Below are 144,179 nucleotides of genomic sequence, written 5' to 3' on the forward strand. Positions count from 1 at the left end.
GGGGAAAGAGATCTGCTGTGTCCCCCCGGATTTTCCAGGAACAGCTTCCCAAGCTCCACTTAACCCTGGAGCAGAGTGTGAGGGGACACTGACTGAACAAGGAGCTGGTCAGAGAGCAGTGTCACCTCCTTTAACACGACCTGCAGCATCACACCAGGGGGAGGATGGTGCTGCCAGTGGCTGTTCGGGTCACAGTTTCATTCAGCTTCTATGTTCTGGAACTTTTCAAACAGGACTGGGTGACCTATCCATCATCTCCCAGTATGTTGCCATCAATGTAACCATTCAATAGCAGAGAATATATATGGTGGATGAGGTAAATACATTGTTTCACCCTCATCAGGGAGCTGCTGGGTTTATCCAGTATAGTGGGATTCCCGATGGTGTACATGGCATCTGCGGAGTAGCCGTGTCAATGGGGAGACGTAGAGGAACTGCAGGAGCACTCACTGTATTAATCTTGCAGCGTGCCCATCACAGTACAGCATGTTGGTGAATACCCCTGTCCAGACAGCAACCACAGCCTCTTCATTCACAAACAGGCAGCCATTCCCATCGTCTTCAGATATCCATGTAGAAAGGAATGAATGTATCTTGGATAAAGGCCATCCCCTTGATACACGTTTGATAACAGCATCCCCCATCACCAACCAAACACTTCAAAACATTTCATGTGTACGGAGAGCAATGGGGTCACTTGGAGCATCAAGGAGCAGACGATCAGAGATGGAGCAAAACCTCCCATGTCTGAACGGGTCTGAGTGAACCCCCCAGTACACAGTATCATTAATCCCTGTAATCCCTCTCCATTTCAGTAACATACTGCCTTCCATTATCCCAGTAAATGAAATGGCAGGTTATATCATGTTATATTGCAGCTGCCAAATTATTCTCCATTGCCTTTACCTCTCTGTATCTATCTGTAGACCCTCCACCCTCTCATGATAATTTAATCTTTGCTTATCACAGCGACATGACCAAACTCAGTATCTCTATATCTGTTCCCTCCTCCTGATCATTGATATAGATTGTAAATAGTTGACGAGGTAAAAACAATGACTGCAGATGCTGGAAACCAGATTCTGGATTCGTGGTCCTTGGAAGAGCACAGCAGTTCAGGCAGCATCCAAGTAGCTTCGAAATCGATGTTTCGTGCAAAAGCCCTTCATCAGCCCTTCCTGATGAAGGGCTTCTGCCCGAAACGTCGATTTCGAAGCTCCTTGGATGCTGCCTGAACTGCTGTGCTCTTCCAGCAGCACTAATCCACAATGTAAATAGTTGAGGACCCAGCACTGTTCATTGTGTGACTCCACTGGTGACGTTCTGTCAAACTGATTTAGACTGATTTATCCGGGGTGCCTGCTTCCTGTTTGATACATAATCCTCCCCCATTAATGTGTAACACAGTCGTAAAGCTGAATATGAACAAGGAGCATCAGTCAGGAATCCAACCCTTCAAACCTGCAATGAAGGTGCTAGCTTACAATCATGGCTGATGTCATGGCGGCCTCTGTTCCACTTTCCTGCCATCTCTCAATCCTCATTGTAGGTTGTGCCACATGAAAAAATATCCACTCCACACCTACACTTTCAATTACGTTTAACATTTTACAGACCTCAATGAGATCTCCTTTTATTCTTATAAACTCGACAGTACAGGCCTAAACTGCTCAATTTCTCTTCATAAGACACACACTTCAAATATGGAATCAATCTAATGAAGCTCTTCTGAATTGCCTCCAATGGAAATACCTCATTCTGCAGGACACACAAACTGTACTCCAGTTGCAGCCTCACTAACGCCTTACATAGCTACATCAACACTCCCTACCTTTCTACTCTATCCTTTTACAAATAAACGCTGAAGTTATGCTTGCATTCCTCATTACTTAAAGTACCTGCAAACAAGTTTTCTGTGATATGCAAGCAGACACCCAGATCCCTCTGCACTTAAGCACTTTGAAGTTTCTCTCCATTTAGATAATAATCTGCCTTTTTAATTAGGCTGGCTAACTTGAATATCCCATATTTATCCACTTTAGTTTTCATTGCCAAATGTTGGCCCATTCTCCCAACCTATCCATATAGTTTTTAAATCTCTTGCATCATCATTCCGACGTAATTTCCCACCAATGTTAGTGTCATCTGAAAATGTAGCTATAGTATTTTCTATCCCGTCAACCGAGTAATAATGTCGATCACAAATGGTTGAAGCATGAGAACTGAAATCTATGGCACCCAACAAATTGCGTTTTCCAATAGAAAATGACACAGTTAATTCATCTGACTGCATTTTGTTAGTTAACCAATCCTCCATCCAAGCTCATAAATTACTCCTAAACTGATGCTGTCTGATCTTACCACTCACTCTTTGGAGAAGCGACGTATCTGAATCCTTCACGAAGACCAGATATATTCCATTTCCAGGATTCCCATTATCCACCTTGTTTGTCACATCTTTAAATAACTCAACAAACCACTTCAATCATGATTTATCCTTTGTAAAACCATGTTGACTCCGATGAATTGTACTTTACGTTTGCAAATGTCCACAACAATAGATTCGAATAATTTGCCTTAAATTACAATACTTTATTGTTACATTTTACTCTCTAATGTATTCAGTTATTATAAGTTCTTCCCTTTCGAAAACCTTTACGTTTTCTTTGAATTCCTGTTTGATGGGCAAAAGGGTTTTAAGAGATGTGCTCCAATTGCTGCATAAACGGTATGTGTGGCTGACTGGACTCATCATACTGCTGGTGTACAAAATCGATGGGATGAAGTCTTTCTGGCGTTCCCATATTGTCGTCTCCAAGGCCAGAATGACCACCTCCTGTTGATGCATTAGAGGATTGGGAGATTATGGAATCTTCCCATTGGTGTGTAAGATTTTGAGGGGCTGATGGGTCTTCTCATATTTCTCCATAATCGGTGGAGAAACTGAACGGTCTCCTCATGTATCCCAGAGATGGGACCGAGGGAGTAATTGATCTTCTCTTGATCCCATACAACAGACACGTGTCTGAATTACCTCCTCCTTTCTCATGAAATAAGTTTCAGCTAGTTGTTATCCTTATTCAATTCTCTTGCAACAGACTCCGTGGGTCCGAATGGCCTCCTGTTATCCCAGTGTAACAAATCTCCAGTCACTGTGTGACCGTTTTCAGTTCCTATGTTACGGACTTGAGATGGCTGAATGGACTGATCCTGTTGCTGTGTAATAGGATACTGGTGCCGCATGGCCTACGCTGGGGCCAGTGTTATAGATTCAAGGGGCTGATTGGCCTCCCCCTGTAAATATACATTCAGCTCCAGGGGCTGAACAGTCTTATCCTATTCTGGTGTAACAGGGTAAAAAGGCCTGAATATCCTTCTGTTGTTCGTGTGTAACAGGCTGAAGAACGGAATGGATTCCTCCATTATCTGTTTAATTCTCTTCAGTTGTTGACTCCTTTCTGTCATCTATGTTGAAATAAGATCTTCTTTCATTTTTGTAAACTCCAATGGCTATTGGATCAACCTGATCATCGTTTCGTTATAAGCTTGCACCTTCATTGCAGGAATCAGTTGAGGGGACCACCTCTGAGCTGCTTCCAATATAACAACATCCTTACTTCATTGAAGAGACTAAATCTGTACACACTACTCCAGATGTGATCTCACTAAGATCCTGTACAGCAGCAGCAATTCTTTACCAGGTACAAACAATGATTGCAGATGCTGGAAACCAGATTCTGGATTAGTGGTGCTGGAAGAGCACAGCAGTTCAGGCAGAATCCAAGTAGCTTCGATATCGACGTTGAAGGGCCTTTGCCGGAAACGTCGATTTCGAAGCTAATTGAATGCTGCCTGAACTGCTGTGCTCTTCTAGCACCACTAATCCACAATGCTTTACCAGCCTGCTGTAAGGTTCCCACCCAGGTTAGAGCGGTCTCAGCTCTCTGAGGGAATACAGAGCATTATTGAACGATCATAGTCCTTCTCTACTCCATCAGCATAACGGGAGATCTGGAGAAAATGACACAATGAGGCTTAAGAAGATCATAAATGATGTGGCGAAATGATCTCTACCATTAATCTCCCCAAAGTCGACTTCGCTCAGATTCTACAGAATCTTGTAATGTGGAGCGTAAAAACAGCAAGGAGAAGGAAACATTGAAGGGAGTTATATATCAAAGTGAAAGCTGCAATACAAATGCTGGACATGTTATAAAACAGGAAAATGGGATATACACATTTGTGGCTACTGCAGTAATAATGTCCTGTTTACATTATATCTAAACTGTGTTAACCCAACTGAATGCTAATGCTGGGAAAAATGGATTTCATGAGCATGTGTTAGATGGTGGCATTAACATTTTGTCGAGCACGGAGCTAGAGATCAGGTTATTTAGAAATTGGTGTTGGATGATCAGAAAAGCTAATTGGAAACTTTGCTGTAAAGGACCTTTTGGGAACTGTGAACACAATGTATTGTTTTTCTTTTATGCTGTTTGAGTACACGGTAGTTTTTGTTTTATTTGAAGTAACTGTTTTAAATCTGAATCATGCAAGCCCTGAAGGTGTGAGGAGAAAGTGGGCACTGCAGCTGCTGGAGATCAGTGGCGCTGGAAAAGCACAGTCAGGCAGTGTACTAGGAGCAGGAGCATTGACGTTTCGGGCACAACCCTTTATCAGGAATGAGGCTTCTGGGTCAAGGGAGCTGAGGGATAAATGAGAAGGGGATGTGGCAGGAGGGAGGTAGCTCGGAATGCGATAGGTAGATGAACGCGGTGTTGAAAGTGATAGGTGATGAAGGGAGACAGAACGCCTCATCGACTGCATCCTTTAATCTCAGTGTGGTCTTCTCTACATTGGCGAGACATACGTGAATCATTTCAGAGAACATCGCTGGAACAGCCACATTGACCAACTCCACCACCTTGTGGCTAAACACTTTAACTCTCCTTTCCACTCTGCCAAGGACATGAGAGTCCTGGGCCTCCTCCATCACCAAAACCTAACCACGCGAAGCATGGATAAAGAAAGGTTCCTCATCTACCTTGGGACCCTCCAACCACAGAGGATTAATATAGGTTTCACCAGTATCCCCATTTCCCCTAACTCCACCTTATCCCAGTCCAATATTCCAAATCAGCACACTCCCCCTTTTGAACGCTCCGATGTGTTCATCTTCCTTCCCATCAATCTGGTCCACCCTCCTCTCTGACCTAACCCTTTCAGCCTCACCTTCAACTACCTATTAGGACAAAGGAAGCAGCTTAGAAAAATGCCAAGTGTTGTTGTAAGCCAGTGGATTCGGAGAAATGTAGGACCCAGCAACGGATGACCAAGAAACTGAGAAGGAAATCAAAAAGAGAAACAGAATGCAAACAAAAAAAACCCATAAAGACTGCTAAAGAAAAACATAAAGACTGCTCAAAAAAACGTACATCAGTGTAAGAAACAAAAGTAAAAACAAGGTCAAATGTGGAACAGTAGGTGTGCGGACAGGGTAATTTATTGAAGAGAACAGAGAAATCACAGGGGAAAGAAACAGGTTCTTTGTGTCTATCTTCAAGGCAGAATATCCAGAAATTCTCCCAGAAATACCAAGTGACCATGGGACTTGTGTAAGTAAAGTCTAAGATCATTCTTATCAGTGTTGAGGTCATCTTTGAAAAGAAAGCTGGATTGAGTATTTATAAATCTGACAGATCAGATGTACTTCATACAAGAATTTCAGGGGAAGCAACAATAGATGTATTGATCGCATCTCAGATTTTCATTTTATTTTCCAATACATTCCGGAAAGATATTTAGCCAATCGGGATAAGGCAAAAGTTATAAATATTATCCAACAGTTTAAGAAAGGATAAAGATGGAGAGTGGTGAATTACAGATCAGTAACTTGTAATCCGCGGTCGGGTGTCTCTTGGGCTGAATTACAAAGAACTTGTTACTGTATATATAGAAGGTAATGGGAAAACTGGGGAGGATGATAATGCATCGATGAAACGAAAACCATAAGTGGCAAACATTTTTTGGAATGGTTTGAAGATGATTCTTGTGGACGTAGGCAACAAGGAGCTAATGGACAACGTATCGTTGGACATTCAGGAGGATCTTTTTTTTTAAGAACTCTCCCACTATCATCATAAGAAAAATTAAAGTGAAAGGAATTGGGAAGAACGCATGCAAATAGGAAATGAAAAATTAGGTTTACATTCATGTGTACGCAATTGCAATATAGAAGATGTTGTGCACCAGCTGCATAGAGTGTTGCTGAGACTAAACTTAGATTATTATGTACTGCTTGGAGTCCCAATCTAAGATAGAATATTCTGACTACAGAGGAACTGCAAAAGGTATTTTCCAGACTAATCCATAAAATGGCAAGATTGTCTGATGGGGAAACTCAGCCTGTGAAATCGAGTTTCAAAACATGAGAGGTGATTGTAGTGAAACTTAGAAACTTAGGAACATTGAGGGGACTGAATAACAGAGAGACATGGAGAAGTGCAAGCAGGCGAGATTAGAGAGAATCCCACGGTATTCTCTACGGTCAAGTAGAACAGAATAATCAGCAAACAGTTAGTGTCCATTAGAAACCAAAGGGGGGCAATCAGTGCGTCAACCCGGAGAACATTGATAGATTGTTAGATGTAAACATCACAGCTGTTTTACTTGGGAGAAGGAGGATGCAGGTACAGAATTCGAGAAGATGGACTGGAAAGCTCTTGAAGAGATTGATGTAAAGTACGAGCAGGAGTTTGAGGCTTTGTCTGGTATAAAATTCGACCAATCCGCAGGTCTGGATCATGTTGGAGTCAAGGGAGGAAAGACCCTGACTGGAAATTTTAATTAGAATCTGACCATGGGGAGGTGCTAGAGGACTGGAGAACAGCGAATATGATTCCACTTCACAGTATGGGCGGTAGAGATTTGCCAAGGTGACTATGGAAGAGCGAGTATTATATCACTGTTCAGGAAACTACTGGAGAAAATAGAGAAAGAGAAAATCGAACTCTAATCAGAGTCGCAAGGTTTGATCAGGGATAATCATCATGACTTTATCAGAGTGAAGTCACATCTAATGAATTTGATTGAATTAGTTTGAGGAGGTCGCTTATTTAGTTTTGCAGCAAGGCCTTTGTCAAAGTTCCACATGGGAAATTGAAAAACATAAAGTAAAATCTCACAGTATCAAGGGTAACTTGAAAAGTTACATCGAAAATTGTCTTTGTGTGAGGAGTCAGAGGGTGGTGGGAGAAGGCTGTTTGTGTGACTGGAGACCAGTGTCCCCTGGTATACCACAGGGATCAGTGCTGTGTCCCTTTTTGTTTGTAGCATTCATAAATAGTATAGGTGTGAATCTGGAGGGGGGGTGGGTGGAGGTGTGGTAGTTGTGATAAGTAAGTTTGTGTTTGACACAAAGATTGGCCGGGTGGTTGGCAGTGAGGAGGAAGTTCTGATTTTACAGGAAAATAAAAATGGAATGATCAGATGGGCAGATCAATGGCAGATGGAATGTGATCCTGATAAATATGAGGTGATGTACTTTGGAAGGAGGAACCAGACATGGGGTGTACACAATGATTGGCAGCACACGAGGGAGCTCACAGGGTGTTTCTCCACACATCCATGAATGTGACTGAACAGGGTAATGGACTAGTTAAGAATTGAACCTTGGGTGGAGTATTTATTAATCAGTGAGTATATTATAAGTGCTATACAGGGTTTGGTTTAGTCCATGATGGAGTACTGTATGTCGTTCTGGGAGCCTCATTACAGGAAGGATGTGATTGTACTGGACGGGGTTGCAGAGGAGATTCACCAGGATGTTCCCTGGGATGGAGCATATCAGCTATGGAGAGAGGATGGATAAGCTCGGGTTGTTTACTTTGGAGCACAGGAGGCTGAGGGAGATGTGATTTAGAAGGATAAGTTAACAAGGGGCATCGACAGGGTGGATAGACAGTAGCTGTTCCTTTTAGACAGAGGGTCAAGAACAAGGGAGCACACCTTAAAGTGAAGGGTGTGACGTTCAGAGAGGATTTAAAGATTACTTTTTTTCACCCAGAGGTCTGGAATGTACTTCCTGAGAGGGGAGTTATCACGGCTAATCTCTCAACCGTTAAGTGTACTTGGACGAGCACTTGGAAGTGTCATAACATTCCAGGCTATGTGAGTGGTGTTGGAAAGTGGCACTAATATAGATCATGCTGTATTTCTGTTGGTACAGAGACTATGCTCCTGTGCGTGTATGATGTGGAGCTGAGCAGCTTAAGACAGGAATTGATGGGTTTCTGAAGATAATGTTCACAAAGGTTATGAGAGTGAACTGTTATGTCAATGTGAGAAGTATAAAAAAAGCAGTGCGGTTTCCTTCTAGTTTGTAACCAGAGAATGGAGAATGGGAAACAGGGAAATGGCAAAACTATGAATCCACTATTTCAGTTCTGTCTTCACAGAACTTTCTGACAATACCAGGAAAATCAAGTCCGGTGTGGGAAACGAAATAGTACATGGAACATAAAACATAGTAAGTAAATGGTTTGGGAGAAATTATTGGGACTGAAAGTAATGGTCATAGACAACATTAACATAGATTTATGAAACGGGAATTATGTTTGAGAAACAGACTGGGAGACAAATGAATGAGAAGCAATGGATGTAAAACACGTGGATTTTCAGAAAAAAAATGTTGATAAACCTCCAAGCCTAGTTTGCAAAATCAAATCTTCGTGGATTGGGGTGAATATATGGAGGAGCTTCTAGAATGGGACAACTGGCAGGAAACAGTGCATATAAATAAACAGACTTGTGAAGCAACAGCCTGAAATTGTATTTAAGGTATGATTCTGTGAGTATGACTATGTCCTTGACAGCCCATCACCTTCCCTGGATATCTCTTCTCTCACCAACAGGAAATACACAACAGAAATGGCGGCACAATGGGATACAGTTGGAAGAGAATTGCGCTGGGAGTCCTCAACAGTGTCTCTGTATCCCATGATGACTCATAGTGTTAGTTTACACATGGGAAAGGAAACCTCCTGCTGATTACCATGTACCAGCCTCTTCCAAGTGATGAGTCAGTACTCCTCCAAGCTGAACAACACTTGGAGGAAGCTCTGACGGTGGCAAGGGCACAAAATGAACTCTGGGTGAGGGATTTCAATGTCCACGATCAAGAGTAGCACAGCTGCAGCATTACTGATTGAGCGGACCATGTCCTAAAGGATATAAATGATAGACTGGGTCTACGGCGGGTGGTGAAGGAACCCACAAGAGGGAAAAGCCATATTTGACCACAGCCTTACTAATCTGCCAGTTGCACAAGTATCTGTCCATGAGTGTCGGATAAGAGTGACCACAGCATAGTCATTGTGGAGACAAAGTCACACCTTCACATTGAGAATAACCTCCATAATTCTGGGTGGCACTATCACCGTGCTAAATAGAACAGACTTCAAACAAATCTAGCAGCTCAAATCTGGGTTTCCATAACGTGTTGTGGGGCATCAATAGCAGCAGAACTGTACTCCAGCACAACCTCATGGCCTGGCATATCCTCCTCACAACAATTACAATCAAGACAGAGGATCAACCTTGATTCAATGGAGTGTGCAGGAGGGCTGGAGCAGCACCGGGCATACCTGAAAATGAGGTGTCAGCCTGATGAAGCCACCAACCAGGACTGCTTGTGCACCAAACAGCACAAGCAGTAAGTGACAGACAGGCTAAGTGATTCCACAAGCAACGGTTCAGGTCTCTGCAGTCCTTCCACTTCTAGTTGAGAATAGTTATGGACAATTAAACAAGTCATTGGAGGAGGAGATTCCACAAGTATCTCCATCCTGAATGATGGAAGAGCCCAGCACTTCAGTGCAAAAGATAACGTTTATGCATTCGCAATAATTTTCAGTCAGAAGTGCTGAGTGGATGATCCATCTCGGCCTCCTCCAGTGGTCCTCAACAATTCAGTTACCAGTCATCAGCCAATTTGGTTCAGTCCACGCGATATCCAGATTCAGTTGGAGACACTGAATACTCCAGAAGGTACATACCCTGACAACATTCTGGAAATAGTACTGAAAGTTTGTGCTCCAGACCTTGTCACTGCCCTAGCTAAGCTGTTCCAATACAGTTACAACAATGACATTTCCCCAATTACGTCAAAAATTACCCCAATTTGTTCTGCATAAAAAGCAGACCAAATCCAATCCGGCCAATTACCAACCCATCAGTCTACTCTCGATCATCAGTAAAGTGGTGGAAGGTGTCAGTGCTTTCAAGCAGCACCTGCTCAGCAATAACGGGGTCAATGACGCCCAGTTTGGGCTCCACCAGGGTCTCTCAGCTTCTGATCTCATTACTTTGATTCAAACATGGACAAAAGAGCTGAATTCCAGAGGTGGGGTGAGAGTGATAGCCCTTTAAATCAAGGCTGTCTTCGACCAAGTGTGGTATCAAGGGGCCTTAGCAACACTGGAATCAATAGATATCAGGAGCAAACTGCCCGCTGGTTAGAATCATACCTGACACGGAGGAAGATGGTCATAGTTGATAAAGGCCAGTCAACTCAGCTCCAGGACAAGTCTGTAGGAGTCCCTCGGGCAGTGGCCTAGGCCCAAACATCTTCAGGGCTGCTTCATCAATTACCTTGCCTCTATTCTAATGTCAGAAGTGGGGATAGTCACCAATGATTGCACCATGTTCAGCAACATTTGTGGTTCTTCAGATACTGAAGCAGGCCATGTCCAAATGCGACAAGATCTGGACAGTGTCCAGGCTGACAAATGGCAAGTAATATTTACGCCACACAAATGCCAGACCGTGACCATCATCACTAAAATACAATCTAACCACTGCCCCTTGGCATTCGATGGTGTAACTGTCACTGAATCCACAGTGGACTGCAGCGGTTCAACAAGGCAGCTCACCACCACATTCTCAAGGGGCAACCAGGGACAGGCAATAAATGCTGGCCCAGCCAGTCACACCCAGATTCAGGAAATAAATATTATTTAAATAAAATAACAGACGAAGGTTGCTGGGATATCATAGAGATCGGTGCTCAGGCCCCATTTGTTCACACTACCCATTAAACATTTGGTTGCAGGAATCAAATACAATATATCCCAACCTGCTGACGGAACTAAAGGATTTGGATTGTGAGTGGGTAAGGAGGTTGTAAAAAAGCTTCAAGGTGACTAAGACAAGCGGAGTGAATGGCCAAATACGTGGCAGATGGAGAGCAAAGTGGGTAGAGGTGACGGTGTGCCCTTTGATTTGAAGCCTATCATTTGTAACGGGATTGTTTGAAACATGTTGATCTACAAAGGGACGCGTGCTCCTTTTTGTTGTTTCCTTCTACGCAGCCGTCCGAGGTCCCTGCGGCACAGTGAGGGCTGAACCCAGAAGGCAATACTGGGAATGGCATTGGCACGCTGCCCAGTGTACATCGAACCACCAAGTAGGGAGCTGTAACAATGCAAAGAATCTAGATCTCCCTGCAGACCAGTCACTGAAAGCAATATTGCAGGAGCAGAAAGCAGTTAGGAAGGTAATTGGGTGTTGACGTTCATTTCAGGAGTAAGGGTGTCTTACTGCAGCTGTACAGGGCCTTAGTGAGACCCCATCTCGAACATTGTGCAATATTGTGTGCAGGTTTGGTCTCTGTACCTAACAAAGGACAAACCTGACATTGAGGGAGAGCAGCGAAAGATGACCAGACCGATCTCTATTATGACAGGCTTGCTGTGGGAGCAGAGTTTGGGGCGACTGGGCCTGTATTCCATGGAGTTTAGGTAAATGTGTGAAGATCTCAGTGAGATATATAAAACTCTGACAGGGTGAGACAGAATGGAAGCAGGGATGATAATTCCCCAGGCTGTGATGTCTGAAACAAGTGGCCGCAGTATTAGGTACAGACAGGCTATTCTGCACTGAGATGACAATAAATGTCTGCCCTCAGAGACTGGACAACCTGGGGAATGCACTCGCACATGGAAACCAAGACACTGAATAAAAATACGGATTTAGAGACAGTAAAGGGATGGTGGGAGAGCAGGAGTATGGTGTGGAAATAAAGGGCGAGGTATCATTGTATTGAATTGGGAGCAAACTTGATGGACCAAAGGGACGACTGCACTTCCTATTTTATCGCTTCCCATGGTTAATCACATTAACGGATATATTCACTGTTTGGGATAAGTGTATTGTGGAGATGTTTGAACATGAACGACAATGAGGAAGGCTCAATGTGCTGTATGGCCTACTCCATTCCTGATGTTTCTGTGCAGTCTGTGGAAAAGCTCTGTAAATGTTTTCACAAGCTCTCAGATGTTCGGAAGGAGGTCTCTGCAGTGTCAACAGGACTATGTTCCTGTTCCCTTTTTCCGATACTGAGGCTGGGGCTGGGTGTTCTGTTCGGGTTTATCCTTTAAGACCTCGGAGCAGTTTGATACAATAGAGTGTCTTGCTTGGCCGATTCAGAGATCATTGAAAAGTTTTATCCAATGAATATGTGTCTGCAGTCATAGATAATCATAGATAATCATAGATAACAAACAGCAATGGACCCAGCCTCCAGTCTGACAAGCATCCTTCCACTAAACACTCTGCTTCCTACCATCAGGCCAACTGTGTATCCAATTGGCCAGTTCCCCCAGCATTCCACGCGATACACCCTTCCTGAGCAGCCTACCATATGGAAGCTTATCAAATGCCTTACTGAAATTCATGGAGCCTACGTCTACCGCTCTGTCCTCGTCAACCTTCCTGGTCACTTCATCAAAGGACTCTAACAAATTTGGAAAGCATGATCTCCTACTCACAAGTCTATGCTGACTGCTCCGAATCAAACCCTGTGTAAGTAATGGGTGCAGTCAATGGTATGCTGTCCTTCATTGGAAGATGATCCGAGTACATAAGTAAAGCAATCTTCCTGCTGATGTAGAGCCTGGCTGAGAGAGTATTAGGAGCATTCTATACAAATTTGAACTCCTTTGTAAGGAATCATCACCTTACCACAGACATGGGTGATGGTAATATGAGGATAGAGTAAAGAAGCTGAGTGTTTAATCTGTAGAGCTGTGAGAGACGACGAAATTGTGATGCTGAAACACGAGGAGTGGCAGCAATCACTTATTTCCAAAAGATTCATTGATAGGTTGAAAAATTCTATACTTTACCCAGGATTGATTGGTTTGATTTATTGTCACGTGTACCTCAGTACAGGGAAACACTTTATTTATGAGCAGTGGAGGCAGGTCATAGTCAGCATGGCCAGACAGATCATAGGGTGGAAATAGACTTGGACAGAGCAAGGCATACAGGTTACACTGCACAGGACATGCACTAGACAAGGTCAACATGAACAAGATCACCATTATTTGAACTTAGAGAGTCCATTCATCAGTCTAACGTGACTTTCCTAATAGTTTATTTGCCTAAATTAACTCTCCCCATGTTATTGTGCAGTCGGCGTGTGAACCCTGTACTGAACGTCAGGTTATTCACAATCCCCAACAGCAGCCACAATACCTTCCATCTGAAACTGGTAGCCATTTCCAACAGCTTCCGCCCTACACAGAGAAGGCATCTCAGAGATGAAAGATGCCTTCTTGAGACTTCACACAAGACATATGGTTTCCCTCCTCACCACTAGAAATCCACGTTAAAGTCCCACGTGTGTATCATAAGCAACGGAGCCACCTGGAACAACGTAAGCAGTCTGTCTGTGCAGCCTCTGCTCCACTTGCTCATCATGTTGGAGCATCATTCTGGAGACAGTGAGGACTGCCGATGCTGGAGATCAGAGTACAGCGTCGATTGCTGGAAAAGCACAGCAGTTCAGGCAGCATCCGAGGAGCTGGAGAATCGATGTTTTGGGCATAAGCCATTCATCAGGAACCAGCATCAATTACCTCATTCTGTCCCTGTGTAAGTGCTTCGAGGGGGGAATGGCCTCTTACTGTTCCTGTGAAAGTGACTCAAGGAGCTGAATGGCCTCATCCCATTGCTGTGTAAGTGACCCAAAGGTCTGAATGGCTTCTTCCTCGTCCGATTGGACAGGGTCAAGGGCCGGATTGGGTTTCTTTTTGAAAGCTCGATGTACTGACAAGTGTGATGATGCTGCAGCTTTAAGAGGTTATTTTGTCCTGGTTTCTTTTAAGAGAGAGGTTGAATGATCGTTACTGGTTAGTTAAGACCACTGAGTAAACAACGAGGGAGACCTTGTGTTTATTTTAATGCAGCCCGAATGGGTGTGGCCAGCTCTCACAGATTAGGATCTCTGGGTTTTGATTTCTCAGTAACATCAGAAACTATTGGGGTCTCCACAGAGTTGGAAGCTTCAGGGAATATCGCCTGGCTGCTACTCTCTCTGAATTTTCTCTTGGTGCTGTTTTTAATTCTTGGATTGGAGAAATGTTTGTGACATTCTGTGTCTGAATTTTCCTTTCTGCCGAGGGCTGTGTATATGTGATTTTCCTATACTGGAACAGTTCATTAGTAATAGTTCCTAGGTCTATTATTCTGTTAACTTGTCCAGTAGAATTAAGTTAATCTAGATTCCTCTTCCTTTGGTTTCATTTTATCTTTCGTATTTCAATGAATGGTGTTTTGCTTCACACCAAGTACTTTGACCAGTCACATTGCGTCTAGAACAGACACTTTACATTGCCATTAAAATAAAAAAACAGAGTCTACGTTACCGCCTTCAAATATTTTCCAGGCGCTCTGGTGTGGTCCATCACACTAGACTCCTTCTCGTCCTGATTAATAGGCTGGAGGCACTGAATGGGCTGTCCCTGTTCTTCTCCAATAGTGTCAATGGGCTGAATGGCTTCCTCATATTCCTGTGAAACTAGCGTGAGGTACTGAATGAACTCTTATTTTACTGTGGCAATGTGCAATGTCAGGCAGTGCTGGTAGATGAATGTTACCGACACTTTAACAGCACAAGTCTCAATGGAATCTGGGTCTTGCTTCACACGGACACAGACTAGTTCAGGAGCTGACGGGGGACAAAATGTTCTGAACATTGTGGAATGTTCAGTGACCATCCCCACTTCTGATCTTATGTTGGGCAGGGTGAGGGTGGGGAGACATTGATGAAGCAGTTGAAGATGTTTGTGAAGAGGAAGCTACCCTGAGGATCTCCCAGAGGTGACCCAGGACTGAGATGATGACCATCTTCCTTTGTGCCATGTTTGACCCCAAACACTGGAGAGGTTACTCTAATTCCCATTAAGTCCAGGTTTGTTAAGCTCCTTGCTATCAACAAAAGTCAACCACTGCCTTGATATCAGGGCCAGTCATTTTTCCCTGAACCCTTGTGTCAACCTCTTTTGTTCATATCAATAAGCCATGGTATTGGAGCAGCAAGTGTTTTTTTTCAAACAGGTGGTATTGAATGTCAAGATTTCACTTCTCAAGAGTGTTCTGGGAGCTAGATGTCTGAACGTTTTTGAAGAGGAGGTAGATGGATATTGACCTGACAGAGAGGTGAGGGCTATTAGGAATTGAGTTTGAAAGAGGATTTGAGACCAAGAGCAGATCAATCACGATCTTAGTGAAGGGCAAGGCAGGCTTGGGGAGTGAACGACCTGCCCCTCTTTCTGATGTTCTCACATTCTGTTATTGGAGAGTTAGTGGGTGTTATTTTCATGAATGTTATGTTTTTGAATATTGCAGTCAGGAAGAGCAGATGATTTTGTGAGCCGTCTCTGGGTGAGGTATATGGGCTGTATTCACAGTGAATCTGGGTCTACAACGTGACCAACAACTGAAGCACAAGCTGCAGATAGGGGAAGCTCTATAAAGAGAGATGAGGGGCCTCTTTCATACCCGTGCCTGTATTTTCCAATTACATTTCCCAAATCATTTCAACGCGTGTGTGACAGTCTTGAGAGGCTGAATGGTCTCCTCTGTTTCTGTGCACCAGGTCATAGGAATAAGTGGCCTCCAACTGTTCCTGTCTAGCAGGTTTGAGGGGCTGAATGGAACACAGAAACATGGGACTGAGGAGCAGGACTGGGTCATTAGATACTTTGACCCTTCTCCACCAGGAAGTAAGATTGTGGCTGATCAGGTTGTGGATTCAGCCCCACTTTTCTGTCTGTATCCCAATATCCATGACTCACTTCTCTGTCAAATATTTTGTAATGCAGCTTTCAATCAATGTGGACATAGAGGCACAATAAACTTCCAGTGAAGAGAATTCCCACTTGAAAGGTCCATTCAGAATTATTCATCATCCTTCTTATAGAATCAGAGAGTCATGCAGAACGGAAACAGACCCGTTAGTCAAATCCATTCACTCTGATCAGATATCAAATTTGATCTCGTCCCATTTGCCAGCATTTGGCCAATATCCCTCCCCTTTCAGATACTTTTTAAATGTGCGATTGTACCCGCATTCACCACTTCCTCTGACAGCACTTTCTGTACACACACCACTCTCTGTGTGGAACATTTACCTTCAGGTCCCTTTTAAATCATTCGTCCTGTCCCCTCCAACCTATGCCCTCTTGTTCTGGACTCACCTATCCTGGAGAGCAGAACGTGGCTGTTCAGAATATCCATGCCCCTGATGGTTTTATAAACCTCTATAATGTCACCCTTCAGCCTCTGACACTCCAGGGGGAGACGCCTCAACCTAATCAACCTCTCCCTTAAGCTCAAACCGCCAGTCCTGGGACATCAGTGTAAGTCATTTCTGCAGAAAACCGAATTGTACGCAGTATTCTTAAAGTGGCCGCACCAACATCCTGTGCAGATACAACATCCCACCACAACTCCGAGACTCAATGCTCTGACTGATTAAGGCAAATGTGCCAAATGTGTTCAGCACCACTCTGTCTACCGCGTTTCCACTTTCAAGGAACAATGCACCTGCAGCCCTGTGTCCCTTTGTTTCACAACACTCCCCAGGACCTGACCATGAAGTATATAATGTCTGCCCTGATTTGCCTTCCCAAAATGCAAAGCTTCATATTTATCTAAATTAAACTTCATCTGTTACTCCTTGTTCCTTTGTCCCATCTAATTGCAGTCTCGTTGTACTCTGAGATAATCTACAACACCATCTTTCTGATGTCATCTGTAACCTTACTAACTATGGCCCCAATATTCACATCTAAATCCTTTACATAAATGAGGAAATGCAGTGAACTCAGTATTGATTCTTACAGCACACTGCGGCTCACAAGCCTCCAGGCTGAAAAATATCCCTCTTCCTTCAAGCCATTTGTGACTAGCTTCTTCTGTATCCCATGTGACTGAAACTTACTAATCTGTCTACCAATCAGAATGAAATACTAGCTATGAAGAGAGGCTGAGTAGGTTAGGTTTATTTTCACTACATAGAAGGAGACTGAAGGGGGACCTGATGAAGGTTTGCAAAATCATGAAGGGTATAGCCAGTGTGGATAGAGACAAGCTTTTTCCCAGGTTGAAGGATTCAATAACGAGAGGTCATGCTTTCAAAGTGAGAGGTGGAAAGTTTAAGGGGGATACACGCGGTAAGTACTTCACACAGAGGGTGGTGGGCGTTTGGAACGTGTTCCGAGCAGAGGTGGTAGAGGTAGGCACAGTCGATTCATTTAAGATGCGTCTGGACAGATGCATGAGTAGGTGGGGAGCAGAGAGATACAGATACTTAGGAATTGACCGACAGATTTAGACTGTACTTTTGGATCGGCTCATGCTTGGAGGGCGAAGGGCCTGTTCCTGAGCTGGAAATTTTCTTTGCTCTTTGTTCTTTAAATGAACACCTTGCTGAAGTCCACATAGACAATTTCTACCAAACTGTCTTCATCAATCTTCTTTATTAACTCTTCAAAAAACTCAACCAAATTAATGAGACATGATTTCCCATGCAGAAAGACACGTTGTCTACTCCGATCAGCCCTTGCCTTCCTAAATGTATGGAAATGGTATTCCTCAGAATCCCCTCCAACAACTTACCCACCACTGACATCAGGCTCACCAGTCTATAGTTCCCCAGCTTTTTGGGTCACTGTTTCCTTTTCTAGTCCCACTCCTCCACTGCTCACAACAAATGTTATATGTAACCAGGTTGATGATATGGCCGATGATATCGGTCTCAGACTGGGTCAGGGTCAGTTTTAGGAACAAGTCAGACTAGTTTCTTTAATCTGCTAAGACAACACATTTATGATCCAGAGCAATGTTAGTAAAACTATGATGGAAAGATGAATGGCAAACTGTTTGGGTATTGCAATTATATAATCAATATTTCCCTTTCTAAAACCACTGGCACACACACACACACACACACACACACACACACACTCTCTCTCTCTGCAATTTTATCTTGAAATAACTTGGTCCAAATATTATTGGAACTCATGACAAAGGAAAAATTGTGAGATTGTCCCAAACGTTATTCTGCTTCTGAAGATATTGTACTCACACAAGCTGCTCGCAATGGGATTTCATCCTGGGAGAGTTTAGATTTGGCTGAATTCCCTTTGCTTTAGGCAGTGAGTAGATTCCAGTGAATTCTGGTTAGGGATCATCCAAAGGGTAGTACAGTGGTTAGCACTGCGGCCTCACAGCACCAGGGACTTGGGGTCGATTCCAGCCTTGGGTGACTGTCTGTGTGGAGTTTGCACATTCTCCCCTTGTCTGTGTGAGCTTCTAATGGGTGATCCAGTTTCCTACCACAAACTGTGTAGGTTCTGTGGATTGGTCATGCTAAATTGTTTGTAGTGTTCAGAGATTTCTAGGTTATGTGCAATAGTCAGAGGGGAATGGTATGGGAAGGTTGGTATGGACTTGTTGGGTCGAAGGGCCTGTTTCAACACTACAGGGATTCCATAAAAATAAGAATGGTAACGATGACTGTAGAGGTTTATTTTTAGCTCACACACATTGCTGTGATGAGGAACAATGAAGGAGAGAGAGTGCAATAGGCCATTCCTTCTCAGGCAGATTACATTGTCTCCCTCACTGAGTTGAATCACACAGTAATGTCATCCTCTCCCAAAGTGGACCATGTGAGGTCTCCTTGTACATTGTCCAAACTATGTCTCCATCACATTCCCTGTTCCATGTAGGTGCATCATTGCTGCTGTCATACACAGAGCAATACCCTTCGCAGAAAATGGTCTTGGTCGATTTGAAGATATTTTTATATGTCCCTGGGTCATTAAAAAATAAAATGTTTAATTTGTTCAGAATACCTGTGTTAAACTGAATGCATTTTTTAAAGAAATACAGGAATTGCTGGAAAAGCTCGCCAGGTCTCTCAGTACCCAGATGCTGTAGTTGTACCAGCCTCAACCACTTCCTCTGGCAGCTCATTCCATACGCACACCACCCTCTGCGTGAAATGGTGCCCTTTAGGTCTCCTCAAAATCTTTCCCCTCTCACTTTCCACCAATGCCCTCTAGTTTTGGACGCCCCTAACCTGAGGAAAAACCCTGACTACGCACCCGATCCATGACCATTCTGATTTTTTAACCTTTGACTGCTGCGAAATGTGACTCCAATCAACACGAATGGCTGTACTTTCAGTCATCCTGGGCATAAATTCTGAAATACAATACTGACACCTCTTCCTTCTCCAACAAGTCACAATTCTAAATCCATTTTAATCAGTTTGTTCACATGTATCCTGAGACACTTCTGTGGGCTTTACGCCTAGACCTTTGTGCCCGGAGGTAGGGACAATAGCATCACTCAGCAATACCCATAAAGCTGTAACAGTATTCTCCTGTGTGTTTGTTCATCAGACTGTCCTGACATACTGGGACATACCTCTGCAACAGGCACGACTTGAATCCAGGCCTTCTAGCCAAGAGCTAGCAACACTACCACACAAGTTCAGGAATTGGAATCAAATACATAGCTCTGGCTCAGAGACAGGGACACTACCCGCCACACTACCATACCCAGATTTTGGGTCATATTTTAGTGCCCACGTTCAGCTCGGTGTGGATTTATTATAATCAGGTTACCATTACTGAATTACAAACAACACTTTGTATTATTAAACAAAATAAAGATATTTGTCTCAACTGTAGGATATTGAGTGTACGTGCTATGCTATCAAAATTAACTATAAACATCTTTAAGTGCTATTATCTATAGTCTGCAATATTAAGGAAAGAAATCCTGCAGACACACTCTGCCCAATGAAGGGTCTCAAATAGATATTTATTACTGAACACCAGAGACGAATGAAGAGCTTAATTTCTGACCCCAAAATACCGATCACTCTTACCCAACTCTCACGTGCGACTCCCCTTTTCCTAAAAGCATGAAATGACACCAGGCCGCAGATTAATGTCCAGCCTCTCCTCCCCACTGACTGTGTCTGCAATCTGTCTCTCCTCCCCCCTAACCACACAAGGCAACGCAAGCTCAGGGTCTTTGTGAAAATCAAGGCTGGAGTGTGTAGGCCTCCTGGAGAGGGATGGGTGATTTAAAATTGAAGGGGGAGGGTGAGGTGACAGTAATATCACACACTGGGCTGAGGGGTGGCTGATGGAGTTTAGTTTGGATTAATGCGAGGTATTGGGTTTGGTAAATCAAACAACAGCAGGAACTATACAATTAAAAGTAGGGCCTTTGGCAGTGCTGTAGTACAGAATCCTAGGCCATCAAGTTTAATTCTTTAAAATTTGCATCTCATATAGATAGTGTGGTTAAGAAGGTGTTTAACACACATGTCTTCATAGGACAGACCTTTGAGTATCGGAATTGGGATGTCATGTTGTGGTTGTACAGGACATTGGAGAGACCTCTTCTGGAATACTGTGTCCAGTCTAGTCATCCTGCCCGCTCATTCCATCGGCACACCACCCTCTGGGTGAAAAGGCTGCCCCTGAGGTCATTTTTAAATGTTTCCCCTCTCACCTTAAGCCTATGTCCTCTAGTTTTGGGCTCCCCATACCCTTAGAAAATACCTTGACTATTCACTTTGATATTACTGACGTTGATATTATTAAGCTGGAGAGGATTGAGAAGAGATTAACCTGGATGTTGCTGGGAAAGGAGGGAGTGAGCTCTAAGGAGAGGCTGGATCGGCTGGGACATTTTTCACTGAAGAATATGAGATTAAGCAGTAACTTTACACAGGTTTATAAAATAATGAGGGTTACAGAGAAGTTGAAGGGCTGATGTCTTTTCTCTAGAGTTGGGGATTCAAAACTGAGGGATTTTTAAGGTGCGAGGAAAAAAGATTTACGAAAGTCATGAGAGGTAATTATGTTCGACAGAAGCTGGCTTGTGTGTGGAATGAACTTCCAGAGGAAGTGGTGAAAGCGGGGACAGTTACAACGTTTAAATGACATTTAGATCAGTCCATGGATAAGACACCAGTTTGGATGGTGCTGTGAGCAGCTGCCCTCTCCCTCCCCATCTCTGAATGAATCCCTGTTGGTTTTCACCCTCTGTCTCTGCCGTGCAGTGGCATTTGGAGGCCAGCAGAGGGTGGCATTGCATCACTTTAAGCACTTCAGAGACTGCCAGACCTGCCCCACACGGAGACACACAGAAACACACACGGGGATGGTGAGGACTCGGCGTGAAGCTCATCTGGTAATTTAAATGAAACATAAAGAGATGCTCAATTCGCCTCGTAAACGATTAAAATATGAGGGACAGATCTGCCAAATTCCACTGTTTAAATAAAAACATCTTTTTTTTTTCATTCTGAAAGTGAACATTTTACATCAACTATTCACAATTCTGGGACCCCCCTTTCTCTTAACTGTTTATTACCCGACTCCAGCTCTATAGCAATATACTGTTTCTGGGTCTGCCATCCTCTCATACCACAGGTGTTTGTAAGCTCTCAGTTCAGAACAGCATTCCTCTCTCTTAAAGGTACAGTACACACTTTCAACTTCATCACATTATACCCTGATGAATATCGATAAGTGGGAACTATCCAAATTTCTCTTGCTCTATGGTTTGTCAATATTTCATTCGCTCCATCTGGTGTGTGTCAGGACTTTTGTTGCTCCATTGACAGCATGTCATTATTAGACTCCGTCCGTGGGAATATATCAGTATTTCACTTGCTCACACTCGTGTATGTGGGGCAGGATTTCAGTTGTTTCATGGGGACTGTGACACTATAACAATCTCAATGTTTGTAGATGGCACCGAACCTGGAAGAACTCTGAAGTCTATGGAGGAGAGTGTGGAATTCTAACAGGACAATCACACGTTGCTGCAGTGTTCATGTTTATGGCAGGTGGGGATCACTGCAGAGCAGTGTGAGGTGATACGCTTTGGTAGGAAAGACAATGAAAGACAGTTTAAATCAGGCCATGCCGTTATAAAGGGGGTGCAGGAGCAGATGGTCCTGCGTGTATATGAGCTCAGATTGTTGAAGATGTCAGGACAAGTGGGGAGAGCAGTAACTGTCACAGATTAGTTTCAGTATCTGAGCTGTTTACAGGGGGAGGTGTAGGAGGGAGTCTCGGTGCTCCCTTCCTGGGAGATGGTGGTGACGATGTGTTGTGAGCCCACCCTCCTGCCCACCGAGACTGTGGGGATTCCATTTGTACCAGCTCGACACAAAAGGGAGATGGCATCAGGGCCACCGCTTCTAAGTTGTGCCGGAGGGGAAACGAAGCTGCCCTGCATAGTTTACCCCGAGCATGGGGGATAAGGGACAATTACACCACGGTTTGTCGATAGGGGCATGGAGGTCCTGGTGGATGTGCTAGTACAGAGGGGGACCATTCTCTTCCCAGAGGGGGCCACACCACCTGACCCACTGAGATTCAAAGCGAGAATTGCCCTTCGCTGAACATTGCTCCTTACTCGCTTGGTGGGACGTGGATGTTTCAGAATCTCCACACGAGGCGTCCCGGTCCTCTCCGGCTCGTACCAGGGTCCTCCCCACATGGCGGGGGGGGGGGGGGGGGGATGGGGTGAGGGAACGGATATCAGGCACTCCATCACCCGGATCGGCCCTTTCTGTCCTATTCCAAGCTGTTTCTCCTGGAATGGGAGAAAGGGAGTGAGGGAGTGAGGGTGGGAGTGGGTGTGGTCCGACTGTTAGTGTTAATGTAGGCGGGGAGGGGGTCATGGTGAGGTGTCCAGAGGGAGTCAGTCCACAGTGTTGTATCCATGCAGTGTTATTAGTGTGGGGGTGAAGTGGAGGAAAGGAGAGGGAGAGAGAGAGACAGAGAGACAGAGACAGAGACAGAGACAGAGACAGAGAGAGAAGGTGCAGCATGAGGCAGTGAGAGTGGTGGACCATGAGCCTTGTTCGGGGGTCGGTGCTATAACAGATATACAGTGAGTGTGAGGGAGCAGAGAGAATACGGTGACCCTTATCCTGACAGAGTGGGGAAGGTTATTGATGCTTGTCCTGTATTGCTGGACATTTCCTCAGACTGCAGATACTGCACTGAGCTGGGTGGGGAGCTCAGACCATGCTTGGTGGGTCTGGTGGTGTCGCCCCCTCTGGGAAGAGAATGGTCCCCCTCTGTACTAGCCCATCCACCAGGACCTCTGTGCCCCTGTTGACAAACCGTGGTGTAATTGCCCCTTATCTGCCATGCTCGGGGTAAAATGTGCAGGGCAGCTCCAAACTGAGAAAGCTCAACCATTGGGCTTTTAAAGATGGCCCCAGTGTCAGGGATCACAGAATATCCAGGGGCATCTGTGTGATGGGGTGTACTCCAGCCGTGAGGGACTCCATTTACAAAGCTGTAGAACAAATGCTCATCCAAAACTCTCCATCATCTGACCTCACACCAATATCCCATTTTCCCATCTTTCCTGGGAAGACAGGCTCTTGTTACAGGATGTTATCGAACTGTCGACATTTCAGTATTCTGCAACCTGGGAACACATCATTCCATGACACTGTTCTCTCAGTCTCCCTCTCACTGTCTATACACCAAACCCCTCCCATGTGGTGATATTTAAACTGATTCCCCTGCCATCTCTCTCTGGCAGTGAGGTTCATACCCACAGCACCCCCTTGTCAGGGCACAATGGAGAGATGGAGCTGCACATCCGGTCACTTCCAGCGCGGGCTGCTAGTTTTCCCACACTGGACAGGGATCTAACACAGTGTTACTGAGGAATGCACAGGGGTGGGGTACACAGTCCTACATGCTGGGAGGGTAACTGCTCCTGGTTTACAGATCAATGTACTGGGGTGGGGTACACAGTCCTACATGCTGGGAGGGTAACTGCTCCTGGTTTACAGATCAATGCAGTGGGATGGTGTACACAGTCCTACATGCTGGGAGGGTAACTGCTCCTGGTTTACAGATCAATGCATTGGGGTGGGGTACACAGTCCTACTCACTTGGAGGGTAACTGCTCCAGGTTTTGCAAATTAATTCATGGGTGCTCACTGCACAGATCGCTGTGGTGGTCAGTCATTCTGGTTGAGGTTGAGAGATCAATGCACTGCTGTGGTATGCACAGCTCCCCGTCCTGGACAGATATCTAGTCCGGGGTTATAGATCAATGCACTGCTGTGGTCTGCGCAGTATTCCACTCAGGACAGATTGCTGGGTTGTATTGACCAGTGTAATGGATGAATCTGGACAGATTGCTGGGTTGCACTGAGCAGGACACTGGCCTGGTCTGTACAGTGTTCCACGGTGAACAGATATCTCCTCTGGGTATATGGTGTCTGGGCTGGTTCTGGGAGGTGGATTGAGAATGTGGTATATCTAACCATTTCAGCTGATCTGGCAATGCCTCAATTCCCATTCTTGTGATTGGACCCTGCGTCTCACACCCCATTCATGTTACAGGGTGTCCAGGCACAGGACATCATGTTGGTGGGGTGGGGGCAGGGGGGAAAGGTCATGGACAGGTCAAGGGGTTCCCCGGAACGTCCTGTCCCTGACATTCTATAACTGACATTCCCCGGAACGTTCTGTCCCTGACATTCTATAACCGACATTCCCCGGAACGTTCTGTCCCTGACATTCTATAACTGACATTCCCCGGAACGTTCTGTCCCTGACATTCTATAACTGACATTCCCCGGAACGTTCTGTCCCTGACATTCTATAACTGACATTCACCGGAACGTTCTGTCCCCAACATTCTATAACTGACATTCCCCGAACGTTCTGTCCCCGACATTCTATAACTGACATTCCCCGGAACGTTCTGTCCCCGACATTCTATAACTGCCATTCCCCGGAACGTTCTGTCCCCGACATTCTATAACTGCCATTCCCAGGAACGTTCTGTCCCTGACATTCTATAACTGACATTCCCAGGAACGTTCTGTCCCTGACATTCTATAACTGACATTCCCGGAACGTTCTGTCCCTGACGTTGTTTGTGAACGGCCGGACGTCAGTGAATTGAACAAACGATAAGATCCCGAGGGAAGAGATCCCGTTCCAGGGAGAAGGAGACACTGTTCCGAAGGCCCCTCAGACAGTTAAAGGGGGGAATACGTTTTCCCTGCGTTTACATTTCTCCACGAAACAGGATCGACCACAATTTAGACCAAAATACAGGAATTCCCAAACTCCGTTTGTCTTCAGGAAACTGGGAGAGAATCCTTCAGGACAGCAACGTTTCCACCCTCCGTATTAGGAACTGGGAAGGAGTGACCTGTGTCTGCTCTCGAGGGATCGAGTATGTGGGAATGTTCTAGAAACCATCTGTCCTTATGGATGTGTCTCTGTGTGTTTGGGGAGGGAGGGTTTCTTGTGGTTTATGTCACATTTTTGTCAGTAATTCCGACCTTCCCATTTGTTATTCCAGCTCCAATTATTTTAATAAATCCCTGAATACAGGGACACATTTGAAAATCTCACTGGGTCCCCGATCAAACGGGTCCCTTTGCCTCCAGGCTGATGGATAATGGGTTTGTTTTCCTTCCTCACAGTTAACGTAGTGACCATCTACGTCCTGCTTTATAAAGATTGTGGATTGTCTCCATGTGTCAGACGTTACCTGGGGGCCATGGCAGCGGCGGATCTCCTGGTCATTATCCTCGACCTGATCCTGAGACACATTCCCATTGTTTATCGGGAACAGTTTTATTTCCTGTACTCCGTCCCCGTGTGTAATATCCACGCCGTCCTGCTTTATGCAGCCACTGACTGCTCTGTCTGGTTCACCGTCACTTTCACCTTTGATCGGTTTGATTAGATTAGATTACTTACAGTGTGGAAACAGGCCCTTCGGCCCAACAAGTCCACACCGCCCCGCCGAAGCGTAACCCACCCATACCCCTACATCTACATCTACCCCTTACCTAACACTACGGACAATTTAGCATGGCCAATTCACCTGCCCTGCACATCTTTGGAGTGTGGGAGGAAACCGGAGCACCCGGAGGAAACCCACGCAGACACGGGGAGAACGTGCAAACTCCACACAGTCAGTCGCCTGAGGTGGGAATTGAACCCGGGTCTCAGGCGCTGTGAGGCAGCAGTGCTAACCACTGTGCCACCGTGCCGCCCACAAATGTGGCCATTTGTTCCCAGAAGCTGAAAAGTAAATACTGCAGTGAGAAAACGGCGGCTGTGGTTCTGGGAGCAGTGACTGTGCTGAGCTGTTTAAAGAACATTTTCTGGTATTTTATGCTCACGGCTCGGTATTGGCTGGTGAACACCCCCTGGTTTTGTGATGTAACAACCGCTGTTCTATCCTCCAGTGTCTGGGTCACAATCGAGTCCCTCCACCACATTCTAACCCCGTGTGTCCCATTTCTCCTGATTCTGCTGCTCAATGTTCTCACCGTCAGACACATTTTAGTGACCAGCAGAGCCCGCAGGAGACTCCGCGCTCACACCAATGGGGACGCTCAGTCTGACACTGAAATGAGAAACCGAAAAAAATCCATCATTTTACTGTTTGTGATCTCGGCCAATTTTATCCTGTTATGGTCAACGTTAATGCTGTATTCTATATGGAGACGGATGCTGAATATTGGGTATGAGTCTGTGTATCTCCATCCCTTTGTGCAGGAATTGGGCTTCATGCTGCAGCTCCTCAGTTGCTGCACAAACACCGCGATTTATGCCGTGACCCAGACTAAGTTCAGGCAGCAGCTGAAGAATGTGCTGAAATATCCCTTCACCCAAATCCATCCATCCATCAAATTCCCTCATTAATCAATCCATCTGGGATTTTCTCATTTCAGTTCAGTGTTTCAGCGATAGAGCAGCCTGTCGCTATGGTAACAGACTGAGGGTAGCGCTGGTTTGTCCATCCTTATCCCACAGGGGGGTTACAGGGAAACATTTCAATGTTTCTCACAACTCATGGGCCAGTGAGAAAAGGCACCATCCCACTGACTGTATCCATCACTTCCATTTGTAACCAATAACAATGTTGATTAAAACGTGCCGAGCAGCAGAGTGACCGATGTTGTTGTGTGTCTTTGTGTTGGAGAAGCTGAGCTGGAGAGAGACAGACTCAGCCCCAAGTCCTGGTCCTCAGGGAAGGGGAGGGCACCGCGCCCTGAGCTCAGGAGCTGGGTTTAACTCCCTCTGACCCCCCCATTCCAACCTGGCCTCCCCAATTCCTCACCCCCACTTTTCCTCCTCAATTCTCTCCATCTCTCCCTTCCTGCACAATCTCTCTTTCTCACCACCTCTCCCTTTCACTCTCTCTGGTCCCCTCTCAGAGCCCCCAGAGTGGGAGACAGAGAGAGGAGGGACAGAGAGAGAGGGGGACAGAGAGAGAGGGGGGCAGAGAGAGAAGGGGACAAAGAGAGAGGGGAACAGAGAGAGGGGAGAGAGAGAGAGGGGACAGAGAGAGAGGGGGACAGAGAGAGGGGGACAGAGAGAGAGGGGGACAGAGAGAGAGTGGACAGAGAGAGGGGGGCAGAGAGAGAGGGGGCAGAGAGAGAGAGAGAGAAGGGGACAGAGAGAGGGGACAGAGAGAGAGGGGGGCAGAGAGAGAGGAGGGAGAGAGAGAGGGTGACAGAGAGAGTGGGGGACAGAGAGAGAGGGGGGCAGAGAGAGAGTGGAACAGAGAGAGAGGGGACAGAGAGAGAGGGGGACAGAGAGGGGGGAGAGAGAGAGAGGGGACAGAGAGAGAGGGGGACAGAGAGAGGAGGACAGAGAGAGAGGGGGACAGAGAGAGAGTGGACAGAGAGAGGGGGGCAGAGAGAGAGGGGGCAGAGAGAGAGAGAAGGGGACAGAGAGAGGGGACAGAGAGAGAGGGGGGCAGAGAGAGAGGGGAACAGAGAGAGAGGGGGACAGAGAGAGTGGGGGACAGAGAGAGAGGGGGACAGAGAGAGGGGGACAGAGAGAGAGGGGGACAGAGAGAGAGTGGACAGAGAGAGGGGGGCAGAGAGAGAGGGGGCAGAGAGAGAGAGAGAGAAGGGGACAGAGAGAGGGGACAGAGAGAGAGGGGGGCAGAGAGAGAGTGGAACAGAGAGAGAGGGGACAGAGAGAGAGGGGGACAGAGAGGGGGACAGAGAGAGAGGGGGACAGAGAGAGAAGGGGACAGAGAGAGAGAGGACAGAGAGAGGGGGACAGAGAGAGGGGGCAGAGAGAGGGGGGGCAGAGAGAGAGGAGGACAGAGAGAGAGGACAGAGAGAGGGGGACAGAGAGAGAGGGGGACAGAGAGAGAAGGGGACAGAGAGAGGGGACAGAGAGAGGGGGACAGAGAGAGGGGGCAGAGAGAGGGGGGGCAGAGAGAGAGGGGGCAGAGAGAGGTGCACAGAGAGAGAGGGGGGCAGAGAGAGAAGGGGACAGAGAGAGAGGGGGGCAGAGAGAGAAGGGGACAAAGAGAGAGGGGAACAGAGAGAGGGGAGAGAGAGAGAGGGGACAGAGAGAGAGGGGGACAGAGAGAGGGGGACAGAGAGAGAGGGGGACAGAGAGAGAGTGGACAGAGAGAGGGGGGAAGAGTGAGAGGGGGCAGAGAGAGAGAGAGAGAAGGGGACAGAGAGAGGGGACAGAGAGAGAGGGGGGCAGAGAGAGAGGAGGGAGAGAGAGAGGGTGACAGAGAGAGTGGGGGACAGAGAGAGAGGGGGGCAGAGAGAGAGTGGAACAGAGAGAGAGGGGACAGAGAGAGAGGGGGACAGAGAGGGGGAGAGAGAGAGAGGGGACAGAGAGAGAGGGGGACAGAGAGAGGGGGACAGAGAGAGAGGGGGACAGAGAGAGAGTGGACAGAGAGAGGGGGGCAGAGAGAGAGGGGGCAGAGAGAGAGAGAGAGAAGGGGACAGAGAGAGGGGACAGAGAGAGAGGGGGGCAGAGAGAGAGGGGAACAGAGAGAGAGGGGGACAGAGAGAGTGGGGGACAGAGAGAGAGGGGGACAGAGAGAGGGGGACAGAGAGAGAGGGGGACAGAGAGAGAGTGGACAGAGAGAGGGGGGCAGAGAGAGAGGGGGCAGAGAGAGAGAGAGAGAAGGGGACAGAGAGAGGGGACAGAGAGAGAGGGGGGCAGAGAGAGAGTGGAACAGAGAGAGAGGGGACAGAGAGAGAGGGGGACAGAGAGGGGGACAGAGAGAGAGGGGGACAGAGAGAGAAGGGGACAGAGAGAGAGAGGACAGAGAGAGGGGGACAGAGAGAGGGGGCAGAGAGAGGGAGGGCAGAGAGAGAGGGGGACAGAGAGAGAGGACAGAGGGGGACAGAGAGAGAGGGGGACAGAGAGAGAAGGGGACAGAGAGAGGGGGACAGAGAGAGGGGGCAGAGAGAGGGGGGGCAGAGAGAGAGGGGGCAGAGAGAGGTGCACAGAGAGAGAGGGGGGCAGAGAGAGAAGGGGACAGAGAGAGGGGGACAGAGAGAGAGGGGGACAGAGAGAGAGTGGACAGAGAGAGGGGGGCAGAGAGAGAGAGAGAGAAGGGGACAGAGAGAGGGGACAGAGAGAGAGGGGGGCAGAGAGAGAGTGGAACGGAGAGAGAGGGGACAGAGAGAGAGGGGGACAGAGAGGGGGACAGAGAGAGAGGGGGACAGAGAGAGAAGGGGACAGAGAGAGAGAGGACAGAGAGAGGGGGACAGAGAGAGGGGGCAGAGAGAGGGGGGGCAGAGAGAGAGGGGGACAGAGAGAGGGGGCAGAGAGAGGGGGGGCAGAGAGAGAGGGGGACAGAGAGAGAGGACAGAGAGAGGGGGACAGAGCGAGAGGGGGACAGAGAGAGAAGGGGACAGAGAGAGGGGACAGAGAGAGGGGGACAGAGAGAGGGGGCAGAGAGAGGGGGGGCAGAGAGAGAGGGGGCAGAGAGAGGTGCACAGAGAGAGAGGGGGGCAGAGAGAGAAGGGGACAGAGAGAGGGGGACAGAGAGAGAGGGGGACAGAGAGAGAGTGGACAGAGAGAGGGGACAGAGAGAGAGGGGGGCAGAGAGAGAGGGGGCAGAGAGAGGGGTCAGAGAGAGTGGGAGACAGAGAGAGGAGGGACAGAGAGAGAGGGGGACAGAGAGAGAGGGGGGCAGAGAGAGAAGGGGACAAAGAGAGAGGGGAACAGAGAGAGGGGAGAGAGAGAGAGAGGGGACAGAGAGAGAGGGGGACAGAGAGAGGGGACAGAGAGAGGGGGACAGAGAGATGGGGCAGAGAGAGCGGGGGCAGAGAGAGAGGGGAGCAGAGAGAGAGGGGGCGGGGGGGCAGAGAGAAGGCGAGAGAGAGAGGGAGGCAGAGAGAGAGGGGGGAGAGAGAGAGGGTGACAGACAATGTGGGGGACAGAGAGAGAGGTGGCAGAGAGAGGGGGGGAGAGAGAGGGGGGCAGAGAGAGAGAGAGAGAGAGAGAGAAGGGGACAGAGAGAGGGGACAGAGAGAGAGGGGGACAGAGAGAGGGGGGGAGAGAGAGAGGGGGGCAGAGAGAGAGGGGGGCAGAGAGAGAGAGAGAGAGAGAGAAGGGGACAGAGAGAGGGGACAGAGAGAGAGGGGGACAGAGAGAGAGGGGCCAGAGAGAGAGGGGGGGGCAGAGAGAGAAGGGGACAGAGAGAGAGGGGGGCAGAGAGAGAAGGGGCAGAGAGAGAGGGACAGAGAGAGAGGGGGGCAGAGAGAGAGGGGACAGAGAGAGAGGGACAGAGAGAGATGGACAGAGAGAGAGGGGGACAGAGAGAGAGGGGGACAGAGAGAGAGGGGGGCAGAGAGAGAGGGACAGAGAGAGAAGGGGACAGAGAGAGGCGGACAGAGAGAGAGGGGGCAGAGAGAGAGAGACAGAGAGAGAAGGGGACAGAGAGAGTCGGACAGAGAGAGAGGGGGGCAGAGAGAGAGGGGGCAGAGAGAGGGGGTGGCAGAGAGAGTGGGGGGCAGGGAGAGAGGGGTCAGAGAGCAAGGGGGGCAGAGAGACCGCGAGAGAGAGGGGGGAGAGAGAGAGGGAGATAGAGAGAGGGAGATAGAGAGAGAGGGGAACACAGAGAGAGGGGAACACAGACAGCGGGGGGCAGATAGAGGGGGAACAGAGAGAGGGGGCAGAGAATGGGGAGACAGAGAGAGGGGGACAGAGAGAGGGGGAGACAGAGAGAGGGGGAAAGGAGAGAGGGGGGACAGAGAATGGGGGGACAGAGAGAGAGAGGGACACATAGAGGGGGGTCAGAGAGAGGGGGCGACAGAGAGAGGGAAGGATAGAGAGAGGGGGACAGATAGAGAGGACAGAGAGAGAGGGGGACGGGGGGTCAGAGAGAGGCGGGGGACAGAAAGAGGGAGGACAGAGAGAGAGGGGGACAGAGAGAGAGGGGGACGGGGGGACAGAGAGAGAGGGGGACAGAGGGAGTGGGGGACAGAGAGAGATTAGGGCAGAGAGAGAGGGGCAGAGAGAGAGGGGGCAGAGAGAGCGAGAGAAAAAGAGGGGGGCAGAGAGAGAGGGGGACAGAGAGAGAGGGGGGGACAGAGAGAGAGAGGGAGACAGAGAGAGAGGTGAACAGAGAGAGAGGGGGGCAGAGAGAGGGGCCAGAGAGAGGGGGGGACAGAGAGAGAGGGAGTCAGAGAGAGAGGGGAACAGAGAGAGAGGGGGACAGAGAGAGGGGGGACAGAGAGAGGGGTGGACAGAGAGGGGGAGGCAGAGAGAGGGGGACAGAGAGAGAGGGGACGGGGGGACAGAGAGAGAGGGTGTCAGAGAGAGGGGGACAGAGAGAGAGGGGCAGAGAGAGTGTGGAGCAGAGAGAGGGGGGCAGAGAGAGAGGAACAGAGGGAGTGGGGGACAGAGAGAGAGAGGGGCAGAGAGAGGGGGCAGAGAGAGGGGGAAAGAGAGCGGGGGACAGAGAGGGGGGCAGAGTGGGCGGACAGAGGGGTACAGAGAGGGGGGACAGAGGGGGGGGACAGAGAGAGGGGGACAGAGAGAGAAGTGGACAGAGAGAGAGGGGACAGAGAGAGTGGGGTCAGAGAGAAGGCGACGGGGGGGGACAGTGAGAGAGAGGGACAGAGAGAGAAAGGGGACAGAGAGAGAGAGGGACGGGGGGGACAAAGAGAGGCGGGAGACAGAGAGACGGGGACAGAGAGAGAGGGGGGCAGAGAGAGAGAGAAACAGAGAGAGAGGGAGACAGAGAGAGAGGGGGACAGAGAGGGGGAGGCAAGAGACGGGGGACAGAGAGGGGGGACAGAGAGGGAAGGAGAGAGAGAGAAGTGGACAGAGAGATGGCAGGACAGAGAGAGAGGGGACAGAGAGAGGGGTCAGAGAGAAGGCGACAGAGGGGAGGGACAGTGACAGAGTGGGTGGACAGAGAGAGGGGGGACAGAGAGAGAGGGGGACAGAGAGAGGGGGACAGAGAGAGGGGAACACAGAGACAGGGGACAGAGAGAGGGGACAGAGAGAGGGGGGACAGAGAGAGAGGAGGACAGAGAGAGGGGAACACAGAGACAGGGGACAGAGGGAGAGGCGACAGAGAGAGAGGGGGGCAGAGAGAGAGGGGGCAGAGAGAGAGGGGGGCGAGAGAGAGGGAGACAGAGAGACGGGAACTGAGAGAGAGGGTCAGAGAGAGAGTGGAGCAGAGAGAGGGGGCAGACAATAGGGGACAGAGAGAGGGGTTGTCAGAGAGAGGGGGGACAGAGAGAAGGGGTGGAGAGAGAGAGAAGGGGATAGAGAGAGAAGGAGGCAGAGAGAGGAGGGCAGAGAGATGGCGACAAGAGAGGATGACAGAGAGAGGGGGACAGAGAGAAGGGGGCAGAGAGAGGGGGGCAGAGACAGAGTGGGGCAGAGAGATGGGGCAGACAGAGGGGGGCAGAGAGAGGGGGACAGAGAGTGGGGGAAAGAGAGGGTGTCAGAGAGGGGGGACAGAAAGACGGGCACAGAGAGTGGGGGAGATAGAGGGGGACAGAGAGAGAGGGGGCAGAGAGAGTGGGACAGAGTGAGGGGGTCAGAGAAAGAGGAGGACAGAGAGGGGGCAGAGAGAGAGGGGAACAGAGAGAGGGGAAAAGATAGAGGCGGGTGGGAGGGAGGGGGGGACAGAGAGAGGTGAAAGAGACAGGGGCACAGAGAGTGGGGGAGATAGAGGGGGTCAGAGAGAAAGGGGGTCAGAGAGAGAAGGGGACAGAAAGAGGGGAGCAGAGAGAGAGGGGGGCAGAGAGAGGGGGCAGAGAGATGGAGGAACAGAGAGAGGGAGAAAGAGAGAGGCGGGTGTGAGGGAGAGGGGGACAGAAAGAGGGGCAGGTAGCGGGGATCAGTGAGTGGGGGACAGGAAGAGAGGGGTACAGAGTGGGGTGAGAGAGGGGGTCAGAGAGTGGGGGAGAGAGAGGGGTACAGAGTGGGGTGGCAGAGGGGTTCAGAGAGAGGGGGGATGGAGATAGTAGGGGACAGAGAGAGTGGGGAACAGAGAGAGTGGGGGACAGAGAGAGAGGGGGACAGAAAGTGAGGGCGACAGAGGGGGGGCAGAGAGGGGGGAGAGAGAGAGGGGGAGAGAGTGAGGGGGCAGAGAGAGAGGGGGACAGAAAGAGGGGGACAGAGAGAGAGGCAGGTGGGAGAGAGAGAGGGGTCAGAGAGAGGCTGGTGGGAGAGAGCGTGGGACAGAGAGAGGGGGGCAGAGAGAGAGGGGGCCAAAGAGGGGGGATAGAGGGAAGCGGATGGGAGATGGGGGGGGCAGAGAGAGGGCGACAGACAGAGGGGGGCAGAGAGCGGGGGTGAGAGAGGCAGTTGGGAGAGAGAGGGGGACAGAGAGAAGGGGACAGACAGATGGAGACAGACAGAGGGGGACAGAGAGCGGGGAACAGAGAGAGGCGGGTGGGAAAGAGAGGGGGACAGAGAGAGGGGGATCAGAGACAGGGGGACCGAGAGAGGGGGACAGAGAGAGCGTGACAGAGAGAGAGGGGGAAAGAGAGAGAGGGGGACAGAGGGAGGGGGGACAGAGAGACGGTGACAGAGAGGGCGTACAGAGAGGGCGACAGAGTTAGAGGGACAGAGAAAGGGGGGTCAGAGAGAGGGGGAGAGAGAGAGGGGGAGATAGAGAGGGGGAGAGAGGGGGGGAGAGAGAGGGGGACAGAGAGAGGGGGACAGAGGGAGGGGGGACAGAGAAGGGGCAGAGAGAGGGTGACAGAGAGAGGGAGACAGAGAGAGGAAGGCAGAGAGAGGGGGTGAGGAGAGAGACAGACAGAGAGAGGGGACAGCGTGTGGGGGAGATGGAGGGGGTCAGAGAGAGGGGGACAGAGAGAGAGGGGACATATAGAGGCGGGACAGAGAGGGGGGACAGAGAGAGGGGGACAGAGAGAGAGGGGGGACAGAGAGAGGAGGGCAGGGAGAGTGGGACAGAGTGAGAGGGTAAGAGAAAAAGGGGGACAGAGAGAGCTGGGCAGAGTGGGGGGCATAGAGGGGGGGGACAGAGAGAGGGGGACAGAGAGAGGGGGGAACAGAGAGAGGGGGGGACAGAGAGAGGGAGAAAGAGAGAGGGGGACAGAGAGGGGGGGGGACATAGAGAGAGGGGGACAGAGAGAGGGGGGCAGAGAGAGGGGGGGACAGAGAGAGGGGGGACAGAGAGAGGGGGACAGAGAGAGGGGGGCAGAGAGAGGGGGGACAGAGAGAGGGGGGACAGAGAGAGGGGGGACAGAGAGAGGGGGACAGAGAGAGGGGGGACAGAGAGAGAGGGGGACAGAGAGAGGGGGACAGAGAGAGGGGGACAGATAGAGAGGGGGACAGAGAGAGTGGGACAGAGAGAGGGGGGACAGAGAGAGAGGGGGGACAGAGAGAGGGGGACAGAGAGAGAGGGGGGACAGAGAGAGAGGGGGACAGAGAGAGGGGGAGAGAGAGAGGGGGACAGAGAGAGAGGGGACAGAGAGAGAGGGGGACAGAGAGAGGGGGACAGAGAGGGGGGGGGACAGAGAGAGGGGGACAGAGAGAGGGGGGCAGAGAGAGGGGGGGACAGAGAGAGGGGGGGACAGAGAGAGGGGGACAGAGAGAGGGGGGCAGAGAGAGGGGGGGACAGAGAGAGGGGGGACAGAGAGAGGGGGGACAGAGAGAGGGGGACAGAGAGAGAGGGGGGACAGAGAGAGGGAGAAAGAGAGAGGGGGACAGAGAGAGGGGGGACAGAGAGAGGGGGGGACAGAGAGAGAGGGGGAAAGAGAGAGAGGGGGACAGAGAGAGAGGGGGACAGAGAGAGGGGGACAGAGAGAGAGGGGGGACAGAGAGAGAGGGGGGGAAAGAGAGAGAGGGGGACAGAGAGAGAGGGGGACAGAGAGAGGGGGACAGAGAGAGAGGGGGGACAGAGAGAGAGGGGGGGACAGAGAGAGAGGGGGACAGAGAGAGAGGGGGGACAGAGAGAGAGGGGGGGAAAGAGAGAGAGGGGGACAGAGAGAGAGGGGGACAGAGAGAGGAGGACAGACAGAGGGGGGACAGAGAGAGAGGGGGACAGAGAGAGAGGGGGACAGAGAGAGGGGGATAGAGAGAGGGGGACAGAGAGAGGGGGGACAGAGAGAGAGGGGGACAGAGAGAGGGGGACAGAGAGAGGGGGACAGATAGAGAGGGGGACAGAGAGAGGGGGACAGAGAGAGGGGGGACAGAGAGAGGGGGGAGAGAGAGGGGGGGGACAGAGAGAGGGGGGACAGAGAGAGAGGGGGACAGAGAGAGGGGGACAGAGAGAGGGGGACAGAGAGAGGAGGACAGAGAGAGGGGGGACAGAGAGAGAGGGGGACAGAGAGAGGGGGACAGAGAGAGGGGGACAGATAGAGAGGGGGACAGAGAGAGTGGGACAGAGAGAGGGGGGACAGAGAGAGAGGGGGACAGAGAGAGAGGGGGGACAGAGAGAGGGGGACAGAGAGAGAGGGGGGACAGAGAGAGAGGGGGACAGAGAGAGGGGGAGAGAGAGAGGGGGACAGAGAGAGAGGGGACAGAGAGAGAGGGGGACAGAGAGAGGGGGACAGAGAGAGGGGGACAGATAGAGAGGGGGACAGAGAGAGGGGGACAGAGAGAGAGGGGGACAGAGAGAGAGTGGGACAGAGAGAGGGGGGGACAGAGAGAGGGGGACAGAGAGAGAGGGGGACAGAGAGAGGGGGGACAGAGAGAGGGGGACAGAGAGAGGGGGACAGAGAGAGAGGGGACAGAGAGAGAGGGGGACAGAGAGAGGGGGACAGAGAGAGAGGGGTGACAGAGAGAGAGGGGGGACAGAGAGAGAGGGGGGGACAGAGAGAGGGGGGACAGAGAGGGGGGGGGACAGAGAGGGTGGGGACAGAGAGAGAGGGGGAAGAGAGAGAGGGGGGACAGAGAGAGAGTGGGACAGAGAGAGGGGGACAGAGAGAGAGGGGGGACAGAGAGAGAGGGGGGACAGAGAGAGGGGGGGGACAGAGAGAGTGGGACAGATAGAGAGGGGGACAGAGAGAGGGGGGGGACAGAGAGAGTGGGACAGATAGAGAGGGGGACAGAGAGAGGGGGACAGAGAGAGAGTGGGACAGAGAGAGAGAGGGAGACAGAGAGAGGGGGACAGATAGAGAGGGGGACAGAGAGAGGGGGACAGAGAGAGAGGGGGGACAGAGAGAGAGGGGGGACAGAGAGAGAGTGGGACAGAGAGAGGGGGGGACAGAGAGAGGGGGGACAGAGAGGGGGGGACAGAGGGGGGGGGACAGAGAGAGAGAGGGGGAAGAGAGAGAGGGGGGACAGAGAGAGAGTGGGACAGAGAGAGGGGGACAGAGAGAGAGGGGGACAGAGAGAGGGGGACAGAGAGAGAGGGACAGAGAGAGGGGGGACAGAGAGAGGGGGGGACAGAGAGAGGGGGGACAGAGAGAGAGGGGGACAGAGAGAGGGGGACAGAGAGAGAGGGACAGAGAGAGGGGGTCAGAGAGAGGGGTACAGAGAGAGGGGGACAGAGAGAGAGGGGGTCAGAGAGAGGGGTACAGAGAGAGGGGGACAGATAGAGTGGCAGACAGAGAGAGGGGGACAGAGAGAGTGGGACAGAGAGAGGGGGGACAGAGAGAGGGGGGGACAGAGAGAGGGGGGACAGAGAGAGAGGGGGACAGAGAGAGGGGGACAGAGAGAGGGGAAAGAGAGAGAGGGGGGACAGAGAGAGGGGGGACAGAGAGAGAGGGGGACAGAGAGAGGGGGGAAAGAGAGAGAGGGGGGACAGAGAGAGGGGGGGGGACAGACAGAGAGGGGGACAGAGAGAGAGGGGGGACAGAGAGGGGGAGGCAGAGAGAGGGGGGACAGAGAGAGGGGGGACAGAGAGAGGGGGACAGAGAGAGAGGGGGAAGAGAGAGAGGGGGGACAGAGAGAGGGGGGACAGAGAGATGGGGACAGAGAGAGAGGGGGAAGAGAGAGAGGGGGACAGAGAGAGAGGGGGAAGAGAGAGAGGGGGGACAGAGAGAGGGGGGACAGAGAGATGGGGACAGAGAGAGAGGGGGAAGAGAGAGAGGGGGACAGAGAGAGAGGTGACAGAGAGAGAGTGGGACAGAGAGAGGGGGACAGAGAGAGAGGGGGGACAGAGAGAGAGGGGGACAGAGAGAGAGGGGGGACAGAGAGAGAGGGGGAAGAGAGAGGGGGACAGAGAGAGGGGAACAGAGAGAGGGGTGACAGAGAGAGGGGAACAGAGAGAGGGGAAAGAGAGAGAGGGGGGACAGAGAGAGGGGGGACAGAGAGGGGGGGACAGAGAGAGGGGGACAGAGAGAGGGGGGACAGAGAGAGGGGGGACAGAGAGAGGGGGACAGAGAGAGGGGAACAGAGAGAGGGGAACAGAGAGAGGGGAAAGAGAGAGAGGGGGGGACAGAGAGAGGGGGGACAGAGAGGGGGGGACAGAGAGAGGGGGAGAGAGAGAGGGGGGACAGAGCGGGGGGGACAGAGAGAGAGGGGGAAGAGAGATGGGGGGAAAAAAAGAGGGGGGACAGAGAGAGGGGGGACAGAGAGGGGGGGACAGAGAGAGAGGGGGAAGAGAGAGAGGGGGACAGAGAGAGAGGGGGACAGAGAGAGGGGGGACAGAGAGAGGGGGACAGAGAGAGGGGGGACAGAGAGAGGGGGGACAGAGAGGGGGGGACAGAGAGAGGGGGACAGAGAGAGGGGGGACAGAGAGGGGGGGACAGAGAGAGAGGGGGAAGAGAGAGAGGGGGACAGAGAGAGAGGGACAGAGAGAGGGGGGACAGAGAGAGTGGGACAGAGAGAGGGGGGAAGAGAGAGAGGGGGACAGAGAGAGAGGGGGGACAGAGAGAGAGGGGGACAGAGAGAGGGGAACAGAGAGAGATGGGGGCAGAGAGAGAGGGGGACAGAGAGAGAAGGGGGACAGAGAGAGGGGGGACAGAGAGAGGGGGGACAGAGAGAGAGGGGAGAGAGAGAGAGAGGGGGGACAGAGAGAGGGGGACAAAGAGAGAGGGGGGGACAGAGAGAGGGGGGACAGAGAGAGAGGGGGGACAGAGAGAGGGGGGACAGAGAGAGAGGGGGGGACAGAGAGGGGGGGACAGAGAGAGAGGGGGGACAGAGAGAGGGGGGACAGAGAGAGGGGGGACAGAGAGAGGGGAACAGAGAGAGGGGAACAGAGAGGGAGGGGGACAGAGAGAGAGGGGGGACAGAGAGAGGGGGGACAGAGAGAGGGGGGACAGAGAGAGAGAGGGACAGAGAGAGAGGGGGGACAGAGAGAGGGGGGACAGAGAGAGGGGGACAGAGAGAGGGGAACAGAGAGAGAGGGGGGACAGAGAGAGGGGGGGACAGAGAGAGGGGGGACAGAGAGAGAGGAACAGAGAGAGAGGGGGGACAGAGAGAGAGGGGGGACAGAGAGAGGGGGGACAGAGAGAGGGGGGACAGAGAGAGGGGGACAGAGAGAGGGGAACAGAGAGAGAGGGGGGACAGAGAGAGGGGGGGACAGAGAGAGGGGGGACAGAGAGAGGGGTGACAGAGAGAGGGGGACAGAGAGAGGGGAACAGAGAGAGAGGGGGGACAGAGAGAGGGGGGGACAGAGAGAGGGGGGACAGAGAGAGGGGAACAGAGAGAGATGGGGGACAGAGAGAGAGGGGGGACAGAGAGAGGGGGGACAGAGAGAGGGGGGACAGAGAGCGAGGGGGAAGAGAGAGGGGGACAGAGAGAGGGGGGACAGAGAGAGGGGGGACAGAGAGAGGGGGGACAGAGAGAGGGGGGACAGAGAGAGGGGGACAGAGAGAGGGGAACAGAGAGAGAGGGGGACAGAGAGAGAGGGGGACAGAGAGAGGGGGGACAGAGAGAGGGGGGACAGAGAGAGAGAGGGACAGAGAGAGAGGGGGGACAGAGAGAGGGGGTACAGAGAGAGGGGGACAGAGAGAGGGGAACAGAGAGAGAGGGGGGACAGAGAGAGGGGGGACAGAGAGAGGGGAACAGAGAGAGAGGGGGGACAGAGAGAGAGGGGGGACAGAGAGAGGGGGGACAGAGAGAGGGGGGACAGAGAGAGGGGGACAGAGAGAGGGGAACAGAGAGAGAGCGGGGACAGAGAGAGGGGGGGACAGAGAGAGGGGGGACAGAGAGACGGGTGACAGAGAGAGGGGGACAGAGAGAGGGGAACAGAGAGAGAGGGGGGACAGAGAGAGGGGGGGACAGAGAGAGGGGGGACAGAGAGAGGGGAACAGAGAGAGATGGGGGACAGAGAGAGTGGGGGGACAGAGAGAGGGGGGACAGAGAGAGGGGGGACAGAGAGCGAGGGGGAAGAGAGAGGGGGACAGAGAGAGGGGGGACAGAGAGAGGGGGGGACAGAGAGAGAGGGGGACAGAGAGAGAGGGGGACAGAGAGAGGGGGACAGAGAGAGGGGGACAGAGAGAGGGGGGACAGAGAGAGAGGGGGACAGAGAGAGGGGGACAGAGAGAGGGGGGACAGAGAGAGGGGGACAGAGAGAGAGAGGGGGACAGAGAGAGAGGGGGACAGAGAGAGGGGGGACAGAGAGAGGGGGGGACAGAGAGAGAGAGGGGCACAGAGAGAGAGGGGGACAGAGAGAGGGGGACAGAGAGAGAGGGGGACAGAGAGAGAGGGGGACAGAGAGAGAGGGGGACAGAGAGAGGGGGGACAGAGAGAGAGGGGGACAGAGAGAGGGGGACAGAGAGAGTGGGGACAGAGAGAGGGAGGACAGAGAGAGAGGGGGACAGAGAGGGGGGGACAGAGAGAGGGGGGACAGAGAGGGGGGGACAGAGAGAGAGGGGGAAGAGAGAGAGGGGGACAGAGAGAGAGGGGGACAGAGAGAGGGGGGACAGAGAGAGGGGGGACTGAGAGGGGGGGACAGAGAGAGGGGGGACAGAGAGAGGGGGGACAGAGTGGGGGGGACATAGAGAGAGGGGGAAGAGAGAGAGGGGGACAGAGAGAGAGGGGGACAGAGAGAGGGGGGACAGAGAGAGGGGGGACAGAGAGAGGGGGACAGAGAGAGGGGGGATAGAGAGAGGGGGAAGTAGAGGGGGTGAGAGAGAGGGGGAAGAGAGAGAGGGGCACAGGGAATGGGGGAGATAGAGGTGGTCAGAGATGGGGACAGAAAAAGTGGGAGGTAGAGGGGGTCAGAGAGATGGGCACAGAGAGAGGGGCACAGAGAGTGGGGGAGATAGAGGGGGACAGAGAGACATAGGCAGAGAGAGATCGGGGCAGAGAGAGTGGGACAGAGTGAGGGGGTCAGAGAGAGAGAGGGGGACAGAGAGAGGGGGGGACAGAGAGAGGGGGGGGGACAGAGAGAGGGGGGACAGAGAGAGGGGGACAGAGAGAGGGGCACAGAGAAAGGGGGGCAGAGAGAAGGGGAGATAGAGGGGGTCAGAGAGAGGGGGGATAGAGGGGGACAGAGAGTGAGGGACAGAGAATGGTGGTCAGAGAAAGGGATACAGAGTGGGGCTGAGAGAGGGGGTCATATAGTGGGGGGATGGGTGGGACAGAGAGAGAGGGGACAGAGAAAGTGGGGGACAGAGAGAGGGGGACAGAGAGGGTGGGGGACAGAGAGAGAGGGGGCAGAGAGAGGGGGACAGAGAGAGAGGGACAGAGAGAGGGGAGGAAAGAGAGGGGGGACAGAGAGATGTGGACAGAGAGAGGGGGACAGAGAGTTGGAGGACAGAGAGAGAGGGGGCAGAGAGAGGGGGACAGAGAGAGGGGGACAGAGAGTGGGAGGACAGAGGGGGGGCAGAGAGAGGGGGAGACATAGAAAGGGGGTGACAGAGAGAGAGGGGGGACAGAGAGAGGGGGATAAAGAGAGGGGGGAAGATAGAGAGGGGACAGGGAAAGGGGGCAGAGAGAGGGGGACAGAGAGTGGGGGAGAGAGAGAGGGGTGATAGAGAGATGAGGACAGAGAGAGGAAGGGGTGTCAGAGAGAGGGGCAGAGAGGGTGGATAGATAGAGGCAGGACAGAGGGGGGGACAGAGAGAGGAGGGCAGAGAGAGGGTGACAGAGAGAGAGGACAGAGAGTGGGGGAGATAGAGGTGGCGAGAGAGAGGGGGACAGTGAGAGAGGGACAGAGAGAGGGGGACAGAGAGAGGGGGGCAGAGAGAGAGGGGGCAGAGAGGAGGGGACAGAGAGAGAGGGGTAGGGAGAGGGGGACAGAGAGAGCGGGTCAGAGAGAGGGCAACAGAGAGAGGGGGACAGGGAGTGGGGAGATACGGGGGTCAGAGAGAGAGGGGTAGAGAGAGTTGGAGAGAGAGAGGGGACAGAGAGAGGGCGACAGAGAGAGGGGGGACAGAGAGAGGGGGACAGAGGGGGGGACAGAGAAAGGGGGACAGATAGAGGGGGACAGAGAAAGGGGGACAGAGAGTGAGAGGGGAATAGAGAGAGAGAGGGGACAGAGACAGGGTGACAGAGAGGGGGGACAGAGAGAGGGGGAGGTAGAGGGGATCACAGAGAGGGGTACAGAAAAAGTCGCAGGTAGAGGGGGTGAGAGAGAGGGGTGATAGAGTGGGGGACAGAGAGGGGGGGCAGAGAGTGGGGGACAGAGAGAGGGGTACAGAGTGGGGGTGAGAGAGGAGGTCAGAGAGTGGGGGGATGGAGAGAGTGGGGGACAGAGAGAGAGGGAACAGAGAGAGAGGGGGAAAGAGAGAGGGGGGACAGAGAGGGGGGACAGAGAGTGGGGGGATAGAGAGAGGGGGCAGAGGGAGGGAGGCAGAGACAGGGGGACAGAGAGAGGGGGACAGAGAGAGGGCGAGATAGAGGGGGACAGAGAGAGAGAGGGGGGACAGAGAGAGGGGTATAAAATGGAGGTGAGAGAGGGGGTCAGAGATTGGGGGGATGGAGAGAGTTGGGGACAGAGAGTGAGGTGACAGAGAGAGTGGGGGACAGAGAGAGAGAGGGGGACAGAGAGAGAGGGGGGACAGAGAGAGAGAGGGGGACAGACAGGGGGGATAGAGGGAGGGGGACAGAGAGAGAGGGGGACAGAGAGAGGGGGACAGAGGGGGGGGACAGAGAAAGGGGGACAAAGAGAGGGGGACAGAGAAAGGGGGACAGAGAGTGAGAGGGGAATAGAGAGAGAGAGGGGACAGAGACAGGGTGACAGAGAGGGGGGACAGAGAGAGGGGGAGGTAGAGGGGATCACAGAGAGGGGTACAGAAAAAGTCGCAGGTAGAGGGGGTGAGAGAGAGGGGTGATAGAGTGGGGGACAGAGAGGGGGGGCAGAGAGTGGGGGACAGAGAGAGGGGTACAGAGTGGGGGTGAGAGAGGAGGTCAGAGAGTGGGGGGATGGAGAGAGTGGGGGACAGAGAGAGAGGGAACAGAGAGAGAGGGGGAAAGAGAGAGGGGGACAGAGAGGGGGGACAGAGAGTGGGGGGATAGAGAGAGGGGGCAGAGGGAGGGAGGCAGAGACAGGGGGACAGAGAGAGGGGGACAGAGAGAGGGCGAGATAGAGGGGGACAGAGAGAGAGAGGGGGGACAGAGAGAGGGGTATAAAGTGGAGGTGAGAGAGGGGGTCAGAGATTGGGGGGATGGAGAGAGTTGGGGACAGAGAGTGAGGTGACAGAGAGAGAGGGGGGACAGAGAGAGAGGGGGACAGACAGGGGGGATAGAGGGAGGGGGACAGAGAGAGAGGGGGACAGAGAGAGGGGGCAGAGGGAGGGCGACAGAGAGAGAAGGACAGAGAGAGGGGGACAGAGAGAGGGGGACAGAGAGAGGCGGGTGGGGGACAGAGAGTGGGTCAGACAGAGGGGGTCAGAGAGAGGGGGTCAGAGAGAGGGTGCAGAGGGAGGGCGACAGAGAGAGGGTGACAGAGAGAGGGGGACAGAGAGAGGCGGGTGGGATAGAGCGCGGGACAGGGGGGGGGACAGAGAGAGGGGGACAGAGAGAGAGGCGTGTGCGAGAGAGAGGGGGTCAGAGAGAGGCGGGTGGGAGGGAGAGCAGGACAGAGATAGAGGGGGAGAGAGAGAGGGGGACAAAGAGGGGTGATAGAGGGAGGCGGGTGAGAGAGAGAGGAGCAGAGAGAGGGGGTCAGAGAGAGGGGGACAGAGAGAGGTGGACAGAGAGAGAGGGACAGAGAGAGGGGGACAGAGAGAGGGGGACAGAGATAGAGGGGGATAGAGAGAGGGGGACAGAGAGAGAAGGCACAGAGAGAGGGGGAAAGAGAGAGGGGGACAGAGAGAGTGGTACAGAGAGATGGTTACAGAGTGGGGGTGAGAGAGGGGGTCAGAGAGTGGGGGGAAGGAGAGAGTGGGGCACAGAGATAGAGGGGACAGAGAGGGTGGGGGCAGAGAGGGAGGGGGCAGAGAGAGGGCGAAGAGAGGGGGGACAGAGAGCGGGGAGACTGAGGGGGGACAGAGAGAGGGGGACAGAGAGAGGGGAACAGAGAGAGAGTGGGACAGAGAGAGAGGGGGACAAAGAGAGAGGGGGACAGAGAGAGGGGGACAGAGAGAGAGGGGGACAGAGAGAGGGGGGACAGAGAGAGGGGGACAGAGAGAGTGGGACAGAGAGAGAGGGGGGACAGAGATGTTTACAGAGTGGGGGTGAGAGAGGGGGTCAGAGAGTGGGGGGATGGAGAGAGTGGGGCACAGAAATAGAGGGGACAGAGAGGGTGGGGGCAGAGAGGGAGGGGCAGAGAGAGGGCGAAGAGAGGGGGGACAGAGAGCGGGGAGGCTGAGGGGGGACAGAGAGAGGGGGACAGAGAGACGGGGACAGAGAGACGGGGGGATTGAGGGGGACAGGGAGATGGCGTCAGAGAGAGAGGGGGACAGAGAGAGAGGGGGACAAAGAGGGGGGATAGAGGGAGACGGGTGGGAGAGAGAGGGGTCAGAGAGTGGGCCAGACAGAGGGGGCCTGAGTGAGTGGGACAGAGAGAGGGCGACAGAGAGAGGGCGAAAGAGAGAGGGGGACAGAGAGACGGGGACAGAGAGAGGGGGACAGAGAGAGGGGGACAGAGAGAGAGGACAGAGAGAGGGCGACAGAGAGAGGGCGAAAGAGAGAGGGGGACAGAGAGACAGGGACAGAGAGACGGGGACAGAGAGAGGGGGACAGAGAGAGGGGGACAGAGAGAGGGGGATAGAGAGAGGAGACAGAGAGAGGAGACAGGGAGAGGAGGGTAGAGAGAGAGGGGGACAGAGAGAGGGGGACAGAGAGAGGGGGACAGAGAGAGAGGGGGATAGAGAGAGGAGACAGAGAGAGGAGACAGGGAGAGGAGGGTAGAGAGAGAGGTGAGTGTGAGGCGGAGGAGTCAGAGAGAGGCGGGTGGGAGGGAGAGCGGGACAGAGAGAGAGGGAACAGAGAGAGAGGAGAACAAAGAGGGGGGATAGAGGGAGGTGGGTGGGAGAGAGGGAGTCATAGAGAGGGGGACAGAGAGAGGGCGACAGAGAGAAGGCGACAGAGAGAGTGGGTCAGATAGAGGGGGACAGAGAGAGAGGGGGTCAGAGAGAGAGGGGGTCAGAGAGAGAGGGGGTCAGAGAGACGGGGGACAGAGAGAGGGGGACAGAGAGAGAGGGGGACAGAGAGAGGGGGGACAGAGAGAGGGGGTCAGAGAGAGACGGGGACAGAGGGACGGGGGACAGAGAGATGGGGGACAGAGAGATGGGGACAGAGACGGGGGGGACAGAGAGAGAGGGGCGACAGAGAGAGGGGGGGGACAGAGAGAGAGGGGGTCAGAGAGTGGTGGACAGAGAGAGAGGGTATAAAGATAGAGGGGGACAGAGAGGGGGGACAGAGATTGGGGCCAGAGGGTGGGGGACAGAGAGAGGGGTACAGAGTGGGGGTGAGAGAGTGGGTCAGAGGGTGGTGGGGGACAGAGAGGGGGGGACAGAGAGAGTGGGGAACAGAGAGAGGGGGTCAGAGAGGGGGGGACAGAGAGAGTGGGGAACAGAGAGAGGGGGACAGAGAGAGAGGGGTCAGAGAGAGAGAGGGGCAGAGAGGGGGGCGGAGATAGGGGACAGAGAGAGGGGACAGAGAGAGGGGGACAGAGAGAGGGGGACAGAGTGAGGGGGCAGAGAGAGAGGGGGACAGAGTGAGTGGGTCAGAGAGAGGCGGGTGGGAGAGAGCGCGGGACAGAGAGCGGGAGGGGGACAGAGAGAGAGGGGGGGAAAGAGAGAGAGGGGGACAGAGAGAGAGGGGGACAGAGAGAGGGGGACAGAGAGAGAGGGGGGACAGAGAGAGAGGGGGGGACAGAGAGAGAGGGGGACAGAGAGAGAGGGGGGACAGAGAGAGAGGGGGGGAAAGAGAGAGAGGGGGACAGAGAGAGAGGGGGACAGAGAGAGGAGGACAGACAGAGGGGGGACAGAGAGAGAGGGGGACAGAGAGAGAGGGGGACAGAGAGAGGGGGATAGAGAGAGGGGGACAGAGAGAGGGGGGACAGAGAGAGAGGGGGACAGAGAGAGGGGGACAGAGAGAGGGGGACAGATAGAGAGGGGGACAGAGAGAGGGGGACAGAGAGAGGGGGGACAGAGAGAGGGGGGAGAGAGAGGGGGGGGACAGAGAGAGGGGGGACAGAGAGAGAGGGGGACAGAGAGAGGGGGACAGAGAGAGGGGGACAGAGAGAGGAGGACAGAGAGAGGGGGGACAGAGAGAGAGGGGGACAGAGAGAGGGGGACAGAGAGAGGGGGACAGATAGAGAGGGGGACAGAGAGAGTGGGACAGAGAGAGGGGGGACAGAGAGAGAGGGGGACAGAGAGAGAGGGGGGACAGAGAGAGGGGGACAGAGAGAGAGGGGGGACAGAGAGAGAGGGGGACAGAGAGAGGGGGAGAGAGAGAGGGGGACAGAGAGAGAGGGGACAGAGAGAGAGGGGGACAGAGAGAGGGGGACAGAGAGAGGGGGACAGATAGAGAGGGGGACAGAGAGAGGGGGACAGAGAGAGAGGGGGACAGAGAGAGAGTGGGACAGAGAGAGGGGGGGACAGAGAGAGGGGGACAGAGAGAGAGGGGGACAGAGAGAGGGGGGACAGAGAGAGGGGGACAGAGAGAGGGGGACAGAGAGAGAGGGGACAGAGAGAGAGGGGGACAGAGAGAGGGGGACAGAGAGAGAGGGGTGACAGAGAGAGAGGGGGGACAGAGAGAGAGGGGGGGACAGAGAGAGGGGGGACAGAGAGGGGGGGGGACAGAGAGGGTGGGGACAGAGAGAGAGGGGGAAGAGAGAGAGGGGGGACAGAGAGAGAGTGGGACAGAGAGAGGGGGACAGAGAGAGAGGGGGGACAGAGAGAGAGGGGGGACAGAGAGAGGGGGGGGACAGAGAGAGTGGGACAGATAGAGAGGGGGACAGAGAGAGGGGGGGGACAGAGAGAGTGGGACAGATAGAGAGGGGGACAGAGAGAGGGGGACAGAGAGAGAGTGGGACAGAGAGAGAGAGGGAGACAGAGAGAGGGGGACAGATAGAGAGGGGGACAGAGAGAGGGGGACAGAGAGAGAGGGGGGACAGAGAGAGAGGGGGGACAGAGAGAGAGTGGGACAGAGAGAGGGGGGGACAGAGAGAGGGGGGACAGAGAGGGGGGGACAGAGGGGGGGGGACAGAGAGAGAGAGGGGGAAGAGAGAGAGGGGGGACAGAGAGAGAGTGGGACAGAGAGAGGGGGACAGAGAGAGAGGGGGACAGAGAGAGGGGGACAGAGAGAGAGGGACAGAGAGAGGGGGGACAGAGAGAGGGGGGGACAGAGAGAGGGGGGACAGAGAGAGAGGGGGACAGAGAGAGGGGGACAGAGAGAGAGGGACAGAGAGAGGGGGTCAGAGAGAGGGGTACAGAGAGAGGGGGACAGAGAGAGAGGGGGTCAGAGAGAGGGGTACAGAGAGAGGGGGACAGATAGAGTGGCAGACAGAGAGAGGGGGACAGAGAGAGTGGGACAGAGAGAGGGGGGACAGAGAGAGGGGGGGACAGAGAGAGGGGGGACAGAGAGAGAGGGGGACAGAGAGAGGGGGACAGAGAGAGGGGAAAGAGAGAGAGGGGGGACAGAGAGAGGGGGGACAGAGAGAGAGGGGGACAGAGAGAGGGGGGAAAGAGAGAGAGGGGGGACAGAGAGAGGGGGGGGACAGACAGAGAGGGGGACAGAGAGAGAGGGGGGACAGAGAGGGGGAGGCAGAGAGAGGGGGGACAGAGAGAGGGGGGACAGAGAGAGGGGGACAGAGAGAGAGGGGGAAGAGAGAGAGGGGGGACAGAGAGAGGGGGGACAGAGAGATGGGGACAGAGAGAGAGGGGGAAGAGAGAGAGGGGGACAGAGAGAGAGGGGGAAGAGAGAGAGGGGGGACAGAGAGAGGGGGGACAGAGAGATGGGGACAGAGAGAGAGGGGGAAGAGAGAGAGGGGGACAGAGAGAGAGGTGACAGAGAGAGAGTGGGACAGAGAGAGGGGGACAGAGAGAGAGGGGGGACAGAGAGAGAGGGGGACAGAGAGAGAGGGGGGACAGAGAGAGAGGGGGAAGAGAGAGGGGGACAGAGAGAGGGGAACAGAGAGAGGGGTGACAGAGAGAGGGGAACAGAGAGAGGGGAAAGAGAGAGAGGGGGGACAGAGAGAGGGGGGACAGAGAGGGGGGGACAGAGAGAGGGGGACAGAGAGAGGGGGGACAGAGAGAGGGGGGACAGAGAGAGGGGGACAGAGAGAGGGGAACAGAGAGAGGGGAACAGAGAGAGGGGAAAGAGAGAGAGGGGGGACAGAGAGAGGGGGGACAGAGAGGGGGGGACAGAGAGAGGGGGAGAGAGAGAGGGGGGACAGAGCGGGGGGGACAGAGAGAGAGGGGGAAGAGAGATGGGGGGAAAAAAAAGAGGGGGGACAGAGAGAGGGGGGACAGAGAGGGGGTGACAGAGAGAGAGGGGGAAGAGAGAGAGGGGGACAGAGAGAGAGGGGGACAGAGAGAGGGGGGACAGAGAGAGGGGGACAGAGAGAGGGGGGACAGAGAGAGGGGGGACAGAGAGGGGGGGACAGAGAGAGGGGGACAGAGAGAGGGGGGACAGAGAGGGGGGGACAGAGAGAGAGGGGGAAGAGAGAGAGGGGGACAGAGAGAGAGGGACAGAGAGAGGGGGGACAGAGAGAGTGGGACAGAGAGAGGGGGGAAGAGAGAGAGGGGGACAGAGAGAGAGGGGGGACAGAGAGAGAGGGGGACAGAGAGAGGGGAACAGAGAGAGATGGGGGCAGAGAGAGAGGGGGACAGAGAGAGAAGGGGGACAGAGAGAGGGGGGACAGAGAGAGGGGGGACAGAGAGAGAGGGGGGAGAGAGAGAGAGGGGGGACAGAGAGAGGGGGACAGAGAGAGAGGGGGGGACAGAGAGAGGGGGGACAGAGAGAGAGGGGGGACAGAGAGAGGGGGGACAGAGAGAGAGGGGGGGACAGAGAGGGGGGGACAGAGAGAGAGGGGGGACAGAGAGAGGGGGGACAGAGAGAGGGGGGACAGAGAGAGGGGAACAGAGAGAGGGGAACAGAGAGGGAGGGGGACAGAGAGAGAGGGGGGACAGAGAGAGGGGGGACAGAGAGAGGGGGGACAGAGAGAGAGAGGGACAGAGAGAGAGGGGGGACAGAGAGAGGGGGGACAGAGAGAGGGGGACAGAGAGAGGGGAACAGAGAGAGAGGGGGGACAGAGAGAGGGGGGGACAGAGAGAGGGGGGACAGAGAGAGAGGAACAGAGAGAGAGGGGGGACAGAGAGAGAGGGGGGACAGAGAGAGGGGGGACAGAGAGAGGGGGACAGAGAGAGGGGAACAGAGAGAGAGGGGGGACAGAGAGAGGGGGGGACAGAGAGAGGGGGGACAGAGAGAGGGGTGACAGAGAGAGGGGGACAGAGAGAGGGGAACAGAGAGAGAGGGGGGACAGAGAGAGGGGGGGACAGAGAGAGGGGGGACAGAGAGAGGGGAACAGAGAGAGATGGGGGACAGAGAGAGAGGGGGGACAGAGAGAGGGGGGACAGAGAGAGGGGGGACAGAGAGCGAGGGGGAAGAGAGAGGGGGACAGAGAGAGGGGGGACAGAGAGAGGGGGGACAGAGAGAGGGGGGACAGAGAGAGGGGGGACAGAGAGAGGGGGACAGAGAGAGGGGAACAGAGAGAGAGGGGGACAGAGAGAGAGGGGGACAGAGAGAGGGGGGACAGAGAGAGGGGGGACAGAGAGAGAGAGGGACAGAGAGAGAGGGGGGACAGAGAGAGGGGGTACAGAGAGAGGGGGACAGAGAGAGGGGAACAGAGAGAGAGGGGGGACAGAGAGAGGGGGGACAGAGAGAGGGGAACAGAGAGAGAGGGGGGACAGAGAGAGAGGGGGGACAGAGAGAGGGGGGACAGAGAGAGGGGGGACAGAGAGAGGGGGACAGAGAGAGGGGAACAGAGAGAGAGCGGGGACAGAGAGAGGGGGGGACAGAGAGAGGGGGGACAGAGAGAGGGGTGACAGAGAGAGGGGGACAGAGAGAGGGGAACAGAGAGAGAGGGGGGACAGAGAGAGGGGGGGACAGAGAGAGGGGGGACAGAGAGAGGGGAACAGAGAGAGATGGGGGACAGAGAGAGTGGGGGGACAGAGAGAGGGGGGACAGAGAGAGGGGGGACAGAGAGCGAGGGGGAAGAGAGAGGGGGACAGAGAGAGGGGGGACAGAGAGAGGGGGGGACAGAGAGAGAGGGGGACAGAGAGAGAGGGGGACAGAGAGAGGGGGACAGAGAGAGGGGGACAGAGAGAGGGGGGACAGAGAGAGAGGGGGACAGAGAGAGGGGGACAGAGAGAGGGGGGACAGAGAGAGGGGGACAGAGAGAGAGAGGGGGACAGAGAGAGAGGGGGACAGAGAGAGGGGGGACAGAGAGAGGGGGGGACAGAGAGAGAGAGGGGCACAGAGAGAGAGGGGGACAGAGAGAGGGGGACAGAGAGAGAGGGGGACAGAGAGAGAGGGGGACAGAGAGAGAGGGGGACAGAGAGAGGGGGGACAGAGAGAGAGGGGGACAGAGAGAGGGGGACAGAGAGAGTGGGGACAGAGAGAGGGAGGACAGAGAGAGAGGGGGACAGAGAGGGGGGGACAGAGAGAGGGGGGACAGAGAGGGGGGGACAGAGAGAGAGGGGGAAGAGAGAGAGGGGGACAGAGAGAGAGGGGGACAGAGAGAGGGGGGACAGAGAGAGGGGGGACTGAGAGGGGGGGACAGAGAGAGGGGGGACAGAGAGAGGGGGGACAGAGTGGGGGGGACATAGAGAGAGGGGGAAGAGAGAGAGGGGGACAGAGAGAGAGGGGGACAGAGAGAGGGGGGACAGAGAGAGGGGGGACAGAGAGAGGGGGACAGAGAGAGGGGGGATAGAGAGAGGGGGAAGTAGAGGGGGTGAGAGAGAGGGGGAAGAGAGAGAGGGGCACAGGGAATGGGGGAGATAGAGGTGGTCAGAGATGGGGACAGAAAAAGTGGGAGGTAGAGGGGGTCAGAGAGATGGGCACAGAGAGAGGGGCACAGAGAGTGGGGGAGATAGAGGGGGACAGAGAGACATAGGCAGAGAGAGATCGGGGCAGAGAGAGTGGGACAGAGTGAGGGGGTCAGAGAGAGAGAGGGGGACAGAGAGAGGGGGGGACAGAGAGAGGGGGGGGGACAGAGAGAGGGGGGACAGAGAGAGGGGGACAGAGAGAGGGGCACAGAGAAAGGGGGGCAGAGAGAAGGGGAGATAGAGGGGGTCAGAGAGAGGGGGGATAGAGGGGGACAGAGAGTGAGGGACAGAGAATGGTGGTCAGAGAAAGGGATACAGAGTGGGGCTGAGAGAGGGGGTCATATAGTGGGGGGATGGGTGGGACAGAGAGAGAGGGGACAGAGAAAGTGGGGGACAGAGAGAGGGGGACAGAGAGGGTGGGGGACAGAGAGAGAGGGGGCAGAGAGAGGGGGACAGAGAGAGAGGGACAGAGAGAGGGGAGGAAAGAGAGGGGGGACAGAGAGATGTGGACAGAGAGAGGGGGACAGAGAGTTGGAGGACAGAGAGAGAGGGGGCAGAGAGAGGGGGACAGAGAGAGGGGGACAGAGAGTGGGAGGACAGAGGGGGGGCAGAGAGAGGGGGAGACATAGAAAGGGGGTGACAGAGAGAGAGGGGGGACAGAGAGAGGGGGATAAAGAGAGGGGGGAAGATAGAGAGGGGACAGGGAAAGGGGGCAGAGAGAGGGGGACAGAGAGTGGGGGAGAGAGAGAGGGGTGATAGAGAGATGAGGACAGAGAGAGGAAGGGGTGTCAGAGAGAGGGGCAGAGAGGGTGGATAGATAGAGGCAGGACAGAGGGGGGGACAGAGAGAGGAGGGCAGAGAGAGGGTGACAGAGAGAGAGGACAGAGAGTGGGGGAGATAGAGGTGGCGAGAGAGAGGGGGACAGTGAGAGAGGGACAGAGAGAGGGGGACAGAGAGAGGGGGGCAGAGAGAGAGGGGGCAGAGAGGAGGGGACAGAGAGAGAGGGGGTAGGGAGAGGGGGACAGAGAGAGCGGGTCAGAGAGAGGGCAACAGAGAGAGGGGGACAGGGAGTGGGGAGATACGGGGGTCAGAGAGAGAGGGGTAGAGAGAGTTGGAGAGAGAGAGGGGACAGAGAGAGGGCGACAGAGAGAGGGGGGACAGAGAGAGGGGGACAGAGGGGGGGGACAGAGAAAGGGGGACAGATAGAGGGGGACAGAGAAAGGGGGACAGAGAGTGAGAGGGGAATAGAGAGAGAGAGGGGACAGAGACAGGGTGACAGAGAGGGGGGACAGAGAGAGGGGGAGGTAGAGGGGATCACAGAGAGGGGTACAGAAAAAGTCGCAGGTAGAGGGGGTGAGAGAGAGGGGTGATAGAGTGGGGGACAGAGAGGGGGGGCAGAGAGTGGGGGACAGAGAGAGGGGTACAGAGTGGGGGTGAGAGAGGAGGTCAGAGAGTGGGGGGATGGAGAGAGTGGGGGACAGAGAGAGAGGGAACAGAGAGAGAGGGGGAAAGAGAGAGGGGGACAGAGAGGGGGGACAGAGAGTGGGGGGATAGAGAGAGGGGGCAGAGGGAGGGAGGCAGAGACAGGGGGACAGAGAGAGGGGGACAGAGAGAGGGCGAGATAGAGGGGGACAGAGAGAGAGAGGGGGGACAGAGAGAGGGGTATAAAGTGGAGGTGAGAGAGGGGGTCAGAGATTGGGGGGATGGAGAGAGTTGGGGACAGAGAGTGAGGTGACAGAGAGAGTGGGGGACAGAGAGAGAGAGGGGGACAGAGAGAGAGGGGGGACAGAGAGAGAGAGGGGGACAGACAGGGGGGATAGAGGGAGGGGGACAGAGAGAGAGGGGGACAGAGAGAGGGGGACAGAGGGGGGGGACAGAGAAAGGGGGACAAAGAGAGGGGGACAGAGAAAGGGGGACAGAGAGTGAGAGGGGAATAGAGAGAGAGAGGGGACAGAGACAGGGTGACAGAGAGGGGGGACAGAGAGAGGGGGAGGTAGAGGGGATCACAGAGAGGGGTACAGAAAAAGTCGCAGGTAGAGGGGGTGAGAGAGAGGGGTGATAGAGTGGGGGACAGAGAGGGGGGGCAGAGAGTGGGGGACAGAGAGAGGGGTACAGAGTGGGGGTGAGAGAGGAGGTCAGAGAGTGGGGGGATGGAGAGAGTGGGGGACAGAGAGAGAGGGAACAGAGAGAGAGGGGGAAAGAGAGAGGGGGACAGAGAGGGGGGACAGAGAGTGGGGGGATAGAGAGAGGGGGCAGAGGGAGGGAGGCAGAGACAGGGGGACAGAGAGAGGGGGACAGAGAGAGGGCGAGATAGAGGGGGACAGAGAGAGAGAGGGGGGACAGAGAGAGGGGTATAAAGTGGAGGTGAGAGAGGGGGTCAGAGATTGGGGGGATGGAGAGAGTTGGGGACAGAGAGTGAGGTGACAGAGAGAGAGGGGGGACAGAGAGAGAGGGGGACAGACAGGGGGGATAGAGGGAGGGGGACAGAGAGAGAGGGGGACAGAGAGAGGGGGCAGAGGGAGGGCGACAGAGAGAGAAGGACAGAGAGAGGGGGACAGAGAGAGGGGGACAGAGAGAGGCGGGTGGGGGACAGAGAGTGGGTCAGACAGAGGGGGTCAGAGAGAGGGGGTCAGAGAGAGGGTGCAGAGGGAGGGCGACAGAGAGAGGGTGACAGAGAGAGGGGGACAGAGAGAGGCGGGTGGGATAGAGCGCGGGACAGGGGGGGGGACAGAGAGAGGGGGACAGAGAGAGAGGCGTGTGCGAGAGAGAGGGGGTCAGAGAGAGGCGGGTGGGAGGGAGAGCAGGACAGAGATAGAGGGGGAGAGAGAGAGGGGGACAAAGAGGGGTGATAGAGGGAGGCGGGTGAGAGAGAGAGGAGCAGAGAGAGGGGGTCAGAGAGAGGGGGACAGAGAGAGGTGGACAGAGAGAGAGGGACAGAGAGAGGGGGACAGAGAGAGGGGGACAGAGATAGAGGGGGATAGAGAGAGGGGGACAGAGAGAGAAGGCACAGAGAGAGGGGGAAAGAGAGAGGGGGACAGAGAGAGTGGTACAGAGAGATGGTTACAGAGTGGGGGTGAGAGAGGGGGTCAGAGAGTGGGGGGAAGGAGAGAGTGGGGCACAGAGATAGAGGGGACAGAGAGGGTGGGGGCAGAGAGGGAGGGGGCAGAGAGAGGGCGAAGAGAGGGGGGACAGAGAGCGGGGAGACTGAGGGGGGACAGAGAGAGGGGGACAGAGAGAGGGGAACAGAGAGAGAGTGGGACAGAGAGAGAGGGGGACAAAGAGAGAGGGGGACAGAGAGAGGGGGACAGAGAGAGAGGGGGACAGAGAGAGGGGGGACAGAGAGAGGGGGACAGAGAGAGTGGGACAGAGAGAGAGGGGGGACAGAGATGTTTACAGAGTGGGGGTGAGAGAGGGGGTCAGAGAGTGGGGGGATGGAGAGAGTGGGGCACAGAAATAGAGGGGACAGAGAGGGTGGGGGCAGAGAGGGAGGGGCAGAGAGAGGGCGAAGAGAGGGGGGACAGAGAGCGGGGAGGCTGAGGGGGGACAGAGAGAGGGGGACAGAGAGACGGGGACAGAGAGACGGGGGGATTGAGGGGGACAGGGAGATGGCGTCAGAGAGAGAGGGGGACAGAGAGAGAGGGGGACAAAGAGGGGGGATAGAGGGAGACGGGTGGGAGAGAGAGGGGTCAGAGAGTGGGCCAGACAGAGGGGGCCTGAGTGAGTGGGACAGAGAGAGGGCGACAGAGAGAGGGCGAAAGAGAGAGGGGGACAGAGAGACGGGGACAGAGAGAGGGGGACAGAGAGAGGGGGACAGAGAGAGAGGACAGAGAGAGGGCGACAGAGAGAGGGCGAAAGAGAGAGGGGGACAGAGAGACAGGGACAGAGAGACGGGGACAGAGAGAGGGGGACAGAGAGAGGGGGACAGAGAGAGGGGGATAGAGAGAGGAGACAGAGAGAGGAGACAGGGAGAGGAGGGTAGAGAGAGAGGGGGACAGAGAGAGGGGGACAGAGAGAGGGGGACAGAGAGAGAGGGGGATAGAGAGAGGAGACAGAGAGAGGAGACAGGGAGAGGAGGGTAGAGAGAGAGGTGAGTGTGAGGCGGAGGAGTCAGAGAGAGGCGGGTGGGAGGGAGAGCGGGACAGAGAGAGAGGGAACAGAGAGAGAGGAGAACAAAGAGGGGGGATAGAGGGAGGTGGGTGGGAGAGAGGGAGTCATAGAGAGGGGGACAGAGAGAGGGCGACAGAGAGAAGGCGACAGAGAGAGTGGGTCAGATAGAGGGGGACAGAGAGAGAGGGGGTCAGAGAGAGAGGGGGTCAGAGAGAGAGGGGGTCAGAGAGACGGGGGACAGAGAGAGGGGGACAGAGAGAGAGGGGGACAGAGAGAGGGGGGACAGAGAGAGGGGGTCAGAGAGAGACGGGGACAGAGGGACGGGGGACAGAGAGATGGGGGACAGAGAGATGGGGACAGAGACGGGGGGGACAGAGAGAGAGGGGCGACAGAGAGAGGGGGGGGACAGAGAGAGAGGGGGTCAGAGAGTGGTGGACAGAGAGAGAGGGTATAAAGATAGAGGGGGACAGAGAGGGGGGACAGAGATTGGGGCCAGAGGGTGGGGGACAGAGAGAGGGGTACAGAGTGGGGGTGAGAGAGTGGGTCAGAGGGTGGTGGGGGTCAGAGAGGGGGGGACAGAGAGAGTGGGGAACAGAGAGAGGGGGACAGAGAGAGAGGGGTCAGAGAGAGAGAGGGGCAGAGAGGGGGGCGGAGATAGGGGACAGAGAGAGGGGACAGAGAGAGGGGGACAGAGAGAGGGGGACAGAGTGAGGGGGCAGAGAGAGAGGGGGACAGAGTGAGTGGGTCAGAGAGAGGCGGGTGGGAGAGAGCGCGGGACAGAGAGCGGGAGGGGGACAGAGAGAGAGGGACAGAGAAAGAGTCTGGTGGGAGAGAGAGGGAGTCAGAGAGAGGCGGGTGGGAGAGTGCGTGGGACAGAGCAAGATGGGAACAGAGAGAGAGGGGGACAAAGAGGGGGGATAGAGGGAGGGGCGACAGAGAGAGGGGCGACAGAGAGAGGGGCGACAGAGAGAGGGGGATAGAGAGAGGGGGATAAAGAGAGGGGAACAGAAAAAGTCGGAGGTAGAGGGGGTCAGAGAGAGGGGGAGATAGAGGGCGACAGAGAGAGGAGGACAGAAAGGGGGACAGAGTGTGCGGGACAGAGACTGGAGGACAGAGAGAGGGGTATAGAGTGGGGGTGAGAGAGGGGGTCAGAGAGAGGCGGGTGGGAGAGAGAGTGGACAGAGAGAGAGGGGAACAGAGAGAGGAGAACAAGGGGGGATAGATGGAGGTGGGAGAGAGAGGGGGACAGAGAGAGGGCGACAGACAGGGGGTCAGAGACCGGGGAGAGAGAGAGGCGGGTGGTAGAGAGAGGGGGTCATAGAGAGGGTGACAGAGAGAGTGGGTCAGATAGAAGGGGACAGAGAGAGGGGGACAGAGAGAGGGGGGACAGAGAGAGAGGGACAGAGAGAGGGGGACAGAGAGAGTGGGACAGAGAGAGAGGGGGTCAGAGGGCATGGGACAGAGAGAGAGGCGGGTGGGAGAGAGAGGGGATCAGAGAGAGGTGGGTGGGTGGGAGAGCGGGACAGAGAGAGGGGGACAGATAGAGGGCGACAGAGAGAGTGGGTCAGAGAGAGGGGGACAGAGAGAGAGGGGGGACAGAGAGAGAGGGGGACAGAGAGAGAGAGGGACAGAGAGGGGGGAAGATAGAGGGCGACAGAGAGGGGGACAGAGAGCGGGGGTAAAGAGGGAGGGGGACAGAGAGAGAGGGGGACAAAGAGGGGGTATCGAGGGAGATGGGTGGGAGAGAGGGGGGGACAGAGAGTGGGTGAGATAGATGGGTTCAGAGAGAGGGGGATAGAGAGAGGGGGTCAGAGAGAGGTGGGTGGGAGGGAGAGCGGGACAGAGAGAGGGCGACAGAGAGAGTGGGTCAGAGAGAGGGGGACAGAGAGAGAGGGGGGACAGAGAGAGAGGGGGACAGAGAGAGAGGGGGACAGAGAGGGGGGACAGAGAGAGAGGGAAAAGAGAAATGGGGGACAGAGAAATGGGGGACAGAGTGGGGAGGACAGAGAGGGGGGGACAGAGAAAGGGGGGACAGAGAGAGAAGGGGGACAGAGATAGAGCCGAACAGAGAGAGAGGCGACAGAGACAGGGGGACAGAGAGAAGGGAACAGAGAGAGGGGGCAGAGAGGGACAGAGAGAGGGGGTCAGAGACAGAGTGTGGGGGACAGAGAGAGAGGACAGAGAGAGGGACAGAGAGAGAGGGGGTCAGATAAAGGGCGACAGAGAGAGGGGGGGACAGAGAGAGGGGGGGACAGAGAGTGGGGGGACAGAGAGTGGGGGAGGTACAGGGGTTCAGAGACAGGGGAACAGAAAGAGAGGGGGACAGTGAGAGGAGGAGGGGGTTCAGAGAGGGTTGGGACAAAGAGGATGGACAGATAGAGGCGGGATAGAGAGGGGGGACAGAGAGAGGGGGAACAGCTAGAGGGAGGGACAGAGAGAGAGAGGGGGGACAGAGAAAGGGGGGAGAGAGGGAGTGGAGAGAGGGAGGGGGGACAGAAAGACGATGACAGAGATGGGGGAGAGAGAGGGGGACAGAGAGAGGAGGGACACAGAGAGGGGGGACGGGGGGCAGAGAGACAGTGACAGAGAGGGGGCAGAGAGAGGGCGACATAGAGAGGGGTCAGAGAGAGGGGGGCAGAGAGAGGGGACAGGGAGTGGGGGACAGAGAGAGGGGGGGACAGAGAGAGGGGTCAGAGAGCGGGGGACAGAGAGAGGGCATCAGAGAGAGGCGGGTGGGAGAGAGCGCGGGACAGAGAGAGAGGGGACAGAGAGAGAGGGGGTCAAAGAGGGGGGATAGAGGGAGATGGGTGGGAGAGAGGGGGGTGAAAGAGTGGGTCAGACAGTGGGGGTCAGAGAGAGGGCGACAGAGAGGGGGACAGAGAGTGGGGGAGAGAGAGGGGGAGAGAGGGAGGCGGGTGGGAGAGAGAGCGGGGCAGAGAGAGGGGACAGAGGGGGGCAGAGAGCGGGGGTGAGAGAGAAGCAGGTGGGAAAGAGGGGGTTAGAGAGAGAGAGGGACAGAGTGAGAGGCGTACAGAGAGAGGGGTACAGAGAGAGAGGGGGACCAGAGAGAGGGGGGACAGAGAGAGGGGGGACAGAGGGAGGGGGGACAGAGGGAGACGGACAGAGGGAGGGGGTCAGAGAGAAAGCGGGAGGTCAGAGAGAGAGGGGGTCAGAGAGAGGGGGACAGAGAGAGATGGCACAGGGACGGGGGGGACAGAGAGAGAGGACAGAGAGTGGGGGAGATAGAGGTGGTCAGAGAGAGGGGGACAAAGAGAGGGGGACAGAGAGTAAGGGACAGAGTGAGGGGGATAGAGAGAGAGGGGGACAGAGAGAGAGGGGGAAAAGAGAGGGCGACAGAGAGAGGGCGACACAGAGAGGGCGACAGAGAGAGAGGGGGAACAGAGAGAGGGGGACAGAAAGAGGGGGAGGTAGAGGGGTTCAGAGAGAGGGGGACAGAGAGAGGGGGAGATAGAGGAGGTCAGAGAGAGGGGACAGAGGGAGGGGCACAGAGAGTGCGGGAGGTAGAGGGGGTCAGAGAGAGGGGTACAGAGAGAGGGGACAGAGGGAGGGGCACAGAGAGTGCGGGAGGTAGAGGGGGTCAGAGAGAGGGGTACAGAGAGAGGGGCACAGAGAGTGGGGGAGATAGTGAGGGACAGAGAAAGAGGGGACAGAGAGAGGGGGGCAGAGAGAGTGGGACAGAGTGAGGGGGCAGAGAGAGAGGGGAAAGAGAGAGAGGCGAAAAAGAGGGAGGGGGAGATAGAGGGGGGTCAGAGAGAGGGGGGGCCGGAGAGAGGGGGGACAGTGAGGGGGGACAGAGAGGGGGTGGGACAGAGGGGGGGAAAGAGAGGGGGGGAACAGAGAGAGAGCGGGGCAGAGATAGAGGGGAAAAGAGAGATGGGGCAGACAGAGGGAGACAGAGTGAGGGGGGCAGAGAGAGAGGGGGCAGAGAGAGAGTGAAAAGAGAGTGGGGGACAGAGAGAGTGGGGCAGAGAGAGGGCGACAGAGAGAGGGGGACAGAGAGAAAAGGGGGCAGAAAGAGAGGGGGACAGAGAGAGAGGGGGACAGAGAGAGAGGCGGTCATAGAGGGGGGTACAGAGAGAGAGGCGGGTGGAAGGGAGAGGGGGGCAGAGAGAGGGCGACAGAGAGAGGAGCACAGTGTGTGGGGGAGATAGCGGGGCTCAGAGAGAGGAGGACATAGAGGGGGACAGAGAGAGGGGGACAGAGAGGGGGACAGAGAGTGGGGGATGAGAGAGGGGGGACAGAGAGAGGGGGACAGAGAGGGGGACAGAGAGGGGGACAGAGAGTGGGGGACAGAGAGTGGGGGACAGAGAGTGGGGGACAGAGAGAGTGGGTCAGAGAGAGGGGGACAGAGAGAGAGGGGGGACAGAGAGAGAGGGGGACAGAGAGAGAGAGGGACAGAGAGGGGGGAAGATAGAGGGCGACAGAGAGGGGGACAGAGAGCGGGGGTAAAGAGGGAGGGGGACAGAGAGAGAGGGGGACAAAGAGGGGGTATCGAGGGAGATGGGTGGGAGAGAGGGGGGGACAGAGAGTGGGTGAGATAGATGGGTTCAGAGAGAGGGGGATAGAGAGAGGGGGTCAGAGAGAGGTGGGTGGGAGGGAGAGCGGGACAGAGAGAGGGCGACAGAGAGAGTGGGTCAGAGAGAGGGGGACAGAGAGAGAGGGGGGACAGAGAGAGAGGGGGACAGAGAGAGAGGGGGACAGAGAGGGGGGACAGAGAGAGAGGGAAAAGAGAAATGGGGGACAGAGAAATGGGGGACAGAGTGGGGAGGACAGAGAGGGGGGGACAGAGAAAGGGGGGACAGAGAGAGAAGGGGGACAGAGATAGAGCCGAACAGAGAGAGAGGCGACAGAGACAGGGGGACAGAGAGAAGGGAACAGAGAGAGGGGGCAGAGAGGGACAGAGAGAGGGGGTCAGAGACAGAGTGTGGGGGACAGAGAGAGAGGACAGAGAGAGGGACAGAGAGAGAGGGGGTCAGATAAAGGGCGACAGAGAGAGGGGGGGACAGAGAGAGGGGGGGACAGAGAGTGGGGGGACAGAGAGTGGGGGAGGTACAGGGGTTCAGAGACAGGGGAACAGAAAGAGAGGGGGACAGTGAGAGGAGGAGGGGGTTCAGAGAGGGTTGGGACAAAGAGGATGGACAGATAGAGGCGGGATAGAGAGGGGGGACAGAGAGAGGGGGAACAGCTAGAGGGAGGGACAGAGAGAGAGAGGGGGGACAGAGAAAGGGGGGAGAGAGGGAGTGGAGAGAGGGAGGGGGGACAGAAAGACGATGACAGAGATGGGGGAGAGAGAGGGGGACAGAGAGAGGAGGGACACAGAGAGGGGGGACGGGGGGCAGAGAGACAGTGACAGAGAGGGGGCAGAGAGAGGGCGACATAGAGAGGGGTCAGAGAGAGGGGGGCAGAGAGAGGGGACAGGGAGTGGGGGACAGAGAGAGGGGGGGACAGAGAGAGGGGTCAGAGAGCGGGGGACAGAGAGAGGGCATCAGAGAGAGGCGGGTGGGAGAGAGCGCGGGACAGAGAGAGAGGGGACAGAGAGAGAGGGGGTCAAAGAGGGGGGATAGAGGGAGATGGGTGGGAGAGAGGGGGGTGAAAGAGTGGGTCAGACAGTGGGGGTCAGAGAGAGGGCGACAGAGAGGGGGACAGAGAGTGGGGGAGAGAGAGGGGGAGAGAGGGAGGCGGGTGGGAGAGAGAGCGGGGCAGAGAGAGGGGACAGAGGGGGGCAGAGAGCGGGGGTGAGAGAGAAGCAGGTGGGAAAGAGGGGGTTAGAGAGAGAGAGGGACAGAGTGAGAGGCGTACAGAGAGAGGGGTACAGAGAGAGAGGGGGACCAGAGAGAGGGGGGACAGAGAGAGGGGGGACAGAGGGAGGGGGGACAGAGGGAGACGGACAGAGGGAGGGGGTCAGAGAGAAAGCGGGAGGTCAGAGAGAGAGGGGGTCAGAGAGAGGGGGACAGAGAGAGATGGCACAGGGACGGGGGGGACAGAGAGAGAGGACAGAGAGTGGGGGAGATAGAGGTGGTCAGAGAGAGGGGGACAAAGAGAGGGGGACAGAGAGTAAGGGACAGAGTGAGGGGGATAGAGAGAGAGGGGGACAGAGAGAGAGGGGGAAAAGAGAGGGCGACAGAGAGAGGGCGACACAGAGAGGGCGACAGAGAGAGAGGGGGAACAGAGAGAGGGGGACAGAAAGAGGGGGAGGTAGAGGGGTTCAGAGAGAGGGGGACAGAGAGAGGGGGAGATAGAGGAGGTCAGAGAGAGGGGACAGAGGGAGGGGCACAGAGAGTGCGGGAGGTAGAGGGGGTCAGAGAGAGGGGTACAGAGAGAGGGGACAGAGGGAGGGGCACAGAGAGTGCGGGAGGTAGAGGGGGTCAGAGAGAGGGGTACAGAGAGAGGGGCACAGAGAGTGGGGGAGATAGTGAGGGACAGAGAAAGAGGGGACAGAGAGAGGGGGGCAGAGAGAGTGGGACAGAGTGAGGGGGCAGAGAGAGAGGGGAAAGAGAGAGAGGCGAAAAAGAGGGAGGGGGAGATAGAGGGGGGTCAGAGAGAGGGGGGGCCGGAGAGAGGGGGGACAGTGAGGGGGGACAGAGAGGGGGTGGGACAGAGGGGGGGAAAGAGAGGGGGGGAACAGAGAGAGAGCGGGGCAGAGATAGAGGGGAAAAGAGAGATGGGGCAGACAGAGGGAGACAGAGTGAGGGGGGCAGAGAGAGAGGGGGCAGAGAGAGAGTGAAAAGAGAGTGGGGGACAGAGAGAGTGGGGCAGAGAGAGGGCGACAGAGAGAGGGGGACAGAGAGAAAAGGGGGCAGAAAGAGAGGGGGACAGAGAGAGAGGGGGACAGAGAGAGAGGCGGTCATAGAGGGGGGTACAGAGAGAGAGGCGGGTGGAAGGGAGAGGGGGGCAGAGAGAGGGCGACAGAGAGAGGAGCACAGTGTGTGGGGGAGATAGCGGGGCTCAGAGAGAGGAGGACATAGAGGGGGACAGAGAGAGGGGGACAGAGAGGGGGACAGAGAGTGGGGGATGAGAGAGGGGGGACAGAGAGAGGGGGACAGAGAGGGGGACAGAGAGGGGGACAGAGAGTGGGGGACAGAGAGTGGGGGACAGAGAGTGGGGGACAGAGAGAGGGGTAAAGAGTGGGAGAGAGAGGGGGTCAGAGAGAGGGGGACAGAGAGTGGGGGACAGAGAGAGAGAGAGGGTGTCAAAGAGAGAGGGGCAGAGAGAGACGGAGCAGAGAGAGGGGGCAGAGAGCGGGGGAGAGATAGAGGGAAAGAGAGAGAGGGCGACAGAGAGAGGGGGACAGAGAGAGGGGGGGACAGAGAGAGGGCGACAGCGAGAGGGGGACAGAGAGAGGGGGCAGAGAGAGCGCGGGACAGAGAGAGGGGGACAGAGAGAGGGGGCAGAGAGAGGGCCGGACTGAGAGCGAGGCGGGGACAGAGAGAGGGGAAGACAGAGATGGTCAAAGGGAGGGGGACAGAGAGAGGGGCACAGAGAGTCGGGGAGATAGAGGGGACAGAGAGATGGGGTGGACAGAGAGTTGGGGGGACTGAGAGTGGGGGGGCATGGGGGTAGAGAGAGGGGCAGAGGGGGGGGACAGAGAGAGGGGGGACAGAGAGAGGGCGACAGAGAGAGTGTCACAGAGAGTGGGGGAGATAGAGGGGGTCAGAGAGAGGGGGACAGAGGGAGGGTGATATAGAGGGGGACTACGAGAGAAGGAGTCAGAGACAGAGGGGGACTGTGAGAGGGGGGGGCAGAGAAATGGCGACAGAGAGACGGTGACAGAGAGAGTGGGGGAAGAGACAGAGGGGCAGAGAGAGGGCAACAGAGAGAGGGGGACAGAGAGAAAAGGGGGCAGAAAGAGAGGGGGACAGAGAGAGAGGGGCAGAGAGAGATGGGGCAGACAGAAGGGGACAGAGTGAGGGGGCAGAGAGAGAGGGTCAGAGAGAGGGTCAGAGAGGGGGACAGAGAGACGGAGATATAGAGGGGGACAGAGAGAGGGGACAGAGAGTGAGGAACAGAGAGAGGAGTACAGAGTGGGGGAGAGAGAGGGAATCAGAGAGATGGGGGCAGAGAGAGGGCGACAGAGAGAGGGGGACAGAGAGTGGGGGGACGGAGAGTGGGGGACAGAGAGTGGGGGGACGGAGAGTTGGGGGGACGGAGAGAGGTGGGGACAGAGAGAGAGGGGAACAGAGAGAGAGAGGGACAGAGAGAGATGTGGACAGAGAGAGGGCAACAGAGAGAGGGGGACAGAGAGAAAAGGGGGCAGAAAGAGAGGGGGACAGAGAGAGAGGGGCAGAGAGAGGGGACAGAGAGACGGAGATATAGAGGGGGACAGAGAGAGGGGACAGAGAGTGGGGGACAGAGAGAGGAGTACAGAGTGGGGGAGAGAGAGGGTATCAGAGAGATGGGGGCAGAGAGAGGGCGACAGAGAGAGGGGGACAGAGAGTGGGGGGGACGGAGAGTTGGGGGGACGGAGAGAGGTGGGGACAGAGAGAGAAGGACAGAGAGAGGAGGTCAGAGAGAGAGGAGGACAGAGAGAGAGGAGGACAGAGAGAGGCAGGTAGAAGGGAGAGAGGGGCAGAGAGAGGGCGACAGAGAGAGGCACCGAGAGTGGGGGAGATAGATGGGGTCAGAGAGAGGGGGAGACAGACAGTGGGGAGATGGAGAGAGTGTGGGACAGAGAGAGAGAGAGGGAGAGGGGGTCAGAGAGGGGGACAGGGAGAGACGGAGCAGAGAGAGGGCGAAAGAGAGGGGCGCAGAGAGCGGGGTAGAGATAGAGGGGACAGAGAGAGGAGGACAGATAGAGGGGGACAGAGAGAGAGGGACAGAGAGAGGAGGCAGAGAGCAAGGAGGACAGAGAGAGGGGGACAGAGTGAGGGGGACAGAGAGAGGGGGAACACAAAAGGGGGACACAGAGAGGGGGGCACAGAGAGGGGGGCACAGAGAGGGGGACAGAGAGGGGGACAGAGAGAGAGAGGGGGACAGAGAGAGAGCGGGGCAGAGAGAGAGGGGGGCAGAGAGAGGGGGGGACAGAGAGAGAGGGGGACAGAGGGGGGGACAGAGAGAGAGGGGGGACAGACAGAGGGGGGACAGAGAGAGGTGGGACAGAGAGAGGGGGGGACAGAGAGAAGGGGACAGAGAGAGAGGGGGACAGAGAGAGAGGGGGTCAGAGCGAGGGGGGGAAGAGAGAGGCAGGTGGAAGGGAGAGGAGGGCAGAGAGAGGGCGACAGAGAGACGAGCACAGAGAGTGGGGGAGCTAGAGAGGGTCAGAGAGCGCGGGTCAGAGAGAGGGGGACAGAGAGAGGGAGGGACAGAAAGAGGGGTGGACCGAAAGAGGGGGGACAGAGAGAGGGGGGACAGAGAGGGGGGGACAGAGGGGGGGGGGGGACAGAGAGAGGGACAGAGAGGGAGAGGCGGGTGGGAGAGAGAGGGGGTCAGAGAGAGGCTGGTGGGAGAGAGAGGGGGACAGAGAGAGGGGGACAGAGAAAGGGGAGATAGAGGTTGACAAAGGGAGGGGGACACAGAGAGAGGCACAGAGAGAGGGGTAGATAGAGGGGTTCAGAGCGAAGAGTACAGAGATAGTGGTACAGCGAGTGGGGGAGATAGAGGTGGACAGAGAGTAGGACAAAAAGAGGGGGTGATAGAGGGGGTCAGAGAGAGGGGGAGATAGAGGGGGACAGAGAGAATGGGGGAGACAGAGGGGGACACAGAGAGAGAGGGGGTACAGAGAGAGGGTGACAGAGAGAGGGCGACAGAGAGAGGGGCACAGAATGTGGAGGAGATCGAGGGGGTCAGAGAGAGGGGGACAGAGAGAGGGTGATATAGAGGGGGACAGCAAGAGAGGGGGTCAGAGACAGAGGGGGACAGTGAGAGAGGGGGGCTGAGAAATGGCGACAGAGAGAGGGTGACAGAGAGAGAGGGGACAGAGAGAGAGGGGACAGAGAGACAGAGGGGGCAGAGAGAGAGGGGGACAGAGAGAGAGGGGATAGAGAGAGGGGGGACAGAGAGAGGTGGGAGATAGCGGGGCTCAGAGACAGGGTGACAGAGAGAGAGGGCAATATAGAGTGGGGGACAGAGAGATGGGTACAGAGTGGAGGAGAGAGAGGGGGTCAGAGAGACGGGGTCAGAGAGGGGGACAGAGAGTGGGGGGGATGGAGAGAGTGGGGGAGAGAGAGAGAGGGGGGTTAGAGAGAGGGGCAGAGAGTGACGGAGCAGAGACAGGGCGACAGAGGGGGTGGCAGAGAGCAGGGGAGAGAAAGAGGGGACAGAGAGAGGGGGACAGAGAGGGGGGACAGAGAGAGGGGGGACAGGGAGAGGGGGGACAGAGAGGGGGGACAGAGAGAGGGGGACAGAGAGAGGAGACAGAGAGAGGGTGGACAGAGAGAGGGGGGACAGAGAGAGGGGAACAGAGAGAGATGCGGTGGGTGAGAGAAGGGGTATGAGAGAGCCGAACTGAGAGAGAGGGGGACGGGGGGGGGGCAAAGAGGGGGGATAGCGAGGCGGGTGGAAGAGAGAGGGGGACAGAGAGAGGGGGACAGAGAGGGGGGCACGGAGAGGGGTGCACGGAGAGGGGGGCACAGAGAGGGGGGCACGGAGAGGGGGACAGAGAGTGGGACAGAGAGGGGGGTACTGAGAGTCGGGGAGATAGAGGGGGACAAAAAGAGGGAGAAAAAGAGGGGGAGGTAGAGATGGTCAGAGGGAGGGGGACAGATAGTGGGGTACTGAGAGTGGGGGAGATAGAGGGGGACAAAAAGAGGGCGAGGTAGAGGGGGTCAGAGGGAGGGGTAGAGAGAGGGGGGTACTGAGAGTGGGGAAGATAGAGGAGGACAAAAAGAGGGGGAGGTAGAGGGGGTTAGAGGGAGGGGGAGATTGAGGGGCAGAGAGGGGGGACAGAGGGGGGACAGAGGGGGGACACAGAGGGGGGAGAGAGAAAGGGGGGGACAGAGAGAGGCGGGTGGAAGGGGAGGGGGCAGAGAGAGGGCGATAGAGAGAGGGGCACAGAGAGTGGGGGAGATAGAGGGGGTCAGAGAGAGGGGGACAGAGAGTGGGGTACAAAGAGTGGGGAGATGGAGAGAGTGAGGGACAGAGAGAGAGAGGGGGTCAGACTGGGGGCAGAGAGAGACGTTGCAGAGAGAGGGCGACTGAGAGGGGGGCAGAGAGCGGGGTAGAGGTGGAGGGGACAGAGAGAGGGGGACAGAGAGAGTGGACAGAGAGAGGTGGGACAGAGACAGGGTGGACAGAGAGAGGGGGAGACAGAGAGAGGGGGACAGAGAGAGATGTGGTGGGAGGGAGAGGGGGTCTGAGAGAGGCGGTGGGAGAGAGAGGGCGACAGAGATAGGGGGAACAGAGAGAGCCGGACTGAGAGAGAGGGGAACAGAGAGAGAGGAGGACAAAGAGGGGGGATAGTGAGGCGGGTGGGAGAGAGAGGGGCACAGAGAGAGGGGGACAGAGAGAGGGGGACAGAGAGCGAGGGGGACAGAGAGAGAGGGGCACAGAGAGAGGGGGACAGAGAGAGGGGGACAGAGAGCGAGAGGGACAGAGAGAGAGGGGGACAGAGAGAGGGGGACAGAGAGAGAGGGGGACAGAGAGAGGACTTCAGAGCAGGGGCACAGAGAGTGGGGGAGATAGAGGGGGACAGAGAGTCGGGGGCAGAGAGAGGGGTACAGAGAGAGGGGGGACAGAGAGAGGGGGACAGAGAGAGGGGGACAGAGCGAGAGGGGGACAGAGAGAGAGGGGGACAGAGAGAGGACTCCAGAGCAGGGGCACAGAGAGTGGGGGAGATAGAGGGGGACAGAGAGTCGGGGGCAGAGAGAGGGGTACAGAGTGGGGAAGAGAGAAGGGGTCAGAGAGAGGGGGACAGAGAATGGGGGATGCAGAGAGTGGGGGACAGAGGGGGACGGGGGGACGGTAGGGAGAGGACAGAGAGATGAGGCACAGAGAGTGGGCAGAGAGAGAGAGTGGGGGGAGAGAAAGTTCGGGGAGAGAAAGAGGGGAAGGAGAGAGAGGGGAGAGAGTGCAGAGAGAGAGGGGAGAGAGAGTGAGAGAGAGAGAGAGCAAGAGAGAGAGAGAGTGGGAGAGAGAGGAGGCGAGAGGAGGGAAGAGAGAGGTGCAAAGAGAGAGGAGGGGAGAGAGGATAAGGGAGAGATAGAGAAGGAGAGCAATGAGGAGAAAGAGTAGGGGAGAGAGGAGGGGGAGAGAGGAGGAAAGAGAGGAGGGGAGAGAGGAGGGTCAGAGAGGAAGGAAGAGAGAGGAGGGAGGAGAGAGAGGAGGGGGAGTGGAGGGCGTGAGACAGGTGAGAGGGGGAGGGGGTAGAGAGAAGAGGGGAGAGAGCGTGGGAGAGAGCGGGTGGGAGAGAGAGTGGAGGCTGGGTGGGTGGAGGGGTGGGAGAGTAAGAGGGGAGGGAGATTGAGAGGGGAGGGAGAGTGAGAGGGAGGGGAGGGCAAGGGAGGGGAAGGAGAGTGAGGGGGACGGAGAGAGATGGGAGGGCCAGTGAGGGGAGGGAGAGAGAGAGGGGGCAGGGAGAGAGAGGGGAGAGCCAGTGAGGGGTGGGCGAGTGAGAGGGGAGGGCGAAAGAGGGGAGGGCGAGAGAGGGGAGGGAGAGAGAGTGGGGAGGGCGAGAGAGAGGGGAGGGTGAGAGAGAGGGGAGGGCGAGAGAGGGGGGAGCGAGAGAGTGGAGAGAGCGGGAGGGGGGAGAGAGATGGGTGAGACAGAGGGGGTGAGGGAGTGGGGGTGAGAGAGAGGGGGGGTGTGAGAGAGAGTGGGTGTGAGAGAGTGAGATGGGATGGAGAGAGAGGGGGTGTGAGAGACAGAGGGAGATGGAGAGGGAGGGGGGGTTAGAGAGCAAGGGGTTGAGAGAGAGGGGGTGAGAGACTGAGGGGGTGAGAGAGTGTGGGGGGTTGAGAGAGGGGGTGGTGAGAGAGAGGGGGAGTGAGAGAGAGGGGGGTGAGAGTGGGGGGGTTTAGAGAGCAAGGGGTTGAGAGAGAGGGGGTGAGAGACTGAGGGAATGAGAGAGTGTGGGGGGTTGAGAGAGGGGGTGGTGAGAGAGAGAGGGAGTGAGAAGGAGAGAGAGGGGATGAGAAAGAGGCAGAGAGATGGTGTGAGAGAGGGAGGGGGTGAGAGAGCGAGGGTGTGTGAGAGTGTGTGTGAGAGAGGGGGGGTTGTGAAAGAGAATGGGGTGGGAGAGAGAGGGGTGAGGAAGAGAGAGGGGAGAGAGAGGGGGGTTGAGAGAGAAGGGTGAGAGAGAGTTGGATGTGAGAGAGAGCGAGGGATTGAGAGAGAGGGGGGTGAGAGACGGAGGGGCGTGAGAGAGTGAGGGGATGGGAGATTGAGGGGTGTCGAGAGAAGGGGTGGTGAGAGAGGGGGGTGAGAGAGAGAGGGAGTGAGAGTGAGGGGTGAGAGAGTGACAGACAGAGAGAACGATAGAGCAAGAGTGAGAGCGAAGAGGTGAGAGAGATAGGGTGGACTGAGAGAGAGGGAGAGAGAGAGTGAGAGTGACAGACAGAGAGAGCATGAGCGACAGAGAGAGAGCACGAGTGAGAGAGAGCGAACGAGAGAGACCGTGAGATAAGAGAGAGCGGGAGGCAAGAGAGTGGGATAGAGGCCGGGAGAGAGAGAGAGCGTGAGAAGCGGGTGAGAAAGTGAGGGAAAGACCGCAAGAGGAAGAGAGCAAGCAGACGAGTGAGACAGAGAGAGAGAATGTGAGAGAGAGGGGGGTGAGAGAGGGGTGCGAGAGAGAGGGGTGAGAGAGAGGAGGTGAGATAGAGGGGGAGAGAGAGCTGGGTGAGAGGGCGGTGAGAGGGAGAGGTGGGAGTGAGTGACAGAGAGGAGGTGGGAGAGAGAGAGTAGGTGAGAGAGAGGAAGCGAGAAGGAGAGAGAGGGGATGAGAAAGAGGCAGAGAGATGGTGGGAGAGAGGGAGGGGGTGAGAGAGAGAGGGGGATGTGAAAGAGATTGGGGTGGGAGAGAGAGGGGTGATGGAGAGAGAGGGGAGAGAGAGAGAGGGGTGTGAGAGGGAGATAGATGTGAGAGAGAGAGAGGGGGGGCTTGAGAGAGAGAGCGACGGGAGTGAGAGAGAGAGGGTGGGAGAGAGGGGAAGAGAGAGAGGGTGAGAATGAGAGGGGTGAGAGAGCAATTGAGAGAGGGGGGTTGAGGGGGGAGAGAGAGGTTGAGAGAGAGGGGGTGAGAGAGGTTTTGAGAGAGAGAGGTTAAGAGAGAGACTGGGGAAAGAGGGGGTGAGAGAGAGAGAGAGGGTTAGAGAGAGACGGGAGAGAGAGGGGTTGAGAAAGATGGGTTGCAAGAGAAAGGAGGTGAGGGGGAGGACTGAGAGAGAGAGATGGAGAGAGAGAGAGAGCGACAGACAGAGAGAGATAGAGCAAGAGTGAGAGTGACAGACAGAGAGAGCATGAGCGACAGAGAGAGAGAGAGCACGAGCGAGAGAGCGAACGAGAGAGACCGTGAGATAAGAGAGAGCGGGAGGCAAGAGAGAGGGAGAGAGGCAGGGAGAGAGAGAGAACGTGAGAAGAGGGTGAGAGAGTGAGAGAGAGACCGCAAGAGGAAGAGAGCGAGCAGAAGAGTGAGACAGAGAGAGAGAATGTGAGAGAGAGGGGGGGTGAGAGAGGGGTGCGAGACAGAGGGGCGAGAGAGGAGGGGAGAGAGGATGAGAGAGAGGGGGCGAGGGAGGAGGAGGGAGAGGGAGAGGGGGTGGGATTGGGGGTAGAGAGAGGGCACAGAGAGGGGGTAGAGAGATGGCAGAGAGGGGGAGAGATCGAGGAGAGGGGGAGAGAGGGGGTGAGAGAGCGGGGGAGAGAGGGGGGAGAGAGGGGGATGCGGGGGTGAGAGAGAGAGGGTGAGAGAGAGGGGTTGAGAGAGAGGGGGTAAGAGAGAAAGGGGTGAGGGAGAGAGGGGTGAGAAAGGGAGAGAGGTCTGAGAAAAGGAGAGAGGGGGAGAAAGAGAGAGGGGGAAGAGAAAGAGAGAGAGAAGGTCAGAGAAAGAGTGAATGTGAGGGGGTGAGAGAGAGGAGGTGGGAGAGAGAGTGGGAGAGAGAGGGGGTGAGAGAGAGGGATTGAGAGAAAGGAGGAGAAATAGAGAAAGGGTGAGAGAGAAAGGGGGACAGCGAGATAAAGAGGGATGAGAGAGATGGGACGCGAGAGAGAGAGAGTTAAAGAGGTGAGAGAGAGGGTGAGATAGACAGTGAATGATGGGTTGAGAGAGAGAGACAGAGAGAGAGAGCGAGTGAACAGATGAGACAGTTAGAGGGGTGTGAGGGAGATGGGGTGAGAGAGTGGGCGCTAGAGAGAGACAGAGCGAGAGCAAGAAGGAGGGAGGAAGAAAGGGGTCAAAAGAGATGGAGAAATGGGGTGAACAAGAGAAAGAGGGTGCGAGAGAGAAAGAGAGTGGGAGTGTGAGACAGAGTGCGAGAGGGAAGGGGAATGAGAGAGAGAAAAAGGGAGCGAGAGACATGAGGGGATGAGAGAGAGGGCGGGGGAGAGAGAGGGTGTAAAGGGGAGAGAGGGTGAGGGATGACAGAGGGAGGGGTGAGAGTGAGATAGCAGGGTGGAGAGAGAGGGGGTGATAGAGAGTGAGGGAGAGAGAGATAACAAGGTGAGAGAGAAAGGGGGTGTGTGAGAGAGAGGCAGTGAGAGAGAAGGGGGTGAGAGAGATAGGGGGTGCAAGAGATCGTGGGTGAGAGCAGGAGGGGCTGTGAGAGAGGGGTGAGATAGGGAGAGTGTGAGAGAGGAGGGATGGGAGTGGGAGGGGGAAGAGGGACGGGATGAGAGAGGGAGGGTGAGAGAGAGGGGTGTGAGAGAGAGAGGGGTGAGAGAGAAGGGTGAGAGAGGGAGTCTTTAGAGAGGGTCACAGCATTTGGGTTTTAATTCCACCCTGAGAGAGTCCTACCTCTCAGATCCTGGGGATTGACAAACTTTAACCCCAGGCTTCAAACCTGTTTTAAAAATGACAGGGCCACAATCTGACAGGAACCAGTTACCCAGAGGCCCCTAAAACCCAGGGTGCCCCCCAGAGGAGATTAAACCTCGGGGTAAATAAACACACAACTCACGTGGGCCCCCACGGGGTGCAGCCTGTCGACCAGGCCTCAGGCCTCAGGCCCGTGCTCCCCCTCTGGAGGTTGTTCTTTCCTGGACTCGAACATTTTGGATCTTCACGTTGCAGCTTTCCAAACAAAGGTTCCTCGGGATAAAAGAGGGAAAAGATTAGTTGAAAGGGGGAGCAAGAGCATTTTGGAGGCAAGTTACACAGCAAGATCCCAGGGTTAAAAGCACCTCTGCCCAGCTCCAATGTATTAATGTATGTAACACAGTCAGCAGTTGGGATGGAACATGGTGTGGGAGCAGATCTTCCCAGGGATTGGAGGGGAATAGTGAGGGAAAGGCATCAGATTCTTACACTCTGCAGTGACCTGGGATCAATTGTCTTTTACTGAAAACAGTTCCCAACTTGTATGTGCCTGTAGCTCCCTCCAGTCTGAAACCCTCATGACCCTCTCTCCTGTCTACTCTCTCTGAGCCAATGGTGTCTTCATTCTGCTACTGACCCTTCAGTCCCACTGGTATCATTTTTTCCCACCTTCTCTCATCCACGTGAAGGAATTGGATCCTGACAATTCCATTTACACTGTCTCCCATCAATCTTCATAGGATCCATATCACAGAGGTTAGACAGTGTTCCCAGCAAACACTCCCAGGGCAGAGGGAGCACAGGGTTCCAGACAAAATAAAGGTCCCATTAAACTGTCCCCATTTAAATCCCCAGGGCAGGTAGAGAATGGGGTCAGATACAGAGTAAACCTCCCTCTACACTGCAGCATTTCAAATTCCCAGGCCATTTTGAGCTCGGCGTTAGGTACTGATTAAATCCCCCACTTCCCCCATCCTGTTCACATCAAACTCAATCAGGATAGCTCCATCACTGGGTTAGATACAGAGTATGTGTCTGTTTGGATTTCAGCCCCAATCCAGTTGGTGATGATCACGGCCTTGTTAAGTGTGTTTGGGAATGGGGAGGGAGCTGTTAGGAGGGTGATGGTGGGATAGTGGGGAGCAGAGCTGTCTTCCAAGCAGTTGACCTGGGTCCGATTCCCAGCCATTGCAGTGTTGTGGTTTGTAAACAGCCTTTTAAAGGTAAGGCACTGGGATAAATCGAGGAAATAAATCTTTCATTCTGTGGTAAACCGGATCTGTCAGATTGCTCCTTGCTTTTCCTGGTGATGGTTCCTGTGAATTGCAGTGTGGAACCGGGCAGCATTGCTCAGCATCTCAGAAGCTTTCCCCTCTGCTGCTTCCCATTTCTTATTGAAATATTGGTTGCAGCACAAGGATGGGTTTGTTTTGTTCGAAAAGTGAGAGACTGCTCCAGTCAGGAACCTGAAATAATTACAGAAGCCACTGGAAACACTGAACAGTTCCAACAGCTTCTGTAGTGGTGGGGAGGGAGGGTTAATGTGTCAAATCTACACAAGGATAAAATAAACTCCAGCCACAAAACAATCAGAAATCCTGACTCTGCAAACATCCTTGTAAATCTTTTCTGAATCTTTACAAGTTTCACCCCATTCTCCCGATAGCAGAAAGACCAGAATTGTGTGGTTTATGGAATGTTACGATATCCGAACAGTTGCTGTTTATAGTTAAATAATGTTCATTTGGTTCAGGTTTCCAATTGAGTTCGGTTTGTCCAATCTTTCTTCCTTATGTTTGTGTTACAACGATAGTGTGGAGTAAAGTGTATTTTGATTCAAGCCTGGTAGTTTGACCAATCACATTGTAACGCCTTACACTTGCCTTCAGGAAATCAGGAAAAGGGGTCGAGACCATTTCCTTAAGGCAGAGGAGTTTGGTCTGGTTCATAACATCCTCAATGTCATCAATCCATGTCCCTCCAGCCCTGAGCAATGATGTTTACAGATTACTGGAGGATACACAGACACATTAATCGGTATTATCTTGGACAGGAGTAATTTGGGAATGATATTCCTCAGACCATCAACTCTCAGCTCGGCCAAGGATGAAGGCCAGGAATCCGGCACAATTGGGAAAAAGCCCATTTCCCGGGAGACTGAGAGGTCACTAACAGAGTGGGAGCTGGAGAGTCAGGAACAGAATAACAGGGACAGTCTACTCTGTTCACATAGCCTTCACCCCTCAGTGAATCCAGTGGCAGGAATGACTGCTATGAGTCAGACTGACAGAATGTGATCAGATACACACACTGTCCTTCCACATCATCAATATCGCCCAGCTCCCACCCTGTCTCAGCTCATCTGCCCCTCTGCCATCTTCAATATTTTAATCGGGGCAGCATTAACTACCGTGCTTTCAGCGGAGCTGTCTTACCTTCTGTACTCTCTCTCTAAACAGCTCCAATTCCCCCCCGATCCCTCTCCGGTTTAAGATGCTCCTTGACATCCGCCCCAATGAAAGAGGTAGACCGTCACCTGACCCATGCACTGAAGAGCAGACTGACCCAACTCTGTCAATGTAACCCACCTAGGGAAGTGCACACTGACCCCAATCTGTCAATGTAACACACCCAGGGAAGAGAAGACTGACCCCACTCTGTCAAAGTAACAAACCCAGGGAAGAGCAGACTGACCCCCACTCTGTCAATGTAACACACCCAGGGAAGAGCAGACTGACCCCACTCTGTCAAAGTAACACACCCAGGGAAGTGCAGACTGACCCCAATCTGTCAATGTAACACACACAGGGAAGAGCAGGCTGACCCCACTCTGTCAATGTAACACACCCAGGGAAGAGCAGACTGACCCCACTCTGTCAATGTAACACACCCAGGGAAGTGCACACTGACCCCACCCTATCAAAGTAACAAACCCAGGGAAGAGCAGACTGACCCCCACTCTGTCAATGTAACACACCCAGGGAAGGGCAGACTGACCCCACTCTGTCAATATAACACACCCAGGGAAGAACAGACTGACCCCACTCTGTCAATGTAACCCACCCAGGAAAGAGCAGACTGACCCCACTCTGTCAATGTAACACACCCAGGGAAGAGAAGACTTACCCCAATCTGTCAATGTAACAAACCCAGGGAAGAGCAGACTGACCTCACTCTGTCAATGTAACACACCCAGGGAAGAGCAGACTGACCCCACTCTGTCAATGTAACACACCCAGGGAAGAGCAGACTGAACTCACTCTGTCAATGTAACACAACCAGGGAGGAGCAGACTGAACCCACCCTGTCACTGTACCACACCCAGGGAAGAGCAGACTCACCTCACTCTGTCAATGTAACCCACCCAGAGAAGAGCAGAATGACCGCTTCTGCAAAATTACTCACACAGTCAACTGCAGTCTTACCCAATTCTGTCAATGTAACACACCCAGGGAAAAGCAGACTGACCCAACTCTGTCAATGTAACACACCCAGGGAGGAGCAGACTGAACCCACCCTGTCACTGTAACCCACCCAGAGAAGAGCAGACTGTCCCCACTCTGTCAATTTAACAAACCCAGGGAAGAGCAGACTGACCTTACTCTGTCAATGTAACCCAGCCAGAGAAGAGCAGAATGACCGCTTCTGCAAAATTACTCACACAGTCAACTGCAGTCTTACCCAACTCTGTCAATGTAACACACCCAGGGAAAAGCAGACTGACCCAACTCTGTCAATGTAACACACCCAGGGAGGAGCAGACTGAACCCACCCTGTCACTGTAACACACCCAGGGAAGAGCAGACTGTCCCCACTCTGTCAATTTAACAAACCCAGGGAAGAGCAGACTGACCTCACTCTGTCAATGTAACACACCCATGGAAGTGCAGACTGACCCCACTCTGTCAATGTAACACACCCAGGGAAGAGCAGACTGACCCCACTCTGTCAATGTAACACACCCAGGGAAGTACAGACTGACCCGACTATGTCAATGTAACAAACCCAGGGAAGAGCAGACTGACCCAACTCTGTCAATGTAACCCAGCCAGAGAAGAGCAGAATGACCGCTTCTGCAAAATTACTCACACAGTCAACTGCAGTCTTACCCAACTCTGTCAATGTAACACACCCAGGGAAAAGCAGACTGACCCAACTCTGTCAATGTAACACACCCAGGGAGGAGCAGACTGAACCCACCCTGTCACTGTAACACACCCAGGGAAGAGCAGACTGTCCCCACTCTGTCAATGTAACACACCCAGGGAAGAGTAGACTGACCACACTCTGTCAATGTAACACACCCATGGAAGTGCAGACTGACCCCACTCTGTCAATGTAACACACCCAGGGAAGAGCAGACTGACCCCACTCTGTCAATGTAACACACCCAGGGAAGTACAGACTGACCCGACTATGTCAATGTAACAAACCCAGGGAAGAGCAGACTGACCCAACTCTGTCAATGTAACACACCCAGGGAGGAGCAGACTGAACCCACCCTGTCACTGTAACACACCCAGGGAAGAGCAGACTGTCCCCACTCTGTCAATTTAACAAACCCAGGGAAGTGCAGACTGACCTCACTCTGTCAATGTAACCCATGCAGAGAAGAGCAGAATGACCGCTTCTGCAAAATTACTCACACAGTGAACTGCAGACTTACCCCACTCTGTCAATGTAACCCACCCAGTGATGTGCACACTGACCCAACACTGTCAATTTAACACACCCAAGGAAGAACAGACTGACCCCACTCTGTCAATGTAACACACCCAGGGAAGAGCAGACTGACCCAACACTGTCAATTTAACACACCCAAGGAAGAACAGACTGACCCCACTGTGTCAATTTAACACACCCAGGGGAGAGCAGACTGACACCACCGTGTCACTGTAAAACTCCCAGGGAAGAACAGACTGACGCCACTCTGTCAATGTAACACACCCAGGGAAGAGCAGACTGACCCAACACTGTCAATGTAACACACCCAGGGAAGAGCAGACTGACCCAACACTGTCAATTTAACACACCCAAGGAAGAACAGACTGACCCCACTCTGTCAATTTAACACACCCAGGGAAGAGCAGACTGACCCAACACTGTCAATTTAACACACCCAAGGAAGAACAGACTGACCCCACTCTGTCAATGTAACACACTCAGGGAAGAGCAGACTGACCCCAATCTGTCAATGTAACACACCCAGGGAAGAGAAGACTGACCCAACACTGTCAATTTAACACACCCAAGGAAGAACAGACTGACCCCACTCTGTCAATTTAACACACCCAGGGAAGAGCAGACTGACCCAACACTGTCAATTTAACACACCCAAGGAAGAGCAGACTGACCCCACTCTGTCAATGTAACACACGCAGGGAAGAGCAGACTGAATTCATTCTGTCAATGTAACCCACCCATAAAAGAGCAGAGTGACCCCACTCTGTCAATGTGACACGCCCTGGGAAGAGCAGACTGACCACACTCTGTCAATGTAACACACCCTGGGAAGAGCAGACTGACCCCCACGCTGTCAATGTAACACACACAGGGAAGTGCACACTGACCCCACTCTGTCATTGTAACACAGCAAGGGAAGAGCAGAGTGACCCCCACTCTGTCAATGTAACAAACCCTGGGAGAACAGATTGACCCCACTCTGTCAATGTAACACACCCAGGTAAGAGCAGACTGAACCCACTCTGTCAATGTAACACACCCAAGGAAGAACAGACTGACCCCACTCTGTCAATGTAACACACCCAGGGAAGAGCAGACAGATACCACTCTGTCAATGTAACACACCAAGGGAAGAACAGACTGACCCCACTCTGTCAATTTAACACACCCAGGGAAGAGCAGACTGACCCAACACTGTCAATTTAACACACCCAAGGAAGAACAGACTGACCCCACTCTGTCAATGTAACACACTCAGGGTAGAGCAGACTGACCACACTCTGTCAATGTAACACACCCAGGGAAGAGCAGACTGACCAAACTCTGTCAATGTAACAAACCCAGGGAAGAGCAGACTAACCTCACTCTGTCAATGTAACCCACCCAGAGAAGAGCAGAATGTCCTCTTCTGCAAAATTACTCACACAGTGAACTGCAGACTTACCCCACTCTGTCAATGTAACCCACCCAGTGATGTGCACACTGACCCCACTCTGTCAATGTAACACAGCCAGGGAAGAGCAGACTGACCCCACTGTGTCAATGTAACAAACTTGGGGAAGAGCAGACGGTCCCCAATCTGTCAATGTAACACACCCAGGGAAGTGAAGACTGACCCCACTCTGTCAACGTAACCCTCCCAGGGAAGAGCAGACTGACCCCACTCTGTCAATGTAACACACCCAGGGAAGAGCAGACTGAACTCACTCTGTCAATGTAACCCACCCATAAAAGAGCAGACTGTCCCCACTCTGTCAATGTAACACACCCAGGGAATAGCAGACTGACCAAACTCTGTCAATGTAACAAACCCAGGGAAGAGCAGACTGACCTCACTCTGTCAATGTAAACACACCCAGGGAAGAGCAGACTGACCCCACTCTGTCAATGTAAGACACCCAGTGAAGAGTAGACTGACCCCACTCTGTCAATGTTACCCACCCAGTGAAGTGCACATTGACCCCACTCTGTCATTGTACACACCCAGGCAAGAGCAGACTGACCCCACTCTGTCAATGTAACACACAATGGGAGAACAGACTGACCCCACTCTGTCAATGTAACACACCCAAGGAAGAACAGACTGACCCCACTCTGTCAATGTAACACACCCAGGGAAGAGCAGACTGACCCAACACTGTCAATTTAACACACCCAAGGAAGAACAGACTGACCCCACTGTGTCAATTTAACACACCCAGGGGAGAGCAGACTGACACCACCGTGTCACTGTAAAACTCCCAGGGAAGAACAGGCTGACGCCACTCTGTCAATGTAACACACCCAGGGAAGAGCAGACTGACCCAACACTGTCAATTTAACACACCCAAGGAAGAACAGACTGACCTCACTCTGTCAATGTAACACACTCAGGGAAGAGCAGACTGATCCCAATCTGTCAATGTAACACACCCAGGGAAGAGAAGACGGACCCCAATCTGTCAATGTAACAAACCCAGGGAAGAGCAGACTGACCTCACTCTGTCAATGTAACACACCCAGGGAAGAGCAGACTGAACTCACTCTGTCAATGTAACACAACAAGGGAGGAGCAGACTGAACCCACCCTGTCACTGTACCACACCCAGGGAAGAGCAGACTGACCTCACTCTGTCAATGTAACCCACCCAGAGAAGAGCAGAATGACCGCTTCTGCAAAATTACTCACACAGTCAACTGCAGTCTTACCCAACTCTGTCAATGTAACACACCCAGGGAAAAGCAGACTGACCCAACTCTGTCAATGTAACACACCCAGGGAAGAGCAGACTGAACCCACCCTGTCACTGTAACACACCCAGGGAAGAGCAGACTGTCCCCACTCTCTCAATGTAACACACCCAGGGAAGAGCAGACTGACCCCACTCTGTCAATGTAACACACCCAGGGAAGTGCAGACTGACCCCACTCTGTCAATGTAACACACCCAGGGAAGAGCAGACTGACCCCACTCTGTCAATGTAACACACCCAGGGAAGTACAGACTGACCCCACTATGTCAATGTAACAAACCCAGGGAAGAGCAGACTGACCTCACTCTGCCAATGTAACACACCCAGGGAAGAGCAGACTGACCCCACTCTGTCAATGTAACCACCCCATAAAAGAGCAGACTGACCCCACTCTGTCAATGTGACACGCCCTGGGAAGAGCAGACTAACCTCACTCTGTCAATGTAACACACCCAGGGAAGAGCCGACTGACCCCACTCTGTCAATGTGACACGCCCTGGAAGAGCACACTGACCCAACTCTGTCAATGTAACACACCCAGGGAAGAGCAGACTGACCAAACTCTGTCAATGTAACAAACCCAGGGAAGAGCAGACTGACCTCACTCTGTCAATGTAACCCACCCAGAGAAGAGCAGAATGTCCTCTTCTGCAAACTTACTCACACAGTGAACTGCAGACTTACCCCACTATGTCAATGTAACCCACCCAGTGATGTTCACACTGACCCCTCTCTGTCATTGTAACACACCCAGGGAAGAGCAGACTGACCCCACTCTGTCAATGTAACACACAAGGGGGGAACAGACTGAAACCACTCTGTCAATGTAACCCACCCAGGGAAGAGCAGACAGATACCACTCTCTCAATGTAACACACCAAGGGAAGAACAGACTGACCCAACACTGTCAATTTAACACACCCAAGGAAGAACAGACTGACCCCACTCTGTCAATGTAACAAACTCAGGGAAGAGCAGACTGACCCCAATCTGTCAATGTAACACACCCAGGGAAGAGAAGACTGACCCCAATCTGTCAATGTAACAAACCCAGGGAAGAGCAGACTGACCTCACTCTGTCAATGTAACACAACCAGGGAAGAGCAGACTGACCCCACTCTGTCAATGTAACACACCCAGGGAAGAGCAGACTGAACTCACTCTGTCAATGTAACACAACCAGGGAGGAGCAGACTGAACCCACCCTGTCACTGTACCACACCCAGGGAAGAGCAGACTCACCTCACTCTGTCAATGTAACCCACCCAGAGAAGAGCAGAATGACCGCTTCTGCAAAATTACTCACACAGTCAACTGCAGTCTTACCCAACTCTGTCAATGTAACACACCCAGGGAAAAGCAGACTGACCCAACTCTGTCAATGTAACACACCCAGGGAGGAGCAGACTGAACCCACCCTGTCACTGTAACACACCCAGGGAAGAGCAGACTGTCCCCACTCTGTCAATTTAACAAACCCAGGGAAGTGCAGACTGACCTCACTCTGTCAATGTAACCCACCCAGAGAAGAGCAGAATGACCGCTTCTGCAAAATTACTCACACAGTCAACTGCAGTCTTACCCCACTCTGTCAATGTAACACACCCAGGGAAGAGTAGACTGACCACACTCTGTAAATGTAACAAACCCAGGGAAGAGCAGACTGACCTCACTCTGTCAATGTAACACACCCAGGGAAGATCAGACTGACCCCACTCTGTCAATGTAACACACCCAGGGAAGTACAGACTGACCCCACTATGTCAATGTAACAAACCCAGGGAAGAGCAGACTGACCCCACTCTGTCAATGTAACACACCCAGGGAAGTACAGACTGACCCCACTATGTCAATGTAACAAACCCAGGGAAGAGCAGACTGACCTCACTCTGCCAATGTAACACACCCAGGGAAGAGCAGACTGACCCCACTCTGTCAATGTAACCTACCCATAAAAGAGCAGACTGACCCCACTCTGTCAATGTGACACGCCCTGGGAAGAGCAGACTAACCTCACTCTGTCAATGTAACACACCCAGGGAAGAGCAGACTAACCCCACTCTGTCAATGTGACACGCCCTGGAAGAGCAGACTGACCCAACTCTGTCAATGTAACACACCCAGGGAAGAGCAGACTGACCAAACTCTGTCAATGTAACAAACCCAGGGAAGAGCAGACTGACCTCACTCTGTCAATGTAACCCACCCAGAGAAGAGCAGAATGTCCTCTGCTGCAAAATTACTCACACAGTGAACTGCAGACTTACCCCACTCTGTCAATGTAACCCACCCAGTGATGTGCACACTGACCCCTCTCTGTCATTGTAACACACCCAGGGAAGAGCAGACTGACCCCACTCTGTCAATGTAACACACAATGGGATAACAGACTGAAACCACTCTGTCAATGTAACCCACCCAGGGAAGAGCAGACAGATACCACTCTCTCAATGTAACACACCAAGGGAAGAACAGACTGACCCCACTCTGTCAATTTAACACATCCAGGGAAGAGCAGACTGACCCAACACTGTCAATTTAACACACCCAAGGAAGAACAGACTGACCCCACTCTGTCAATGTAACACACTCAGGGAAGAGCAGACTGACCCCAATCTGTCAATGTAACACACCCAGGGAAGAGAAGACTGACCCCACTCTGTCAATGTAACAAACCCAGGGAAGAGCAGACTGAACTCACTCTGTCAAAGTAACACACCCTGGGAAGAGCAGACTGACCCCCACTCTATCAATGTAACACACACAGGGAAGTGCACACTGACCCCACTCTGTCATTGTAACACAGCAAGGGAAGAGCAGACTGACCCCCACTCTGTCAATGTAACAAACCCTGGGAGAACAGACTGACCCCACTCTGTCAATGTAACACACCCAGGGAAGAGCAGACTGAACCCACTCTGTCAATGTAACACACCCAGGGAAGAACAGACTGACCCCACTCTGTCAATGTAATACACCCAGGGAAGAACAGACTGACCCCACTCAGTCAATGTAACACACCCAGGGAAGAGCAGACTGACCCCACTCTGTCAATGTAACACACCCAGGGAATAGCAGACTTACCCCACTCTGTCAATGTAACCCACCCATAAAAGAGCAGACTGGCCCCACTCTGTCAATGTGACACGCCCTGGGAAGAGCAGACTGACCACACTCTGTCAATTTTACCCACCCAGGGAAGAGCAGATTGATCCCACTCTGTCAATGTGACACGCCCTGGGAAGAGCAGACTGACCCCACTCTGTCAATGTAACACACCCAGGGAAGAACAGACTGACCCCACTCTGTCAATGTAACACACCCAGGGAAGAGCAGACTGACACCACTCTGTCAATGGAACACACCCAGGGAAGAGCAAACTGACCCCACTCTGTCAATGTAACACACCCAGGGAAGAGCAGACTGAACTCACTCTGTCAATGTAACACACCCAGGGAAGATCAGACTGACCCCACTCTGTCAATGTAACACACTCAGAGAAGAGCAGACTGACCCCACTCTATCAATGTAATACACCCAGGGGAGAGCCGACTGACACCACCCTGTCACTGTAACACTCCCAGGGAAGAACAGACTGACGCCACTCTGTCAATGTAACACACCCAGGGAAGAGCAGACTGACCCAACACTGTCAATTTTACACACCCAAGGAAGAACAGAATTTCCCCACCCTGTCAATGTAACACACTCAGGGAAGAGCAGATTGACCCCACTCTATAAATGTAATACACCCAGGGGAGAGCAGACTGACACCACCCTGTCACTGTAACACTCCCAGGGAAGAACAGACTGACGCCACTCTGTCAACGTAACACACCCAGGGAAGAACAGACTGACCCCACTCTGTCATTGTAACACACCCAGGGTAGAGCAGATTGACCGCACTCTGTCAATGTAACACACAATGGGAGAACAGACTGACCCCACTCTGTCAATGTGACACGCCCTGGGAAGAGCAGACTGACCTCACTCTGTCAATGTAACACACCCAGGGAAGAACAGACTGACCCCACTCTGTCAATGTAACACACCCAGGGAAGAGCAGACTGACACCACTCTGTCAATGTAACACACCCAGGGAAGAGCAAACTGACCCCACTCTGTCAATGAAACACACCCAGGGAAGAGCAGACTGACCCCACTCTGTCAATGTTACCCACCCAGGGAAGAGCAGATTGACCCCACTCTGTCAATGTAACACACCCAGGGAAGAGCAGACTGACCCCACTCTGTCAATGTAACACACCCAGGGAAGAGCAGACTGACCCCACTCTGTCAATGTAACACACCCAGGGAAGAGCAGACTGACCCCACTCTGTCAATGTAACACACCCAGGGAAGAGCAGACTGACCCCACTCTGTCAATGTAACACACCCAGGGAACAACAGACTGACCCCACTGTGTCAATGTAACAAACTTGGGGAAGAGCAGACTGACCCCAATCTGTCAATGTAACACACCCAGTGAAGAGAAGACTGACCCAACACTGTCAATTTAACACACCCAAGGAAGAACAGAATATGCCCACCCTGTCATTGTAACACACTCAGGGAAGAGCAGACTGACCCCACTTTATCAATGTAATACACCCAGGGAAGAACAGACTGACGCCACTCTGTCAATATAACACACCCAGGGGAGAGCAGACTGACACCACTCTGTCACTGTAACACTCCCAGGGAAGAACAGACTGACGCCACTCTGTCAATGTAACACACCCAGGGAAGAGCAGACTGACCCAACACTGTCAATTTAACGCACCCAAGGAAGAGCAGACTGACACCACTCTGTCAATGTAACAAACCCAGGGAAGAGCAGACTGACCTCACTCTGTCAATGTAACACACCCAGGGAAAAGAAGACTGACGCCACTCTGTCAATGTAACAAACCCAGGGAAGGGCAGACTGACCTCACTCTGTCAATGTAACACACCCAGGGAAGAACAGACTGGCCCCAATCTGTCAATGTAACACACCCAGGGAAGAGCAGACTGAACTCACTCTGTCAATGTAACACACCCAGGGAAGAGCAGACTGACCCCACTCTGTCAATGTAACACACGCAGGGAAGAGCAGACTGAATTCATTCTGTCAATGTAACCCACCCATAAAAGAGCAGACTGACCTCACTCTGTCAATGTGACAAACCCTGGGAAGATCAGACTGACACCACTCTGTCAATGTAACACACCCAGCGAAGAGCAGACTGACCCCACTCTGTCAATGTAACCCACCCATAAAAGAGCAGACTGTCCCCACACTGTCAATGTGACACGCCCTGGGAAGAGCACACTGACCCAACTCTGTCAATGTAACACACCCAGCGAAGAGCAGACTGACCAAACTCTGTCAATGTAACAAACCCAGGGAAGAGCAGACTGACCTCACTCTGTCAATGTAACACACCCAGAGAAGAGCAGAATGACCTCTTCTGCAAAGTTACTCACACAGTGAACTGCAGACTTACCCCACTCTGTCAACGTAACCCACCCAGTGAAGTGCACATTGACCCCACTCTGTCATTGTAACACACCCAGGGAAGAGCAGACTGACCCCACTCTGTCAATGTAACACACAATGGGAGAACAGACTGACCCCACTCTGTCAATGTAACACACCCAGGGAAGAGCAGACAGATACCACTCTGTCAATGTAACACACCAAGGGAAGAACAGACTGACCCCGCTCTGTCAATTTAACACACCCAGGGAAGAGCAGACTGACCCCACTCTGTCAATGTAACACACCCAGGGGAGAGCAGACTGACACCACCCTGTCACTGTAACACTCCCAGGGAAGAACAGACTGACGCCACTCTGTCAATGTAACACACCCAGGGAAGAGCAGACTGACCCAACACTGTCAATTTAACACACCCAAGGAAGAACAGAATTTCCCCACCCTGTCAATGTAACACACTCAGGGAAGAGCAGACTGACCCCAATCTGTCAATGTAACACACCCAGGGAAAAGAAGACTGACGCCACTCTGTCAATGTAACAAACCCAGGGAAGAGCAGACTGACCTCACTCTGTCAATGTAACACACCCAGGGAAGAACAGACTGGCCCCACTCTGTCAATGTAACACACCCAGGGAAGAGCAGACTGAACTCACTCTGTCAATGTAACACACCCAGGGAAGAGCAGACTGACCCCACTCTGTCAATGTAACACACGCAGGGAAGAGCAGACTGAATTCATTCTGTCAATGTAACCCACCCATAAAAGAGCAGACTGACCCCACTCTGTCAATGTGACACGCCCTGGGAAGAGCAGACTGACCACACTCTGTCAATGTAACACACCCTGGGAAGAGAAGACTGACCCCCACTCTGTCAATGTAACACACACAGGGAAGTGCACACTGACCCCACTCTGTCATTGTAACACAGCAAGGGAAGAGCAGACTGACCCCCACTCTGTCAATGTAACAAACCCTGGGAGAACAGACTGACCCCACTCTGTCAATGTAACACACCCAGGGAAGAGCAGACTGAACCCACTCTGTCAATGTAACACACCCAGGGAAGAACAGACGGACCCCACTCAGTCAATGTAACACACCCAGGGAAGAGCAGACTGACCCCACTCTGTCAATGTAACGCACCCAGGGAATAGCAGAGTTACCCCACTCTGTCAATGTAACCCACCCATAAAAGAGCAGACTGGCCACACTCTGTCAATGTGACACGCCCTGGGAAGAGCAGACTGACCACACTCTGTCAATGTTACCCACCCAGGGAAGAGCAGATTGACCCCACTCTGTCAATGTGACACGCCCTGGGAAGAGCAGACTGACCCCACTCTGTCAATGTAACACACCCAGGGAAGAACAGACTGACCCCACTCTGTCAATGTAACACACCCAGGGAAGAGCAGACTGACACCACTCTGTCAATGTAACACACCCAGGGAAGAGCAAACTGACCCCACTCTGTCAATGTAACACACCCAGGGAAGAGCAGACTGAACTCACTCTGTCAATGTAACACACCCAGGGAAGATCAGACTGAACCCACTCTGTCAATGTAACACACCCAGCGAAGAGCAGACTGACCCAACACTGTCAATTTAACACACCCAAGGAAGAACAGAATTTCCCCACCCTGTCAATGTAACACACTCAGAGAAGAGCAGACTGACCCCACTCTATCAATGTAATACACCCAGGGGAGAGCAGACTGACACCACCCTGTCACTGTAACACTCCCAGGGAAGAACAGACTGACGCCACTCTGTCAATGTAACAAACCCAGGGAAGAGCAGACTGACCTCACTCTGTCAATGTAACACACCCAGGGAAGAACAGACTGGCCCCACTCTGTCAATGTAACACACCCAGGGAAGAGCAGACTGAACTCACTCTGTCAATGTAACACACCCAGGGAAGAGCAGACTAACCCCACTCTGTCAATGTAACACACCCAGGGAAGAGCAGACTGAATTCATTCTGTCAATGTAACCCACCCATAAAAGAGCAGACTGACCCCACTCTGTCAATGTGACACGCCCTGGGAAGAGCAGACTGACCACACTCTGTCAATGTAACACACCCTGGGAAGAGAAGACTGACCCCCACTCAGTCAATGTAACACACACAGGGAAGTGCACACTGACCCCACTCTGTCATTGTAACACAGCAAGGGAAGAGCAGAATGACCCCCACTCTGTCAATGTAACAAACCCTGGGAGAACAGACTGACCCCACTCTGTCAATGTAACACACCCAGGGAAGAGCAGACTGAACCCACTCTGTCAATGTAACACACCCAGGGAAGAACAGACTGACCCCACTCAGTCAATGTAACACACCCAGGGAAGAGCAGACTGACCCCACTCTGTCAATGTAACGCACCCAGGGAATAGCAGAGTTACCCCACTCTGTCAATGTAACCCACCCATAAAAGAGCAGACTGGCCCCACTCTGTCAATGTGACACGCCCTGGGAAGAGCAGACTGACCACACTCTGTCAATGTTACCCACCCAGGGAAGAGCAGATTGACCCCACTCTGTCAATGTGACACGCCCTGGGAAGAGCAGACTGACCTCACTCTGTCAATGTAACACACCCAGGGAAGAACAGACTGACTCCACTCTGTCAATGGAACACACCCAGGGAAGAGCAGACTGACCCCACTCTGTCAATGTAACACAGCCAGGGAAGAGCAGACTGACCCCACTCTGTCAATGTAACACACCCAGGGAACAACAGACTGACCCCACTGTGTCAATGTAACAAACTTGGGGAAGAGCAGACTGACCCCACTCTGTCAATGTAACACACCCAGGGAAGAGAAGACTGAATCCAATCTGTCAATGTAACGCACCCAGGGAAGAGCAGACTGACCCCAATCTGTCAATGTAACACACCCAGGGAAGAGAAGACTGACCCCACTCTGTCAATGTAACACACCCAGGGAAGAGCAGACTGACCCCACTCTGTCAATGTAACACACCCAGGGAAGAGCAGACTGTCCCCACTCTGTCAATGTAACACACGCAGGGAAGAGCAGACTGAATTCATTCTGTCAATGTAACCCACCCATAAAAGAGCAGACTGACCCCACTCTGTCAATGTAACAAACCCTGGGAGAACAGACTGACCCCACTCTGTCAATGTAACAAACCCTGGGAGAACAGACTGACCCCACTCTGTCAATGTAACACACCCAGGGAAGAGCAGACTGAACCCACTCTGTCAATGTAACACACCCAGGGAAGAACAGACTGACCCCACTCTGTCAATTTAACACACCCAGGGAAGAGCAGACTGACCCCACTCTGTCAGTGTAACACACCCAGGGGAGAGCAGACTGACACCACACTGTCACTGTAACATTCCCAGGGAAGAACAGACTGACGCCACTCTGTCAATGTAAAACACAATGGGAGAACAGACTGACCCCACTCTGTCAATGTAACACACCCAGGGAAGAGCAGACAGATACCACTCTGTCAATGCAACACACCAAGGGAAGAACAGACTGACCCCACTCTGACAATTTAACACACCCAGGGAAGAGCAGACTGACCCCACTCTGTCAGTGTAACACACCCAGGGGAGAGCAGACTGACACCACACTGTCACTGTAACACTCCCAGGGAAGAACAGACTGACGCCACTCTGTCAATGTAACACACCCAGGGAAGAGCAGACTGACCCAACACTGTCAATTTAACACACCCAAGGAAGAACAGAATTTCCGCACCCTGTCAATGTAACACACTCAGGGAAGAGCAGACTGACCCCAATCTGTCAATGTAACACACCCAGGGAAAAGAAGACTGACGCCACTCTGTCAATGTAACAAACCCAGGGAAGAGCAGACTGACCTCACTCTGTCAATGTAACACACCCAGGGAAGAACAGACTGGCCCCACTCTGTCAATGTAACACACCCAAGGAAGAGCAGACTGAACTCACTCTGTCAATGTAACACAACCAGGGAAGAGCAGACTGACCCCACTCTGTCAATGTAACACACGCAGGGAAGAGCAGACTGAATTCATTCTGTCAATGTAACCCACCCATAAAAGAGCAGACTGACCCCACTCTGTCAATGTAACAAACCCTGGGAGAACAGACTGACCCCACTCTGTCAATGTAACAAACCCTGGGAGAACAGACTGACCCCACTCTGTCAATGTAACACACCCAGGGAAGAGCAGACTGAACCCACTCTGTCATTGTAACACACCCAGGGAAGAACAGACTGACCCCACTCTTTCAATGTAATACACCCAGGGAAGAACAGACTGACCCCACTCAGTCAATGTAACACACCCAGGGAAGAGCAGACTGACCCCACTCTGTCAATGTAACACACACAGGGAATAGCAGAGTTACCCCACTCTGTCAATGTAACCCACCCATAAAAGAGCAGACTGGCCCCACTCTGTCAATGTGACACGCCCTGGGAAGAGCAGACTGACCACACTCTATCAATGTTACCCACCCAGGGAAGAGCAGATTGACCCCACTCTGTCAATGTGACACGCCCTGGGAAGAGCAGACTGACCTCACTCTGTCAAAGTAACACACCCAGGGAAGAACAGACTGACTCCACTCTGTCAATGGAACACACCCAAGGAAGAGCAGACTGACACCACTCTGTCAATGTAACACACCCAGGGAAGAGCAGACTGACACCACTCTGTCAATGTAACACACCCAGGGAAGAGCAAACTGACCCCACTCTGTCAATGAAACACACCCAGGGAAGAGCAGACTGACCCCACTCTGTCAATATTACCCACCCAGGGAAGAGCAGATTGACCCCATTCTGTCAATGTAACACACCCAGGGAAGAGCAGACTGACCCCACTCTGTCAATGTAACACACCCAGGGAAGATCAGACTGACCCCACTCTGTCAATGTAACACACCCAGGGAAGAGCAGACTGTCCCCACTCTGTCAATGTAACACAGCCAGGGAAGAGCAGACTGACCCCACTCTGTCAATGTAACACACCCAGGGAAGAGCAGACTGTCCCCACTCTGTCAATGTAACACACCCAGGGAACAACAGACTGACCCCACTGTGTCAATGTAATAAACTTGGGAAGAGCAGACTGACCCCAATCTGTCAATGTAACACACCCAGGGAAGAGCAGACTGACCCCACTCTGTCAATGTAACACAACCAGGGAAGATCAGACTGACCCCACTCTGTCAATGTAACACACCCAGCGAAGAGCAGACTGACCCCACTCTGTCAATGTAACCCACCGATAAAAGAGCAGACTGTCCCCACTCTGTCAATGTGACACGCCCTGGGAAGAGCACACTGACCCAACTCTGTCAATGTAACACACCCAGGGAAGAGCAGACTGACCAAACTCTGTCAATGTAACAAACCCAGGGAAGAGCAGACTGACCTCACTCTGTCAATGTAACACCCCCAGAGAAGAGCAGAATGACCTCTTCTGCAAAGTTACTCACACAGTGAACTGCAGACTTACCCCACTCTGTCAATGTAACCCACCCAGTGAAGTGCACATTGACCCCACTCTGTCATTGTAACACACCCAGGGAAGAGCAGACTGACCCCACTCTGTGAATGTAACACACAATGGGAGAACAGACTGACCCCACTCTGTCAATGTAACACACCCAGGGAAGAGCAGACAGATACCACTCTGTCAATGTAACACACCAAGGGAAGAACAGACTGACCCCACTCTGTCAATTTTACACACCCAGGGAAGAGCAGACTGACCCCACTCTGTCAATGTAACACACCCAGGGGAGAGCAGACTGACACCACCCTGTCACTGTAAGACTCCCAGGGAAGAACAGACTGACGCCACTCTGTCAATGTAACACACCCAGGGAAGAGCAGACTGACCCAACACTGTCAATTTAACACACCCAAGGAAGAACAGAATTTCCCCACCCTGTCAATGTAACACACTCAGGGAAGAGCAGACTGTCCCCAATCTGTCAATGTAACACACCCAGGGAAGAGAAGACTGACGCCACTCTGTCAATGTAACAAACCCAGGGAAGAGCAGACTGACCTCACTCTGTCAATGTAACACACCCAGGGAAGAACAGACTGGCCCCACTCTGTCAATATAACACACCCAGGGAAGAGCAGACTGAACACACTCTGTCAATGTAACACACCCAGGGAAGAGCAGACTGAACTCACTCTGTCAATGTAACACACCCAGGGAAGAGAAGACTGACGCCACTCTGTCAATGTAACAAACCCAGGGAAGAGCAGACTGACCTCACTCTGTCAATGTAACACAACCAGGGAAGATCAGACTGACCCCACTCTGTCAATGCAACACACGCAGGGAAGAGCAGACTGAATTCATTCTGTCAATGTAACCCACCCATAAAAGAGCAGACTGACCCCACTCTGTCAATGTGACACGCCCTGGGAAGAGCAGACTGACCACACTCTGTCAATTTTACACACCCAGGGAAGAGCAGACTGACCCCACTCTGTCAATGTAACACACCCAGGGGAGAGCAGACTGACACCACCCTGTCACTGTAACACTCCCAGTGAAGAACAGACTGACGCCACTCTGTCAATGTAACACACCCAGGGAAGAGCAGACTGACCTCACTCTGTCAATGTAACACACCCAGAGAGGAGCAGAATGACCTCTTCTGCAAAGTTACTCACACAGTAAACTGCAGACTTACCCCACTCTGTCAATGTAACCCACCCAGTGAAGTGCACATTGACCCCACTCTGTCATTGTAACACACCCAGGGAAGAGCAGACTGACCCCACTCTGTCAATGTAACACACAATGGGAGAACAGACTGACCCCACTCTGTCAATGTAACACACCCAGGGAAGAGCAGACAGATACCACTCTGTCAATGTAACACACCAAGGGAAGAACAGACTGACCCCACTCTGTCAATTTAACACACCCAGGGAAGAGCAGACTGACCCCACTCTGTCAATGTAACACACCCAGGGGAGAGCAGACTGACACCACCCTGTCACTGTAACACTCCCAGGGAAGAACAGACTGACGCCACTCTGTCAATGTAACACACCCAGGGAAGAGCAGACTGACCCAACACTGTCAATTTAACACACCCAAGGAAGAACAGAATTTCCCCACCCTGTCAATGTAACACACTCAGGGAAGAGCAGACTGACCCCAATCTGTCAATGTAACACACCCTGGGAAAAGAAGACTGACGCCACTCTGTCAATTTAACAAACCCAGGGAAGAGCAGACTGACCTCACTCTGTCAATGTAACACACCCAGGGAAGAACAGACTGGCCCCACTCTGTCAATGTAACACACCCAGGGAAGAGCAGACTGAACTCACTCTGTCAATGTAACACACCCAGGGAAGAGCAGACTGACCCCACTCTGTCAATGTAACACACGCAGGGAAGAGCAGACTGAATTCATTCTGTCAATGTAACCCACCCATAAAAGAGCAGACTGACCCCACTCTGTCAATGTGACACGCCCTGGGAAGAGCAGACTGACCACACTCTGTCAATGTAACACACCCTGGGAAGAGCAGACTGACCCCCACTCTGTCAATGTAACACACACAGGGAAGTGCACACTGACCCCACTCTGTCATTGTAACACAGCAAGGGAAGAGCAGACTGACCCCCACTCTGTCAATGTAACAAACCCTGGGAGAACAGACTGACCCCACTCTGTCAATGTAACACACCCAGGGAAGAGCAGACTGAACCCACTCTGTCAATGTAACACACCCAGGGAAGAACAGACGGACCCCACTCTGTCAATGTAATACACCCAGGGAAGAACAGACTGACCCCACTCAGTCAATGTAACACACCCAGGGAAGAGCAGACTGAACCAACTCTGTCAATGTAACACACCCAGGGAATAGCAGAGTTACCCCACTCTGTCAATGTAACCCACCCATAAAAGAGCAGACTGGCCCCACTCTGTCAATGTGACACGCCCTGGGAAGAGCAGACTGACCACACTCTGTCAATGTTACCCACCCAGGGAAGAGCAGATTGACCCCACTCTGTCAATGTGACACGCCCTGGGAAGAGCAGACTGAGCCCACTATGTCAATGTTACCCACCCAGGGAAGAGCAGACTGACCCCCACTCTGTCAATGTAACACACCCTGGGAAGAGCAGACTGACCCCACTCTGTCAATGTAACACACCCAGGGAAGAGCAGACTGACCTCACTCTGTCAATGTAACACACCCAGGGAAGAGCAAACTGACCCCACTCTGTCAATGAAACACACCCAGGGAAAAGCAGACTGACCCCACTCTGTCAATGTTACCCACCCAGGGAAGAGCAGATTGACCCCACTCTGTCAATGTAACACACCCAGGGAAGAGCAGACTGACCCCACTCTGTCAATGTAACACACCCAGGGAAGAGCAGACTGACCCCACTCTGTCAATGTAACACACCCAGGGAAGAGCAGACTGAACACACTCTGTCAATGTAACACAACCAGGGAAGATCAGACTGACCCCACTCTGTCAATGCAACACACCCAGGGAAGAACAGACTGGCCCCACTCTGTCAATGTAACACACCCAGGGAAGAGCAGACTGAACACACTCTGTCAATGTAACACAACCAGGGAAGATCAGACTGACCCACTCTGTCAATGCAACACACGCAGGGAAGAGCAGACTGAATTCATTCTGTCAATGTAACCCACCCATAAAAGAGCAGACTGACCCCACTCTGTCAATGTGACACGCCCTGGGAAGAGCAGACTGACCACACTCTGTCAATTTAACACACCCAGGGAAGAGCAGACTGACCCCACTCTGTCAATGTAACACACCCAGGGGAGAGCAGACTGACACCACCCTGTCACTGTAACACTCCCAGTGAAGAACAGACTGACGCCACTCTGTCAATGTAACACACCCAGGGAAGAGCAGACTGACCTCACTCTGTCAATGTAACACACCCAGAGAGGAGCAGAATGACCTCTTCTGCAAAGTTACTCACACAGTGAACTGCAGACTTACCCCACTCTGTCAATGTAACCCACCCAGTGAAGTGCACATTGACCCCACTCTGTCATTGTAACACACCCAGGGAAGAGCAGACTGACCCCACTCTGTCAATGTAACACACAATGGGAGAACAGACTGACCCCACTCTGTCAATGTAACACACCCAGGGAAGAGCAGACAGATACCACTCTGTCAATGTAACACACCAAGGGAAGAAGAGACTGACCCCACTCTGTCAATTTAACACACCCAGGGAAGAGCAGACTGACCCCACTCTGTCAATGTAACACACCCAGGGGAGAGCAGACTGACACCACCCTGTCACTGTAACACTCCCAGGGAAGAACAGACTGACGCCACTCTGTCAATGTAACACACCCAGGGAAGAGCAGACTGACCCAACACTGTCAATTTAACACACCCAAGGAAGAACAGAATTTCCCCACCCTGTCAATGTAACACACTCAGGGAAGAGCAGACTGACCCCAATCTGTCAATGTAACACACCCTGGGAAAAGAAGACTGACGCCACTCTGTCAATGTTAAACCCAGGGAAGAGCAGACTGACCTCACTCTGTCAATGTAACACACCCAGGGAAGAACAGACTGGCCCCACTCTGTCAATGTAACACACCCAGGGAAGAGCAGACTGAACTCACTCTGTCAATGTAACACACCCAGGGAAGAGCAGACTGACCCCACTCTGTCAATGTAACACACGCAGGGAAGAGCAGACTGAATTCATTCTGTCAATGTAACCCACCCATAAAAGAGCAGACTGACCCCACTCTGTCAATGTGACACGCCCTGGGAAGAGCAGACTGACCACACTCTGTCAATGTAACACACCCTGGGAAGAGCAGACTGACCCCCACTCTGTCAATGTAACACACACAGGGAAGTGCACACTGACCCCACTCTGTCATTGTAACACAGCAAGGGAAGAGCAGACTGACCCCACTCTGTCAATGTAACACACCCAGGGAAGAGCAGACTGAACCCACTCTGTCATTGTAACACACCCAGGGAAGAACAGACGGACCCCACTCTGTCAATGTAATACACCCAGGGAAGTACAGACTGACCCCACTCAGTCAATGTAACACACCCAGGGAAGAGCAGACTGACCCCACTCTGTCAATGTAACAAACCCAGGGAATAGCAGAGTTACCCCACTCTGTCAATGTAACCCACCCATAAAAGAGCAGACTGGCCCCACTCTGTCAATGTGACACGCCCTGGGAAGAGCAGACTGACCACACTCTGTCAATGTTACCCACCCAGGGAAGAGCAGATTGACCCCACTCTGTCAATGTGACACGCCCTGGGAAGAGCAGACTGAGCCCACTATGTCAATGTTACCCACCCAGGGAAGAGCAGACTGACCCCCACTCTGTCAATGTAACACACCCTGGGAAGAGCAGACTGACCCCACTCTGTCAATGTAACACACCCAGGGAAGAGCAGACTGACCTCACTCTGTCAATGTAACACACCCAGGGAAGAGCAGACTGACCCCACTCTGTCAATGTAACACACCCAGGGAAGAGCAGACTGACCTCACTCTGTCAATGTAACACACCCAGGGAAGAGCAAACTGACCCCACTCTGTCAATGAAACACACCCAGGGAAAAGCAGACTGACCCCACTCTGTCAATGTTACCCACCCAGGGAAGAGCAGATTGACCCCACTCTGTCAATGTAACACACCCAGGGAAGAGCAGACTGACCCCACTCTGTCAATGTAACACACCCAGGGAAGAGCAGACTGACCAAACTCTGTCAATGTAACAAACCCAGGGAAGAGCAGACTGACCCCAATCTGTCAATGTAACACACCCTGGGAAAAGAAGACTGACGCCACTCTGTCAATGTAACAAACCCAGGGAAGAGCAGACTGACCTCACTCTGTCAATGTAACACACCCAGGGAAGTACAGACTGGCCCCACTCTGTCAATGTAACACACCCAGGGAAGAGCAGACTGAACTCACTCTGTCAATGTAACACACCCAGGGAAGAGCAGACTGACCCCACTCTGTCAATGTAACACACGCAGGGAAGAGCAGACTGAATTCATTCTGTCAATGTAACCCACCCATAAAAGAGCAGACTGACCCCACTCTGTCAATGTGACACGCCCAGGGAAGAGCAGACTGACCAAACTCTGTCAATGTAACAAACCCAGGGAAGAGCAGACTGACCCCAATCTGTCAATGTAACACACCCTGGGAAAAGAAGACTGACGCCACTCTGTCAATGTAACACACACAGGGAAGTGCACACTGACCCCACTCTGTCATTGTAACACAGCAAGGGAAGAGCAGACTGACCCCACACTGTCAATGTAACAAACCCTGGGAGAACAGACTGACCCCAATCTGTCAATGTAATACACCCAGGGAAGAACAGACTGACACCACTCAGTCAATGTAACACACCCAGGGAAGAGCAGACTGACCCCACTCTGTCAATGTAACACACCCAGGGAACAGCAGAGTTACCCCACTCTGTCAATGTAACACACCCAGGGAAGAGCAAACTGACCCCACTCTGTCAATGAAACACACCCAGGGAAAAGCAGACTGACCCCACTCTGTCAATGTTACCCACCCAGGGAAGAGCAGATTGACCCCACTCTGTCAATGTAACACACCCAGGGAAGAGCAGACTGACCCCACTCTGTCAATGTAACACACCCAGGGAAGAGCAGACTGACCCCACTCTGTCAATGTAACACACCCAGGGAAGAGCAGACTGAACACACTCTGTCAATGTAACACAACCAGGGAGATCAGACTGACCCCACTCTGTCAATGCAACACACCCAGGGAAGAACAGACTGGCCCCACTCTGTCAATGTAACACACCCAGGGAAGAGCAGACTGAACACACTCTGTCAATGTAACACAACCAGGGAAGATCAGACTGACCCACTCTGTCAATGCAACACACGCAGGGAAGAGCAGACTGAATTCATTCTGTCAATGTAACCCACCCATAAAAGAGCAGACTGACCCCACTCTGTCAATGTGACACGCCCTGGGAAGAGCAGACTGACCACACTCTGTCAATTTAACACACCCAGGGAAGAGCAGACTGACCCCACTCTGTCAATGTAACACACCCAGGGGAGAGCAGACTGACACCACCCTGTCACTGTAACACTCCCAGTGAAGAACAGACTGACGCCACTCTGTCAATGTAACACACCCAGGGAAGAGCAGACTGACCTCACTCTGTCAATGTAACACACCCAGAGAGGAGCAGAATGACCTCTTCTGCAAAGTTACTCACACAGTAAACTGCAGACTTACCCCACTCTGTCAATGTAACCCACCCAGTGAAGTGCACATTGACCCCACTCTGTCATTGTAACACACCCAGGGAAGAGCAGACTGACCCCACTCTGTCAATGTAACACACAATGGGAGAACAGACTGACCCCACTCTGTCAATGTAACACACCCAGGGAAGAGCAGACAGATACCACTCTGTCAATGTAACACACCAAGGGAAGAAGAGACTGACCCCACTCTGTCAATTTAACACACCCAGGGAAGAGCAGACTGACCCCACTCTGTCAATGTAACACACCCAGGGGAGAGCAGACTGACACCACCCTGTCACTGTAACACTCCCAGGGAAGAACAGACTGACGCCACTCTGTCAATGTAACACACCCAGGGAAGAGCAGACTGACCCAACACTGTCAATTTAACACACCCAAGGAAGAACAGAATTTCCCCACCCTGTCAATGTAACACACTCAGGGAAGAGCAGACTGACCCCAATCTGTCAATGTAACACACCCTGGGAAAAGAAGACTGACGCCACTCTGTCAATGTAACAAACCCAGGGAAGAGCAGACTGACCTCACTCTGTCAATGTAACACACCCAGGGAAGAACAGACTGGCCCCACTCTGTCAATGTAACACACCCAGGGAAGAGCAGACTGAACTCACTCTGTCAATGTAACACACCCAGGGAAGAGCAGACTGACCCCACTCTGTCAATGTAACACACGCAGGGAAGAGCAGACTGAATTCATTCTGTCAATGTAACCCACCCATAAAAGAGCAGACTGACCCCACTCTGTCAATGTGACACGCCCTGGGAAGAGCAGACTGACCACACTCTGTCAATGTAACACACCCTGGGAAGAGCAGACTGACCCCCACTCTGTCAATGTAACACACACAGGGAAGTGCACACTGACCCCACTCTGTCATTGTAACACAGCAAGGGAAGAGCAGACTGACCCCACTCTGTCAATGTAACACACCCAGGGAAGAGCAGACTGAACCCACTCTGTCAATGTAACACACCCAGGGAAGAACAGACGGACCCCACTCTGTCAATGTAATACACCCAGGGAAGTACAGACTGACCCCACTCAGTCAATGTAACACACCCAGGGAAGAGCAGACTGACCCCACTCTGTCAATGTAACAAACCCAGGGAATAGCAGAGTTACCCCACTCTGTCAATGTAACCCACCCATAAAAGAGCAGACTGGCCCCACTCTGTCAATGTGACACGCCCTGGGAAGAGCAGACTGACCACACTCTGTCAATGTTACCCACCCAGGGAAGAGCAGATTGACCCCACTCTGTCAATGTGACACGCCCTGGGAAGAGCAGACTGAGCCCACTATGTCAATGTTACCCACCCAGGGAAGAGCAGACTGACCCCCACTCTGTCAATGTAACACACCCTGGGAAGAGCAGACCGACCCCACTCTGTCAATGTAACACACCCAGGGAAGAGCAGACTGACCTCACTCTGTCAATGTAACACACCCAGGGAAGAGCAAACTGACCCCACTCTGTCAATGAAACACACCCAGGGAAAAGCAGACTGACCCCACTCTGTCAATGTTACCCACCCAGGGAAGAGCAGATTGACCCCACTCTGTCAATGTAACACACTCAGGGAAGAGCAGACTGACCCCACTCTGTCAATGTAACACACCCAGGGAAGAGCAGACTGACCCCACTCTGTCAATGTAACACAGCCTGGGAAGAGCAGACTGACCCCACTCTGTCAATGTAACACACACAGGGAACAACAGACTGACCCCACTGTGTCAATGTAACAAACTTGGGGAAGAGCAGACTGACCCCAATCTGTCAATGTAACTCACCCAGGGAAGAGAAGACTGACCTCACTCTGTCAATGTAACCCTCCCAGGGAAGAGGAGACTGACCCCACTCTGTCAATGTAACACACCCAGGGAAGAGCAGACTGAACTCACTCTGTCAATGTAACACAACCAGGGAAGATCAGACTGACCCCACTCTGTCAATGTAACACACCCAGCGAAGAGCAGACTGACCCCACTCTGTCAATGTAACCCACCCATAAAAGAGCAGACTGTCCCCACTCTGTCAATGTGACACGCCCTGGGAAGAGCACACTGACCCAACTCTGTCAATGTAACACACCCAGGGAAGAGCAGACTGACCAAACTCTGTCAATGTAACAAACCCAGGGAAGAGCAGACTGACCCCAATCTGTCAATGTAACACACCCTGGGAAAAGAAGACTGACGCCACTCTGTCAATGTAACAAACCCAGGGAAGAGCAGACTGACCTCACTCTGTCAATGTAACACACCCAGGGAAGAACAGACTGGCCCCACTCTGTCAATGTAACACACCCAGGGAAGAGCAGACTGAACTCACTCTGTCAATGTAACACACCCAGGGAAGAGCAGACTGACCCCACTCTGTCAATGTAACACACGCAGGGAAGAGCAGACTGAATTCATTCTGTCAATGTAACCCACCCATAAAAGAGCAGACTGACCCCACTCTGTCAATGTGACACGCCCAGGGAAGAGCAGACTGACCAAACTCTGTCAATGTAACAAACCCAGGGAAGAGCAGACTGACCCCAATCTGTCAATGTAACACACCCTGGGAAAAGAAGACTGACGCCCCTCTGTCAATGTAACACACACAGGGAAGTGCACACTGACCACACTCTGTCATTGTAACACAGCAAGGGAAGAGCAGACTGACCCCACTCTGTCAATGTAACAAACCCTGGGAGAACAGACTGACCCCACTCTGTCAATGTAACACACCCAGGGAAGAGCAGACTGAACCCACTCTGTCAATGTAACACACCCAGGGAAGTACAGACGGACCCCAATCTGTCAATGTAATACACCCAGGGAAGAACAGACTGACACCACTCAGTCAATGTAACACACCCAGGGAAGAGCAGACTGACCCCACTCTGTCAATGTAACACACCCAGGGAACAGCAGAGTTACCCCACTCTGTCAATGTAACCCACCCATAAAAGAGCAGACTGGCCCCACTCTGTCAATGTGACACGCCCTGGGAAGAGCAGACTGACCACACTCTGTCAATGTTACCCCGCCCAGCGAATAGCAGACTGACCCCACTCTGTCAATGTAACACACCCAGGGAAGAGCAGACTGACCTCACTCTGTCAATGTAACACACCCAGGGAAGAGCAAACTGACCCCACTCTGTCAATGAAAAACACCCAGGGAAAAGCAGAATGACCCCACTCTGTCAATTTTACCCACCCAGGGAAGAGCAGATTGACCCCACTCTGTCAATGTAACACACTCAGGGAAGAGCAGACTGACCCCACTCTGTCAATGTAACACACCCAGGGAAGAGCAGACTGACCCCACTCTGTCAATGTAACACAGCCAGGGAAGAGCAGACTGACCCCACTCTGTCAATGTAACACACACAGGGAACAACAGACTGACCCCACTGTGTCAATGTAACAAACTTGGGGAAGAGCAGACTGACCCCAATCTGTCAATGTAACACACCCAGGGAAGAGAAGACTGACCTCACTCTGTCAATGTAACCCTCCCAGGGAAGAGGAGACTGACCCCACTCTGTCAATGTAACACACCCAGGGAAGAGCAGACTGAACTCACTCTGTCAATGTAACACAACCAGGGAAGATCAGACTGACCCCACTCTGTCAATGTAACACACCCAGCGAAGAGCAGACTGACCCCACTCTGTCAATGTAACCCACCCATAAAAGAGCAGACTGTCCCCACTCTGTCAATGTGACACGCCCTGGGAAGAGCACACTGACCCAACTCTGTCAATGTAACACACCCAGGGAAGAGCAGACTGACCAAACTCTGTCAATGTAACAAACCCAGGGAAGAGCAGACTGACCCCAATCTGTCAATGTAACACACCCTGGGAAAAGAAGACTGACGCCACTCTGTCAATGTAACAAACCCAGGGAAGAGCAGACTGACCTCACTCTGTCAATGTAACACACCCAGGGAAGAACAGACTGGCCCCACTCTGTCAATGTAACACACCCAGGGAAGAGCAGACTGAACTCACTCTGTCAATGTAACACACCCAGGGAAGAGCAGACTGAACCCACTCTGTCAATGTAACACACGCAGGGAAGAGCAGACTGAATTCATTCTGTCAATGTAACCCACCCATAAAAGAGCAGACTGACCCCACTCTGTCAATATGACACGCCCAGGGAAGAGCAGACTGACCAAAATCTGTCAATGTAACAAACCCAGGGAAGAGCAGACTGACCCCAATCTGTCAATGTAACACACCCTGGGAAAAGAAGACTGACGCCCCTCTGTCAATGTAACACACACAGGGAAGTGCACACTGACCACACTCTGTCATTGTAACACAGCAAGGGAAGAGCAGACTGACCCCACTCTGTCAATGTAACAAACCCTGGGAGAACAGACTGACCCCACTCTGTCAATGTAACACACCCAGGGAAGAGCAGACTGAACCCACTCTGTCAATGTAACACACCCAGGGAAGTACAGACGGACCCCAATCTGTCAATGTAATACACCCAGGGAAGAACAGACTGACACCACTCAGTCAATGTAACACACCCAGGGAAGAGCAGACTGACCCCACTCTGTCAATGTAACACACCCAGGGAACAGCAGAGTTACCCCACTCTGTCAATGTAACCCACCCATAAAAGAGCAGACTGGCCCCACTCTGTCAATGTGACACACCCTGGGAAGAGCAGACTGACCACACTCTGTCAATGTTACCCCGCCCAGCGAAGAGCAGACTGACCCCACTCTGTCAATGTAACACACCCAGGGAAGAGCAGACTGACCTCACTCTGTCAATGTAACACACCCAGGGAAGAGCAAACTGACCCCACTCTGTCAATGAAAAACACCCAGGGAAAAGCAGAATGACCCCACTCTGTCAATGTAACACACCCAGGGAAGAGCAGACTGACCGCACTCTGTCAATGTAACACACCCAGGGAAGAGCAGACTGACCCCACTCTGTCAATGTAACACAGCCAGGGAAGAGCAGACTGACCCCACTCTGTCAATGTAACACACACAGGGAACAACAGACTGACCCCACTGTGTCAATGTAACAAACTTGGGGAAGAGCAGACTGACCCCAATCTGTCAATGTAACACACCCAGGGAAGAGAAGACTGACCCCACTCTGTCAATGTAACCCTCCCAGGGAAGAGCAGACAGACCCCACTCTGTCAATGTAACACACCCAGGGAAGAGCAGACTGAACTCACTCTGTCAATGTAACACAACCAGGGAAGATCAGACTGACCCCACTCTGTCAATGTAACACACCCAGGGAAGAGCAGATTGACCCCACTCTGTCAATGTAACACACCCAGGGAAGAGCAGACTGACCCCACTCTGTCAATGTAACACACCCAGGGAAGAGCAGACTGACCCCACTCTGTCAATGTAACACACCCAGGGAAGAGCAGACTGAACACACTCTGTCAATGTAACACAACCAGGGAGATCAGACTGACCCCACTCTGTCAATGCAACACACCCAGGGAAGAACAGACTGGCCCCACTCTGTCAATGTAACACACCCAGGGAAGAGCAGACTGAACACACTCTGTCAATGTAACACAACCAGGGAAGATCAGACTGACCCACTCTGTCAATGCAACACACGCAGGGAAGAGCAGACTGAATTCATTCTGTCAATGTAACCCACCCATAAAAGAGCAGACTGACCCCACTCTGTCAATGTGACACGCCCTGGGAAGAGCAGACTGACCACACTCTGTCAATTTAACACACCCAGGGAAGAGCAGACTGACCCCACTCTGTCAATGTAACACACCCAGGGGAGAGCAGACTGACACCACCCTGTCACTGTAACACTCCCAGTGAAGAACAGACTGACGCCACTCTGTCAATGTAACACACCCAGGGAAGAGCAGACTGACCTCACTCTGTCAATGTAACACACCCAGAGAGGAGCAGAATGACCTCTTCTGCAAAGTTACTCACACAGTGAACTGCAGACTTACCCCACTCTGTCAATGTAACCCACCCAGTGAAGTGCACATTGACCCCACTCTGTCATTGTAACACACCCAGGGAAGAGCAGACTGACCCCACTCTGTCAATGTAACACACAATGGGAGAACAGACTGACCCCACTCTGTCAATGTAACACACCCAGGGAAGAGCAGACAGATACCACTCTGTCAATGTAACACACCAAGGGAAGAACAGACTGACCCCACTCTGTCAATTTAACACACCCAGGGAAGAGCAGACTGACCCCACTCTGTCAATGTAACACACCCAGGGGAGAGCAGACTGACACCACCCTGTCACTGTAACACTCCCAGGGAAGAACAGACTGACGCCACTCTGTCAATGTAACACACCCAGGGAAGAGCAGACTGACCCAACACTGTCAATTTAACACACCCAAGGAAGAACAGAATTTCCCCACCCTGTCAATGTAACACACTCAGGGAAGAGCAGACTGACCCCAATCTGTCAATGTAACACACCCTGGGAAAAGAAGACTGACGCCACTCTGTCAATGTAACAAACCCAGGGAAGAGCAGACTGACCTCACTCTGTCAATGTAACACACCCAGGGAAGAGCAGACTGGCCCCACTCTGTCAATGTAACACACCCAGGGAAGAGCAGACTGAACTCACTCTGTCAATGTAACACACCCAGGGAAGAGCAGACTGACCCCACTCTGTCAATGTAACACACGCAGGGAAGAGCAGACTGAATTCATTCTGTCAATGTAACCCACCCATAAAAGAGCAGACTGACCCCACTCTGTCAATGTGACACGCCCTGGGAAGAGCAGACTGACCACACTCTGTCAATGTAACACACCCTGGGAAGAGCAGACTGACCCCCACTCTGTCAATGTAACACACACAGGGAAGTGCACACTGACCCCACTCTGTCATTGTAACACAGCAAGGGAAGAGCAGACTGACCCCACTCTGTCAATGTAACACACCCAGGGAAGAGCAGACTGAACCCACTCTGTCAATGTAACACACCCAGGGAAGAACAGACGGACCCCACTCTGTCAATGTAATACACCCAGGGAAGTACAGACTGACCCCACTCAGTCAATGTAACACACCCAGGGAAGAGCAGACTGACCCCACTCTGTCAATGTAACAAACCCAGGGAATAGCAGAGTTACCCCACTCTGTCAATGTAACCCACCCATAAAAGAGCAGACTGGCCCCACTCTGTCAATGTGACACGCCCTGGGAAGAGCAGACTGACCACACTCTGTCAATGTTACCCACCCAGGGAAGAGCAGATTGACCCCACTCTGTCAATGTGACACGCTCTGGGAAGAGCAGACTGAGCCCACTATGTCAATGTTACCCACCCAGGGAAGAGCAGACTGACCCCCACTCTGTCAATGTAACACACCCTGGGAAGAGCAGACCGACCCCACTCTGTCAATGTAACACACCCAGGGAAGAGCAGACTGACCTCACTCTGTCAATGTAACACACCCAGGGAAGAGCAAACTGACCCCACTCTGTCAATGAAACACACCCAGGGAAAAGCAGACTGACCCCACTCTGTCAATGTTACCCACCCAGGGAAGAGCAGATTGACCCCACTCTGTCAATGTAACACACTCAGGGAAGAGCAGACTGACCCCACTCTGTCAATGTAACACACCCAGGGAAGAGCAGACTGACCCCACTCTGTCAATGTAACACAGCCTGGGAAGAGCAGACTGACCCCACTCTGTCAATGTAACACACACAGGGAACAACAGACTGACCCCACTGTGTCAATGTAACAAACTTGGGGAAGAGCAGACTGACCCCAATCTGTCAATGTAACTCACCCAGGGAAGAGAAGACTGACCTCACTCTGTCAATGTAACCCTCCCAGGGAAGAGGAGACTGACCCCACTCTGTCAATGTAACACACCCAGGGAAGAGCAGACTGAACTCACTCTGTCAATGTAACACAACCAGGGAAGATCAGACTGACCCCACTCTGTCAATGTAACACACCCAGCGAAGAGCAGACTGACCCCACTCTGTCAATGTAACCCACCCATAAAAGAGCAGACTGTCCCCACTCTGTCAATGTGACACGCCCTGGGAAGAGCACACTGACCCAACTCTGTCAATGTAACACACCCAGGGAAGAGCAGACTGACCAAACTCTGTCAATGTAACAAACCCAGGGAAGAGCAGACTGACCCCAATCTGTCAATGTAACACACCCTGGGAAAAGAAGACTGACGCCACTCTGTCAATGTAACAAACCCAGGGAAGAGCAGACTGACCTCACTCTGTCAATGTAACACACCCAGGGAAGAACAGACTGGCCCCACTCTGTCAATGTAACACACCCAGGGAAGAGCAGACTGAACTCACTCTGTCAATGTAACACACCCAGGGAAGAGCAGACTGACGCCACTCTGTCAATGTAACACACGCAGGGAAGAGCAGACTGAATTCATTCTGTCAATGTAACCCACCCATAAAAGAGCAGACTGACCCCACTCTGTCAATGTGACACGCCCAGGGAAGAGCAGACTGACCAAACTCTGTCAATGTAACAAACCCAGGGAAGAGCAGACTGACCCCAATCTGTCAATGTAACACACCCTGGGAAAAGAAGACTGACGCCCCTCTGTCAATGTAACACACACAGGGAAGTGCACACTGACCACACTCTGTCATTGTAACACAGCAAGGGAAGAGCAGACTGACCCCACTCTGTCAATGTAACAAACCCTGGGAGAACAGACTGACCCCACTCTGTCAATGTAACACACCCAGGGAAGAGCAGACTGAACCCACTCTGTCAATGTAACACACCCAGGGAAGTACAGACGGACCCCAATCTGTCAATGTAATACACCCAGGGAAGAACAGACTGACACCACTCAGTCAATGTAACACACCCAGGGAAGAGCAGACTGACCCCACTCTGTCAATGTAACACACCCAGGGAACAGCAGAGTTGCCCCACTCTGTCAATGTAACCCACCCATAAAAGAGCAGACTGGCCCCACTCTGTCAATGTGACACGCCCTGGGAAGAGCAGACTGACCACACTCTGTCAATGTTACCCCGCCCAGCGAATAGCAGACTGACCCCACTCTGTCAATGTAACACACCCAGGGAAGAGCAGACTGACCTCACTCTGTCAATGTAACACACCCAGGGAAGAGCAAACTGACCCCACTCTGTCAATGAAAAACACCCAGGGAAAAGCAGAATGACCCCACTCTGTCAATTTTACCCACCCAGGGAAGAGCAGATTGACCCCACTCTGTCAATGTAACACACTCAGGGAAGAGCAGACTGACCCCACTCTGTCAATGTAACACACCCAGGGAAGAGCAGACTGACCCCACTCTGTCAATGTAACACAGCCAGGGAAGAGCAGACTGACCCCACTCTGTCAATGTAACACACACAGGGAACAACAGACTGACCCCACTGTGTCAATGTAACAAACTTGGGGAAGAGCAGACTGACCCCAATCTGTCAATGTAACACACCCAGGGAAGAGAAGACTGACCTCACTCTGTCAATGTAACCCTCCCAGGGAAGAGGAGACTGACCCCACTCTGTCAATGTAACACACCCAGGGAAGAGCAGACTGAACTCACTCTGTCAATGTAACACAACCAGGGAAGATCTGACTGACCCCACTCTGTCAATGTAACACACCCAGCGAAGAGCAGACTGACCCCACTCTGTCAATGTAACCCACCCATAAAAGAGCAGACTGTCCCCACTCTGTCAATGTGACACGCCCTGGGAAGAGCACACTGACCCAACTCTGTCAATGTAACACACCCAGGGAAGAGCAGACTGACCAAACTCTGTCAATGTAACAAACCCAGGGAAGAGCAGACTGACCCCAATCTGTCAATGTAACACACCCTGGGAAAAGAAGACTGACGCCACTCTGTCAATGTAACAAACCCAGGGAAGAGCAGACTGACCTCACTCTGTCAATGTAACACACCCAGGGAAGAACAGACTGGCCCCACTCTGTCAATGTAACACACCCAGGGAAGAGCAGACTGAACTCACTCTGTCAATGTAACACACCCAGGGAAGAGCAGACTGACCCCACTCTGTCAATGTAACACACGCAGGGAAGAGCAGACTGAATTCATTCTGTCAATGTAACCCACCCATAAAAGAGCAGACTGACCCCACTCTGTCAATGTGACACGCCCAGGGAAGAGCAGACTGACCAAACTCTGTCAATGTAACAAACCCAGGGAAGAGCAGACTGACCCCAATCTGTCAATGTAACACACCCTGGGAAAAGAAGACTGACGCCCCTCTGTCAATGTAACACACACAGGGAAGTGCACACTGACCACACTCTGTCATTGTAACACAGCAAGGGAAGAGCAGACTGACCCCACTCTGTCAATGTAACAAACCCTGGGAGAACAGACTGACCCCACTCTGTCAATGTAACACACCCAGGGAAGAGCAGACTGAACCCACTCTGTCAATGTAACACACCCAGGGAAGTACAGACGGACCCCAATCTGTCAATGTAATACACCCAGGGAAGAACAGACTGACACCACTCAGTCAATGTAACACACCCAGGGAAGAGCAGACTGACCCCACTCTGTCAATGTAACACACCCAGGGAACAGCAGAGTTACCCCACTCTGTCAATGTAACCCACCCATAAAAGAGCAGACTGGCCCCACTCTGTCAATGTGACACACCCTGGGAAGAGCAGACTGACCACACTCTGTCAATGTTACCCCGCCCAGCGAAGAGCAGACTGACCCCACTCTGTCAATGTAACACACCCAGGGAAGAGCAGACTGACCTCACTCTGTCAATGTAACACACCCAGGGAAGAGCAAACTGACCCCACTCTGTCAATGAAAAACATACAAGGGAAAAGCAGAATGACCCCACTCTGTCAATTTTACCCACCCAGGGAAGAGCAGATTGACCCCACTCTGTCAATGTAACACACCCAGGGAAGAGCAGACTGACCGCACTCTGTCAATGTAACACACCCAGGGAAGAGCAGACTGACCCCACTCTGTCAATGTAACACACCCAGGGAAGAGCAGACTGACCCCACTCTGTCAATGTAACACAGCCAGGGAAGAGCAGACTGACCCCACTCTGTCAATGTAACACACACAGGGAACAACAGACTGACCCCACTGTGTCAATGTAACAAACTTGGGGAAGAGCAGACTGACCCCAATCTGTCAATGTAACACACCCAGGGAAGAGAAGACTGACCCCACTCTGTCAATGTAACCCTCCCAGGGAAGAGCAGACTGACCCCACTCTGTCAATGTAACACACCCAGGGAAGAGCAGACTGAACTCACTCTGTCAATGTAACACAACCAGGGAAGATCAGACTGACCCCACTCTGTCAATGTAACACACCCAGCGAAGAGCAGACTGACCCCACTCTGTCAATGTAACCCACCCATAAAAGAGCAGACTGTCCCCACTCTGTCAATGTGACACGCCCTGGGAAGAGCACACTGACCCAACTCTGTCAATGTAACACACCCAGGGAAGAGCAGACTGACCAAACTCTGTCAATGTAACAAACCCAGGGAAGAGCAGACTGACCTCACTCTGTCAATGTAACACACCCAGAGAAGAGCAGAATGACCACTTCTGCAAAGTTTCTCACACAGTGAACTGCAGACTTACCCCACTCTGTCAATGTAACCCACCCAGTGAAGTGCACATTGACCCCACTCTGTCATTGTAACACACCCAGGGAAGAGCAGACTGACCCCACTCTGTCAATGTAACACACAATGGGAGAACAGACTGACCCCACTCTGTCAATGTAACACACCCAGGGAAGAGCAGACAGATACCACTCTGTCAATGTAACACACCAAGGGTAGAACAGACTGACCCCACTCTGTCAATTTAACACACCCAGGGAAGAGCAGACTGACCCCACTCTGTCAATGTAACACACCCAGGGGAGAGCAGACTGACACCACCCTGTCACTGTAACACTCCCAGGGAAGAACAGACTGACGCCACTCTGTCAATGTAACACACCCAGGGAAGAGCAGACTGACCCAACACTGTCAATTTAACACACCCAAGGAAGAACAGAATTTCCCCACCCTGTCAATGTAACACACACAGGGAAGTGCACACTGACCCCACTCTGTCATTGTAACACAGCAAGGGAAGAGCAGACTGACCCCACTCTGTCAATGTAACACACCCAGGGAAGAGCAGACTGAACCCACTCTGTCATTGTAACACACCCAGGGAAGAACAGACGGACCCCACTCTGTCAATGTAATACACCCAGGGAAGTACAGACTGACCCCACTCAGTCAATGTAACACACCCAGGGAAGAGCAGACTGACCCCACTCTGTCAATGTAACAAACCCAGGGAATAGCAGAGTTACCCCACTCTGTCAATGTAACCCACCCATAAAAGAGCAGACTGGCCCCACTCTGTCAATGTGACACGCCCTGGGAAGAGCAGACTGACCACACTCTGTCAATGTTACCCACACAGGGAAGAGCAGATTGACCCCACTCTGTCAATGTGACACGCCCTGGGAAGAGCAGACTGAGCCCACTATGTCAATGTTACCCACCCAGGGAAGAGCAGACTGACCCCCACTCTGTCAATGTAACACACCCTGGGAAGAGCAGACTGACCCCACTCTGTCAATGTAACACACCCAGGGAAGAGCAGACTGACCTCACTCTGTCAATGTAACACACCCAGGGAAGAGCAAACTGACCCCACTCTGTCAATGAAACACACCCAGGGAAAAGCAGACTGACCCCACTCTGTCAATGTTACCCACCCAGGGAAGAGCAGATTGACCCCACTCTGTCAATGTAACACACCCAGGGAAGAGCAGACTGACCCCACTCTGTCAATGTAACACACCCAGGGAAGAGCAGACTGACCAAACTCTGTCAATGTAACAAACCCAGGGAAGAGCAGACTGACCCCAATCTGTCAATGTAACACACCCTGGGAAAAGAAGACTGACGCCACTCTGTCAATGTAACAAACCCAGGGAAGAGCAGACTGACCTCACTCTGTCAATGTAACACACCCGGGGAAGAACAGACTGGCCCCACTCTGTCAATGTAACACACCCAGGGAAGAGCAGACTGAACTCACTCTGTCAATGTAACACACCCAGGGAAGAGCAGACTGACCCCACTCTGTCAATGTAACACACGCAGGGAAGAGCAGACTGAATTCATTCTGTCAATGTAACCCACCCATAAAAGAGCAGACTGACCCCACTCTGTCAATGTGACACGCCCAGGGAAGAGCAGACTGACCAAACTCTGTCAATGTAACAAACCCAGGGAAGAGCAGACTGACCCCAATCTGTCAATGTAACACACCCTGGGAAAAGAAGACTGACGCCACTCTGTCAATGTAACACACACAGGGAAGTGCACACTGACCCCACTCTGTCATTGTAACACAGCAAGGGAAGAGCAGACTGACCCCACTCTGTCAATGTAACAAACCCTGGGAGAACAGACTGACCCCACTCTGTCAATGTAACACACCCAGGGAAGAGCAGACTGAACCCACTCTGTCAATGTAACACACCCAGGGAAGTACAGACGGACCCCAATCTGTCAATGTAATACACCCAGGGAAGAACAGACTGACACCACTCAGTCAATGTAACACACCCAGGGAAGAGCAGACTGACCCCACTCTGTCAATGTAACACACCCAGGGAACAGCAGAGTTACCCCACTCTGTCAATGTAACACACCCAGGGAAGAGCAAACTGACCCCACTCTGTCAATGAAACACACCCAGGGAAAAGCAGACTGACCCCACTCTGTCAATGTTACCCACCCAGGGAAGAGCAGATTGACCCCACTCTGTCAATGTAACACACCCAGGGAAGAGCAGACTGACCCCACTCTGTCAATGTAACACACCCAGGGAAGAGCAGACTGACCCCACTCTGTCAATGTAACACACCCAGGGAAGAGCAGACTGAACACACTCTGTCAATGTAACACAACCAGGGAAGATCAGACTGACCCCACTCTGTCAATGCAACACACCCAGGGAAGAACAGACTGGCCCCACTCTGTCAATGTAACACACCCAGGGAAGAGCAGACTGAACACACTCTGTCAATGTAACACAACCAGGGAAGATCAGACTGACCCACTCTGTCAATGCAACACACGCAGGGAAGAGCAGACTGAATTCATTCTGTCAATGTAACCCACCCATAAAAGAGCAGACTGACCCCACTCTGTCAATGTGACACGCCCTGGGAAGAGCAAACTGACCACACTCTGTCAATTTAACACACCCAGGGAAGAGCAGACTGACCCCACTCTGTCAATGTAACACACCCAGGGGAGAGCAGACTGACACCACCCTGTCACTGTAACACTCCCAGTGAAGAACAGACTGACGCCACTCTGTCAATGTAACACACCCAGGGCAGAGCAGACTGACCTCACTCTGTCAATGTAACACACCCAGAGAGGAGCAGAATGACCTCTTCTGCAAAGTTACTCACACAGTGAACTGCAGACTTACCCCACTCTGTCAATGTAACCCACCCAGTGAAGTGCACATTGACCCCACTCTGTCATTGTAACACACCCAGCGAAGAGCAGACTGACCCCACTCTGTCAATGTAACACACAATGGGAGAACAGACTGACCCCACTCTGTCAATGTAACACACCCAGGGAAGAGCAGACAGATACCACTCTGTCAATGTAACACACCAAGGGAAGAAGAGACTGACCCCACTCTGTCAATTTAACACACCCAGGGAAGAGCAGACTGACCCCACTCTGTCAATGTAACACACCCAGGGGAGAGCAGACTGACACCACCCTGTCACTGTAACACTCCCAGGGAAGAACAGACTGACGCCACTCTGTCAATGTAACACACCCAGGGAAGAGCAGACTGACCCAACACTGTCAATTTAACACACCCAAGGAAGAACAGAATTTCCCCACCCTGTCAATGTAACACACTCAGGGAAGAGCAGACTGACCCCAATCTGTCAATGTAACACACCCTGGGAAAAGAAGACTGACGCCACTCTGTCAATGTAACAAACCCAGGGAAGAGCAGACTGACCTCACTCTGTCAATGTAACACACCCAGGGAAGAACAGACTGGCCCCACTCTGTCAATGTAACACACCCAGGGAAGAGCAGACTGAACTCACTCTGTCAATGTAACACACCCAGGGAAGAGCAGACTGACCCCACTCTGTCAATGTAACACACGCAGGGAAGAGCAGACTGAATTCATTCTGTCAATGTAACCCACCCATAAAAGAGCAGACTGACCCCACTCTGTCAATGTGACACGCCCTGGGAAGAGCAGACTGACCACACTCTGTCAATGTAACACACCCTGGGAAGAGCAGACTGACCCCCACTCTGTCAATGTAACACACACAGGGAAGTGCACACTGACCCCACTCTGTCATTGTAACACAGCAAGGGAAGAGCAGACTGACCCCACTCTGTCAATGTAACACACCCAGGGAAGAGCAGACTGAACCCACTCTGTCAATGTAACACACCCAGGGAAGAACAGACGGACCCCACTCTGTCAATGTAATACACCCAGGGAAGTACAGACTGACCCCACTCAGTCAATGTAACACACCCAGGGAAGAGCAGACTGACCCCACTCTGTCAATGTAACAAACCCAGGGAATAGCAGAGTTACCCCACTCTGTCAATGTAACCCACCCATAAAAGAGCAGACTGGCCCCACTCTGTCAATGTGACACGCCCTGGGAAGAGCAGACTGACCACACTCTGTCAATGTTACCCACCCAGGGAAGAGCAGATTGACCCCACTCTGTCAATGTGACACGCCCTGGGAAGAGCAGACTGAGCCCACTATGTCAATGTTACCCACCCAGGGAAGAGCAGACTGACCCCCACTCTGTCAATGTAACACACCCTGGGAAGAGCAGACTGACCCCACTCTGTCAATGTAACACACCCAGGGAAGAGCAGACTGACCTCACTCTGTCAATGTAACACACCCAGGGAAGAGCAAACTGACCCCACTCTGTCAATGAAACACACCCAGGGAAAAGCAGACTGACCCCACTCTGTCAATGTTACCCACCCAGGGAAGAGCAGATTGACCCCACTCTGTCAATGTAACACACCCAGGGAAGAGCAGACTGACCCCACTCTGTCAATGTAACACACCCAGGGAAGAGCAGACTGACCCCACTCTGTCAATGTAACACAGCCAGGGAAGAGCAGACTGACCCCACTCTGTCAATGTAACACACACAGGGAACAAGAGACTGACCCCACTGTGTCAATGTAACAAACTTGGGGAAGAGCAGACTGACCCCAATCTGTCAATGTAACACACCCAGGGAAGAGAAGACTGACCTCACTCTGTCAATGTAACCCTCCCAGGGAAGAGGAGACTGACCCCACTCTGTCAATGTAACACACCCAGGGAAGAGCAGACTGAACTCACTCTGTCAATGTAACACAACCAGGGAAGATCAGACTGACCCCACTCTGTCAATGTAACACACCCAGCGAAGAGCAGACTGACCCCACTCTGTCAATGTAACCCACCCATAAAAGAGCAGACTGTCCCCACTCTGTCAATGTGACACGCCCTGGGAAGAGCACACTGACCCAACTCTGTCAATGTAACACACCCAAGGAAGAGCAGACTGACCAAACTCTGTCAATGTAACAAACCCAGGGAAGAGCAGACTGACCCCAATCTGTCAATGTAACACACCCTGGGAAAAGAAGACTGACGCCACTCTGTCAATGTAACAAACCCAGGGAAGAGCAGACTGACCTCACTCTGTCAATGTAACACACCCAGGGAAGAACAGACTGGCCCCACTCTGTCAATGTAACACACCCAGGGAAGAGCAGACTGAACTCACTCTGTCAATGTAACACACCCAGGGAAGAGCAGACTGACCCCACTCTGTCAATGTAACACACGCAGGGAAGAGCAGACTGAATTCATTCTGTCAATGTAACCCACCCATAAAAGAGCAGACTGACCCCACTCTGTCAATGTGACACGCCCAGGGAAGAGCAGACTGACCAAACTCTGTCAATGTAACAAACCCAGGGAAGAGCAGACTGACCCCAATCTGTCAATGTAACACACCCTGGGAAAAGAAGACTGACGCCCCTCTGTCAATGTAACACACACAGGGAAGTGCACACTGACCCCACTCTGTCATTGTAACACAGCAAGGGAAGAGCAGACTGACCCCACTCTGTCAATGTAACAAACCCTGGGAGAACAGACTGACCCCACTCTGTCAATGTAACACACCCAGGGAAGAGCAGACTGAACCCACTCTGTCAATGTAACACACCCAGGGAAGTACAGACTGACACCACTCAGTCAATGTAACACACCCAGGGAAGAGCAGACTGACCCCACTCTGTCAATGTAACACACCCAGGGAACAGCAGAGTTACCCCACTCTGTCAATGTAACCCACCCATAAAAGAGCAGACTGACCTCACTCTGTCAATGTAACACACCCAGGGAAGAGCAAACTGACCCCACTCTGTCAATGAAAAACACCCAGGGAAAAGCAGAATGACCCCACTCTGTCAATTTTACCCACCCAGGGAAGAGCAGATTGACCCCACTCTGTCAATGTAACACACCCAGGGAAGAGCAGACTGACCGCACTCTGTCAATGTAACACACCCAGGGACGAGCAGACTGACCCCACTCTGTCAATGTAACACACCCAGGGAAGAGCAGACTGACCCCACTCTGTCAATGTAACACAGCCAGGGAAGAGCAGACTGACCCCACTCTGTCAATGTAACACACACAGGGAACAACAGACTGACCCCACTGTGTCAATGTAACAAACTTGGGGAAGAGCAGACTGACCCCAATCTGTCAATGTAACACACCCAGGGAAGAGAAGACTGACCCCACTCTGTCAATGTAACCCTCCCAGGGAAGAGCAGACTGACCCCACTCTGTCAATGTAACACACCCAGGGAAGAGCAGACTGAACTCACTCTGTCAATGTAACACAACCAGGGAAGATCAGACTGACCCCACTCTGTCAATGTAACACACCCAGCGAAGAGCAGACTGACCCCACTCTGTCAATGTAACACACCCATAAAAGAGCAGACTGTCCCCACTCTGTCAATGTGACACGCCCTGGGAAGAGCACACTGACCCAACTCTGTCAATGTAACACACCCAGGGAAGAGCAGATTGACCAAACTCTGTCAATGTAACAAACCCAGGGAAGAGCAGACTGACCCCAATCTGTCAATGTAACACACCCTGGGAAAAGAAGACTGACGCCACTCTGTCAATGTAACAAACCCAGGGAAGAGCAGACTGAACTCACTCTGTCAATGTAACACACCCAGGGAAGAGCAGACTGACCCCACTCTGTCAATGTAACACACGCAGGGAAGAGCAGACTGAATTCATTCTGTCAATGTAACCCACCCATAAAAGAGCAGACTGACCCCACTCTGTCAATGTGACACGCCCAGGGAAGAGCAGACTGACCAAACTCTGTCAATGTAACAAACCCAGGGAAGAGCAGACTGACCCCAATCTGTCAATGTAACACACCCTGGGAAAAGAAGACTGACGCCCCTCTGTCAATGTAACACACACAGGGAAGTGCACACTGACCCCACTCTGTCATTGTAACACAGCAAGGGAAGAGCAGACTGACCCCACTCTGTCAATGTAACAAACCCTGGGAGAACAGACTGACCCCACTCTGTCAATGTAACACACCCAGGGAAGAGCAGACTGAACCCACTCTGTCAATGTAACACACCCAGGGAAGGACAGACGGACCCCAATCTGTCAATGTAATACACCCAGGGAAGAACAGACTGACACCACTCAGTCAATGTAACACACCCAGGGAAGAGCAGACTGACCCCACTCTGTCAATGTAACACACCCAGGGAACAGCAGAGTTACCCCACTCTGTCAATGTAACCCACCCATAAAAGAGCAGACTGGCCCCACTCTGTCAATGTGACACGCCCTGGGAAGAGCAGACTGACCACACTCTGTCAATGTTACCCCGCCCAGCGAAGAGCAGACTGACCCCACTCTGTCAATGTAACACACCCAGGGAAGAGCAGACTGACCTCACTCTGTCAATGTAACACACCCAGGGAAGAGCAAACTGACCCCACTCTGTCAATGAAAAACACCCAGGGAAAAGCAGAATGACCCCACTCTGTCAATTTTACCCACCCAGGGAAGAGCAGATTGACCCCACTCTGTCAATGTAACACACCCAGGGAAGAGCAGACTGACCGCACTCTGTCAATGTAACACACCCAGGGAAGAGCAGACTGACCCCACTCTGTCAATGTAACACACCCAGGGAAGAGCAGACTGACCCCACTCTGTCAATGTAACACACACAGGGAACAACAGACTGACCCCACTCTGTCAATGTAACACACACAGGGAACAACAGACTGACCCCACTGTGTCAATGTAACAAACTTGGGGAAGACCAGACTGACCCCAATCTGTCAATGTAACACTCCCAGGGAAGAGAAGACTGACCCCACTCTGTCAATGTATCCCTCCCAGGGAGGAGCAGACTGACCCCACTCTGTCAATGTAACACACCCAGGGAAGAGCAGACTGAACTCACTCTGTCAATGTAACACAACCAGGGAAGATCAGACTGACCCCACTCTGTCAATGTAACACACCCAGCGAAGAGCAGACTGACCCCACTCTGTCAATGTAACCCACCCATAAAAGAGCAGACTGTCCCCACTCTGTCAATGTGACACGCCCTGGGAAGAGCACACTGACCCAACTCTGTCAATGTAACACACCCAGGGAAGAGCAGACTGACCAAACTCTGTCAATGTAACAAACCCAGGGAAGAGCAGACTGACCTCACTCTGTCAATGTAACACACCCAGAGAAGAGCAGAATGACCACTTCTGCAAAGTTTCTCACACAGTGAACTGCAGACTTACCCCACTCTGTCAATGTAACCCACCCAGTGAAGTGCACATTGACCCCACTCTGTCATTGTAACACACCCAGGGAAGAGCAGACTGACCCCACTCTGTCAATGTAACACACAATGGGAGAACAGACTGACCCCACTCTGTCAATGTAACACACCCAGGGAAGAGCAGACAGATACCACTCTGTCAATGTAACACACCAAGGGAAGAACAGACTGACCCCACTCTGTCAATTTAACACACCCAGGGAAGAGCAGACTGACCCCACTCTGTCAATGTAACACACCCAGGGGAGAGCAGACTGACACCACCCTGTCACTGTAACACTCCCAGGGAAGAACAGACTGACGCCACTCTGTCAATGTAACACACCCAGGGAAGAGCAGACTGACCCAACACTGTCAATTTAACACACCCAAGGAAGAACAGAATTTCCCCACCCTGTCAATGTAACACACTCAGGGAAGAGCAGACTGACCCCAATCTGTCAATGTAACACACCCAGGGAAGAGAAGACTGACGCCACTCTGTCAATGTAACAAACCCAGGGAAGAGCAGACTGACCTCACTCTGTCAATGCAACACAACCAGGGAAGATCAGACTGACCCCACTCTGTCAATGCAACACACGCAGGGAAGAGCAGACTGAATTCATTCTGTCAATGTAACCCACCCATAAAAGAGCAGACTGACCCCACTCTGTCAATGTGACACGCCGTGGGAAGAGCAGACGGACCACACTCTGTCAATGTAACACACCCTGGGAAAAGCAGACTGACCCCCACTCTGTCAATGTAACACACCCAGGGGAGAGCAGACTGACACCACCCTGTCATTGTAACACTCGCAGGGAAGAAGAGACTGACGCCACTGTCAATGTAACACACCCAGGGAAGAGCAGACTGACCCAACACTGTCAATTTAACACACCCAATGAAGAGCAAACTGACCCCAATCTGTCAATGCAACAAACCCAGGGAAGAGCAGACTGACCAAACTCTGTCAATGTAACACACCCAGGGAAGAGCAGACTGACCTCACTCTGTCAATGTAACCCACCCAGAGAAGAGCAGAATGACCTCTTCTGCAAAGTTACTCACACAGTGAACTGCAGACTGACCCCACTCTGTCAATGTAACACACGCAGGGAAGAGCAGACTGAATTCATTCTGTCAATGTAACCCACCCATAAAAGAGCAGACGGACCCCACTCTGTCAATGTGACACGCCCTGGGAAGAGCAGACTGACCACAACTCTGTCAATGTAACACACCCTGGGAAGAGCAGACTGACCCCCACTCTGTCAATGTAACACACACAGGGAAGTGCACACTGACCCCACTCTGTCATTGTAACACAGCAAGGGAAGAGCAGACTGACCCCCACTCTGTCAATGTAACAAACCCTGGGAGAACAGACTGACCCCACTCTGTCAATGTAACACACCCAGGGAAGAGCAGACTGAACCCACTCTGTCAATGTAACACACCCAGGGAAGAACAGACGGACCCCACTCTGTCAATGTAATACACCCAGGGAAGAACAGACTGACCCCACTCAGTCAATGTAACACACCCAGGGAAGAGCAGACTGACCCCACTCTGTCAATGTAACACACCCAGGGAATAGCAGAGTTACCCCACTCTGTCAATGTAACCCACCCATAAAAGAGCAGACTGGCCCCACTCTGTCAATGTGACACGCCCTGGGAAGAGCAGACTGACCACACTCTGTCAATGTTACCCACCCAGGGAAGAGCAGATTGACCCCACTCTGTCAATGTGACACGCCCTGGGAAGAGCAGACTGAGCCCACTATGTCAATGTTACCCACCCAGGGAAGAGCAGACTGACCCCCACTCTGTCAATGTAACACACCCTGGGAAGAGCAGACTGACCCCACTCTGTCAATGTAACACACCCAGGGAAGAGCAGACTGACCTCACTCTGTCAATGTAACACACCCAGGGAAGAACAAACTGACCCCACTCTGTCAATGAAACACACCCAGGGAAAAGCAGACTGACCCCACTCTGTCAATGTTACCCCCACAGGGAAGAGCAGATTGACCCCACTCTGTCAATGTAACACACACAGGGAAGAGCAGACTGACCCCACTCTGTCAATGTAACACACCCAGGGAAGAGCAGACTGACCCCACTCTGTCAATATAACACACCCAGGGAAGAGCAGACTGACCCCACTCTGTCAATGTAACACAGCCAGGGAAGAGCAGACTGACCCCACTCTGTCAATGTAACACACACAGGGAACAACAGACTGACCCCACTGTGTCAATGTAACAAACTTGTGGAAGAGCAGACTGACCCCAATCTGTCAATGTAACACACCCAGGGAAGAGAAGACTGACCCCACTCTGTCAATGTAACCCTCCCAGGGAAGAGGAGACTGACCCCACTCTGTCAATGTAACACACCCAGGGAAGAGCAGACTGAACTCACTCTGTCAATGTAACACAACCAGGGAAGATCAGACTGACCCCACTCTGTCAATGTAACACACCCAGCGAAGAGCAGACTGACCCCACTCTGTCAATGTAACCCACCCATAAAAGAGCAGACTGTCCCCACTCTGTCAATGTGACACGCCCTGGGAAGAGCACACTGACCCAACTCTGTCAATGTAACACACCCAGGGAAGAGCAGACTGACCAAACTCTGTCAATGTAACAAACCCAGGGAAGAGCAGACTGACCCCAATCTGTCAATGTAACACACCCTGGGAAAAGAAGACTGACGCCACTCTGTCAATGTAAAAAACCCAGGGAAGAGCAGACTGACCTCACTCTGTCAATGTAACACACCCAGGGAAGAACAGACTGGCCCCACTCTGTCAATGTAACACACCCAGGGAAGAGCAGACTGAACTCACTCTGTCAATGTAACACACCCAGGGAAGAGCAGACTGACCCCACTCTGTCAATGTAACACACGCAGGGAAGAGCAGACTGAATTCATTCTGTCAATGTAACCCACCCATAAAAGAGCAGACTGACCCCACTCTGTCAATGTGACACGCCCTGGGAAGAGCAGACTGACCACACTCTGTCAAAGTAACACACCCTGGGAGAGCAGACTGTCCCCCACTCTGTCAATGTAACACACACAGGGAAGTGCACACTGACCCCACTCTGTCATTGTAACACAGCAAGGGAAGAGCAGACTGACCCCACTCTGTCAATGTAACAAACCCTGGGAGAACAGACTGACCCCACTCTGTCAATGTAACACACCCAGGGAAGAGCAGACTGAACCCACTCTGTCAATGTAACACACCCAGGGAAGTACAGACGGGCCCCAATCTGTCAATGTAATACACCCAAAGAAGAACAGACTGACACCACTCAGTCAATGTAACACACCCAGGGAAGAGCAGACTGACCACACTCTGTCAATGTAACACACCCAGGGAACAGCAGAGTTACCCCACTCTGTCAATGTAACCCACCCATAAAAGAGCAGACTGGCCCCACTCTGTCAATGTGACACGCCCTGGGAAGAGCAGACTGACCACACTCTGTCAATGTTACCCCGCCCAGGGAAGAGCAGACTGACCCCACTCTGTCAATGTAACACACCCAGGGAAGAGCAGACTGACCTCACTCTGTCAATGTAACACACCCAGGGAAGAGCAAACTGACCCCACTCTGTCAATGAAAAACACCCAGGGAAGAGCAGACTGACCCCACTCTGTCAATGTAACACACCCAGGGAAGAGCAGACTGACCCCACTCTGTCAATGTAACACACCCAGGGAAGAGCAGACTGACCCCACTCTGTCAATGTAACACACCCAGGGAAGAGCAGACTGACCCCACTCTGTCAATGTAACACACCCAGGGAAGAGCAGACTGACCCCACTCTGTCAATGTAACACACCCAGGGAAGAGCAGACTGACCCCACTCTGTCAATGTAACACAGCCAGGGAAGAGCAGACTGACCCCACTCTGTCAATGTAACACACACAGGGAACAACAGACTGACCCCACTGTGTCAATGTAACAAACTTGGGGAAGAGCAGACTGACCCAAATCTGTCAATGTAACACACCCAGGGAAGAGAAGACTGACCCCACTCTGTCAATGTAACCCTCCCAGGGAAGAGCAGACTGACCCCACTCTGTCAATGTAACACACCCAGGGAAGAGCAGACTGAACTCACTCTGTCAATGTAACACAACCAGGGAAGATCAGACTGACCCCACTCTGTCAATGTAACACACCCAGCGAAGAGCAGACTGACCCCACTCTGTCAATGTAACCCACCCATAAAAGAGCAGACTGTCCCCACTCTGTCAATGTGACACGCCCTGGGAAGAGCACACTGACCCAACTCTGTCAATGTAACACACCCAGGGAAGAGCAGACTGACCAAACTCTGTCAATGTAACAAACCCAGGGAAGAGCAGACTGACCTCACTCTGTCAATGTAACACACCCAGCGAAGAGCAGAATGACCACTTCTGCAACGTTTCTCACACAGTGAACTGCAGACTTACCCCACTCTGTCAATGTAACCCACCCAGTGAAGTGCACATTGACCCCACTCTGTCATTGTAACACACCCAGGGAAGAGCAGACTGACCCCACTCTGTCAATGTAACACACAATGGGAGAACAGACTGACCCCACTCTGTCAATGTAACACACCCAGGGAAGAGCAGACAGATACCACTCTGTCAATGTAACACACCAAGGGAAGAACAGACTGACCCCACTCTGTCAATTTAACACACCCAGGGAAGAGCAGACTGACCCCACTCTGTCAATGTAACACACCCAGGGGAGAGCAGACTGACACCACCCTGTCACTGTAACACTCCCAGGGAAGAACAGACTGACGCCACTCTGTCAATGTAACACACCCAGGGAAGAGCAGACTGACCCAACACTGTCAATTTAACACACCCAAGGAAGAACAGAATTTCCCCACCCTGTCAATGTAACACACTCAGGGAAGAGCAGACTGACCCCAATCTGTCAATGTAACACACTCAGGGAAGAGAAGACTGACGCCACTCTGTCAATGTAACAAACCCAGGGAAGAGCAGACTGACCTCACTCTGTCAATGTAACACACCCAGGGAAGAACAGACTGGCCCCACTCTGTCAATGTAACACACCCAGGGAAGAGCAGACTGAACACACTCTGTCAATGCAACACAACCAGGGAAGATCAGACTGACCCCACTCTGTCAATGCAACACACGCAGGGAAGAGCAGACTGAATTCATTCTGTCAATGTAACCCACCCATAAAAGAGCAGACTGACCCCACTCTGTCAATGTGACACGCCCTGGGAAGAGCAGACGGACCACACTCTGTCAATGTAACACACCCTGGGAAAAGCAGACTGACCCCGACTCTGTCAATGTAACACACCCAGGGGAGAGCAGACTGACACCACCCTGTCATTGTAACACTCGCAGGGAAGAAGAGACTGACACCACTGTCAATGTAACACACCCAGGGAAGAGCAGACTGACCCAACACTGTCAATTTAACACACCCAATGAAGAACAGACTGACCCCACTCTGTCAATGTAACACACTCAGTGAAGAGCAAACTGACCCCAATCTGTCAATGCAACAAACCCAGGGAAGAGCAGACTGACCAAACTCTGTCAATGTAACAAACCCATGGAAGAGCAGACTGACCTCACTCTGTCAATGTAACCCACCCAGAGAAGAGCAGAATGACCTCTTCTGCAAAGTTACTCTCACAGTGAACTGCAGACTTCCCCACTCTGTCAATGTAACCCACCCAGTGAAGTGCACATTGACCCCACTCTGTCATTGTAACACACCCAGGGAAGAGCAGACTGACCACACTCTGTTAATGTAACACACAATGGGAGAACAGACTGACCCCACTCTGTCATTGTAACACACCCAGGGAAGAGCAGACAGATACCACTCTGTCAATGTAACACACCAAGGGAAGAACAGACTGACCCCACTCTGTCAATTTAACACACCCAGGGAAGAGCAGACTGACCCCACTCTGTCAATGTAACACACCCAGGGGAGAGCAGACTGACACCACCCTGTCACAGTAAAACTCCCAGGGAAGAACAGACTGACGCCACTCTGTCAATGTAACACTCCCAGGGAAGAGCAGACTGACCCAACACTGTTAATTCAACACACCCAAGGAAGAACAGACTGACCCCACTCTGTCAATGTAACACACTCAGGGAAGAGCAGACTGACCCCAATCTGTCAATGTAACACACCCAGGGAAGAGCAGACTGACCCCACTCTGTCAATGTAACACACCCAGGGAAGAGAAGACTGATCTCACTCTGTCAATGTAACACACCCAGGGAAGAGCAGACTGACCCCAATCTGTCAATGTAACACACCCAGGTAAGAGCAGACTGACCTCACTCTGTCAATGTAACACACCCAGGGAAGAGCACACTGACCTCACTCTGTCAATGTAACACACCCAGGGAAGAGCAGACTGACCCCAATCTGTCACTGTAACACACCCAGGGAAGAGCAGACTGACCTCACTCTGTCAATGTAACCCAACCAGAGAAGAGCAGAATTACCGCTTCTGCAAAATTACTCACACAGTCAACTGCAGTCTTACCCCACTCTGCCAATGTAACACACCCAGGGAAAAGCAGACTGACCCAACTCTGTCAATGTAACACACCCAGGGAGGAGCAGACTGAACCCACCCTGTCACTGTAACACACCCAGGGAAGAGCAGACTGTCCCCACTCTGTCAATTTAACAAACCCAGGGAAGAGCAGTCTGACCTCACTCTGTCAATGTAACACACCCAGAGAAGAGCAGAATGACCGCTTCTGCAAAATTACTCACACAGTCAACTGCAGTCTTACCCCACTCTGTCAATGTAACCCACCCAGTGATGTGCACACTGACCCCACTCTGTCATTGTAACACACACAGGGAAGAGCAGACTGACCCCACTCTGTCAATGTAACACACAATGGGAGAACAGACTGACCCCACTCTGTCAATGTAATACACCCAGGGGAGAGCAGACTGACACCACCCTGTCACTGTAACACTCCCAGGGAAGAACAGACTGACGCCACTCTGTCAATGTAACACACCCAGGGAAGAGCAGACTGACCCAACACTGTCAATTTAACACACCCAAGGAAGAACAGACTGACCCCACTCTGTCAATGTAACACACCCTGGGAAGAGCAGACTGACCCCCACTCTGTCAATGTAACACACACAGGGAAGTGCACACTGACCCCACTCTGTCATTGTAACACACCCAGGGAAGAGCAGACTGACCCCACTCTGTCAATGTAACAACCCCTGGGAGAACAGACTGACCCCACTCTGTCAATGTAACACACCCAGGGAAGAGCAGACTGAACCCACTCTGTCAATGTGACACACCCAGGGAAGAGCAGACTGACCCCACTCTGTCAATGTAACACACGCAGGGAAGAGCAGAGTGAATTCATTCTGTCAATGTAACCCACCCATAAAAGAGCAGACTGACCCCACTCTGTCAATGTGACACGCCCTGGGAACAGCAGACTGACCACACTCTGTCAATGCAACACACCCTGGGAAGAGCAGACTGACCCCCACTCTGTCAATGTAACACACCCAGGGAAGTGCACACTGACCCCACTCTGTCATTGTAACACACCAAGGGAAGAGCAGACTGACCCCACTGTGTCAATGTAACACACTTGGGGAAGAGCAGACTGACCCCAATCAGTCACTGTAACACACCCAGGAAAGAGACTACTGACCCCACTCTGTCAATGTAACACACCCAGGGAAGAGCAGACTGACCCCACTCTGTCAATGTAACACACCCAGGGAAGAGCAGACTGAACCACCTCTGTCAATGTAACCCACCCGTGAAAGAGCAGACTGACCCCACTCTGTCAATGTAACACAGCCAGGGAAGAGCAGACTGACCCCAATCTGTCAATGTAACACACCCAGGGAAAAACAGACTGACCCCACTGTGTCAATGTAACCAACTTGGGGAAGAGCAGACTGACCCCAATCTGTCAATGTAACACACCCAGGGAAGAGAAGACTGACCCCACTCTGTCAATGTAACCCTCCCAAGGAAGAGCAGACTGACCTTACTCTGTCAATGTAACACACCCAGGGGAGAGCAGACTGAAACCACCCTGTCATTGTAACACTCGCAGGGAAGAAGAGACTGACGCCACTGTCAATGTAACACACCCAGGGAAGAGCAGACTGACCCAACACTGTCAATTTAACACACCCAATGAAGAACAGACTGACCCCACTCTGTCAATGTAACACACTCAGTGAAGAGCAGACTGACCCCAATCTGTCAATGCAACAAACCCAGGGAAGAGCAGACTGACCAAACTCTGTCAATGTAACAAACCCATGGAAGAGCAGACTGACCTCACTCTGTCAATGTAACCCACCCAGAGAAGAGCAGAATGACCTCTTCTGCAAAGTTACTCACACAGTGAACTGCAGACTTCCCCACTCTGTCAATGTAACCCACCCAGTGAAGTGCACATTGACCCCACTCTGTCATTGTAACACACCCAGGGAAGAGCAGACTGACCACACTCTGTTAATGTACCACACAATGGGAGAACAGACTGACCCCACTCTGTCAATGTAACAAACCCATGGAAGAGCAGACTGACCTCACTCTGTCAATGTAACCCACCCAGAGAAGAGCAGAATGACCTCTTCTGCAAAGTTACTCACACAGTGAACTGCAGACTTCCCCACTCTGTCAATGTAACCCACCCAGTGAAGTGCACATTGACCCCACTCTGTCATTGTAACACACCCAGGGAAGAGCAGACTGACCACACTCTGTTAATGTACCACACAATGGGAGAACAGACTGACCCCACTCTGTCATTGTAACACACCCAGGGAAGAGCAGACAGATACCACTCTGTCAATGTAACACACCAAGGGAAGAACAGACTGACCCCACTCTGTCAATTTAACACACCCAGGGAAGAGCAGACTGACCCCACTCTGTCAATGTAACACACCCAGGGGAGAGCAGACTGACACCACCCTGTCACAGTAAAACTCCCAGGGAAGAACAGACTGACGCCACTCTGTCAATGTAACACTCCCAGGGAAGAGCAGACTGACCCAACACTGTTAATTCAACACACCCAAGGAAGAACAGACTGACCCCACTCTGTCAATGTAACACACTCAGGGAAGAGCAGACTGACCCCAATCTGTCAATGTAACACACCCAGGGAAGAGCAGACTGACCCCACTCTGTCAATGTAACACACCCAGGGAAGAGAAGACTGATCTCACTCTGTCAATGTAACACACCCAGCGAAGAGCAGACTGACCCCAATCTGTCAATGTAACACACCCAGGTAAGAGCAGACTGACCTCACTCTGTCAATGTAACACACCCAGGGAAGAGCACACTGACCTCACTCTGTCAATGTAACACACCCAGGGAAGAGCAGACTGACCCCAATCTGTCTCTGTAACACACCCAGGGAAGAGCAGACTGACCTCACTCTGTCAATGTAACCCAACCAGAGAAGAGCAGAATGACCGCTTCTGCAAAATTACTCACACAGTCAACTGCAGTCTTACCCCACTCTGCCAATGTAACACACCCAGGGAAAAGCAGACTGACCCAACTCTGTCAATGTAACACACCCAGGGAGGAGCAGACTAAACCCACCCTGTCACTGTAACACACCCAGGGAAGAGCAGACTGTCCCCACTCTGTAAATTTAACAACCCCAGGGAAGAGCAGACTGACCTCACTCTGTCAATGTAACACACCCAGAGAAGAGCAGAATGACCGCTTCTGCAAAATTACTCACACAGTCAACTGCAGTCTTACCCCACTCTGTCAATGTAACCCACCCAGTGATGTGCACACTGACCCCACTCTGTCATTGTAACGCACACAGGGAAGAGCAGACTGACCCCACTCTGTCAATGTAACACACAATGGGAGAACAGACTGACCCCACTCTGTCAATGTAACACACCCAGGGAAGAGCAGACAGATACCACTCTGTCAATGTAACACACCAAGGGAAGAACAGACTGACCCCACTCTGTCAATGTAATACACCCAGGGGAGAGCAGACTGACACCACCCTGTCACTGTAACACTCCCAGGGAAGAACAGACTGACGCCACTCTGTCAATGTAACACACCCAGGGAAGAGCAGACTGACCCAACACTGTCAATTTAACACACCCAAGGAAGAACAGACTGACCCCACTCTGTCAATGTAACACACCCAGGGAAGAGCAGACTGAACCCACTCTGTCAATGTGACACACCCAGGGAAGAACAGACTGACCCCGCTCTGTCAATGTAAAACACCCAGGGAAGAGCAGACTGACCCCACTCAGTCAATGTAACCCACCCATAAAAGAGCAGACTGACCCCACTCTGTCAATGTGTCACGCCCTGGGAACAGCAGACTGACCACACTCTGTCAATGCAACACACCCTGGGAAGAGCAGACTGACCCCCACTCTGTCAATGTAACACACCCAGGGAAGTGCACACTGACCCCACTCTGTCATTGTAACACACCAAGGGAAGAGCAGACTGACCCCACTGTGTCAATGTAACACACTTGGGGAAGAGCAGACTGACCCCAATCAGTCAATGTAACACACCCAGGAAAGAGAAGACTGACCCCACTCTGTCAATGTAACACACCCAGGGAAGAGCAGACTGACCCCACTCTGTCAATGTAACACACCCAGGGAAGAGCAGACTGAACCACCTCTGTCAATGTAACCCACCCATGAAAGAGCAGACTGACCCCACTCTGTCAATGTAAAACAGCCAGGGAAGAGCAGACTGACCCCAATCTGTCAATGTAACACACCCAGGGAAAAACAGACTGACCCCACTGTGTCAATGTAACCAACTTGGGGAAGAGCAGACTGACCCCAATCTGTCAATGTAACACACCCAGGGAAGAGAAGACTGACCCCACTCTGTCAATGTAACCCTCCCAAGGAAGAGCAGACTGACCTTACTCTGTCAATGTACCACACCCAGGGAAGAACAGACTGACCCCACTCTGTCAATGTAACAAACCCTGGGAGAACAGACTGACGCCACTCTCTCAATGGAACACACCGAGGGAAGGGCAGACTAACCTCACTCTGTCAATGTAACACACCCAGGGAAGAGCAGACTGACACCACTCTGTCAATGTAACACACCCAGGGAAGAGCAAACTGACCCCACTCTGTCAATGAAACACACCCAGGGTAGAGCAGATTGACCCCACTCTGTCAATGTAACACACCCATGGAAGAGCAGACTGACCCCACTCTGTCAATGTAACACACCCAGGGAAGAGCAGACTGACCCCACTCTATCAATGTAACACACCCAGGGAAGAGCAGACTGACACCACTCTGTCAATGTAACACACCCAGGGAAGAGCAGACTGACCCCACTCTGTCAATGTAACACAGCCAGGGAAGAGCAGACTGACCCTACTCTGTCAATGTAACACACCCAGGGAAGAACAGACTGACCCCACTGTGTCAATGTAACAAACTTGGGGAAGAGCAGACTGACCCCAATCTGTCAATGTAACACACCCAGGGAAGAGAAGACTGACCCCACTCTGTCAATGTAACCCTCCCAGGGAAGAGCAGACTGACCCTACTCTGTCAATGTAACACACCCAGGGAAGAGCAGACTCAACTCACTCTGTCAATGTAACACAACCAGGGAAGATCAGACTGACCCCACTCTGTCAATGTAACACACCCAGGGAAGAGCACACTGACCCAACTCTGTCAATGTAACACACCCAGGGAAGAGCAGACTGACCAAACTCTGTCAATGTAACAAACCCAGGGAAGAGCAGACTGACCTCACTCTTTCAATGTAACCCACCCAGAGAAGAGCAGAATGTCCTCTTCTGCAAAATTACTCACACAGTGAACTGAAGACTTACCCCACTCTGTCAATGTAACCCACCCAGTGATGTGCACACTGACCCCACTCTGTCATTGTAACACACCCAGGGAAGAGCAGACTGACCGCACTCTGTCAATGTAACACACAATGGGAGAACAGACTGACCCCCCTCTGTCAATGTAACACACCCAGGGAAGAGCAGACAGATACCACTCTGTCAATGTAACACACCAAGGGAAGAACAGACTGACCCCGCTCTGTCAATTTAAAACACCCAGGGAAGAGCAGACTGACCCCACTCTGTCAATGTAACACACCCAGGGGAGAGCAGACTGACACAAACCTGTCACTGTAACACTCCCAGGGAAGAACAGAGTGACGCCACTCTGTCAATGTAACACACCCAGGGAAGAGCAGACTGACCCAACACTGTCAATTTAACACTCCCAAGGAAGAACAGACTGACCCCACTCTGTCAATGAAAGACACTCAGGGAAGAGCAGACTGACCCCAATCGGTCAATGTAACACACCCAGGGAAGAGCAGACTGACCCAACACTGTCAATTTAAGACACCCAAGGAAGAACAGACTGACCCCTCTCTGTCAATGTAACACACTCAGGGAAGAGCAGACTGACCCCAATCGGTCAATGTAACACACCCAGGGAAGAGAAGACTGACCCCACTCTGTCAATGTAACAAACCCAGGGAAGAGCAGACTGACCTCACTCTGTCAATGTAACACACCCAGGGAAGAGCAGACTGACCCCACTTTGACAATGTAACACACCCAGGGAAGAGCAGACTGAACTCACTCTGTCAATGTAACACAACCAGGGAAGATCAGACTGACCACACTCTGACAATGTAACACACGCAGGGAAGAGCAGACTGAATTCATTCTGTCAATGTAACCAACCCATAAAAGAGCAGACTGACCCCACTCTGTCAATGTGACACGCCCTGAGAAGAGCAGACTGACCACACTCTGTCAATGTAACACACCCTGGGAAGAGCAGACTGACCCCCACTCTGTCAATGTAACACACACAGGGAAGTGCACACTGACCCCACTCTGTCATTGTAAAACAGCAAGGGAAGAGCAGACTGACCCCACTCTGTCAATGTAACAAACCCTGGGAGAACATACTGACCCCACTCTGACAATGTTACACACCCAGGGAAGAACAGACTGACTCCACTCTGTCAATGTAATACACCCAGGGAAGAACAGACTGACCCCACTCAGTCATTGTAACACACCCAGGGAAGAGCAGACTAACCCCACTCTGTCAATGTAACACACCCAGGGAAGAACAGACTGACTCCACTCTGTCAATTTAACCCCCCCAGGGAAGAGCAGACTGACCCCACTCTGTCAAAGTAACACACCCAGCGAATAGCAGACTTACCCCACTCTGTCAATGTAACCCACCCATAAAAGAGCAGACTGGCCCCACTCTGTCAATGTGACACGCCCTGGGAAGAGCAGACTGACCAAAATCTGTCAATGTTACCCACCCAGGGAAGAGCAGATTGACCTCACTCTGTCAATGTAACCCACACAGAGAAGAGCAGAATGACCGCTTCTGCAAAATTACTCACACAGACAACTGCAGTCTTACCCCACTCTGTCAATGTAACACACCCTGGGAAGAGTAGACTGACCACACTCTGTAAATGTAACAAACACAGGGAAGAGCAGATTGACCTCACTCTGTCAATCTAACACACCCAGGGAAGTGCAGACTGACACCACTGTGTCAATGTAACAAACCCAGGGAAGAGCAGACTGACCTCACTCTGCCAATGTTACACACCCAGGGAAGAGCAGACTGACCCCACTCTGTCAATGGAACCCACCCATAAAAGAGCAGACTGACCCCACTCTGACAATGTGACACGCCCTGGGAAGAGCAGACTAACCTCACTCTGTCAATGTAACACACCCATAAAAGAGCAGACTGACCCCACTATGTCAATGTGACACGCCCTGGGAAGAGCACACTGACCCAACTCTGTTAATGTAACACACCCAGGGAAGAGCAGACTGACCAAACTCTGTCAATGTAACAAACCCAGGGAAGAGCAGACTGACCTCACTCTGTCAATGTAACCGACCCAGAGAAGAGCAGAATGTCCTCTTCTGCAAAATTACTCACACAGTGAACTGCAGACTTACCCCACTCTGTCAATGTAACCCACCCAGTGATGTGCACAGTGACCCCACTCTGTCATTGTAACCCACCCAGGGAAGAGCAGACTGACCCCACTCTGTCAATGTAACACACAATGGGAGAACAGACTGACCCCACTCTGTCAATGTAACACACCCAGGGAAGAGCAGACAGATACCACTCTGTCAATGTAACACACCAAGGGAAGAACAGACTGACCCCACTCTGTCAATGTAATACACCCAGGGGAGAGCAGACTGACACCACCCTGTCACTGTAACACTCCCAGGGAAGAACAGACTGACGCCACTCTGTCAATGTAACACACCCAGGGAAGAGCAGACTGACCCAACACTGTCAATTTAACTCACCCAAGTAAGAACAGACTGACCCCACTCTGTCAATGTAACACACACAGGGAAGTGCACACTGACCCCACTCTGTCATTGTAACACAGCAAGGGAAGAGCAGACTGACCCCACTCTGTCAATGTAACAAACCCTGGGAGAACAGACCGACCCCACTCTGTCAATGTAATACACCCAGGGAAGAGCAGACTGAACCCACTCTGTCAATGTGACACACCCAGGGAAGAACAGACTGACCCCGCTCTGTCAATGTAAAACACCCAGGGAAGAGCAGACTGAACCCAGTCTGTCAATGTAACACACCCAGGGAAGAACAGACTGACCCCACTCTGTCAATGTAAAACACCCAGGGAAGAGCAGACTGACCCCACTCAGTCAATGTAACCCACCCATAAAAGAGCAGACTGACCCCACTCTGTCAATGTGACACGCCCTGGGAAGAGCAGACTGACCACACTCTGTCAATGCAACACACCCTGGGAAGAGCACACTGACCCCACTCTGTCATTGTAACACACCAAGGGAAGAGCAGACTGACCCCACTGTGTCAATGTAACACACTTGGGGAAGAGCAGACTGACCCCAATCAGTCAATGTAACACACCCAGGAAAGAGAAGACTGACCCCACTCTGTCAATGTAACACACCCAGGGAACAGCAGACTGACCCCACTCTGTCAATGTAACACACCTAGGGAAGAGCAGACTGAACCACCTCTGTCAATGTAACCCACCCATGAAAGAGCAGACTGACCCCACTCTGTCAATGTAACAAAGCCAGGGAAGAGCAGACTGACCCCAATCTGTCAATGTAACACACCCAGGGAAGAGAAGACTGACCCCACTCTGTCAATGTAGCCCTCCCAGGGAAGACCAGACTGACCTTACTCTGTCAATGTAACACACCCAGGGAAGAACAGACTGACCCCACTCTGTCAATGTAACAAACCCTGGGAGAACAGACTGACGCCACTCTGTCAATGGAACACACCCAGGGAAGGGCAGACTAACCTCACTCTGTCAATGTAACACACCTAGGGAAGAGCAGACTGACACCACTCTGTCAATGTAACACACCCAGGGAAGAGCAAACTGAACCCACTCTGTCAATGAAACACACCCAGGGAAGAGCAGATTGACCCCACTCTGTCAATGTAACACACCCAGGGAAGAGCAGACTGACCCCACTCTGTCAATGTAACACACCCAGGGAAGAGCAGACTGACCCCACTCTGTCAATGTAACACACCCAGGGAAGAGCCGACTGACCCCACTCTGTCAATGTAACACAGCCAGGGAAGAGCAGACTGACCCTACTCTGTCAATGTAACACACCCAGGGAAGAACAGACTGACCCCACTGTGTCAATTTAACAAACTTGGGGAAGAGCAGACTGACCCCAATCTGTCAATGTAACACACCCAGGGAAGAGCAGACTGAACTCACTCTGTCAATTTAACACAACCAGTGAAGATCAGACTGACCCCACTCTGTCAATGTAATACACCCAGGGAAGAGCAGACTGACCCCACTCTGTCAATGTAACCCACCCATAAAAGAGCAGACTGTCCCCACTCTGTCAATGTGACACGCCCTGGGAAGAGCACACTGACCCAACTCTGTCAATGTAACACACCCAGGGAAGAGCAGACTGACCAAACTCTGTCAATGTAACAAACCCAGGGAAGAGCAGAATGACCTCACTCTTTCAATGTAACCCACCCAGAGAAGAGCAGAATGTCGTCTTCTGCAAAATTACTCACACAGTGAACTGAAGACTTACCCCACTCTGTCAATGTAACCCACCCAGTGATGTGCACACTGACCCCACTCTGTCATTGTAACACACCCAGGGAAGAGCAGACTGACCTCACTCTGTCAATGTAACACACAATGGGAGAACAGACTGACCCCACTCTGTCAATGTAACACACCCAGGGAAGAGCAGACAGATACCACTCTGTCAATGTAACACACCAAGGGAAGAACAGACTGACCCCGCTCTGTCAATTTAAAACACCCAGGGAAGAGCAGACTGACCCCACTCTGTCAATGTAACACACCCAGGGGAGAGCAGACTGACCCAACACTGTCAATTTAACACACCCAAGGAAGAACAGACTGACCCCACTCTGTCAATGTAACACCCTCAGGGAAGAGCAGACTGACCCCAATCGGTCAATGTAACACACCCAGGGAAGAGCAGACTGACCCAACACTGTCAATTTAACCCACCCAAGGAAGAACAGACTGACCCCTCTCTGTCAATGTAACACACTCAGGGAAGAGCAGACTGACCCCAATCGGTCAATGTAACACACCCAGGGAAGAGAAGACTGACCCCACTCTGTCAATGTAACAAACCCAGGGAAGAGCAGACTGACCTCACTCTGTCAATGTAACACACCCAGGGAAGAGCAGACTGACCCCACTTTGACAATGTAACACACCCAGGGAAGAGCAGACTGAACTCACTCTGTCAATGTAACACAACCAGGGAAGATCAGTCTGACCACACTCTGACAATGTAACACACGCAGGGAAAAGCAGACTGAATTCATTCTGTCAATGTAACCCACCCATAAAAGAGCAGACTGACCCCACTCTGTCAATGTGACACGCCCTGAGAAGAGCAGACTGACCACACTCTGTCAATGTAACACACCCTGGGAAGAGCAGACTGACCCCCACTCTGTCAATGTAACACACACAGGGAAGTGCACACTGACCCCACTCTGTCATTGTAAAACAGCAAGGGAAGAGCAGTCTGACCCCACTCTGTCAATGTAACAAACCCTGGGAGAACAGACTGACCCCTCTCTGTCAATGTAACCGACCCAGAGAAGAGCAGAATGTCCTCTTCTGCAAAATTACTCACACAGTGAACTGCAGACTTACCCCACTCTGTCAATGTAACCCACCCAGTGATGTGCACACTGACCCCACTCTGTCATTGTAACCCACCCAGGGAAGAGCAGACTGACCCCACTCTGTCAATGTAACACACAATGGGAGAACAGACTGACCCCACTCTGTCAATGCAACACACCCAGGGAAGAGCAGACAGATACCACTCTGTCAATGTAACACACCAAGGGAAGAACAGACTGACCCCACTCTGTCAATGTAATACACCCAGGGGAGAGCAGACTGACACCACCCTGTCACTGTAACACTCCCAGGGAAGAACAGACTGACGCCACTCTGTCAATGTAACACACCCAGGGAAGAGCAGACTGACCCAACACTGTCAATTTAACTCACCCAAGTAAGAACAGACTGACCCCACTCTGTCAATGTAACACACACAGGGAAGTGCACACTGACCCCACTCTGTCATTGTAACACAGCAAGGGAAGAGCAGACTGACCCCACTCTGTCAATGTAACAAACCCTGGCTGAACAGACTGACCCCACTCTGTCAATGTAATACACCCAGGGAAGAGCAGACTGAACCCACTCTGTCAATGTGACACACCCAAGGAAGAACAGACTGACCCCGCTCTGTCAATGTAAAACACCCAGGGAAGAGCAGACTGAACCCACTCTGTCAATGTAACACACCCAGGGAAGAACAGACTGACCCCACTCTGTCAATGTAAAACACCCAGGGGAGAGCAGACTGACCCCACTCAGTCAATGTAACCCACCCATAAAAGAGCAGACTGACCCCACTCTGTCAATGTGACACGCCCTGGGAAGAGCAGACTGACCACACTCTGTCAATGCAACACACCCTGGGAAGAGCACACTGACCCCACTCTGTCATTGTAACACACCAAGGGAAGAGCAGACTGACCCCACTGTGTCAATGTAACACACTTGGGGAAGAGCAGACTGACCCCAATCAGTCAATGTAACACACCCAGGAAAGAGAAGACTGACCCCACTCTGTCAATGTAACACACCCAGGGAAGAGCAGACTGACCCCACTCTGTCAATGTAACACACCCAGGGAAGAGCAGACTGACCCGCCTCTGTCAATGTAACCCACCCATGAAAGAGCAGACTGACCCCACTCTGTTAATGTAACACAGCCAGGGAAGAGCAGACTGACCCCAATCTGTCAATGTAACACACCCAGGGAAAAACAGACTGACCCCACTGTGTCAATGTAACCAACTTGGGGAAGAGCAGACTGACCCCAATCTGTCAAAGTAACACACCCAGGGAAGAGAAGACTGACTCCACTCTGTCAATGTAGCCCTCCCAGGGAAGACCAGACTGACCTTACTCTGTCAATGTAACACACCCAGGGAAGAACAGACTGACCCCACTCTGTCAATGTAACAAACCCTGGGAGAACAGACTGACGCCACTCTGTCAATGGAACACACCCAGGGAAGGGCAGACTAACCTCACTCTGTCAATGTAACACACCCAGGGAAGAACAGACTGACACCACTCTGTCAATGTAACACACCCAGGGAAGAGCAAACTGAACCCACTCTGTCAATGAAACACACCCAGCGAAGAGCAGATTGACCCCACTCTGTCAATGTAACACACCCAGGGAAGAGCAGACTGACCCCACTCTGTCAATGTAACACACCCAGGGAAGAGCAGACTGACCCCACTCTGTCAATGTAACACACCCAGGGAAGAGCCCACTGACCCAACTCTGTCAATGTAACACAGCCAGGGAAGAGCAGACTGACCCTACTCTGTCAATGTAACACACCCAGGGAAGAACAGACTGACCCCACTGTGTCAATGTAACAAACTTGGGGAAGAGCAGACTGACCCCAATCTGTCAATGTAACACACCCAGGGAAGAGCAGACTGAACTCACTCTGTCAATTTAACACAACCAGTGAAGATCAGACTGACCCCACTCTGTCAATGTAACACACCCAGGGAAGAGCAGACTGACCCCACTCTGTCAATGTAACCCACCCATAAAAGAGCAGACTGTCCCCACTCTGTCAATGTGACACGCCCTGGGAAGAGCACACTGACCCAACTCTGTCAATGTAACACACACAGGGAAGAGCAGACTGACCAAACTCTGTCAATGTAACAAACCCAGGGAAGAGCAGACTGACCTCACTCTTTCAATGTAACCCACCCAGAGAAGAGCAGAATGTCGTCTTCTGCAAAATTACTCACACAGTGAACTGAAGACTTACCCCACTCTGTCAATGTAACCCACCCAGTGATGTGCACACTGACCCCACTCTGTCATTGTAACACACCCAGGGAAGAGCAGACTGACCGCACTCTGTCAATGTAACACACAATGGGAGAACAGACTGACCCCACTCTGTCAATGTAACACACCCAGGGAAGAGCAGACAGATACCACTCTGTCAATGTAACACACCAAGGGAAGAACAGACTGACCCCGCTCTGTCAATTTAAAACACCCAGGGAAGAGCAGACTGACCCCACTCTGTCAATGTAACACACCCAGGGGAGAGCAGACTGACCCAACACTGTCAATTTAACACACCCAAGGGAGAACAGACTGACCCCACTCTGTCAATGTAACACCCTCAGGGAAGAGCAGACTGACCCCAATCGGTCAATGTAACACACCCAGGGAAGAGCAGACTGACCCAACACTGTCAATTTAACCCACCCAAGGAAGAACAGACTGACCCCTCTCTGTCAATGTAACACACTCAGGGAAGAGCAGACTGACCCCAATCGGTCAATGTAACACACCCAGGGAAGAGACGACTGACCCCACTCTGTCAATGTAACAAACCCAGGGAAGAGCAGACTGACCTCACTCTGTCAATGTAACACACCCAGGGAAGAGCAGACTGACCCCACTTTGACAATGTAACACACCCAGGGAAGAGCAGACTGACGCCACTCTGTCAATGTAACACACCCAGGGAAGATCAGACTGACCACACTCTGACAATGTAACACACGCAGGGAAGAGCAGACTGAATTCATTCTGTCAATGTAACCCACCCATAAAAGAGCAGACTGACCCCACTCTGTCAATGTGACACGCCCTGAGAAGAGCAGACTGACCACACTCTGTCAATGTAACACACCCTGGGAAGAGCAGACTGACCCCCACTCTGTCAATGTAACACACACAGGGAAGTGCACACTGACCCCACTCTGTCATTGTAAAACAGCAAGGGAAGAGCAGTCTGACCCCACTCTGTCAATGTAACAAACCCTGGGAGAACAGACTGACCCCTCTCTGTCAATGTAACCGACCCAGAGAAGAGCAGAATGTCCTCTTCTGCAAAATTACTCACACAGTGAACTGCAGACTTACCCCACTCTGTCAATGTAACCCACCCAGTGATGTGCACACTGACCCCACTCTGTCATTGTAACCCACCCAGGGAAGAGCAGACTGACCCCACTCTGTCAATGTAACACACAATGGGAGAACAGACTGACCCCACTCTGTCAATGTAACACACCCAGGGAAGAGCAGACAGATACCACTCTGTCAATGTAACACACCAAGGGAAGAACAGACTGACCCCACTCTGTCAATGTAATACACCCAGGGGAGAGCAGACTGACACCACCCTGTCACTGTAACACTCCCAGGGAAGAACAGACTGACGCCACTCTGTCAATGTAACACACCCAGGGAAGAGCAGACTGACCCAACACTGTCAATTTAACTCACCCAAGTAAGAACAGACTGACCCCACTCTGTCAATGTAACACACACAGGGAAGTGCACACTGACCCCACTCTGTCATTGTAACACAGCAAGGGAAGAGCAGACTGACCCCACTCTGTCAATGTAACAAACCCTGGCTGAACAGACTGACCCCACTCTGTCAATGTAATACACCCAGGGAAGAGCAGACTGAACCCACTCTGTCAATGTGACACACCCAGGGAAGAACAGACTGACCCCGCTCTGTCAATGTAAAACACCCAGGGAAGAGCAGACTGAACCCACTCTGTCAATGTAACACACCCAGGGAAGAACAGACTGACCCCACTCTGTCAATGTAAAACACCCAGGGAAGAGCAGACTGACCCCACTCAGTCAATGTAACCCACCCATAAAAGAGCAGACTGACCCCACTCTGTCAATGTGACACGCCCTGGGAAGAGCAGACTGACCCCACTCTGTCATTGTAACACACCAAGGGAAGAGCAGACTGACCCCACTGTGTCAATGTAACACACTTGGGGAAGAGCAGACTGACCCCAATCAGTCAATGTAACACACCCAGGAAAGAGAAGACTGACCCCACTCTGTCAATGTAACACCCCCAGGGAAGAGCAGACTGACCCCACTCTGTCAATGTAACACACCCAGGGAAGAGCAGACTGACCCGCCTCTGTCAATGTAACCCACCCATAAAAGAGCAGACTGACCCCACTCTGTCAATGTAACACAGCCAGGGAAGAGCAGACTGACCCCAATCTGTCAATGTAACACACCCAGGGAAAAACAGACTGACCCCACTGTGTCAATGTAACCAACTTGGGGAAGAGCAGACTGACCCCAATCTGTCAATGTAACACACCCAGGGAAGAGAAGACTGACCCCACTCTGTCAATGTAGCCCTCCCAGGGAAGACCAGACTGACCTTACTCTGTCAATGTAACACACCCAGGGAAGAACAGACTGACCCCACTCTGTCAATGTAATAAACCCTGGGAGAACAGACTGACGCCACTCTGTCAATGGAACACACCCAGGGAAGGGCAGACTAACCTCACTCTGTCAATGTAACACACCCAGGGAAGAGCAGACTGACACCACTCTGTCAATGTAACACACCCAGGGAAGAGCAAACTGAACCCACTCTGTCAATGAAACACACCCAGGGAAGAGCAGATTGACCCCACTCTGTCAATGTAACACACCCAGGGAAGAGCAGACTGACCCCACTCTGTCAATGTAACACACCCAGGGAAGAGCAGACTGACCCCACTCTGTCAATGTAACACACCCAGGGAAGAGCCGACTGACCCCACTCTGTCAATGTAACACAGCCAGGGAAGAGCAGACTGACCCTACTCTGTCAATGTAACACACCCAGGGAAGAACAGACTGACCCCACTGTGTCAATTTAACAAACTTGGGGAAGAGCAGACTGACCCCAATCTGTCAATGTAACACACCCAGGGAAGAGCAGACTGAACTCACTCTGTCAATGTAACACAACCAGTGAAGATCAGACTGACCCCACTCTGTCAATGTAACACACCCAGGGAAGAGCAGACTGACCCCACTCTGTCAATGTAACCCACCCATAAAAGAGCAGACTGTCCCCACTCTGTCAATGTGACACGCCCTGGGAAGAGCACACTGACCCAACTCTGTCAATGTAACACACCCAGGGAAGAGCAGACTGACCAAACTCTGTCAATGTAACAAACCCAGGGAAGAGCAGACTGACCTCACTCTTTCAATGTAACCCACCCAGAGAAGAGCAGAATGTCGTCTTCTGCAAAATTACTCACACAGTGAACTGAAGACTTACCCCACTCTGTCAATGTAACCCACCCAGTGATGTGCACACTGACCCCACTCTGTCATTGTAACACACCCAGGGAAGAGCAGACTGACCGCACTCTGTCAATGTAACACACAATGGGAGAACAGACTGACCCCACTCTGTCAATGTAACACACCCAGGGAAGAGCAGACAGATACCACTCTGTCAATGTAACACACCAAGGGAAGAACAGACTGACCCCGCTCTGTCAATTTAAAACACCCAGGGAAGAGCAGACTGACCCCACTCTGTCAATGTAACACACCCAGGGGAGAGCAGACTGACCCAACACTGTTAATTTAACCCACCCAAGGAAGAACAGACTGACCCCTCTCTGTCAATGTAACACACTCAGGGAAGAGCAGACTGACACCAATCGGTCAATGTAACACACCCAGGGAAGAGAAGACTGACCCCACTCTGTCAATGTAACAAACCCAGGGAAGAGCAGACTGACCTCACTCTGTCAATGTAACACACCCAGGGAAGAGCAGACTGACCCCACTTTGACAATGTAACACACCCAGGGAAGAGCAGACTGAACTCACTCTGTCAATGTAACACAACCAGGGAAGATCAGACTGACCACACTCTGACAATGTAACACACGCAGGGAAGAGCAGACTGAATTCATTCTGTCAATGTAACCCACCCATAAAAGAGCAGACTGACCCCACTCTGTCAATGTGACACGCCCTGAGAAGAGCAGACTGACCACACTCTGTCAATGTAACACACCCTGGGAAGAGCAGACTGACCCCCACTCTGTCAATGTAACACACACAGGGAAGTGCACACTGACCCCACTCTGTCATTGTAAAACAGCAAGGGAAGAGCAGTCTGACCCCACTCTGTCAATGTAACAAACCCTGGGAGAACAGACTGACCCCTCTCTGTCAATGTAACACACCCAGGGAAGAACAGACTGACTCCACTCTGTCAATGTAATACACCCAGGGAAGAACAGACTGACCCCACTCAGTCATTGTAACACACCCAGGGAAGAGCAGACTAACCCCACTCTGTCAATGTAACACACCCAGGGAAGAACAGACTGACTCCACTCTGTCAATGTAACCCGCCCAGGGAAAAGCAGACTGACCCCACTCTGTCAATGTAACACACCCAGGGAATAGCACACTTACCCCACTCTGTCAATGTAACCCACCCATAAAAGAGCAGACTGGCCCCACTCTGTCAATGTGACACGCCCTGGGAAGAGCAGATTGACCACACTCTGTCAATGTTACCCACCCAGGGAAGAGCAGATTGACCCCACTCTGTCAATGTGACACGCCCTGGGAAGATCAGACTGACCTCACTCTGTCAATGTAACACACCCAGGGAAGAACAGACTGACCCCACTCTGTCAATGTAACAAACCCTGGGAGAACAGACTGACCCAAATCTGTCAATGGAACACACCCAGGGAAGAGCAGACTGACCCCACTCTGTCAATGTAACACACACAGGGAAGAGCAAACTGACCCCACTCTGTCAATGAAACACACCCAGGGAAGAGCAGACTGACCCCACTCTGTCAATGTTACCGACCCAGGGAAGAGCAGATTGACCCCACTCTGTCAATGTAACACACCCAGGGAAGAGCAGACTGACCCCACTCTGTCAATGTAACACACCAAGGGAAGAGCAGACTGACCCCACTCTGTAAATGTAACACACCCAGGGAAGAGCAGACTGACCCCACTCTGTCAATGTAACACAGCCAGGGAAGAGCAGACTGACCCCACTCTGTCAATGTAACACACCCAGGGAAGAACAGACTGACCCCACTCTGTCAATGTAACAAACGTGGGGAAGAGCAGACTGACCCCAATCTGTCAATGTAACCCTCCCAGGGAAGAGCAGACTGACCCCACTCTGTCAATGTAACACACCCAGGGAAGAGCAGACTGAACTCACTCTGTCAATGTAACACAACCAGGGAAGATCAGACTGACCCCACTCTGTCAATGTAACACACCCAGTGAAGAGCAGACTGACCCCACTCTGTCAATGTAACCCACCCATAAAAGAGCAGACTGTCCCCACTCTGTCAATGTAACACGCCCTGGGAAGAGCACACTGACCCAACTCTGTCATGGTAACACACCCAGGGAAGAGCAGACGGACCTCAATCTGTCAATGTAACACAGCCAGGGAAGAGCAGACTGACCCCACTCTGTCAATGTAAAACACCCAGGGAAAGGCAGACTGACCTCACTCTGTCAATGTAACCCACCCAGACAAGAGCAGAATGTCCTCTTCTGCAAAATTACTCACACAGTGAACTGCAGACTTACCCCACTCTGTCAATGTAACCCACCCAGTGATGTGCACACTGACCCCACTCTGTCATTGTAACACACCCAGGGAAGAGCAGACTGACCCCACTCTGTCAATGTAACACACAATGGGAAAACAGACTGACCCCACTCTGTCAATGTAACAAACCCTGGGAGAACAGACTGACCCCACTCTGTCAATGTAATACACCCAGGGAAGAGCAGACTGAACCCACTCTGTCAATGTGACACACCCAGGGAAGAACAGACTGACCCCGCTCTGTCAATGTAAAACACCCAGGGAAGAGCAGACTGAACCCACTCTGTCAATGTAACACACCCAGGGAAGAACAGACTGACCCCACTCTGTCAATGTAAAACACCCAGGGAAGAGCAGACTGACCCCACTCAGTCAATGTAACCCACCCATAAAAGAGCAGACTGACCCCACTCTGTCATTGTAACACACCAAGGGAAGAGCAGACTGACCCCACTGTGTCAATGTAACACGCTTGGGGAAGAGCAGACTGACCCCAATCAGTCAATGTAACACACCCAGGAAAGAGAAGACTGACCCCACTCTGTCAATGTAATACACCCAGGGAAGAGCAGACTGACCCCACTCTGTCAATGTAACACACCCAGGGAAGAGCAGACTGACCCGCCTCTGTCAATGTAACCCACCCATAAAAGAGCAGACTGACCCCACTCTGTCAATGTAACACACCCAGGGAAGAGCAGACTGACCCCAATCTGTCAATGTAACACACCCAGGGAAAAACAGACTGACCCCACTGTGTCAATGTAACCAACTTGGGGAAGAGCAGACTGACCCCAATCTGTCAATGTAACACACCCAGGGAAGAGAAGACTGACCCCACTCTGTCAATGTAACCCTCCCAGGGAAGACCAGACTGACCTTACTCTGTCAATGTAACACACCCAGGGAAGAACAGACTGACCCCACTCTGTCAATGTAACAAACCCTGGGAGAACAGACTGACGCCACTCTGTCAATGGAACACACCCAGGGAAGGGCAGACTAACCTCACTCTGTCAATGTAACACACCCAGGGAAGAGCAGACTGACACCACTCTGTCAATGTAACACACCCAGGGAAGAGCAAACTGAACCCACTCTGTCAATGAAACACACCCAGGGAAGAGCAGATTGACCCCACTCTGTCAATGTAACACACCCAGGGAAGAGCAGACTGACCCCACTCTGTCAATGTAACACACCCAGGGAAGAGCCGACTGACCCCACTCTGTCAATGTAACACAGCCAGGGAAGAGCAGACTGACCCTACTCTGTCAATGTAACACACCCAGGGAAGAACAGACTGACCCCACTGTGTCAATGTAACAAACTTGGGGAAGAGCAGTCTGACCCCAATCTGTCAATGTGACACACCCAGGGAAGAGCAGACTGAACTCACTCTGTCAATGTAACACAACCAGTGAAGATCAGACTGACCCCACTCTGTCAATGTAACACACCCAGGGAAGAGCAGACTGACCCCACTCTGTCAATGTAACCCACCCATAAAAGAGCAGACTGTCCCCACTCTGTCAATGTGACACGCCCTGGGAAGAGCACACTGACCCAACTCTGTCAATGTAACACACCCAGGGAAGAGCAGACTGACCAAACTCTGTCAATGTAACAAACCCAGGGAAGAGCAGACTGACCTCACTCTTTCAATGTAACCCACCCAGAGAAGAGCAGAATGTCGTCTTCTGCAAAATTACTCACACAGTGAACTGAAGACTTACCCCACTCTGTCAATGTAACCCACCCAGTGATGTGCACACTGACCCCACTCTGTCATTGTAACACACCCAGGGAAGAGCAGACTGACCGCACTCTGTCAATGTAACACACAATGGGAGAACAGACTGACCCCACTCTGTCAATGTAACACACCCAGGGAAGAGCAGACAGATACCACTCTGTCAATGTAACACACCAAGGGAAGAACAGACTGACCCCGCTCTGTCAATTTAAAACACCCAGGGAAGAGCAGACTGACCCCACTCTGTCAATGTAACACACCCAGGGGAGAGCAGACTGACCCAACACTGTCAATTTAACACACCCAAGGAAGAACAGACTGACCCCACTCTGTCAATGTAACACCCTCAGGGAAGAGCAGACTGACCCCAATCGGTCAATGTAACACACCCAGGGAAGAGCAGACTGACCCAACACTGTCAATTTAACCCACCCAAGGAAGAACAGACTGACCCCTCCCTGTCAATGTAACACACTCAGGGAAGAGCAGACTGACCCCAATCGGTCAATGTAACACACCCAGGGAAGAGAAGACTGACCCCACTCTGTCAATGTAACAAACCCAGGGAAGAGCAGACTGACCTCACTCTGTCAATGTAACACACCCAGGGAAGAGCAGACTGACCCCACTCTGACAATGTAACACACCCAGGGAAGAGCAGACTGAACTCACTCTGTCAATGTAACACAACCAGGGAAGATCAGACTGACCACACTCTGACAATGTAACACACGCAGGGAAGAGCAGACTGAATTCATTCTGTCAATGTAACCCACCCATAAAAGAGCAGACTGACCCCACTCTGTCAATGTGACACGCCCTGAGAAGAGCAGACTGACCACACTCTGTCAATGTAACACACCCTGGGAAGAGCAGACTGACCCCCACTCTGTCAATGTA

This window comes from Chiloscyllium punctatum, chromosome 47, assembly GCF_047496795.1.
Source record: "Chiloscyllium punctatum isolate Juve2018m chromosome 47, sChiPun1.3, whole genome shotgun sequence".
Taxonomy (NCBI): domain Eukaryota; kingdom Metazoa; phylum Chordata; class Chondrichthyes; order Orectolobiformes; family Hemiscylliidae; genus Chiloscyllium; species Chiloscyllium punctatum.